This window comes from Dromiciops gliroides, chromosome 3, assembly GCF_019393635.1.
Source record: "Dromiciops gliroides isolate mDroGli1 chromosome 3, mDroGli1.pri, whole genome shotgun sequence".
In the NCBI taxonomy this organism is placed as follows: Eukaryota; Metazoa; Chordata; class Mammalia; order Microbiotheria; family Microbiotheriidae; genus Dromiciops; species Dromiciops gliroides.
This window is the reverse complement of record NC_057863.1, coordinates 46,356,293-46,500,471: the sequence shown is the minus strand read 5'-3', so window position 1 is coordinate 46,500,471 and position 144,179 is coordinate 46,356,293. Positions and strand designations below refer to the sequence as shown.

Genomic DNA, 144,179 nt, shown 5'->3' with positions numbered 1-144,179 from the left:
CTGATCTGGCAAGACTCCACAGGCAGTGAAAGTAAGTCGGTAAGGAGGCTGGAGTCTGGATGTCCTGCCTAGGAGAAATACAGTCCCGTGTCCTTGAGGCCTCAGCGAACATCTGCAGGGCCTGCTCTCAATCTTAGCCTTCGCCTTTTTAAATGATTCATCATTGCCCTTTTCTTTTTCTTGGTTTTTCCTTTTTTTATTGCACTCAGCTTCCCATGAGTCCCCCTGCTGATCCCCCAATAAAATCCTCCCCTGTGACAAATTAGTAGCTTGAGGAAGCTAGTAGCCCAGTGGATCAATCACTAGGCCTGGAGTCAAGAAGTCCTAAATTCAAATCCAGCCTTAGGAAGTTTCTAGCTGTGTGACCCTGGGCAAGTCACTTAATCCCTGCTTGCCTCAATTTCCTCAACCATAAAATCAGGATAATATCATGTACCTTATCGAGTTGTTTTGAGGATCAAATGAGATATTTCTAAAAAGTTGTGCCTGACATACAAATAGGCATGCTACACATGCTTACTCCCTCCCTCTTCATCCTTCTTGTGGTAACATGTAAAGGCTTAAGTCCAGTTGAGACAAACAAGTCACATCGGCTATGTCTGAAAATGTGTGCCTTCTTCTATATCCACAATCCACCACTCCTCTGAGGAGGAGGAAGCATCATGCTTCACCATTAAGTCTCCTTGAAGGCAGAATTCTGAAGTCTTTCAATGTGGTTTTTCTGTACATTATCGAAGTCATCATGCAAATTGCCTTGCTTCCTTTGTTATCAATCAGTCCACATGCACACACATTGATTAAGTACATGGTATATACAGAAAAAACATACTAGGTGTTTGGGGATACAGAAATCAAAATGAAACAGTCCTTGACCTCAGGGAGTTTATTTTCTACCATGGGAGACAGCATGTACACATACAGGAAGGTACAAAGTAGATGCAAGGTGATTGGCAGGAAGGGTCCCAGGGGGATGCATCAGTTCATACAAGTCTTCTTAAGCTTCCCTGAATTTTTTCATATTCTTCAATGCTTATGGTGCAACAATATTCCATTGTATTCATACTACAATTTGTTCCTCTGTCTCCCAATGGGCACCTACTTTCCTTGCAGGTATTTACTACTACACATCAGGGGAAAGAAGAGGATTGGAGTATCCATGAGGAATGGACCAGAACACATGCGACTTAAGGAAAGGCACCATGGTGTACACCCATCCCCATAAATGGCAACTTTCTCCCATTCTCGAAAAACACTCTTTAAAGGGATTGGTTGCATGGTTTCTATATCACTTTAATTTCTCCTCTCTCAGGTGTCTTGTGAACTCACTCGCTGTGCAGAGGAGCAGTATCTTAGCGTGAGACCCAAAGAATTGGTATGAATCAAGAGGAAATAGAGTTGGTTGCTGGAGACTTTGCTCATTCTCTCTCTGAGTCAATGTGAGCCACTGGGGGAACGGGAGTGGGATGGGGGTGGGGAAGTAGTGGAAAGGAAATGCTTACCTAATGTATTTTGGGTTTCAATAGCCAGATCACTGTTCTTGGAGCTCCCTCCCTCCAGGACAACTTGGAAGAGGGCAGGCAGGCTCTTTAAAGATTACTCACTCATCAGAGTTCCAATGCCTGGGCTTGTCAAACAAGATTCCTATCACAAGTGGGAAGTGACAGATTTTCAGAAGAGTTCCAGAAGTGCATGACTATTCCCTTTCATGGAGTACGTGTAACATGAATCCCACTCAAGGCTGGTCTTACCCTGGATGTCCTGCCCTCCCTCCAGCGACTTTCCCTCCCCACAACCAAGTTTCACAACATCAACCGGGGCTAGCAGCATTTGAAAGCAAAGCCCAACTATCCGAAGTGGGACTTGAGTCAGCGCTGATCGGAGCCCAAAGCATGACCTTCATTGCACTCCTTGGAGTCTCAAATTACTTCTTTTCCAGGGGAGAGATAATAATAGTCACTTATCACTGAGCAATGCTGTGTTCATCTGTCAACTTGCTATAGGTTTGGAGAGTCTATAGGGGTAGACACTATAGCAAGGGGTTCTTAGCCTTTTTTTGTATTTATTGATCTCTTTGATAATCTGGTGAAGACTTATGGGCCCATTGTCAGAATAAGAGTTTTGAATGCATAGGCTGGCCAAGGAAATCAATAGCATCAATACCTAGCTGTCAAAATATTTTTAAAAAATAAGTTCAGGGGATAAAACACTGGCCCTGGATTCAGGAGGACCTGAGTTCAAATCCGGCCTCAGACACTTGACACTTACTAGCTGTGTGACCCTGGGCAAGTCACTTAACCCCAATTGCCTCACCAAAGAGGGGGGGAAGTTCATGTACCCCAAATTAATAGCCCCTCACTATGATGTGCGTATATGTGTATGCACATGTGTATACATGTATGTGTATTGTGTGTATATGTGCAGGTATGTGTTGTACATGTGTGTGTTGTATGTGCCTTGTATGTGTGTTGTGTGTATAGGTGTATGTGTGTGCACGTGTGAGTATATGTATGTAAATGTGTGCACACATATGTGCACATGCATATATACACATACATATATTTATTCTTTCGATGGTCCTTAATAACAAAAGGTGCTGCTTCTGAGAGCAATGACTTCTATGATATAATATTTCATTGAGCTTGAGAGACCTGTCTATGCTACATCTCATTCAGAAGTCACAGTCAGCACCCCTTAGGGAGCTCACATGCTCAGGAACAAAAAAATATATGGTTTGGTGATTAGAGCATGAGATTAAATATCATGACTGATGGCACTATTTTCTAGCCCTCGGCAAATCATTTCTATCTTCCGATGCCTCAGTTTTCTCATCTGTAAAATGGAGCTAAGAATAGTCCCCTTCCTCAGAAGAGTGTGGTGAGAATTAATTAATGTTTAGGTAGCTCTTTGGGATCTTCAGATGAAAGGTACTGCGGATATACAGGGTGCCCTAATAAAAACAGTAAAACAGTATTTATAGACACCCAGGTGTGAATCATGTCGGAAAAGGATACTTTCTATCAAGCATATATCCTGTGAAAGAGCAGGATGTGTATCTGTCTCTGTTTGGTGTCAGTTTCCCACCGACAGCCAGGCTACAAACCATGCATTTTCTTTTCATTTACATTTTATTCTAAGCATGCTGAGCAGAAGAGCCCAATGGACCCAACTAATGAGCAGGATGTGTGGGTTGGAGTGATTGTGGTTTTTTATGATGGTGACCCCTTCTTCTGAAAGGAAAGAGAGGAGAGGAGAGGAGAAGAGAAAGAGGAGAGGAAAGAGAAAGAACTTGATTACAAGGAGGAATGGTCAAAGCTTCTCTGACTCCTCTCTCCATGTAATTGCCCCTGACTGTTTCCTCTTCTCCATAAATGAAGCACTTTGTCTTGTTCTGGGGGGACCTTTTAGAAGGTCACTGATAGCCTGGAAAATGTGCAAAGAAAGGCAACTAGGATAGCAAAGGGCCTTGAGTTAATGCCACATGAGAAACAAAAATGGAGGAATTGGGGACTTTTGACTTGGAAAAGAGAGAAGATAATTGCAACATGATAGTTATCTTCAAGCGTTCAAAGGACCATCATAAAAAAGAGACTGGCTTTTGCTTTGGCCCAGGAGGCAGAACAAGGACAAATGGAGGGATGTTGCAAAGAGACAGATCTAGGCTTGATATAAAGGAAAAACTTCCTAACAATTTGTGCGGTCCTGTCCAACTCTTCATGACCCCATTTGGGGTTTTCTTGGCAGATACTGGAGTGATTTGCCGTTTCCTTCTCCAGGTCATTTGACAGATGAGGAAACTGAGGCAATCAGGGTTAAATGTCTTGCCCAGGATCACACAGCCACTAAATGTCTGAGGCCAGATTTGAACTCAGGTCCTCCTAACCCCTTGGCTGATGTCCTATCCACCATGCCACTTAGCTGCCCCAACAAATGAAAGTCTTAAAGAACCTTAGGCCTTGCATGGCCTCTTTCCCTCTTTGCAGTGATGGTGATAATGTTGAGAAAGGCAGCAGAGGGTACTAAGAATTACAAAATTTTTACATCATCAATAAACTTTATTTTTAGTGCCCTAAATGTGAGATCCTTGTACAATGATCAAGAAGCAGACATATTATTGGAGGAAGTGAGTCAGCACTAGTAAATAATGAACAACCCACTCTCTGATGAAAAAAAAAAGTATACACAACACATTTGGAAGTTTAATCGACTGATTCTTTATCACTTTCTTAAGTCTAGACAATTAATAAAACAGTAAAACAAGCTTTGTTCTGTAGCATTTGCTGATTTCTGAGGGGTAAGGGCTTACTTTTCTTTTCTTTTTTTTTCTTTTTTTTTTTTTTGGTGGGTCAATGAGGGTTTAAGTGACTTACCCAGGGTCACACAGCTACTGAGTATCAAGTGTCTGAGGTCAGATTTGAACTCAGGTCCTCCTGAATCCAGGGGTGGTGCTTTATCCACTGTGCCACCTAGCTGCCCCCTACAATCTTTTCTCATGAGCCTCTTTGAGCTGGGCTCCAGCACACCGCTGAACTGAATCATATTAATTTTGAAATTCTTTATATAAATGCAACTGGAAGAAAAGAGGAAGTTGCTATTAAAGGGAGGAAGGAAGGTTCACAGGTATTGTTTGAAGTAACAAAGAAAGGAGTTGACAAAATGACTTTTATTGAATGCCCAGAGACAATATGAAGCAGTATTTCTTGGGATGTTTGATTACCATATATTTCAGTTCTAATGATAAGTATTTGAAGAAAACAAAAGACCGTCTTGAAAACCACTGCAACTTATACATCTGTACAGTTGCTGAAGATGCTATGGAACTGCTTGTTTTATTCCATAAATTAAAATATAATAAATTTTTAAAGTGTTAAAGATGGAGTCATAAAGAAATTCTGTGAATAATTTGATAATACTATCCAAATCAAATAAAAATACACTTTGATATTTATCAATATAAAGGTAGGAAAAGGTAAGAATGATGAGAAATATATGGGAAACAGTGATTAAGGAAGAACTACAAGAGAAAGACTTCGATTACCCAGAGGGCTCACACTTCTAAATCACTTTTTGTCAGTCAATCAATAAACATTTGTTAAGCATTTACTATGTGCCAGGCCCTGTGTTAAGCACTGGAGTTACACAAAGAGGCAAAAGATAGTCCCTCCCCTCAAGGAGCTTACTATCTAAAGTTCACAATCTACCTTTCTTTGGGAAGAAAAAAAAGGATTTATAGGTACTACATAAGGCCCTCAGAATGCTGGGTCTCTCAGTGGTGAACTTGTGGGCTGTCATGGATGAGAATCACACAGAATAGATGTATTCTACTCTGTATAACTGGAGGGAACTCCTGAATATGATGAGATCATAGATTCATTCAAGAGCTTGTGACTTAAAACGACTCCACAACAACAAAAAAGGATTGATACTAACCAAGGTCCCTGATCTCATGAAGCTTGCTATCCAGGTTGATTAGGGTCTCTGTCTGCTTCAGACATCATCATATTGTGTTCTGTTCTGGGCCACAGGTGAGGAGGGACATAGGCAGCTAAATTATATTAAGAGGACAAGCAGGCTTGTGATGGGTCTTGAGTCCATGTCATATAAGGAGAGGTTGAATAAACTGGGCATATTTATACAAGAGAAGACTTGGGAGGTTGGTGTGATACATCATGGTGGCTTCAAGCATCTGAAGGACTTTCTTGTGGAGGAGGGAATCACACCGATTCTGTTTAACCCCAAAGGACACAAACAAGACCAATGAGTAGAAATTGAAAAAAATAAATAAAAAGAAAGTCAATCTAGATTCAACATCAGGAAAGGCATTTTAATGATTAGAGCTGTCTTGGAATGGATTGCCTTTGCATGTGATGGGTTCTTCCTCCAGAGATTTTCAAGCAAAGGCTCAATGATCATTTGTCAAGTATGTTCTATGTTATATTGGAGGACTCCTTTCTGCTTGGGATTAGATTGTATGACTGCTGAGGTCCATTCTAATTCTCAAATTCTTTGATTCTGTTGCTTACTACCTTGGTCAAATGACTTGGGTGAGTCATTTAAATTCTCTGTGTCTATGTCTCAACTTCCTAATCTATAAAATAAAGATATTAAACTTAAATGGACATCCTTATAGGTGCTCTTTTAGTTTTAAATCTCTGATCCAATGATCCCAAGACCCTATACATTCACTAGTTGGTCACACATGTTTATACATAGGTAGACATAGACACTGATGGATAAATAATTGATAGATATAGACATAGATAGTATAGATGAATAATTGATAGATACAAAGATGTGGATAGATAAAGGTATAGATAAGAAAGAAAAAGAAAGAAGGAAGAAAGAAAAAGAAAGAAAGAAAGAAAGGAAGGAAGGAAGGAAGGAAGGAAGAAAGAAAGAAAGAAAGAAAGAAAGAAAGAAAGAAAGAAAGAAAGAAAGAAAGAAAGAAAGAAAGAAAGAAAGAAAGAAAGAAAGAAAGAAAGAAAGAAAGAAAGAAAGAAAGAAAGAAAGAAAGAAAAAAGAAAGAAAGAAACACAACTTTCAGACATTTCCCCATAAGGTACTGTGGGGTCATCTTCTTTTAAAGACAGTACCTTCAGCCTGGAGACAGAATGATGCTTATATAGATTTCCCGCAGTCTCTATGAATAATAAAATAGACATAAATATTACTTCTAAAAATTTCTCAGGCTATAAATACTACTAAACCAAGCTTTTCTGAACACGTTTGTAAAGAGTTGTTTTTAAATAAGCATTCCTGGTTATTTGTCATAAACCAGTGTTATACATAAACAAACAGGGATGTGCCAGCATTTCTATTTTCAAGGATTATAGCTTGTCCACAAATATTCAATTGAGTGCAAAATTGTGTCTGAAATATAGCCTACTCAAGAAGGAACTGCTCATTTTCCACCCCATCTTAAAAAAATAAATATATTTCAAAGCTATTTTTAAATGACAACTGGGTATTATTCTTGCAGAAAATTTAATGGCTGCATAAACAATTTTCTAGTAATATTAAGACAGATTTCTTTTCATTAATGTGCAGCAAATGAAAGTCAAAGAAATATTTTATGACAAATAAAAATGAAAAGCACCATTTTGCTTCAAAGTGCACTAAATATAAATCTCCAAACTGACATTCATATGGACTTCCAATAAGCTTAATGCATTTTTAAAACCATCCTCAAAAATGAAATTTTGTTAATTTTTTTTTTTATCATTAGGCCTGCAAGGTGGCCTGGTGGTTGGTACAGTGGGCTTGAGTCAGGAGGGTGTGAGTTTGACTCCTGACATTTGGCCTCAGTTTCCTCATTTGTAAAAAGGAGATAATAACATCAATATCACAGGGTTGTTACAGGGATCAAGTGAGATAATACATGTAAAGCATCTTGTATGCTTTAAAGTATTCTATGAATTTTAGCTCTTATGATTAACAATGTTCATCATGATATCTACACTAGACCTTTGATTTTTTCCAAGCGAGGGAAGAAAGATATAGAGTGGACATTTATGTAGTGCCTTAAGATTCACAAAATGTTTTATATATATCACCTCATTTGAACCTCACTGCAAACCTATGACAGAATTGCATTTATTATGGCTGTTTTATAGATGAGAAATCTGAGAGAGGTTAACTTACTTGCCCATGGCCACATACATAGGTAGTAAAGCTGATTATGAAGTTGGGTCTTCCTGACGCCTCTATCCACTATATCATCTAGATATGTGATACAGAGGGGGCAGCTAGGTGGCGCAGTGGATAAAGCACCAGCCTTGGATTCAGGAGTACCCCCATTGCCCCACAAATAAATTAATTAATTAATCAATTTATTTATTTATTAAAAAATAAAAATAAATAGATATGTGATACAGAATTCATAAGATCACAGGATTGGGGGCAGCTGGGTGGCACAGTGGATAAAGCACCTACCCTGAATTCAGGAAGACCTGAGTTCAGGTTTGGCCTCAGACACTTGACACTTACTAGCTGTGTGACCCAGGGCAAGTCACTTAACCCTCATTGCCTTGCAAAAATAAATAAATAAATAAAGATCACAGGATTTAGAGTAAGAAGAAATCTCAGAAGTCATTTAGTCCATTCCATTTTAACAGAGAAGGAAACTGAAGTTCAGAGACATGGTATGATTTCCCCAAGACTAGGTAACAGAGCCAGGATTCAAACTCAGGTCCTCATGACAGATATTTCATCTTTCTGCTACTCTCAGTTTAAAAATGGTTTGCTTTTTCTAAGTCAGTTATTTGGAACTTGGAATCTTCTTCCTTTAGCAATAATTTTACCATTGGTTAGGCTGCCAGGATATCCCATCTACATGATGAGTTTGTAGACTAGCCTGACAATGTAAGCAATAATTCTAAAATTTTTCTATTGGCAAAATGTGTCCAGGAATGTATGGTGAACATCCCTCATTTCTCAACATCCTCTCCCCCTTTTCTTTATTTTATTTTTTTTTTTGGTGGGGCAATGAGGGTTAAGTGACTTGCCCAGGGTTGCACAGCTAGTAAGTATCAAGTGTCTGAGGTCAGATTTGAACTCAGGTCCTCCTGAATCCAGGGGTGGTGCTTTATCCACTGTGCCACCTAGCTGCCCCCTCTCCCTTTTCTAACTGCTCAGCTTTAATGACCCTGGACACTTCATCAGTCAGGGTCCTGGAGAAAACCAAATGCAAAAGCTCAAAGAAAGCTCTGACTTACTGTGTGACCATAGGCAAGTCACTGACCCTTACTTTCCTAATTGGGAAATTTCATATAATTGTACTTCTAGTATGATTGTTCTGAAGCTTAAATAAGATTATGTATAAAAGCATTTTGCAAACTTTAAAACAAGATATAAATTCCAATTGCTATTATTATTTATGGAGTTGCAGCAGTGTGGAGTCAGAGGGACTTTAAAAGAGCATTTGATTGATTCCTCCAATAATCACCTAGACAACTAGGTGTCAGAGTGGATAGACCAATAGCCTGGAGTCAGGAAGATTTCAGTTCAAATCCAGTCTCAGACACTTACTAGTTGTATGACCCTTGGCAAGTCTCTTAACCTCTATTGGTCCCAGTTTCCTTAATTTAAAATGGAGTTAATAATAGCACCTAGGGGGCAGCTAGGTGGCACAGTGGATAAAGCACTGACCCTGGATTCAGGAGGACCTGAGTTCAAATCCAGCTCAGACACTTGACACTAGATACTAGCTGTGTGACCCTGGCCAAGTTACTTAACCCTAATTGCTCCATCATCATCAATAATAATAATAGCACCTAGCTTGTAGGGTTGTTGTGAGAATCAAATGAGATAATATTTGTAAAATGTATTTATCCTATGTGGTAAAAATTATTTGTGGTAAAGATTAATATTCCCGTTTTTAGCTAACTGATTTGGGAAGGGCCGTACCTGGCCCACCCTGAGTTTACTGAACTACTGAACTGAGAAGGAGAACTCTCCATAGGCAGTTTTTGAAGAACCTCCCCTTTTGGAGAAGGAAAGATTGAACACTCCCTGAAGGGAGGGGGAGGGGTACTTCTGGAATGCTAGGCTTCTTCCGGAAGGTGAGCTCACTCTCAGGTCTCTCCTGTCTCTCTGTCTGGCGACTACCCTTGCGGTGGCGCATGTTCGTTCTGTCTCAGCCTGGTGTAAGCAACTGTAGACTGTCCAGGGTTGGTGAGTTAATTACCAAAAACCCTAAATTCCTTTGAACTAGCTTAATTGGAAAAGGTCTGGGGTTGCATAGGTTAAGTTTAGAGTTAAGAGTATTTATCTGTATTTCTATTTTCCTATTTCCTTATGTTTGATTTTTATTAGTTTCACCTTTGTTGTTTAATTAATTCCCAAGTAATAAAATCTGATCCTTTTGTGAACTAAAGCTTAGAGGCTCCTTTCTTATTGGCCTGGGAGAAATATCTAAAAAGGGGAGGGTAAACCTAAAAGGTTCCTCATATTTCCGGGACCCCCAATATTAAGGCAAGTCACCCAAATAATGCTCCGTATATCAAATTTTGACCCCCTAAGCTGCCAGTCTAATTTTAAATCTCCAAATTGATGTCCATATTAGGATGATGTCTTATGTTAGTGAAGTTCAATATGAAATCTGTATCCAGAAAGGGAGAATGATACAGTGGGCCAAGAGGGACTTTGAAAGTCAAATAGAAGGGGCAGCTAGGTGGCGCAGTGGATAGAGCACCGGCCCTGGAGTCAGGAGTACCTGAGTTCAAATCTGGCCTCAGTCACTTAACACTTACTAGCTGTGTGACCCTGGGCAAGTCACTTAACCCTAATTGCCTCACCAAAAAAAAAAAAAGAAAGTCAAGTAGACAAGAGTTCAAATCCTACTTCTGACATTTGTTAGCTGTTCGATGAGTCAAGAAAGGGTCTCCTTACCTCAACCTAGATGGAAGTGCAGCAGTCCCTCATGGGCCTACCCCCATCGGGCTTTGACTTGTTCTGCTCCCAACCTGGACTTCTGCTGGCCATATCAGTGCAGGACTTAGTGAAGACGTCTGATTGGCTTTAGTCCAATTTCAGCTCAGAACTCCTGAACCAGCCTCAGCCTCCTCTAATAGCAGAGATTACAGGCGTGCACCAACTCGTATTTCAAGAATATTTCATTGATAGGGGCATACTTTCTACCAATGGAAAATGCAACTCTTCTATGACTTAGGAATTGTTGTAGATGGAAAAATTCATCAGCAATGGCCAATTTTTGATGATGAGCCTCTCTGAATTTAGATGATGGTGGTGGTGGAGGTGATGATAGGTAGCATTTATATAGCACCTACTATATGCCAGGTACTGGCTAAGCACTTTACCACTGTCTCATTTGATCCTCACAATAACCCTGAGAGGTAGGTGCTATTATTATCCCCATATTTTTACAGTTGAGGAAACTGAGGCAGACAGAGGTTAAAATGGTTTGCCCTGAGTCACACAGGTAATAAGTATCTTAGGCTAGATTTGAACTCAGGTCTTCTTAAGTCCAAGCCCCTCCCTCTACTATCCCTCCTGTCCCTCCCCTATGCCAAAGAGCTCCTCTTAGCTAGGTTGTTCCTCATGACAGATGTACACCTTGGTGCTAATCACATAACCGAAGTCCCTGCAGCTAGATAGAATCTACCAAAGTATAAGTTTCACTATGTCAGTCATTGAGAAATTCCCTCTGTCATAGTCATTGAGAACCCCTGGTCCCCTTCAGGCCCAAATGAGACATTGGATGAAGACTTTATTGGGAAAAAGAACTTGTCTGTCCGTTAATTTGAACATACTGGTAATCTAATTATACTATGTTCTCCTTATAACACTTTAAGCTATATAGATTAATCCAGTAGAAGGAACATCCAACCTGGGCCTTACCCTAGAGTATAAGGCATTGACTGGCATGTCTAAAGGACCTTATACTGAGGCAGTTTTAGCTAGAGAATGGTCAAAAGACATGGCCTGGCATAGGATCATCACAGTAACAAAACTCCAGTCTCCAGTGGATTGATTTTTCATACTTTACTCTGAGGTACTTGGCCAATTTTATAGCTCAGGAATATGGGCCAAGGAGAAAAGCTAGTGGCTAACTTGAGGGAACTTGGCAAGTCTGATGACTCTCAGGAATCAATGGAATCAACAACACCCTGTGGGTAGCCAAGGATTGTTTACAGAACCAGACTCTCTCATACCTTCATCAAAAGGGAGATGCATGTTCCAAGGGGCAAGATTGACAGGAATAACCAGATCATCCAAAATAAGTACTCTTAGTTTATTTTTCTTATTCAATTTCTAGGGAAGTAAAGCCACACTATTCTATGATATTCTTTTCTTTTCTTTTTCTCCCCTTGGGCAATGAGGGTTAAGTGACTTGCCCAGGGTCACACAGCTAGTAAGTGTCAAGTGTCTGAGGCTAGGTTTGAACTCAGGTCCTCCTGAATCCAGGGAGGGTCCTTTATCCACTGTGCCACCTAGCTGCCCCCATACTGTCTTCTTTTTAAAAAGCTGACCATCAACACAACTTTATTTCAGGGATTACAGGTAGACCTCACTTTCTCCAGTGTATCATAAGATCATAGATTTATAACTGAAAGAGACCTCAGGGATCATCTAATCCAGGGCTTCTTAACCTTGTTTCACTTACGACCCCTTTTCACCCAAGAAATTTTTACATGACCCCTGTTATACAGATATATAAAATTTGTATACATAACCTTTTACTGTTGCCAAATTCTTCACGACCCCCACATTCAGTTACTCAATCCACAGTTTAAGAAGCTAGGATGGAATCTAATCCAGTCATTTTACAGATGAGGAACTGAGATTCAGAGAAATTAAATAATTAGTTGAAGGTCACAGAGGTAGTAAATTTCAGAGCCCAGATGGAAACTGAGGTCCTGTCACTCCAAATGCAGCATTTCCTATCCCCTCCTCCCCATTGTACCACAATTCCTGAAGAACGTTCTGTCACACAGATATGACTTGTTCTCTTCTGTCTATAAAAGTTTCCCCATGTCATTTATCTCTACCCAACAAAATACTTCCCTCCATGAAGCCTTCCCTAGAGGGTCACACTACCTAAAAATGATCTCATATGCCTTCTCAGGTATTTACCAAACTGGGTGACCCTGGGTAAGTCACTAAACCATAATAATAATAACATCTAGTTTACAAGGTGATTGAAGATCAAAAGAAATAAAACGCATAAAGTGCTTTATAAATGTTATCTATTATTATTACTAATATTAGCATTATCTCTCCCTTTTCAAATTCACGTTTTCACACATTATTTTTTTATTCCTTACATTACCTACCATGACATTACCATTCCGTAAATATTTGTTGAACAAAATGAATGAATGAACAAATTGGTATATTATAAACAGAATCAAATTTTTAAAGCACCAGAACTTTCCGTTTGAAAGGACATGATGGTGATTTTTTTTTTTTGGTATCACCAAAAGAATCTTTTTTTGGTGGTGTGAATTATCACCAGTAAGCGATTCCTTTTGTAATTTCAAGTTTTCATAAAACAAGGGAAGCCTGTAAAGTGATGGCTTCGGAGACTATACATGTGCTACGAAGCTGCCCTTCCCCCTTGAGCAAAATAAAGTTCACTAATCACTTGAATTTCTAAAGCCCTTTGAAAATGTGTGTCATTGCTTATGGGTGGCCACATTCCAGAGAACTGAGTATGTGCTAAGGAGTGGGGGTGGTGAGTGTGTGTGTGTGGGGGTGGGGGGAAACTATAGAAAAGAACTGAGCATGTGCAAGGTTGAGTCTGATTATTAAAGGAGGGCGGGGCGGATGAGTGGCCTTGGAAGAAGAGGGAGGAGGAGGGAGGAGGAAAAGGGGCAAAAACTAAAAGGAGAAACGCGTCTCTCTCATATACCCAGACCTGGGTCATCTGGAGACCCCCAAAATGACATTTAAGCCAACACCTGGGTGATACACATGCCTATAGACCCACACCCCCCAAGAATCCTAATTCTCATCCAGGACTGCACCCACCCTTAAGTAAATCCTGGCAACCCCCCAAAAATAAAATTTTTTAAAAAGAGCAGCAGTAAATCCTGGCAACCCATGCCAGACATGCCTGGCATCTCGTCACTAGGACAGCCCCTCCTCTCAGAAGCACTATATGTTAAATTTAAATTTTAGATATCATCCAATCCAGCCCACCACCACCCCCATTTTACAGTTGAGGAAATTGAGACTCAGTAAATAAAAGCAACTTGTCCAAGGTCACAAAGTGAGTGGCAGAACTGAAATTCAAAACTAGGTCTTTTGACTTCAAGCCTGGTGATCTTTTCCCTACATCAAACAGGATGGTCAGCTGAGGATGCCATTCTTCTCACCCAGTGAATCCTGTAATACCAGTCCCGGACCAGGATGATCTGATTCCTGGCATCCTTCTGTCTCCCCCTCCTTTTGAATCATGGCTTTATAACCTGATTAAAGAATAAGTCTCATGATGTTAATCACCCCGGTCATTATTATAATAAAGCCAAAACGACCACAATACCAATTTTCAAACGTTTCTATGGATAAACCGTAAAAGTTCATTTTTAGGATAAAAAAAAATAGTAGTAGTTTTATTTCAGAAGTGTATTTTCTTTTAACATGGTGGTTAACCCAGACGACTATTTCTCTTGGAAAAAAGCCAGTTCTCAGCCACATCAGATATTCAGCTGGGTCCCAGCTGACCTATCACTCTGGTGTCCATGCTTCAGCAGATGGAGGGCTCATTTAAAAAAAAAAAAGTTTTTTTCTTCTTCAAAAGACAAGTCCTGTTAAAAAAAAAATGAAATGCCTTCATCGCGAGAAGCTCCGTTTATTCCTATTCAGTTGTTTCACCCCACACCTCAGTGACTGGCGCTGGACAGCCCCAAAGGGAAGAGTCGACCATTCTAACTATTAGGGATGTGGGAGAATAGGAGAATCTCCCCCGGGGCTGCATGCCTGCCTGCCTCATCCTGTGCAGTCTGAGGTTTTCAATGACACACCAAAAACCCCCGACAAGGAGCAGAAACCACTTCAAATAAATTTTCTCTGGCTGTCCCACAGCCCCGGTACAAGTCGTTCGTTCAGATACCGGAAAGGCCGATAGTCCAGGAAACTTTTTGGGGGGTTGTCTTTCCTCCTTTGGCCAATCACCTTGTAGGCTGATGATGTCATCTGGCAATTATGCAATATGACTTAACCGTTGGATAGGTGTCAGGAATTCCACTGACACCAAGATCACAATGAAACGGCTTAGTTACTGGTTAGTCAGAATGTACATTACAGATAAGTCACTTTTGAACTGGGCACGTGACTAATTGCCAAATCGCCAAATCAAACAGCCTCATTGTCTCACTGGGGAAGTGAGGGCCACATCACCCAGGGATTAAAGGATCACATCCAGTCTTTCCACGGCTTAAATAGAAATGAGATGGCTGTGGGACTTTGCAGACATGGCCAGCAACTTTTGATAAAAGGAGTAATTGGAGACTGTTCTCTCTCTCTCTCTGTGTCTCTATTTCTCTCTCTCTCTCTGTCCCCCCCACACACACACACACATACTTCTCTCTTGCTCTCTGTCTCTCTCTGTGTCTGTGTCTGTGTCTCTGTCTGTCTCTCTCTCTCTCACTATCACTGCCTCAGTCTCTTTCTTTTTGTGACTCTGTCTCTCCCTCCTCTCTTTTTCAGTCTCTGTCTCTGTCTTCCTCTTTGTGACTGTCTCTCTGTCTCTAACTCTTTCTCTAGCATCTTTCTCTGCCTGTCTCTGTTTCTGTGTCTGTCTCCATCTCTGCCTCACTGTCTCTCTACATCTCTCTCCCTCTTCTTTCCTCTTTTTCTCCCTCCCTTTCCCTGATTATTTCTTAAAACAAAACTCACAAGGATTAGAGAGACAATGCTGACTCTAGAATCAAGGGTCCTGGTTCTCAGATCTGGACTTTGCTACTTACCATCTGTGACCTTGGAGAAGTCACTTGACTACTTGAGAACTTGGTTTCTTCATCAGTAAAATGAAAGGGCTAGACTGAGCAGGCACAGATTAGATTTGGATGTGAAAAGTACTTTGTAAATAAGTGGCAACAAGATACAGAAATCTAGTAGTATCTTTAATATAATAGTATAGTATAATAGTGTAGCATAAATAATACCTCATAGTCTTTACATTATCACAGAATAAAATATGTACATTTATATGGCATTTTACCATTTTTCAAATACCATGTATTATCTCATTAAGGCCTGACAATAAATATTGTATCATAAGGTCTTAAATTTAGAGCTGAAAGGGATCTGTCCTTTTTTAAAGGGTCCCTCCCATTTTACAGATGAGAAGATGAGGACCAGAGAAGTTGTGATCTGTAAAAGGACTTGTAGGTAGTAATTGACAGAGGCAGAGTCTGAATTGAATTGAACCTGGGTCCCTTGACTCCAAAGTCCACAATTACATGCTACTACCATAACATGCTACTTCTAATCCTGTGAGATAAGTAGCTTTTTTTTTTCTTTTTAAGGGACATCATATGGATCTATTGTTTCTGTCCTCAAATAGACACTCCAGCCACAGATGAAATGCATTAATAACAGAGGTTAAATTGTTTTCCAGGGTCACAAAGTCATTTTTGTGTCAGAGACAGGATGTGAACCCACATCTTCTGCCTCCAAGACTGGTCCTCTATCCACTGTCATGTTGCCTCCCAAGCAGTTATTTATCATTATTCATAACAAAGATCCTCAGATGATTGGGGTTAGAGCTAAATGTCCTAGAGATCAGCTTAACCTGACCCTTTCATTTTATAAATAGGTAAACCGAAGCTCGGAAAGGATAAATGACTTGTCAATGGAACTGGTATTCAGACCTAAATCCTCTGACTCCAAATTCAATGTGTTTTCTGCCATAATACTCTCCACATAGTTCTTAAACTATCAACAAATATAAAATCATTTGTGCCTCAGCTCAAAGTTGTTCATCAATAAGTTAGCATAACCCTAGAGGAACTGAATGAAATTCATACAGCAAGGAAAGCAATGCGACTGAGTGGCTTGAACAGAGACTCTGGAGGGAGATAGACCCCCCCACTGGAATGACAGTTCTTTCACTGACTAACCGTGTGACCTTGGATAACTCACTCAGCTATTTCGGACCTTTGCTTCGTCATCTTTAAAAGGGGAGGGTTGGATTGGATGATCCCACAGGTCCCTTATAGTTCTAGGTCTTGAAGGTCCATGACATTCTCACTGTAAATTAAATGAGCAACCATCAGGGGGTTTCAGGTAAATGGAAGGACACAGTGTTGCTTTTATCATGTGGCCAAAGGCAACAACAAATGCTATTTTGTAGGACTCTTGGCCATCTCCCTTTGCTAAACCCAGGATGAGTAAGAAGCAAATAAACAGTTCTGATAATAATTGCAGCTGATTGATGTTTTTTTTAATTAATAAAGTATTTTATTTTTTTTTCCGTTACATGTAAAGATAGTTCTCAACCTTTGTTTATACAAGCTTTACAATTTCAGATTTTTCTCCCTCCCTCCCTTCCTTCCCCCCCTCCCTAGACAGCAGGTAATCTGATATAGGTTATATATATATACACATAATAACATTAAACAAACTTCTGCATTATTCATGTTATAAGAGAAAAAATCAGAGCAATGATGAAAAACCTCAAAATAGAAAAAAAAAACAACAGCATCAAAAACAAAAGAAATAGTATGGTTCATTCAGCATCTATATTCCGCAGTTCTTTTTTTTTTTTTTCCTTGGATTTGGAGATCCTCTTCCATCACAAGTTCCCTGGAACTCTTCTGTGCCATTGCATTGGTGAGAAGAATCTAGTCCATCACAGTAGATCAACACTCAATGTTGATGATACTGTGAACAATGTTCTTCTGGTTCTGCTCATCTCACTCATCATCAGCTCACACAAGACCCTCCAGGTTTCTCTGAACTCCTCCTGCTCATCATTTCTTACAGCACAATAGTATTCCATTGTATTCATATACCACAACTTGTCCAGCCATTCCCCAATTGATGGGCACCCCCTCAACTTCCAATTCCTTGCCACCACGTAAAGAGCAGCTATAAATATTTTTGTACATGTGGGTCCCTTTCCCCCTTCCATGATTTCTTTGGGAAAAAGACCCAAAATTGGTATTCCTGGGTCAAAGGGTATGCACAGCTTTAACGCCCTTTGGGCATAATTCCAAATTGCTCTCCAGAATGGCTGCATCAGTTCACAGCTCCACCAACAATGCATTAGTGTTCCAATTTTCCCACAGCCTCTCCAACATTTATTATCTTCCTTTTTTGTCATTTTAGCCATTTTAGACTGATAGGTGTCAGGTGGTACCTCAGAGTTGTTTTAATTTGCATCTCTCTAATCATTAGAGATTTAGAGCATTTTTTCATATGGGAATAGATAGCTTTGGTTTCTTCATCAGAAAACTGCCTGTTCATATCCTTTGACCATTTCTCAATTGGGGAATGACTTGGGTTCTTATAAATTTGATTTAGTTCCCTATATATTTTAGAGATGAGGCCTTTATCAGAAGTACTGGCCACAAAAATTGTTTCCCAGGTTTCTGCTTCCCTTCTAATTTTGGATGCATTGCTTCTGTTTGTACAAAGATTTTTTAATTTAATGTAATCAAAATCATCCATATTGCATTTTATAATATACTCTATCTCTTGTTTGGTCAAAAACTGTTTTCCTTTCCAAAGATCTGATAGGTAGACTATTCCTTTCTCTCCTAATTTACCTATGGTATCACCTCTTATGCCTAAATCATGTATCCATTTTGACCTTATTTTAGTATAAGGTGTCAGATGTTGGTCTATGCCTAATTTCTGCCATACTATCTTCCAGTTTTCCCAGCAGTTTTTGTCAAATACTGAGTTCCTATCCCAGAAGCTGGAGTCTTTGGGTTTATCAAACACTACATTACTAGTGTCATTTACTACTGCATTTCCTGAGCCTAGCCTATTCCATTGATCTACCACCCTATTTTTTAGTCAGTACCAGATAGTTTTGATGACTGCCGCTTTATAGTAAAGCTCCAGGTTTGGTACTGCTAACCCACCTTCCCGTGAATTTTTTTTTCATTATTTCCCTGGATATTCTTGATTTTTTGTTTTTCCAGATGAATTTTGTTATTATTTTTTCTAGCTCTATAAAATAATTTTAGGTAGTCTGGTATGGAACTGAATAAGTAAATTAATTTAGGCAGTATTGTCATTTTTACTATATTAGCTCTGCCTATCCATGAGCAATTGATATCTTTCCAATTATTTAGATCTGATTTGATTTGTGTGAAGAGTGTTTGGTAGTTGTGTTCATTGAGTTCCTGGGTTTGTCTTTGATTGATGTTTTAATATGTGTTGCAGATGATGAAGAAGATACATTTTATAAAGCCCTTGATAGGACCCTCTAAACAAAATCAGCTTATACCTTGATAATTGGTAGTCTTGGTGCAAAAAAAACAACAACAAACCAACAAAAAAAAAAACAGATACAGAAATGATGGCCAAAAATCACTTTAAAAAAGTGGGTTAATACCAGCCCTGGAGTCAGGAGGACCTGAGTTCAAATCCAGCCTCAGACACTTGACACTTACTAGCTGTGTGACCCTGGGCAAGTCACTTAACCCCAATTGCCTCACTAAAAAAAAAAAAAAGTGGGCTAAGGAAATGAAAGAGGCCAAAAGTTTGAAGATATCCACTTAAAAAAATGAAGTCAGAAGTCTCATATTTATGTATATTATGAATATACTCAAGAAGAGGATCAGAAGGTTGTGGATGAGTTGAACACCATCATGAAAAAAAATGAGATGAACTGTATCTTAACAGACAGGAAACCACTGATTACAGACTTAATAGTCATATCAGAATCAGCTGTACTTACAGCCAAATCATCAACTGTTTAGAGCAAAGGTCAAAATTAATGTGAAATTTAAAGAAAGAGAAAAGATGAGATACTGGCTACTATTTAAAAACTGCTATCCAACCTATTTAAACAAGCCATCAATTTTGGAAAATGGGAAATGGACAGAAGAGGTGACATTGCCTCAGTCATCCTTTCCTAGAACTGTTTAATTCAGGTAACCATTACAAAAATGAGAACATCCCAAGATCTCGAAGAAGAGGATAAAGAGAGCAGCTTCACAAATCAGTGACACAGTGGAAAGAGAACTCATTCAGGAGTCAGAGAATCTGACTTTGAATCCTATTCTTACGACAAAAACTAACCTAGTACATGCTGAGAATTTTACAACTATTATCTCACTCGATTCTCACAACAACCCCAGGAGGTAGATGCTGTTATTATCCCCATTTTTACATATGAGGAAACTGAGGCAAACATTTAGCGATTTGCCCAGAAGCAACAGCAGAAGAAATTTTCCTCTCCCTGAGGTCCCCCTCCCAAAGAAATCATACAGAAATAAAGTGACTTGATCAAGGTCACAGAGTCAGTGGCGGTTACTAATTAACTTCTTGATGCTGAACCCTTTATAAAATTAAGGATCATTATATCAGTAACTTATCCTAAAATGCTTCTTTTTTTTCTGGACTCATTTTATCCTGGTTGTGAATCAGAAGTTTGCTTAGTTATATCATCTTTCTAGCTGTGCTGCATTCACCAATCTTCATTAAATAGCATTCCAAATACTCCAAGTGGGATTTCTGTTTTTCATACTCTTTCATCTGTCTATTGGCATGTCTCCAGCCTTTCAATATTGAAATAATTTTGTGGTGGTCTGTGTCTTTAATATACATTAAGTACATCTTCCCTAAAGGAATCTTCTTACAATTTGGAAATAAGCAAAAAAAAAGTGAAACTAAAAGGTTCATACCCTTTGCCCCAGTGATCCTGCTACACAGCATGCATGCCAAGGAAGGGAAAGACAGAAAGAAAAGTACTCTGTGTACTAGAATATTCATAGCAGTGAGAAATTGGAAAGAAAGCGGGTGCCCATTGATTAGGAAATGGCAGAAGATATTGCAAATAGGATCACAGGATCATATCTTTGGATCCAGAAGAAACTTCAGAGAGCATCTAGTTCGAGGTTCTCACTTAATAGATGAGGAAACCAAGACCATGGGGAGTTAAGGGATTTGTCAGAGGCCACTCAAGTGCTAAGTAGCAGAGTCAGGATCTGAATAAATGCAATTTAATAGTCTTCCATATTAGGACATTTAATATTATCATATATGAGGCATTCAGAGAAACATGGGAACACTTAGATAAACTGATGCGTTATGAAGTCAGCAGAACCAAGAGTATCATCGACATGACTTTTCATATAAATGAAGAAGACAATAATAGGAAACTGAATTCTGAGTTTTTCTAAGAATCATTCTTGATCTCAGAGACTTGATAATGAAACACACCTCCTCCTCTCAGGAGGAAGGGAAGGTGTAAAATGTTACTTACATTGTCCAATGTGGTCTCTTGGCCAATTAGTTTTGCTGAACAGTTTTTCTTTGTTATAATGGAGAGTTAAATGCAGGGTGGGAGAGTTATATCAGGAAATGTCTGTGATTTACAGACAAAAGGCTAGAGGAAAGGGACTGTGAGTAGGGAACATTGCATCTACCATAGCCTTGGCTACTTAGGCTAAACTGAGCTGGTTTTTTTTCCTCTTATCTTTCTTCTTTACTTTTTTAAAAAATGTTTGGTTATAAGAGATGCTCAGGGAGCAAATTGGGAGGGACATATTTGTAACTGAAAACAGTAGGGAAAAATATTTTAAAAGAATAAATGTTTTTAAAGGCATTAGTAAAACTTTTTTTTTCAAAACAAATCCTCATTAGTGGAGAGAGGGTAAGAAACACTATTATGTCATTATAATGAGATACATATTTTATTACAAAAGTCCTGGGTATAACTTTGAAAAGTTAAAAAGTGGTATCCTTAATAAAAATCCATGTAATTAGAGGCAGCTAGGCAGTAGAGTACCTGGTCTGGAGTCAGGAAGACCTGAGTTAAAATATGGCCTCATACCTTTAGTAGTTGTGTGACTTTGGGAAAGTCACCTGACTATTGTCTGCCTCAGTTTCCTCAACTGTAATATGTGCATGATAATAATAGCACCTGCCTCACAGAATTGTTAGAATCAAATGAGAATTGTTTGAATTATTAAGTCTATAGCAGGTGCTTAATAATTTTTTTTTTTGGTGGGGCAATGAGGGTTAAGTGACTTACCCAGGGTTACAGAGCTAGTAAGTGTCAAGTGTCTGAAGTCGGATTTGAACTCAGATCCTCCTGAATCTAGGGCTGGTGCTTTATCCACTGTGCCACCTAGCTGCCCCCAATAATTTTTCAAATAATATTTTGGGCATTGAAAAAAATTGAAAGTGGGGCAGCTAGATGGCACAGTGGTTGAAGCACCGGCCCTGGATTCAGGAGTACCTGAGTTCAAATCCGGCCTCAGACACTTAACACTTACTAGCTGTGTGACCCTGGGCAAGTCACTTAACCCCCATTGCCCCGCAAAAAAAAAAGAAAGAAAAAAGAAAAAAATTGAAAGCAAAATTTATTTTCTGGATCTATCACATTTTCATTTGATTGTGAATGATGTTTTTTCACAAGGGTAGCATAATATAGTAGATAGCCTGCTCTACTTAGAGTCAAAAAGACACCTGACTTCAAATCCTGCCTCAGACCCTATCACTCTATATTTCTGTTTCCTTGTTTGTAAAATACAGAAAATAATAAACCTTTTCATGTGTGTTGTGAGAATCAAATAAGGTGTGCAAAATATTTGTTGATTGACTCTGTGAACCCTAATACATGCCAGCTAGGATTAGTATTATTCATATAAAACCTTTGCTTCTGAATTTTCTTTTGGGATAGGTAAGTCAGTGTAGATCGGCATTATGGATTCTGCAGGAGCATTGCTATATCTCTTCCTAAAATGACCTGTTTTAGTTGTCTTGTGCTTTTCTGTTCCTTCTAGCTTCTTGTACCTTCTCCTTTATTACCAGATGTTACTTTGTACATAAATAATATGTATACAAATATATAATACATACATGTTATGTAGACAGATATGTACATATCTATCAATGTTCATCTCTATGTTTATGTCTATCTCCATCCATCCATCCATCCATCATCTATTATCATCTATTTATATATCTATAATCTATTTATCCATCAATTATCTATCTATCTGTCTGTCTGTCTATCTAACTAATCTCTCTCTCTCCTTACCTCTCTCTGGCCATCTGTATGTAAATCTGTTGATTCCCTGCTTGAATGTAAACCCTTTGAAAGCAGGAACTATTTCACTTTCTCTTTGTATTATTAGAGTATCATCCTGTTCCTGGCACACAGTAGGTTCTTACTAAGTACTTGTTGATTGATCAGCAGTACAATCATCATTGTATTTCATGACCCGAATAGATCTTTCCCTCCCCCTTTCAAGTTCCCCCCTTTCTCCTCTTTTGACTCCTACTTCACATGCAAACCTCTTAATAAGCCTAGTAACTAGTTACCTCAAAGAAGCCCCAAATTTTAAATACATAACTAATAATTCCACAAACTCAAAATCTATCACACTTTTCAGACTACTACTCTGTTAAAAAACAACAACAAAAACTCTCCTAGCCATTTATGAACCCATGTGTTTCTTTCCTGTGCATGCATTCCACAGCCAATGTCCTCAGATAACATTTGATCTTTCCATTAGTAGAACTGTCTTGATCAGGTATCACACCACTGACCTGCTTTTCTCTGTCTTTATTCTAAGTACAATGTTGTCACTTAACACATTATCTATCCATTAAGTGTTGGTCTTCTTCACTGTACCTCAAATGAATGGCCATTTTCCATTTACCTGTTACACACTATCTTCCATATCCACTAGTTGGTGATGAGTTTCTTCATTTAGATGCTTAATGCTATGGAAGGGCCCTCTTGTCCTATCAACTCTAGTATCCTCTAAAACCTCTCATGATGGTGCTATAGATATTTCCTGTGATATTCCAGCCCATTTTTGTCCTTCTGGTTCTCATCTTTTTGTTCAACTTAACCTACATTTCCTTACCTGACTTCTGGTTTACTTAATGGCCAGCCCAATCTACTCTCTGCCTCCTGTTTACTTTTTTTCAACTTGGTTTGGCTGAGTGACTCCAATTCCATTTGTTGAGATCTCTCTCAGTGTTCCTGGGATGATTTAACTATGCCCAATTATGTAGGGCTGGGAGAATAGGGGACGAGGAAGTCAAGGGAGAGATGATGGGATGGTGAAAAGATGTTTATACTACTGTTGTCACATGCATTTTTGTTTGTGATTATTGTACAAACATGTAGGTTACCAGCTCCATCCCCAGAGAAGAGAATGACTCATGATCCTGAGAATAGAGAAGGGATTGGAGCCAGAAGCTGACAACAATGAATGGTATCCAGCAGCCACTCAGCCCTGTCAGTGAATGGGGATCGAAGAGCAGGCCCGTGTGAAGGGCTAGGCTCAGAATAAGAGAGAAACCCAGTGGTTCCCTATTACCTCCAGGCTAGAAATAATGTCCTTTGTTTGGCATCTAAGCTCTTGACAACCTAGTCCCTCCCTCTCCCTCCCTCCCTCTTTCTTTCCTTCCTTCCTTCCTTCTTTTCTTCCTTCCTTCCTCATGATACTCCTCTCAAATTCATGTTTTGTTTGGGTTCTTCCCCACACCTGGAATGCTTTTCTGACTCAGCTCTATCTCATAGTTTCCCTGACTTCCTTCAAGTTTCAACTCAAATCCTGCTTTCGGGAAAAAGGTCTTTCCTAATCCTACCCCATCCTCACTTTTTGGTCACCTTTTCTGTCTGTCTGTCTGTCTCTCTCTCTCTCCTCTTCAAGATAGATAGATAGATAGATAGATAGATGATAGATATACATATATACACACACACACACATATATATATATAGTATGTACCTCATAATTTATATGATGTTGTATTTCTCATTAGAAAATGAAGTTCTTGAGAACAGGAATTATTTTTTATCTCTCTTTGACCCCCAGAGTTTAGCATAGTGCCTGGCACATAGCAGGTACTTAATAAATGCTTGTTGACTGATGTACTGAACAGTTGAAATTGATTCCTTCCAAATTATGACCAAGGTGAACCTCAAAAAGAAATATGAGGGGGGCGGCTAGGTGGCGCAGTGGATAAGCACCAGCCCTGGATTCAGGAGTACCTGAGTTCAAATCCAGCCTCAGACACTTGACACTTACTAGCTGTGTGACCCTGGGCAAGTCACTTAACCCTCATTGCCCCACCAAAAAACCCCCAAAAAGAAATATGAGGGGGCAGCTAGGTGGCACAGTGAATAAAGCACCAGCTCTGGATTCAAGAAGACCTGAGTTCAAATCTGGTCTCAGATGCTTGACACTTACTAGCTGTGTGACCCTGGACAAGTCATTTAACCCTAATTGCCCTGCAAAAAGAGAGAGAGAGAGAGAGGAGAAGGCACCTTTGATCCCTCTCCCCTGCCCTTCTTCAGTGAAGTGGAGAGGATTATACGTGTAGAATATTGAATATAATGTCATACTTTTTCAATATGTTAGTTTTGCTGGACATACCCCCTCCCCCACCTTTTTATCCATTGTTTTAAGGGGTGTCTCTCCCAAGAAGGGGAGGAGGGAAGGATACATTGGGAAGTATGGGCAATATTATTTTTTAATTATTTTTTTCTTTAGTTAAATGACTATGTTGTATATGGGTGCTGGAAGGGTAGAGAGAAGGAAAGAAGGAAGGAAATTACAGAGGGTATGACTCTCTTCAAGTATTTGAAGGGCTGTCATATGGAAAACAAATTAGATTTATTCGGCTTGGTCCTAGAAGGCAAAATTTGAAATGAGACATATTTTGGTCTAATGTAAGGAAAACTTCCCAATAGTCATCCCACAAATGGAATGGGATGCTTTGGGAGGTAGTAGGTTTCCCATCCCTAGAGGTCTTCAAGCAAAGGCCAGATTCTAGTTGGGGTGTTAAAGAAGGAGGCTTTATTCTGGGAACTGGGCCTTCTAAGATCCCTTCTAGCCGTGATAGGTCATGCCTATAAGCATGCATACAAGGCAGAGATGACCTGGCATGATTTTATCTCTCTGAACCCCCCCCCCCCCAAAAAAAAAAGAAAGAAAAGGAAGGTATTTTGTATCTCATGCTTTGTGTTAGAGAAAGTATGGATTTAGCAAGAAATGTTGTGAGTCTATGAAGTTACAGTATAAGAATTGGTAGCATTCTCAGTCCTTGGTCTCAAACCTCTTCCTTTAGATCCTCATTGTGACATGTAAGGATTTTAATGGATGACTGTACTATTTAGCTTGTGTTACTTAAGAGCCCCCACACAGCAGGTACCGGAGTTAGGTAAGTAAGGGCTAAGGAAAGCTGCATCCCAGATTGCCTTGCTGAATAGTGCCAGATAAACTTGCTCCTAACTTTCTATCTCTAGAGAAAGCAGGAAGAAGCACTGGGCACAGGGAACAGAAATGCAGTGAGTCACTGAGCAGTATAGCTATCTAAAAATTCAAAGTATACGGTACAAGTTGATTAAATGGGGTTAAATATTCCACACCTTTATCTAGTATTATTTCCTTTCTCACAAACTTTTATTAGTCACATCAAAAGGGGAAGTTATGTGTATAAGAAACACAGAAGGAAATCATCCAGATAAAGCTCTACCTTTGACCCTGTCAACTCACTGAAGAAGATATATGGGTTACTAGACATAAGGTATTTGGATGAGTTATTCTTATAATCTGTCCTTATTTGCACATTTGTTTTTAACTCTATCAACCCCATACTCTCGGGACTATATCAAAACTATATATAATCTTAGGATTTAATGCTTGAGTTCCACTTAAAGATCACATTTTTCTAACCTCATTTTTTTGGGGGCCACCTAGCTGCCCCTAAAGGGTTATTTTTTTTTATTTGTTTTTGAGTTTGTTGTTGTTGTTGTTGCTGTTGTTTTGTGAGGCAATTGGGGTTAAGTGACTTGCCCAGGGTCACACAGCTAGTAAGTGTCAAGTGTCTGAGTCCAGGTTTGAACTTGGGTCCTCCTGAATCCAAGGCTGGTGCTCTAGCCACTGTGCTGCCTAGCTGCCCCTCTAACCTCATTTGAAAGAAGAAGAAACAGGGTCCAGACTTGTTTGAGGTCCTATAACTAGTAAATACCAGAGCTCAGATTAAAATCTAATACTCTGATTCCAACTCTCTGTATATATACTGTCTGTCCCTTGTGTGTTTTAGGAGTAACATACATATACCTACATACTCAACATATTATTTCTGATGGAGGAGGCTAAAAGGGTTAACAGATAACCTATCAATAGTACCTAAAAGGGGTTAACAGAAAAACCTAAGACCCAAGCTCTAATTTAGATCTGAGCTCCAAGAGGGGCTATAACTTACCGGCCCTGGTTCTGAAAGGGATTAATGAATAATTTAAGATTTGGGCCTTCAGTCAGGGCCTAGGCTCTTATTACCCACATTAATCATCACCCATAACAAGAGGCAGGTCATAGAGACCTTAACTATAACAAAGACATAGAGACAGCTTATAGAAATCTTAATTGATAAATATGTTGATGCCCAGAGACCGGGCCTGGGAAGGAAACATTCTGACCATGGCAAGTTGAGGTAACGTGCAAAAAAGGCCAAATTTGTACCCGGATTCACCTTAAAATGTGTAAACCCTAAAAACACACCTCCACAGAAAAAAGTACCCGCCACAGTGGTTGGCTTAAGCCCCCAGGAAGTCCAAATTAGGATAAACCCTCCCTTGTACCTCCCTAAGGTGGAGATTATTATAATGAGACTGATAATCAATGTATCCATACCATAAATATAACTGTCTTTCCATTCCTAATTGGGGAGACACCTTTCCACTTTTCTGGTTCTCTCCCTGTGGTCACCCACAGTATTGCAATAAAACTTGGGAAAACTGAGTCACTGAGTCTTGCAATTCTTTTGGGACGACTCGCGATCAATTCGACCCTAAATCCATCCCACATCATTTCTTTCTAGATTATGTGTTTCTGAGTTAATTACTTCAGGAGAATTTTTGCTGGGTTTTTGTTGTTGTTTGTTTGTTTTTTATTTGTTGTTTTGTTTTTGAAGAAGGAGCTATCCAGTAGGTGAGAGGTAGCTTTGTATAATAGATAGGAGGTTGGCTTTGGAGTCAAGAAGACCTGGGTTCAAGTTTTCCCTCTGGCACTTGATGAGACACTCAATGTCTCAGCATTCCTTTCCCACCCCCTTTCCCCAAGAAATGTCATAAGACTATAAGAGTTTGGGTTTCTTTGTTTTTGTTTTTGAGGCAACTGGGGTTAAGTGACTTGTCCAAGGTCACACAGCTAATAAGTATCTAAGGCTGGATTTGAACTCATGTCCTCCTGACTTCAGGGTCAGTTCTCCATCCACTGCACCTCCTAGCTGCCCCACTATTAGTTAACAGAATACTGCAGTTACTAATCTGTATTGAGAGAGGGAATTTTCTCCCTGGAAGTACCCAACACTTTCCAGGGGCACTGGTAATTCCCTAGTTCCACACTATTCCCAGTTAGGCTGTACCCTGGAAATGGAGATGAGAGAAGCCAAGCTCAACTCAAGCTGTTCTCCCCAAGATTTTTGCCCTTGGTGCCTGTGCGGTGGTCCAGTATGGGGGACATATTGGACTCCAGTGCATGGGACCTCCATGATAGGTGGATATAAAGGGGAATTAAAAAGAGCCATTTCCTCTTCTTGTTTTTCCCCCACCTCAAATGCCATAGCTAATACCTTTTGGCTGCTCCTTCCTGATAATCCAAACAGTGGGTCACAGAGCATTAGGGGAAAGGGAAGTGATGATGCAATACCTATTGGTGATCCTACAGGGAAAAAAAAAAGAGAGAGAGAATGTTATTGAGGAAAAAACAAAATTCAGTGGCTAGAAAGGAGGCGTTGAGAACAATTCATCGGCTATTGGTGTGCTTGCCTGATTGTGGTGTGGAAGACAGCTGGGTGGAACCTGTCCTCAGGAGGGACCCGAGTTGGAATCCTCCCTCCACACTGGCTGTGTGGAGTGTGCCCATATGTAAATATGGCTGCGTGCCTGAGACCCTATGTTGGCAAATCGATGATCTTCTTGGAACCTCACTGTACTCAACTGTAAAGTGGCCACAATAATGCCTGTAGTACTTACTTCACAGGGTTGTGATGAGAATTAAATAAGTTATGGAAAATGCTTAGTCCACCTTAAAGGCTAAAGAAATGTCATCCATTGTTGTCTTCCCCTCCTCTCAGTACTACTTTGTACCTCTCAACGTGCTTTCACATTGTGTTAGTAACTTGTGCACATCTTCTCTCTCCTGGTAGTCTAAGCTTCCCCAGGGAAGGGACTAGACTTTATTCTTTGTGACAAGTCAATAAGACAGATAGTCAGTCAATAAGCATTTGTTGGGTGAGTTCTATGTGCCAAGCACAGTGCTAGGTACTGGGAATACAAATACTTGCATGGTGATACAGATCAGAAAGACAGCCCCTGTTCAGAAGAAGCATCTATTCTAATGGGGTAGCAAGAGCACACATAAAACAAAGCTGGGAGGGGAGGGCAAGAGACTCAAGGTACTCATCATTTTACACTGGTTGCTTTCCTGGACTCCATGATCTCCAGAAACTCATCCTTCTCCAAGATGAACCAACCTTGACACTCTTGCCTCCTCAGACCATTTCCCCCTCAAGCTACAGGACTTCATCATACATCCCACTACCCCCTTTTCAACTTCTTTTTTTTTGCTTTGAATAGAATTTTATTTTCCAAAACATATGTAAAAATAAATTTTAACATCAATTTTTTTAAACTTTGCGTTCCAACTTCTCTTCCTCCCTCCATTCCCACCCCCCACCCACAAGAACTCAAGCAATTCAACTTCTTTTAATGTGTTGTGGCCCCTTATTAGATTGTGAGCTCCTTGAGGGCAGGGAATGTCTTGTGCCTTTCTTTGTATCCTTGTCACTTAGAACAATGCTTGCACAGTGGGTGCTTGGCCCAGTTTCTTACACAAAGTAGGTACTTAATAAATGTCTATTGACTGAGTTTGTTTTGTTTTTTGTTTGTTTGTTTTGGGCAGGGCAATAAGAGTCAAGTGACTTGCCCAGGGTGTCACACAGCTAGTAAGTGTCAAGTGTCTGAGGCTGGATTTGAACTCAGGTCCTCCTAAATCCAAGACCAGTGCTTTATCCACTGCGCCACCTAGCTGCTCCGACTGATTTTGAAGGTAGTGGGCTCAAGCCTATGGTAGACAAAGTATAGAGTACAGTCTGGAGAGAAGACTCAGCTGCCTCCTTAAAGGGAAGGTCTGGGAGGAGCCATCCAATCAGAGGGAGAGGCCATAGGAGAGGCGGACACTGCCACTGTATGAATTCTGGGGCTGGAGTGAGCTTCTAGGATGCCAAGGTTTCTGTGGCTTGGTAGAGGATTCCAGAATGCAGCCTTCAAAAGAATGAATATAGCCAATATATAGTGAATTGTCCTAACTGTTGGACTTGGAGTCAGGAAGTCCTTCCTTTGGATGTGTAGCAGCTCTGTGATCCTGGAAAAGTCACTTACCCTCACAGTCACTCACAGCCTCAGTTTCTTATCTGTAAAATGACACCTATCTTATAGGATCGTAGTAAGGATCAAGCATTGTTTTTCTTTTTTTCTTTTTTTGCAGGGCAATGAGGGTTAAGTGACTTGCCCAGGGTCACACAGCTAGTAAGTGTCAAGTGTCTGAGGCTGGATTTGAACTCAGGTCCTCCTGAATCCAAGGCCAGTGCTCAAGCATTGATTTTCAAACCATCAAGTGCTATATAAACATTTGCTGTTAGCATTGTGTTCCCATTAGTACTTTGCATCTCACATCTTATCCAACACTCATCTCTATTTTGAATGTTATGTAAACCATATAGCTACTGTTATATAAAGTACATAGATTTTATAAGTGAAGTTTCATTTACATGAGAATTCATATTCCTAAAATACCCAAGAATGTCACCACTCAGAATTCTTCAGTGGTTCTCTATTGCCTCTCCTCAGTTTTGCACGTTAGACCCTTCACCTCCTGGCTCACTCCATCCCATCTGCCTCTTCAGTCTTATTCCCTATTAGTCCCCCCACTTTCTATGGCTGTCAAATGGTCCCTCCATCCTCCTCCAAGACACCGCCCACCCCACCTACTACCTCTGTACCTTTTCACAGGCTGCTATCCACGCCTGAACCACCCTCTCTCCTTCCTCAGCCCATCCCTAAGACCCCAGGTCGGATGCCTCCTCCTACAGGAGATTGTCTTGGTACTCCTCCCTCCCCAGGATAGAGGATTATTATGCACTCAGATGAGTGCATTTATTGTTTCCATGCTGCATATATCAACATATTAGGATGACAGCCAGGGAATCATATTTATTCTTTCAAAGGCAAACATTTATTGAATACTCAGTGCTAAAGGGCATGATTTCTTTTTTTCTTTTTTAGTGAGGCAATTGGCATTAAGTGACTTGCCCAGGGTCACACAGGTAGTAAGTGTTAAGTGTCTGAGGTCAGATTTGAACTCAAGTACTCCGGACTCCAGGGCTGGTGCTCTATCCACTGCGCCACCTAGCTGCCCCTAAAGGGCATGATTTTTAACCATCAATCTAAAAAAAAAAACCAACTATAACAACTAAATTTAAATATTTTTAAGATCAAAAGCTAAACTTTTTAAAATACAAACAAAAATCAGATCCAAAATACAAAGACGATTATGGAGGCTTTGTTTGTCGTTTACATTAGGATTTGCCTAAATGGGGCAGCTAGGTGGAGCACAGCCTCAGACACTTGACACTTACTAGCTGTGTGACCCTGGGCAAGTCACTTAGCCCTCATTGTCCCCCCACCCCCCCCACACACACACAAAGAGGATTTGCCTAAGTGCAACCATAATTTTATCATGTCCTCTCCACCTCCCAGTAGAATCTGAGAGGGCAAGTGGTTTTGCCTTTGTTTTGACAGCACTTAGCAGTGTGCCTTGCTCAAAGTAAGCACCAAAGAGATAAATTTGTTGAAGTTAATTGAGAACCTTGAGAGATTGCACTTTTAAAAGTATAAGTGATAGGGACTGAACCTGTGATTTCCTTGGTATAGGGAATTCTTAGAGGAAATTCCCTCTTCTATGCTCATCAGAATGTTTTAGTCTTAGAGACTTGCCCAGAGCACTTAGTAATTGTTGATTTGTCCAGGGTCACACAGAGCATGTTAAAGGCTGGATTTGAACTCATGTCTTTTTTTTTTAAAGTGAGGCAATGGGGGTTAAGTGACTTGCCCAGGGTCACACAGCTAGTGTCAAGTGTCTGAGGCCAGATTTGAACTCAGATCCTCCTGAACCCAGGGCCGGTGCTCTATCCACTGCGCCACCTAGCCGCCCCGAACTCATGTCTTACCAGCTTCGAGTCCAGCTCACTATCCACAAAACAACATTGCTTCAAAAATACAAAGAGGAAAGAATCACAGACTCAGAAGAGTAATCAGAGTATACCAGAAATCCTCGTAACCCACAAATCAGGATTGTGCTTTCTCATTTGGACACCTGGAGTTTTCATTAGGCTTCTTCTGAAAATCGAAGGGGAAGTGAAGGCTCAAAGTTTGCTTGCAGCAAATCTCCAAACATCTCAATTTCCTTCCTGTCACCAGGAAAGACTCAAGTTGGCATTGTACCTCCACACAAGCTATGTAGCCACGGGCACATCGCTTAATCTCCCAGCGTCCCCAGTAGTGTCTGTTGTACTTAACCTCTATGGGGTGTTCAAAGAGGACCAGCACTTCTGGTGTGAGGGCTTGCTGAGCCCTTTGTAAGGCTGCTCATTCACCTTTGGTGTTCACCTGTCACCCAACTCTCATATGTGGTCCTAAGAAGCTGCAGCATGTGTGGTGGCCATATCCTGATAAAACCCTCTCCGCAGATGGGTTAAACTAAATTGAGGATAACCAACTGTTGATAAGTCAGGAGGATGTCTATCCCAAGCATGTGAACACTTCCCCCAGCAGAATGGGTGGATAAGCACAATTTGTTCCAGTGGTTGGGAAGGCAGCTAAAGCAAGGCTTGTGGAGTGCTTAGAGCTTTATCAGACATGGAAAATGCCAAGGTCACGCACTGCATCCTGGGCCCTTACCAGTGCTGACTTTTGTCCTGCCACTGGACTTCAATGACTCAGGAAGAGAGATTGAGACTTATGACTTTGCATAACTCTGCCTCACTTAAGTCCAATTCATGAGCAAGTCAAGACATTACTCAAAATGGATGTCATTGATCTTCTTGGGAAATGAAGGAAGGGCAACAACTTACTTCACAGGGTTGTGATGAGAATAAAACGAGGCAATTTATGTGGAGCACTTAGGAAACCTTAAATTCTATGGAAATGGCGACGAATACTATTTTCTCTCTTTAGCACTGTGGAATGCCACAGCCAAGTGACTAGAGGAGAGAAGCAGGTTGCAATTTAGAAAAATGGTCCAGGGACGAGGGATACTTTCCTGTGTCTTCCCCATTCACAGAGGTTCTGGTGGGAGAGGAAGAGAAGGAAAGGGTTTCTGCTGAGGTCTAAAGGCACAGCAAGATTAGGAAGGAGAGTGGGGAAAAGCCTATAAGCACAGGCTCAGTTACGTCTAGTGGAAGAAAAATTGACGGAAAGAAGGAAAGGGAGAAGTGGAGGAATTGTACCAGAAATCTTTTTTTTTATAGGGGGGGCAGGGCAATAAGGGTCAAGTGACTTGCCCAGGGTCACACAGTGTCAAGTATCTGAGGTCGGATTTGAACTCAGGTCCTCCTGAATCCAGGGCCGGTGCTCTATCCACTGTGCCACCAACTGCCCCTAATAAAGGCTTGTTGATTCAATAGTAAGGTCTTCTGTCTTCTTGCAGTATATATTCAAGAGAATTTTGCAAAACTTGTCAAGCTAAAAGACTATTATCCACTTATGACAATTCACAAGTACAAAGAATGTTGATGAAGAGAACCTAGAAAGCTTTGCTAAAGTCTTGAGCAAGAAAATGCAGACTGAGAATGGTCTGTTTTCATTATGGCTGCTCACTGAAGTAGAATGTCTGAAGATAAAGGCAGATTTGGAAAATAAACAGCTGGCTAAGAGGATGGTTAGATAGCAGTTCTAAAAATGATATGGAGATTTTAGTGCACTGCAAACTTAATATGTAAGTGTGATATGGCAACCAATAACACAAATGCTATATTATATTATATAACATTACATTATATTACACTACATTACCTGGCATTCTATTATATCATGTTATATTATTACATTACATTATATTATTTATATTATAGTGTAGTACAGTATAGTATAATTATTATGTTGTGTTGTATTATTATATTTATATAATAGTATATAATGGATATTATCATATCATATGATATCATATCACAATACAAGACCCATAGCATCCAGAACTTTGGGAGATGATAGGGTCCCACTGTATTCTGCCATGGTCAGAAAGCTTCTGAAATGTTTTGTTCTGTTCTGTGCATCAAGGTTTAAGAAGCACATTGATAAGTTAGAGAGCACCTATCTAATGGAGAGCAATCAGGACAGAGGAGGGTCTTCCGTTCATGCCATAGGAGAGCAGTTTTAAGAACTACAGATATATTTTTAATGGAGAAGAGAAGATTAGGGGGAGGGGTGGCATTATAGCTGTCTTCCAGTAAGTCACATAAAGAAGCCTTAGATATGTTCTCTTTGGGGGGAAGGGGGGCTGCAGATCTGGAAGAAATGGGTAGAAGTGCAAAAAAGTCACATTTAATTTGCTAAAAGGAAAAACTGCCCAACAGAGTGGTATGGGCTTCCCTGAGGTGGATCACCCTCCTTGGAGGTCTTCAAACAGGAACTGAGTGGCCACTTGTCAGGCATATCACAGGGGGAATTCTTGTCTCAGTACAAGCTCTCACCCCTGAGATACCTCCCAACTCAGCTCCCATGATTCTGTGACATCTGGGCACTTAGGAATTTAAATAAAAACTTGGCTAAGGAAGGACAATTAGAGATAAGATAACACCTGCAAACCTTAGAATAGCCAAGTCCGTGCATCAGAGATATTGTTATTCATGGAAGTGAAGACTCACCTGGTAGTCAGGAATACCAGATAGGCTGGGATTCTGGAACTCAGAACAGAGGGATACCAGAAATCAGTGGGGACCTCCATTCAATTTTCAAGAACTCTCTATGACATCGGAGCCATTGAGAGTGAGGGGTTTGTGGCATTTTCCAATCCATTGTTCTTCATTGGACCAAGGAATACAGTCTCTGAACAAGAGATGGCCCTCGACAGGTCTGGATGGGAGAGAAATGAATTGAGCATATAACTCAATATCTTTGTGAAACAGTAAACAGATGTTCAGAAAACTGCCTGTGTACGTGAAGTTTTTGACTCTCACTTGGAAAACATAGCAACCCCCAAGCCCTACTAAGGAAATATGTTTTTTGCTTCCTAATCCAAAAGGAAAAAAAAAACAAACAAACACAAAACCGGGTGAGGGAGGAGGGTGAAACTTTAAAGTAAAATCTCTTTATCGTATGAATGATTGTTAAGTTGTCTGAGGAAAGCCTGGCTTTTCTTTCCCTTTTCATATAAGCAGCTTACAAGTTGCCTGTCTTGCAACTCTTCAGATGTTATAACAGATAATATTTCCATTCACCCTGAACACTAATCCCATTAGGTTACAAAAAAATAACTATGCAGTGAATATCTTATCCTTCGATCACGAAGGATGGATGACTATGATTCCATGAGTCAAAATCATAAACTATGGCTCTTGAAATTCTTTTTTTTTTAAATCAGAATGCTGATGTGTCCATAGGGCAAACCAACCAACCCACTCACCTCTGACCTTTAAAGAAAAATGAAGGAAAGAAAAAAAAAACTTTCTATCTCTGAGGAACTGACTTCATCAAATTATCCTTGGGGGAGGGGAGGGAGAATGGGGAAATGAATTTTAAAATATGAACCACAGGCAGCTGGGAAGCCAAATTCCCTACAATGAATGACACACCAAATCCTGCAGGGAAATGTGTACTACAATACAGTTTCCTGTGGTTTCCTGCATGAGGAACTCAGAAAAGCAGAAAAAAACAAAAAAACCCACCCTCTTCCACAAATGATTTCCTCAGATGTTGTGGTGATGATCTTAGTGGAGTGATACTATTGAAACGCAAGGAATCTGTGTCAAATCCAGACACGCAGGCAAAGAGATTTACGTCTTTAATTACTTGTATGGAGAAAGTGTCACTTGGATCCTTTACATTTAGATTCAGTGAAATGACACGGATTCTATTTGATCATTTCTGGACTACTGAAAATACTAGTGAAAATACAGGAGATTTCATTTAAATATTTAGATGGAAATTCATTCATCTAAGTGGAAAGTCTATGAAATTACAGGTATCTAATGGTTGGGGAGTAGCTGAACAAACAAATAGTAGTGGATAAATATCGTAGGCAAAGAAAATATTGTTGGGCCATGAGAAATGACCCATGAGAGACAAGGAAATGTGGAAAAACATATGAAGTTGATGGAGAGGGAAGAAATAAAAATGAAAATATATCCTGACTACAACTTCGTAAGTGATAATGACCACAATGGTTTTTTTGTTTTGTTTTGTGTTTTTTTTTTTTGGTGGGGCAATTGGGGTTAAGTGACTTGCCCAGGGTCACACAGCTAGTAGGTGTCAAGTATCTGAGGCCGGATTTGAACTCAGGTCCTCCTGAATCCAGGGCCAGTGCTTTATCCACTGTGCCACCTAGCCGCCCCCCACAATGGTTTTTATGCCATCCCTGTCATTTCATTTGTATAGGGAATTTCTCATGGGGAAACTCTCTTTACCAATGCAAGACAATATCTTCTAGTCTCAGGAGTTGAGGTTAAGTGACTGGCCCAAGGTTCATAAAGCCAGTGTGTAGCAAAGGTAGGGCTGGAGCACAGATCTTCTCAACTTTTTGTCCATTTTCTTATACATTTTGCCACTCTGCTGCTCCTTGATTACATATCTATAATAATAGCAATGAAATTCAGACAAATAGAAGAAGAAAATGAATTTAAGATGCCCATTCTAAAAAGTATAAAGAGTGGAAATTTACATTTGTATATTTGAACTCGATGAACAGTAAATTCAACAAATATTTACTAAATCCACATTACTTGCTGCTTCCTGAAAAAAGAAAGCTAAAAAATGCAGCAGTGCTTGCCTTTCAGGAACTTACAGTCTATTGAATGTATGCTTTCATCAAAGGCTATCTCAAGCCATATTCTTCAACTCCATCAGTTTCCAGTTTTACATATTTTGTGGTTGAAGCAAAGTTCATGGTCTTCTCTGCTAATCTGAAAGGGAACAAAATAAGCAATAGGAGTTTATTTTATGGTGTTTGAGGAAACTAAAAAAGAGACCTGTTCCACAAACAACCTTAAAAATAAATTCTGGGAAGTCAAGTGTGGACCACATGATGCTACTGCATACTTATGGTAGGTGATATAGTAAGTCAAAGTGGCTATGTGACATATTTATAGAGACAGTGGTATGTGATGAATAAAGAGATTTGAGGTTGAGACATCCAGGCCAGATGAATTTAAATCAATCTCACTTTTCATTTATATTCAATTACTAACAATTCTTTCCTAATGCTTCACAGAGTGCTTTACATTTTGAAAATGATTTGCAATCCTTAGTCCTATCTTATTATATCCTCTCCCTAAAGGGCAAGTCTGCATTATTGTTCATATTTAAAGATAAGAAAACAGAACTTTCTTGAAGGTCATTGGTCTAGGACTGTAAAACAATCCCAAATGAGAACTCAGAGCTCTTTAAACCTCTATTCATGGTAGTGAGGCACACAGTTAATCTCTGGATTACCAAGTGCAGGGCTATAGTGACTCATGGGACATGGTGACCTTTGCTCTTGAGATCCAGAATTATAAACTGTTGGAGATGAAAGGGATCTTAGAGACCATGTAGCCTAACCCTCTTGTTTTTACAGATAAAGAAACTGAGGCAGGAAGGTCCTTTCCTCAGTATCCTAGGCTTCTCTTGACAGCAAAGTTGAGGTGGGGAGAGGAGAGCTGTTTCCTACTCTCTATTGGCAACAGAACCCTTTCCCTTTCCCCTTTAGAGGGAAGAACAGATGATCACTATAGTAAGTAATGATCACTATGGGACCATAGGTTGGAGTAGATGGCCTCTCCTCTATCTTTTCATCATCTAGTCTGCTTATTCCACACTCAATTTTACAGGTAAAGAAACTAAGGTCCAAAAAATTTGCAACTAAAAATCCTATAAAAACAAATGTTGAAAACTATCCTTACAAGTAACTGGAAAATAATAAAATTGTTTTATTTTAAAATTTTTTAGAAAAGAAAAAAAAAAGAAACCAAGGTCCAGAGAAATTAAATAACAACTAAAGTCCTACAGCTAGTAAGTGGCAGGGTCCTTCCTTGAGCCTGGATCCTTTTCCCTGCAAATCTAGTTGTTTCCACTAGACCATATTGCTCAGAAGCATTCTCTGTGACTAAAATGTGGGTGCCTTTGGATCCAGTCTACCATTAGGCATATATCCCAAGGATATCAGTAATTTTAAAAATAGTTATATGTGCCCCACACAGGACTTTTTATAATAACGAAGAACCAGAAACAAAGGAAATGTCTATCGATTGGGGCGTGGCTAAACAAATATGGTACATGAAAATAGGGGATATTATTGTGCAGCAAGAGATTATGAATATGAATAAGGGAAGCATGGGAAGACATATAATCTGACTCAAAGGGAAGTAAGCAGAAACAGGAAAGCAATATACACAATGGCTATAACAATGTAAGTGGAAAAAACACACAACCAAAAAAACACCCTGAATTGAAATACAGTATAATTGTAATGACGAAGGTTGTTCTGATAATACATCTCCCTCTCTTCTTTTTAGAGGTCAAGGACGATGGGAGTGGAACACTTTGTAGATGTGTTCAACAGTTTGCTTGAGTGGGTTTCTTTCTTTCTTTTTAAAATTTGTCGTAAGGATCTCTGAAAAGTGTGGAGAGAATTATATTGAGAAATGACATGATATAAAAACAAAACTGATCAATAAAAATTAAAATGAGAAAAAGATACCTGCTTCAATTAAAATGAGAAAAAGATGCACGCTTCAATTCTCTGATGGATCTATGATCTCAATGATGTTCTGGGGACTCCCTTCGCCAACAAAGATGGTAAACCAGTTATCCTGGCCCATCCTGTGGGCTTCTCAACCACATCCTCCCATCAGTCTGCTGGAAGGAATTTAGCCAACCTGGGGTGGGGGGTAGTGGTGGTCTTCATGTGCTCTTTATGTAGTATAAATACTAATGGACCATGTAGACCAACCATATCATCCTCCTCCTCACTCAGTCTGTTCCAGTTGCTCCCTCCAGGATCAAATATAAAGTCTTTTGCTGGGTATTTAAGACCCCTCCTAACCATTCTCCTCCTAGCTTTGAGCTTTGTGCCTTATCCCTCTTCACTCATTCTATTTATTTATTTGTTTGTTTGTTTATTCATTCATTCATTCATTCATTCTGGGGAGTGAAGCAATTGGGGTTAAGTGACTTGCCCAGGGTCACACAGCTACTAAGGGTCAAGTGTCTGAGGCTGGATTTGAACTCAGGTCCTCCTGAATCCAGGGCTGGTGCTCTATCCACTGAGCCACCTAGCTGCCCCACCCACTCTAAAACACAGCTACCTTGACCTCCTCTGTTTATCTTTTCTATAACAGCCCATCTCATAATGCCTTTACCCTGGCTGTTCCACATGCCTGAAATGCTCTGCCTCTAGCTCTTGTTCCCAGTTTCCCTGGTCTACTTAAAGACTCTGCTCCAATTCCATTTCCTTCAAGAGGACTTTCCCAGACCCCTCAGCTATTAGGACTTTCCCCTCTAAGGTTTCCTTCTATCTATACTGCATGTACCATGTATGTATGTGTGTGTATGCATGAATATATGTGTATATTTGTGTGTACATGTGTGTGCATGTGATGTATGTATGTATAAATTATCTCCCCTACTAGAATGTATAGTCCTTGAGGGCGAAAACTATTTTGGGAGGTTTTTTTCCCTTTCTTTGTATCTATAGTGCTTAGTACAATGCTTGACACATAGTAGTCATGCAGTCTTTTTGACAAAGTTGCTGATTCTGTTGGTTATCCCTTAGTCTTTCTATTCAACCAGGCTTTTTTTTTTTTTTTGCCTCTATGTTTCTATATTTCTTTGTGCCATTTATCCCCCATGACAAAACAGCAATCCAATGTGCATTTATTAAGCACCTTCTATATGCCTAGCATTGGAAAGGGAATACAAAAACAAAAACAGTTCCTACCCTCATAGAGTTTATATTCTACTAAGTATATTTATATTTATTTATAAGTACATTTATATTTATATTCTACTAAGCATATTCTACCATGTATATTTATATACATAGTTGTAAAGGACAAAGAAATTACAAAACAACATCAAGACAGGTACAGTGTTAGTCACTGAGGAGGTTAGGAAAGATCCTGTGTCATAGGTGGTACCTGAGTTATGCTTTTTGTTTGTTTGTTTGTTTGACAGGTCAATGAGGGTTAAGTGACTTGCCCAAGGTCACACAGCTAGTAAGGGTCAAGTGTCTGAGGCCGGATTTGAACTCAGGTCCTCCTGAATCCAGGGTCGGTGCTTTATCCACTGTGCCACCTAGCTGCCCCCTGAGCTATGCTTAAAAAAAACGACAAAGGATTCTGGGAAGGAAAAATTACATTCCAGACATGGGCTACTATGTGGGCAAGAAGCAGGAGATGAAATGTTGTCTGTAATATCTTGCAGCCTGCTCACACCCACTATCTGCTTTTCTGTTCTTCCAGTAGCCCTCGATTTCAGTTCTTTGGAGACTGTGATATTCCATGACCTACAGTCATATAACATCAATGGAAGAATATTGGGTTTTTTGTGTTCGTTTGGTTTTTTTAAGCGCACCTTTGTTTCAAGGAGAAACTTGGGGCTGTCAAAAGAATTTCACTCTTTGCCAAAGATAAAACAAGCCATCATCTTCTTCCTGTTCCATTTTGGATTCAGGTCATTGTTCATTTGTGGCATTTTTTTCAAGATACCTTTGTTGGTGGAAGAACTATATGGGTCTTCAACATATAACCAATTTTTTTTTCACAAGAATAATTTACATACACATAGAAACACAGGCTAGGGGGAAAAAAAGACGTAAACCTAGCTGCCATTTTAGCAACCACAGAAGAAAATACATGCCACAAATGATCAAATTGACAATAGGGTTGTGACTGTGATGAAGCAATCATTTTCTAGCTGCCTTCCATGGAAAACCAGAGCTCCATGAAGCAAGTCTAGGTGTGTGGACATGGAGAACATATTTATTTACTGTGTCATCTCCGGGCTAGCCCTAGTTGTCTTTCTGGGACAAGAAAACAGTACACATTTCACAACCTCTGAAAACTTGAATACTTTTGACTATAGCCCTGAAAAAGTCTTTATGCTGGACCACACATAAGACGTGAACAATATGGACATCAGAATGACTATTCAGTTTAGTCAATTTCATATGTAGTACAGAGTTAACCAGGAAAGCCTATGACCAATCTGAGTCAGTCCACAAACATTTTATTAATTTCCTACTATATACCAGACACTGTGCTAAATGCTAGGAATACAAAAAGAGGCAAAAGACAGTCCCTTCCCTCAAGGAGCTTACAATCTAATGGAGGAGACAACTAGTAAACAAGTATGTACAAACACACTATATAAAGGATAAATAGGAAATAATGAAGATAGGGAAGGCAATAGAATTAAGAGGGGCTTCCTGTAGATGGGATTTTACTTGGATTTTAGCCAGAGGAGCCCTTAGGTGGAGAAGAGGAGGGAGAGGATTCCAGGCATGGAAGACAGCCAGAGATTGGAGTGCCTTGTTAGAGGAAGAGCCAGAAAGCCAATGTCACTGGATCTAAGAGTATCCTTTAAGGAGTAAGGTGTAAGAAAATTTAAAAGGTAGTGGGGGCACTAGGTTATGAAGGGCTTGGAATGCCAAACAGCATTTTATAATTGATCCTGGAGGCAATAGGAAGCTACTAGAGTTTATGAAGTGTGTTTGGGAGGTGTGGGTGGGAAGTGTGTGATATGACTGGATTTGAGCTTAGGAAAATCAATTTGGTGGTCTAATGGACCACAGATTGGCTTGGAACAGGCAGACCCACCAGCCATGAAGTGATGAGGGTCTGCACTAGAGTGCCCACAGTGACTTAGAAGAAAAGCATCTCTTGTATCCTGTAAGGGAAGGATGTTGCAAAGATAAAATCAACAGGCCTTGGCAAGCAATTGGATGGGTATGTGGGGGTGGGAATGTGAGAGAGAATGAGGAGTCCAGGATGACACCTAGATTGGGAGCCTGAGGGAGGATGTCGTTGCCCTCTGCAGATATAGGAAAGATGGTATGGGGGAGGGTTTAGGAGGCAGGATAATGATGTGTTGAGTTTAAGATGTTTGAGAATCATCAGTGTAGGGATGGTAATTAAATCCATAGGCACTGATGAGATCATCAAGTGAAGACACATAACCTGTCCCAGGTTAGAGACCAGTGGGATACCCATGGTTAGTGGGCGTGACTTGGATGAGGGTCCAGCAAACAAGACTAAGAAGGAGCGGACAGAAGGAAAACTAGGAGAGAGTAGATTCCCAGAAACTTGATGCCCAGAAGAGGGCATCAAGGAGAAGAGAGTGATCAACAGTGGCAAAGGCTACAGAGAGATAGAGGAGAATGAAGACTGAGAAAAGGCCATTGGATATGGCAATTAAGAGATCGGTGGCAATTTCTATGAGGTCAATATTATAAGAAGTAAAGAAGAGAAGAAAAAGTGGAGGTGCCTCCCTTTCCCCCCTCTCCCATTTCATAAAATCCTTTTTTTGGTTTGTTTTGGTTTTTTGCAGGGCAATGAGGTTAAGTAACTTGCCTGGGGTCACACAGCTATTGTCAAGTGTCAGAGGCTGGATTTGAACTCAGGTCCTCCTGAATCCAGGGTCGGTGCTTTATCCACTGTGCCACCTGGCTGCCCCCATAAAATCCTTTTGATGAGATTATAGGGCTTGGGCCTTTGTCAGAAGGAACAACTCCCAAGGGAAGTAGAAGAGTAGATCTACGAGTCAGTCAATAAACATTTCAGTCATTTTCAGAGGCACCTGATTCTTGTCGTGACCACATTTGGGGTTTTCTTGACAGAGATACTGGAATGGTTTGCCATTTCCTTCTCTAGCTCATCTTACAGATAAGGAAACTGAGGCAAACAGAATTAAGTGACTTGCCCAGGGTCACACAGCTACTAAATGTCCGAGGCCAGATTTGAACTCAGGAAGACTCCAGGTCCAGCACTCTATTCACTGTGCCACCTAGCTGCTCTTAAATAAGCATTTAAGTGCCTACTGTGTGCAAGGCACTATGCTAAGCCTGAGGATACAAAGAAAAGCAAAAGACAGTCCCTGCCCTAGAGGAGTTCACATTTTAATGGGAGAAATGATTGGAAAATCTCAAAACAAACACCATTAACAAGTAAGAAAAGAACCTCCTAACCTTTGTCATCACATTTAAGATGGGAGATTGAATTACCTGTTCAGCACTATGTAAAAGAAAGAGTAACACAATGATAAATGAAACTTGACTCAGTTAATTGTTAGACTCTAAGATCTCAAAGATAGAATTAATCAAAATTTTTCTCTTCCCCCCTGCTCCAAACCTAGAGCTATGTTCATTATACACAAGTTACTCTATATTTATTTTTGTTTATTTGTTTGTTTTGGTTTTTGCGGGGCACTTGGGGTTAAGTGACTTGCCCAGGGTCACACAGCTAGTGTCAAGTGCCTGAGGTCTGATTTGAACTCAGGTCCTCCTGAATCCAGGACCGGTGCTTTATCCACTACACCACCTAGCTGCCCCAAGTTACTCTATATTTAACGTCCTAGGATAAGCTAGCAGATGATTCTGTTACTTTCTTTTTTTTTTCTTTTACAGGGCAATGAGGGTTAAGTGGCTTGGCCAGGGTCACACAGCTAGTAAGTGTCAAGTGTCTGAGTCCAGATTCGAACTCAGGTCCTCCTGAATCCAGGGCCAGTGCTTTATCCACTGCACCACCTAGCTGCCCCCATCCTGTTACTTTCACTAAAACTTCAAAATCCTATTCTGCTGTATGACCTTGGTTGTTACTTGCCCTTCCTATTCCTGTTTCTTCTTCTATGAAATGGGGGGGTGAGGCTATATCTCTATGCCCTGTGAGATGGATGCCCAGCTATTCTAAATCCCATCAGACTTTGGGGAAGGAATGTGGACAGTAGGGGCCTTCCTTTGATAGTGTAGGTTGGGCTTCTACATGATTGGACAATTGATAGTGATAGACTGATTTGGGACCCTTGACTATTGGCCGATGGCCTTTGTGAGAGTTTGATCTTTTAGTACTTCTTTTCATTTGCTTTTTTTATAATATGGACATTTTAAAATATAAAGGAAAGAAAATTTACTTTTTTAAAAAATGGTTTTGACACTTACTAGCTGTGTGACCCTGGGCAAGTCACTTAACCTTCATTGCCCCACAAAACAAACAAACAAACAAAAAAATGGTTCTGACAAATGTTGGAAACTATCTTTACATGTAACTGGAAAAAAATAAAATGCTATTAAGATTAAAATTGTTTAGTTATTAAAAACAACATGACTAATTCTCTGCGGGGGGGGGGAGGGGAATGGTTTCGGTTTGTTAGTGTAATTCTATAAAAATGAAGACATAGGGCCAACTAGGTGGTGCAGTGGATAAAGCAAGGGCCCTGGATTCAGGAGGACCTGAGTTTAAATTCAGCCTCAGGCACTTGACACTTACTAGCTGTATGACCCTGGGCAAATCACTTAACCCTCATTGCCCCCCACACACAAAAAAATGAAGACATAACCTACTTCTCGGTTGAAGAAAATTGTATTCAGCTCAATGTTTTGGGGATTACTGTCTACAAGGTAAGACTACATTCACAAAATGGGCAAATTTCTAGGGTACTAGAAGGTGACTTCAACATGTCAGGCCAGTTGATTCTTTTTTTTGTTTGTTTTTTGTTTCGTTTGTTTTTGCAGGCGATGGGGGTTAAGTGACTTGCCCAGAGTCACACAGCTAGTAAGTGTCAAGTGTCTGAGGCCGGATTTGAACTCAGGTACTCCTGAATCCAGGGCGGGTGCTTTATCCACTGAGCCATCTAGCTGCCCCCAGGCCAGTTGATTCTTTATCCAGCAAACCCCTGATTGCTCTCCAGAGTATCCTGACCTGTGCCTCATGGTCAACTCTTTTCTTTGGTTGGTACATTAATCTGGTCTCAGCAGAAGCCTTCCCAGAAGGACTATGGGGAAACTTGTGTTAGCATTTGCATTATAAATTATTTCAGTGTCTCTTAGTTTAGCTGTTCTTAAATGGTTAAAGCTCATCTAGGAGGTAATTAAAATATTACAGTCTCATTTTTAAATCGATGACATGTGGAAAAATAATTTGATTTATTTGGTATACATTTAGGTGCTTTTGTAATAAAATGTCACAGATATTCCAAGAGTTTGAAGAGAAAGTATTTTAAAAACAACCAACTTTCTTATGATGACATTCAACAAATAAAAGTATGCTAATTAACATGCCAGATTTCATTTACTCAGAAGCTTATTCTCAAAATTTCATAACTATCAAGAATAAGATGCAAAACAGAGCTAAAATTTAAAGCAAAGAGATGAGCCTGGTAGGAAGCCTTAAATGTCAGTCCTGTTTATATCCCTCTTGAACATGATCAAATTCTCTTGCTCCTCAGATTTCTCTGAAATATTTTGTCTGGCTCTCTCCTGTCACCTCTTCCCCCTCCCCATACCTTGTGTGATATTCCTGTGTGAGTAAGTCATCTCTGCATGGGGGGGGGGGGCGGGTTGGCATTTTACCCTCCATATCCCCAGGGTCTAACATAGTGTCTCTTGCATTGCAAGTACCTAATAAATAGGTGTGAATGGACTTGAAAATTATATTTCGTGAAGTGATTAAACACAGGGTCCCATTGATGCTGAATCCATCTTAAATGGGAAAATGTAGTCATTATAACTTTCCATCTTCACCACTACATAAAGCATTTCACAGAAGAGAAAATAGGCACAGGAAGGGCAAGTAACAACCAAGGACCAAGGTCATACAGCTAGAAGGTTGCAAGAACCTGAATGTTAATCAAGGTCCTCTGCCTCTAAAGCTTACCCAGAATTCTTTTCACTGTCCTTCACTGGGCAACCATGCCCTCCAGAGAGACTTCATTGTTAGAATCTCATCTCCTCTACCTTCCCCCACCACTTCTAAACAATGTCAACTATTTCAAAAAGTAGTTCTTACCCAGAAAGTTGGGGAATATCTGTTCTGATTGGATGGCAACTTTTAACTGGCTCAGTAGTTCTCACCTGATATAGTTTCCATTAACCATAATAAGCAGGATCTATTAAAGAAATGCCACTACAATTCGTTAAAAAAAATGCAACAATGACCAATTTCATTTGCCATTGTCTATTTTTTTTTGTGGGGCAATGAGGTCTATTATGTTTAAGAAATATAAACAGCAAAGTCTTCTTAATGCAAGAAAAAAAAAAGGATTAGTGGATTTTGATATCCTGACTTTTTTTTTCATTTTCACTGAAGAACAACAAGGAATCTAGAAGCTAGAAAATAAGTTTCTTCAAATGAAGTACTATTTAAAAATTCCTGATATCAGCTTACAGAATTTAACAGAGATATTAGGAGCATAGAAAAATGAGGGTGCTAAAGCCATAATAGTCAAAAAAGCTTAATGAGAACTACCTAATGTACCCTGCATGAAATCTGAAAACATTTCATTTGTTTGCAGAGATTGTCCCCATTCCTCTTTGAGTTTCTTTTCTTTCTTTCTTTTCTTTTTTGGGGGGGCAATGAGGGTTAAGTGACTTACCCAGTATCACACAGCTAGTAAGTGTCAAGTGTCTGAGGCCGGATTTGAACTCAGGTCCTCCTGAATCCAGGGCCAATGCTTTATCCACTGTGCCACCTAGCTGCCCCTGAGTTTCTTTCAAAGCATATAATCTAGTAAAAACAAGCAATTCTTGGGGGGTGGGGGTGGGAAATGGAGTGGACTTTCCAAGAAAAATGACTTGACTATTGGTTGACACTTTTAGTAGAAACATTTACCATTGATTGATGAAATCATATTTGACTTCGCAAGTTAATTCAAATCTGTGAAATTGTCACTCAGAAAGAATACTAGGGTATAAGCTACAGGAAGTTACATAGCATGATTTAGCAGGGGATATCCTTCCTTCTACAATGGTTTTAACAGAGAGCCCAATGCTTTCTATATAAGCCCTGAAAATTCAGCTGACTAGACTCTCCTGAGTTTGGTTCCTTACTTGAGACCCAATGCCATTCCCTACTGGGGTATAAGCTACTTTTCCATCCTAAGTTTCAGTTTCTCAAGCAATGATAATGATAATACCTTACATTTATAATAACATCTTTCTTCTGAAGAGTTCACAAGGCTTCAGGTCTACCATATTATTAATTCCCCAACCTGCCTGTGGAGTTAGTAAGGGGTATATATTATTAACATCATTTTACAAATCGGGACATGGCACAACTACATTAAATTACTTGACCGAGGTCACATTTCTCTAGAGACAGTGTTGTGCAGTGGTGAGAGTACTTTCTAAATCTGAAATGAAAGGCCCTGGATTTGAACCCAGGTGTTGCTACTTACTGCCAATTTAACTGTGGACAAGTCACTTAACCGTTTTGGGGGGTTTTTTTGTGGGGCAATGAGGGTTAAGTGACTTGCCCAGGGTCACACAGGAAGTAAGTGTCAAGTGTTTGAGGCCAGATTTGAACTCAGGTCCTCCTGAATCCAGGGCTGGTGCTTTATCCACTGTGCCACCTAGCTGCCCCAGGTCACTTAACCTTTGAGGGACTCAAGGAGTAGAAAATATGAACTCTGAGATCCTTTACAGCTCTGAGTCTTCAATATGATTCTCTAATTTTAATAAATTTTTGTCATTTATAATTCAATATACCTACACGATGTTTTACCTTTGAGACCTGACAAGGATATTGATGATCCCTACCATCAAATTATGTTCCAGAAGGATCCTTCTGAACAACAGTGACATGTTGGGGGAAATACTTGGAGTGACTTGACGATTTTTTTTGTTACCTGAATTTCTAAATATATACCATCCTCTCCAATACTCATTCCTTAAAATAAAGATCTTTTTTTTTTTAAAGGGAAATGGGAGAGAGAAGAAGTCCAGCAACACAAAATGAATGTTCCGCACCCATAGTCCTCCACTTCTGCAGAGGGGAGGAAGATTCATTTTATCAGCTATTTCCTAAACCCAGGATCAGTTGTTATAATCATGCTGCATTCCATTTGAGGGCTTTTTTTTTTTTTGGCTTGTTCTTTTCACTTCCATTGTTGTAGTCATTGCATGTATTATTTTTTTTCTGGTTCTGCTTCACTCTATATCACTTCATTTAGATATTTCTTCTATAGCTTTAAAAAAAAAAAGCAGAGATGTTAAATATAGAGTTCCAGGCAAATTTCAACATAGGGACTGATCACTAGTATTTCTAAATCTTCCAGCTACTAGATTTTCTACTTGGTTCCAAAATGGTTGTGAAATCTCTGCTCTGTACCATAAACAGTTGCTGTTGATTGCCATATTCACTCTTTAGGAATATTTGTAAACCTCCTACATATTCCCCTAACTCAGAGACTTTTCATGAGCTACTTCTAAAGGACTTTGAGATCTTCAGATGAAAGGTGTTTAAGAAGTTCCAAGTATTCTTATGATGATGAAAATTATCATCCAGTTAGAAACATTAGGTGTTTCCTTCCATAAAGGCCTTGTTTAAACAATGATTCATTTTGGGTCTCTAACCATCTGCTTTATTAGTCCAAGACCTCATTAAGTTGGGGTTGGCACTGAGGTTCAAATATGTTTTCAAAGTTGACTTCTTTTATTTGAAGGTTTCTCTTACTTACCAACCATTATTGCTCATCTCAGACACCATAAGGGCCAGAAGATGCAATGGAAAATCAGTATCACATGGCAAGACATTTACTCACATTTCAGAACTGAGGCCAGCTCTGACACTGACACCCTAATGAGGACAAGTATGTAAATGAGAGAAGCAAACTAAATAGATGAAACACACACAAAGCCCAGGTAGCCTTTACACATACATACATACATACACACACACACATATATATTTACAAACACATATATATATGAAAACAATCCACTAATTTGTATTCTTTACACCATGCAATTCAGCTCATGGGATTTTTTTTTTCATAGTGCAGTCTGATTTACTTTAGAGTTTCATGTTGGTTTATTATAAATACTGAACTATGACATTTTCCCCTTGCACAGCATTAATTATGATATTTTCATGTTTGGTGGGTTAGTTTCTGTTAACTATATTATATAGTAAATGTTTAAAATATATAATTTTTTTGAGATTGTCAGTCCTTCCAAAGTAATGTATATGTTTGGCCCTATCATCACAGAGGACCCCATGTCCTATCTAGACATGGTTGATCATTGGTTAGAAGATGAGTCATAACAACTGGATGATTCTCAAAGATCTTTATAGAAAATTCAACATATCTGTGTCAGAAGTGGGATCTGGCAGAAAGAACAGAGGGTTTTGGAGTCAGCAGACTTGGGTTCATGCCTCCCAGCTCTGCCATGCATTAGCTATGCAAACTTGGGCAAGTGACTTCAACTCCTTAAGCCTCGGTTTTCTTATCTGTAAAAGAGGGGATAAGAAAGATTGCAGTTACTGTTTCATAGGGTTGTTGTAAGTAAAGGGCTTTGAAATCTGTAATCTACTATAATGTGAGCTATTATTGCAGAAAGTGCCAACTTCTCTGGTCTTTTGAAGAAGAAAGAGGAGGAAAACAGGGAGGAGGAGGAGGAGGAAAAGAAGAAGAAACCTAGAAAGTAGAAAAAATATAAGAATCGTTGAACTATCTAAAAGTCATGTTCAAAACAAGAGCTTAGAGATCATATTCCAAGAAATCACAAAACTGCCCAGATGTCTTAGAACCAGAGGACAAAATGGAAATAGAAAGAATCCAGTAGTCATCTCCTAAAAGAAACCTTAAAATAAAAACTTCCAGGAACATTATAGCCAAAATCTCAAGCTTCCAGGTCAAAGAAAAAATATTGCAAGCAATCAGAAACAAAGAACGCAAAGTACTGAGGAGATAGCATATGATTTAACAATCACCACTACGAAGGAGTGAAGAGATTGAAACATGGTATTCCAGAAGGCTAAGGATATAGGGTAATGGACAAGAACAATTTACCCAGGAAAATTGTGTATAATCCTAAAAGAGAAAAAAATAGATCTTTAATCACCTAGAGGACTTCCAAGTGTCTCTGATGAAAAGACCAGAGCTGGAAAGAAATCTTGAAGTACAAACACAGGAATTAAGAGATAAACATGAACAAACAATTATAAAGGACCAAATATGGAAAAACTTTATATTCTTCTAAAGGGAGATGATGATGCATGTGTCTCCTCTGAACCCTATTATCATCAGGAGTCTGAGAGTCTCATTAGATAAATATTAGGAGTGGTTCTGTTATGTCTTGATACTAAAAGAAGAATGGAAAGGGAGGGGAAGGGGAATAAACTAGTTGGGTTAAGGGGAAAGGAAAGAAAGGTATGGGGAAATAATTTCACATAATCTGTGTGTGCAACTATACTTCTAAATAAACAAAAAGGAAGACAGACCAGAACACAGGCCAGGTGAGCTGAGAATGTGCCTCTCCTTAAATCTTACCACCTGGGACCTTCTGAAGCTTGGGATAGTGCATCTTGGAGGCAGTGCTCCACTTTAAGAAGGAGTCAAAAGTCAAGAAATAAACAAAAGGGAAGATGTGAGAATGACCAACAGTTGAGTCTCTCTCTCATCTGAACTTGTCAAAGGAAGAAAGAACACATAATTACATGCAGAGATAGGCATAAAAATACTTTTCATTTAGCAGGAAAATGGAAGGGAGATAGGGTATGAAGAGGGAAGGTAGATTAAGCAAAACTAGTTCTGAGCAAAACCAACTTTAACTAAGGATATAAAAAAATATCTATAGCATTTCTTTTTGTAGCATCAAAGAATTGGAAACTGAGGGGTGCCCATGAACTTGAGAATGGCTAAACAAGTTATATTATATGAATGTGATGAAATACTATTGTGCTACAAAAAATGATGAAAAGGATACTTTCAGAGAAACCTGGGAAGACATGTATAAACTGATGCAGATTGAAGTGAACAATAACAATATTGTAAAGACAAATAGCTGTGAAAAACTTAGGAACTTTTTTTTTGACTTAGGAACTCTTATCAGCACAATAATCAAATATGATTCTAGAGAACTCATGCTGAAACACGCTTCTCACCTCCTGATAGGGAGGTGAAGGATGCAGACTGTGGAATGAGACTTTTTTTTTTACTTGACTACATTGTTTGTACAGGTATTTTGGTTTTCTTTCTTTCTCAGTTGGGGCAGGGAGAGGGGGAGAAGATAGATTTTTTTTTTTTTGCTGAATAAAAAAAGGTCAATTTCAATATCAAAGGAAAAAGGAAGGAAGTACAGTCAAGTATGAGTCAGAAGCAGGTTTTGAACCCTCTTCTTCTTTCCTTTAAGACCAGAGCTCTAAGCAATATTCCATATGGCCTATTATGTATGAGAGAGTTCAGTCTCAAAGACATTAAGTGATTTGTGTAAAATCACACAGGTGTGATGGTGGTATATATGTGACACAGTATATGTGTGAACATGTGTGTATGTGTACGTGTACGTGTACATAGTAAGCATGTTCCTTTTTATCCCTTTTTTTTTTTGGTGAGGCATTTGGAGTTAAGTGACTTGCCCAGGGTCACTCAACTAGTAAGTGTCAAGTGTCCAAGGCCAGATTTGAACTCAGGTCTTCCTGACTCTAGGGCCAGTGCTCTATCCACTGTACCACCTAGCTGCCCCTATGCATGTTCTAAGATATGTATATAAATGCATATACATATCACCTGTGCGTGTATGTGCATACATATACACTAGCATTTGAACAACCAGATGAATCCTATCCTCTTCAGAATAGGCCCCTTGGAAGGTATCACCACTGCTGACAACATTGTGGAGTCCCTCTCTTAGAACTGTCTTTAGAGCCTAGGCCCCAGTTTTTGAGTATCCTCCATGGCAGTGAGAGGCAAAGTGGCACAGTGAAAAGTTCCTGGGTTTGGATCCAGAAGCAATGGGTTAAAACCCTCCCTCTGCCATTTTACTTCTGGTATAAGCTCCCATCAGTCACCTACCCTGTCTAGACCTTGGTTTTCTCATCTGTAAAATGAGGTGATTGGATAAATAACCTCAAAGGTCCCTTCCAACCTAAATTCCTAAAATCTTTGATCTTCATCCTTTGAGGCTGGTTTTCATTTTTTGGAAACATCTGCTAGTCATTTGAAACCAAATATAATGAATTAGGTGGGTGATCAAGTTGAGCAATCCCATATTTTTTTCTTGCCAAAAACAAAAATATGACTATAAAGTAGTGCAGTAGATTTGCTGTTGTGACTCAAACTGGCCAACTCAATTGATAAATTAACCAACAAATGTTTATTAAGGGCTTGCTATGTGCCAATCACTGTGCTAAGCAATGGGGATGCAAAGATAAAGGCAAAACAGTTGATACCTTCAAGGGAGTTATAGGCTAATGGGAAAGATAACATATATATATTTGAGATACATACAAAAGACTTAGAAGGTAACCTTTAAAGAAAAGGCACTCAAAGTTGGAGGGACTGGGAAAGGTCTTCTGCAAGAAGATGAAACCTGAGCTGTGTTGAAGGGAGCAAGGGATTTTCAGAGTCAGAAGTGAGGAGGGAGAGCATGCTAGGCATGAGGCAAGGCCAGTATAAAAGCACAGAGATGGGAAACAGAATATTATATGTGAGAAATATCAAGAAAGGCAGTATGAGTAGACATCATGTTGATTACATTCAGACATTATGGAGCCTTGTGAGAAAGATCAACAATCACAAAAATGAGTTTGGTCCATCCATTCACATAGGAAAGATCAAATGGATGAAGAATGAATATTGATAAGATTTCAACACACTTGAACAACACCCTGTAGAGATTGACCAACAGTGTCTACATGGTGGACAAGAGCTGCACCCAGAATTTTAAAAGAGGAGGAGAGGCAGCTAGATGGTGCGGTGGCTAAAACACCGGCCCTGGATTCAGGAGTACCTGAGTTCAAATCCAGCCTCAGACACTTGACACTTACTAGCTGTGTGACCCTGGGCAAGTCACTTAACCCCCATTGCCCTGAAAAAAAAAAAAAAGAGGAGGAGAGTGGGTTCAATGGCTTTTAGGAAACCTAAAATGCACTTTTGCCAACAGCAAAGGTTCATCTTTTCTGAACAAACATTTTGCCAGGGCTTCAATATCTGTATCTTACAGCTGTAAGATCTGCACCAAAAGAGCTCAAGATAAGCATCCCAGAGAGGGCAATGGAAAGGCATGCAATGGGCATGAGAAGTTTACAACATATACCCAACAAGGAACTCCAAAGAAGAATAGAAGGAAAGGACATCATCAAGAATAGGATGGCATATAAGAGTTGCCTAGGTGGAAAGCTATAAGGGCTTTAATTAGAATGGTAGAAGTTCAAATAGAGAGGGATGGATTTTAGAGATATTATGTCAATACCATCAACAGGATTTGGGAACAGATTGCATTTAGATGGCGAGGGAAAGTGAAGAGTCAAAGAAGACTCCTTTTTTAGTCTGGCTGATGTGGATCATAGTACTGCCATTAACAGGGAAAAGGAAGTTGAGAGAGGTACATTTGGTAGGGAAGTAGTTGTTTAGTTGTGGAAGTTTTCAATTTGACGTGTTCATAGGATATCCAGGAGAAGATGGCCAGCAAAGAGTTAGTAATGGGGTTGTTGTTATTGTTGTTGTTGTTTTTCAGTCATGTAAGTTGTCTTCAACTCTTCATGACCCTATTTGGGGCTTTCTTGGCAAAGATACTAGAGTACTTTGCCATTTCCCTCTTCAGCTCATTTTACAGATGAGGAAACTGAGAGAAAGAGAATTTTCCAGGGTTGACTTGAACCAGGGTCAAACAGCCAGTTTGAGGCTGGATTTGAATTCAAGTCTTCCTGACTCCAGGACCAGCACTCTATCCATTGTGTCACCAGGTTGTCTTGGTAATGGTCCTGGAACTCATAAGAGATTTATTCTGGATATGGGAATTCAGTATTCATCTGTGTTGAAATGATAAATGAGAATGGAGGAATAGATGGAATTGCCAAGGAAAAGAACATGGTAAGGGAAGAGAAGACCAAGGGTAGACCTTTCAAAGACTCTTGACCTTAGGGGTCAGGAAGAAAATAAAGAATGAATAAAACAGACAGAAGAGTAGTAGACAAGTAAGAAAAGAATCAGGAAGGAGCAGTGGAATAGAAACTGGGGGGTAGAGATGATATTAAGAAGTTTCTTGTAATATTATCTAGTTAACCATGTCAACTGTTGTGGAAAAGTCAAGGAGGATGAGAACTGAGAAAAGACTATTGCTTCTTACAATTAAGAGGTCACTGGTGGTATTGGAAAGAGTAGAAGAGCAGTCTTTGAGTACGATTTTTAAAATATTTCTTCCACACTACCTTCTCATGAGCAATCATCATTAGAAATATATAGGGGCAGCTGGATGGCGCAGTGGGTAGAGCACTGGCCCTGGAGTCAGGAGTACCTGAGTTCAAATCCGGCCTCAGACACTTAACACTTACTAGCTGTGTGACCCTGGGCAAGTCACTTAGCCCCTATTGCCTCACTAAAAAAAAAAAAAAGAAAGAAAGAAATATATGGCAGCCAACATATTCCCACCATGGGACTTTCCATTGCCCTTTAGGTTACTTTTAAGTATAATTCTTTTTTGAGATCATGATGTTCTGTGATTTGTTGTCATGTAACATCATCAGGGGAATACGAGTGCTGATAGGATAGATTTTTACAGCAATGAGTAGCTTTAGGATCATCAAAAATACTGGACAGTCCCTTCAATGCAGTTTAATTTCCTCTTAATATTTAATATTGGGCCCAGATCCTTGTTTATTTGTAGGGTCTATCCAAGACATATTTAGTGGAATAGGGTAGAATGGGCTGGCCATCCAGCTGCATTTCATTTTCTAACCAATAGGTGCTTATCATATTCATTGTTTTTCTTATGTGGATCATTAGACTGGGCCCAATGTTGCTATGAAATTTCTTGAAGGGGGGCTTAGTAATATTTGAGTGCACAGTGCTACTACTACAAAGAGGAAAATTTGGAAAACCTCCCCATTTAGAAGGAATACTATTTTGTTTGTACTCCCTCACCCCCTATTTTGTATTGGATCATTGATTTGTTTGTTTGTTTTTTTGGCAGGGCAATGAGGGTTAAGTGACTTGCCCAAGGTCACACAGCTAGTAAGTGTCAAGTGTCTGAGGCCAGATTTGAACTCAGGTCCTTCTGAATCCAGGGCAGGTGCTTTATCCACTGTGCCATCTAGCTGCCCCTCCTGGATCATTGAACAAAATTATCCTAACAGTTATATTTATCTTAATCGTTTTTTAACAAGGCATGGGAAATGTTGAAGGGCTGCATTTTGTCCTACTGAGTTAATTACTATAAAGGTCAAGAAACAACAAACACAGTGGGATTTTCCCAATACCACTCAGACAACTCCTTGAACCACAGCAGATGTGTTCTCCTTTAAAATGCTACTCAAGAAAACCTGCCTGTTCACTTCTCATATGTTCATCAAGGATATTTTTCAATGTATGTATAAGACCAACATGGCATTTTAGGAAGATCAGTGGCATTGGAGATATGAGTCCAAGTTTTGGCTCTGATACTTACTTACACAAATCATTTTATTTCCTCTGATCCTCAATTTCTCATCTCCAAAATGAAGATTGCAATATTTCATTAACTCCCAGGGTTGTCAGGAGAAAAGGCTCTATATAAACCACAATGTGAATAAAGGTTTTATAGAGATGAGAATTAAGTCATATGGATTGGTAGTTGCTGATATATTCTCATTTGTCTTTTTTTTTTTAAAGCACCATCTGTGATCTTCTTCATTGTTTTGGAATTTTTCCATATTTGAGATATCTTGAAAATCAATCCATCCCTGAATGCCTTCAAAATTGCATTATCCACATAAAAAAGAATTGCATTATCTCCAATATCGATTCCTTCTTTATGAAGACTTGGAACACTCATTCCAAATTTATCTTTTATAGTACCATTGCAACTTTCTCAAATTGTAAATCTGGTACTGAGGTGGTAGTATCCAAAAGTTGTGATACTATTATTATCTTAGATGAAAATATAGCATAAAAATACTGGCATATCTATTCCATTTATATCTATTTGTTGTTCTTGTTCTGGTTTCATCTACAAATACTCTTGGGAGGATTTGGTTTAGGCAAATCTTTCTCATGCTAAATTCTGTAAGCTGTTTTCTCCTTAACTGTTTTTCAATGTTTTGGGTTTTTTTGAGGGGGGGTTGTTTTTGTTTTTGTTTTTGTTTTTAAGAAATAGTACTCATAATCTTGCATCGTCATTCTCTGTAATGTACTATAAATGACTTTGTATTCCAAAATAGTCTTGCCCTTGGTTGTCATTGTTCTCCTCCTGGCAAAAAGATTAAGGATTTATTGGCTGGAGTTGTTTCTAGACTTTTTTCAGCTTCCTTCTGGTAGTAACTATTTTGCATTAGATAAGTTTCTGTAAGAAATTAGATGTCTCAGTTATTTTGCCAATTTCCCACTTTTTAGAGTCAGTAGCTTGCTTAAACTAGTTGTTGGAGCTTCTGAAGTCACACGCTATGTTTTTTAATCTGATGACCTGCAAAATGAAAGAAAGGTAAATGTTAATGCAATTTTCCAAAAGGGAAAGAGGATGAATTTTTTTAAACTATAAGCCAATGAACTTGATTTCTGTTCCTGAAAAAACCTAAAACTCTATTTCTGAGTACTTAGAAAGGGAAGCAGTATTCACTAAGAGTCAACATGAGTTCTTCAGTAACAGATCACAGCAAACTAACCTCTTTGTCAAGGTTAGTAGAATCAGGGTTTCTTAGAGCAGGGGGAGTGAATGAAGCAGACAACATAGACCTGCATTTCAGCAAGTTTGGACAAAGTATCATATGGTATCCATGAGACATGGGCTAAATGAAAATGCAATTAGGTGAATTCAGAACTGATTGAGAGTCTGAGCACAAGAAGTAATAATGAAAGGACTGATGCCAACCTGCAGAAAAAATCATGAAGTCACTTTGTTCTGTTCCATATTTTTAGTTGTGACTTGGATGAATATGTAGGTAGCTTGCTTATCAAATTTCCAGATGACACAAAACTTGATGAAGGGAGGCAAAATATTGAACAACATAGCCAGGATCCAAAAAGATCTGAATAATCCAGAAGGATGAACCACAGCTAATAAGAAATTCAATAGGGATAAATTGTAATTACTATAGTTGATTTCAAAAATTGACCAACAGAACTATGTTATGGGGTAAAGGGGCAGAACTAAGCTTCTATGGTCTGAGAGAAAAAGATCTGGGATTTTTACTATATTATAGCCTTAACAGTCAACAATGTAACATGGAAGCCTCCAGAGTTAACATTTTAAATCTGCATTGATAGGATCATAAAATTTAGAGTAACCTTGTGACTTGTCTGGGTTAGAAAGTCAATAAGTAGCAAAGTTGGAGATCACATTTAAGCACTCTAAGTCACAGTCCCATATTCTTTCTACCCCCGTCAGGGTATTACCAAAAGGTGTTGCATCCAGAAAAGAGCCGTCAGAAGAGTGAGAGGGAGGAATTGCCATATAAATATTGGTGAAGGAGCTTGGAATATTTCACCTGGACAAGACAAGACTTAGGGTAGATGTGATGACTGTCTGCAAGTAGTTGAAGTGTTGTGATGGAGAAAACATTTTAGATTTCTTTTTCTTGGCTCCCGCCACCAGAGGTGGAAACCATAAGCAGAAATTGCAGAAGGGCAAACATTGGCTTCATAGAAGAAAAACCTTCCTAATTGTCCAAAATTGGAATGGGCTGCCTCAGGGATGAGTGGGTGTGCAATAACTTTGAATCTTGAAGAGGAAGCTGGATGAGTATTTATCAGAGATGTTGAAGGGAGGGAGCACAGGTTCCTGTTCAAAGAGAGGTTGGCATGAATGATGCCTAATATCCATTCCAATTCTGAGATTCTGTGTTGGGGGGCAAGGGAGGGGAAGAAACATGTTGCAAAGGAAAAGGTACTGGATAGGAACTCAGGGCTATACTCCAATCTTAGTTCTGCTATTTGACCAGCATCTTGGCAGATGGGCTAAATGATTTCTAATCTAAGGCCCCTTTCAACTCTAAATTCTAGGATCTTATTCTGTGATTTTTATCATTTCTTTTCATTGAGAATTTACCTTCCCCTCTGCTGACACCACAATGATGTGAATGCATACCAGCAGTTGATTCTCAAGTGACTTATATCTATAACCAGTCGGTTCCTGTCCATTAAGACACAGTCAATTTGATCTCTTAGGAAGTTATGCAACACCTTCTGACTCTTTTTCTTGAAGAAACTAGTCATTATGCAAAGGTGTGAGGCTTCTGATTTGTCTATAAACTTCTTGTCTCTTTCATTTCTTCCTCCTGAAACAATTCCTAACAGGGTTGTCACTTTCCACCCCAGATCAATTTGTGTTGATTTCCATTGCATGAAGATTGTCAATTCAACAAATTCCATTTATTTCAATAAAGATTTATTAAGTGTCTACTTATCCTATGAAAAGAGCATTTAAATGCTCAGAATCAGGAAGCCTGGGTTCAAATCTTGGTTCGGACTATTATTTTTTATTTTTATTTTTTGCAACAAACATTTATTTTATTTTTTCCAGTTACATGTAAGGGTAGTTTTCAACATTCCTTTTCATAAGATTTAGAGTTCCAAATTTTTCTCCCTCCCTCCTTCCCTTTCCTCCCCCCTCCACAAGATCACAACCAGGTTATATATGTAGAATCCACAAGTGTTCTTTTCATCAGTTCATTCTATGGGGGTAGATAGTAAGCTTCCTCATTAGTTCCTTGGGATTGCCTTAGATCATTGCATTGCTGAGAGTAGTTAAGTCATTCACAATTGCTCATTGAACAATACTGCTGTCCCTATACACAAAGTCCTCCCAGCTCTGCTCACTTCACTATACATTGATATTCATTTGTCTTTCCAGGTTTTTCTGGGATCATCCTGTTTGTCATTTCCTATAGCACAAGACCATTCCACCACAATCATATAGCATAGCTTCTTCCATCATTCCTCAGTTAATGGACATTCCCTTGGTTCTCAATTCTTAGCCATCACAAAGAGTTGCTATAAGTATTTTTTGTACAACTTTTCCCCCTTTTCTCTTTTTCATGATTACTATTGTTGTGTTTCCCTTCAATCCTATTCCCTTCCCCATGACATTTATTCTATTATCCATCTTCTTTAATCCTATCACTCTTCAAAAGGGAGTTGTTTCTGTCTGTCCCCTCCCCCACTTTGCCCTTCCTTCTTTTGCCCCGCTCTCTTTTTTTTTTTTTTTTTTTTGCGGGGCAGTGGAGGTTAAGTGATTTGCCCAGGGTCACACAGCTAGTAAGTGTCTGAGGCCGGATTTGAACTCAGGTACTCCTGAATCCAGGGCCAGTGCTTTATCCATTGCGCCACCTAGCCGCCCCCTGCCCCTCTCTCTTTATCCCCTTCCCCTCCTATTTTTCTGCAGGGTGAGAGAGATTACTCCACCCAATTGAGTGTGTACATTATTCCCTCCTTGAGCCAATTCTGATGAGATTGAAGTCTCTGAGCCAATTCTGATGAGTGTTAGGCTCATTTACTGCCCAGATTAAATAGATTACTCCACCCAGTTGGGTGCCTGTGTTAGTCCCTCCTTGAGGTAACTCTGATGAGTTTAAGGTCTTTGAGCCTTTTCTGATGAGTGTAAAATTAATTTACTGCCCTGCTCCTCTCCCATCTCTACCCCCACTCCATAAGCCTTTTCCTGTTTCTTTCATGTAGGATTTCACCTCTGTCCCTCCCCCTCCCCCAGTGCATTCCCCTTACCCCTCAATTTAACCCTAAGCATGTCATCATGGGGTAGCTAGGTGACACAGTGGACAAAGAACCACCCCTGGACCAAGGGGGTCCCAGTCAAAACCCAGCCTCAGACACAAGACAGCCATCCACTGTATGACCCCAGGTATGTCCCCCAGCTCCAATTTTTTATAGTTCTCTAGGGTCTTCTGCTTGAAAGTCAAATTTGCCATTCAGTTCAGGTCTTTTCATCATAAATATCTGATAGTCTTCTTTTTCATTAAAATCCCACTTTTTCCTCTGAAAGATTATGCTGAGTTTTGCTGGGTAGGTGATTCTTGGTTGTAATCTCAATTCCTTTGCCCTCTGGAATATCATATTCCATGCCCTCTGGTCCTTTAATGTAGAAGCTGCTAGATCTTGTGCTATCCTGACTGGGGCTCCACAGTACTTGAATTCTTTCTTTTTGGCAGCTTGCAGTACTTTCTCCTTGACCTGAGAGCTCTGGAATTTGGCTATAATATTCCTAGGAGTTTTCCTTTTGGGATCTCTTTCTGGAGGTGATCAGTGGATTCTTTCAATTTCTATTTTAGCTTCTTCTTCTAGAATTTCAGGGCAATTTTCCCTGAGAATATCTTGGAAGATGATGTCTAAGCTCTTTGCTTGATAATGGTTTTCAGGTAGACCAATAATTTTCAAATTATCTCTCCTGGACCTATTTTCCAGGTCAGCAGTTTTTCCCAGAAGATATTTCACATTGCCTTCTATTTTTTATTTATTTGGATTTGCTTTCTTGTGTCTTGGTTTCTCATAAAGTCACTGGCTTCCATTTGTTCAATCCTAATTCTTAGGCAATTATTTTCATCAGAGAGCTTTTCCATTTGGCTTTTCAAGCTGTTGACTTTTTTCTCATGTCTTTCCTGCATCACCCTCATTTCTCTTTCCATTTTTTCCTCTACCTCTCTAACTTTATCTTCAAAGTCCTTTTGAGCACTTCTATGGCCTGAGACCAAGTCATATTTTTCTTGGAAGCTTTAGATATAGGGGCCCTGATGTTGACATCTTCCTCTGAGGGTGCACTTTGGTCTTCCTTTGTTACTGAAGAAACTTTCTATGGTTCTCACCTTTCTCTGTCTGTTCATCTTGCCTTTCTTTTACTTGACTTTTAGCTCCTTAAAGTGGGGCACTGTTTCCAGGCTGCACTATCCCAAGCTTAAGAAGTCCCAGGTGGTATGATTTAAGGAGGATCAGGTTCTTCACTCACCTGGCCTGTTCCCTGGTCCATAGATGACCCCAGACCTACTTGCTAATCAACCAGCTTTGTGTCTTGTGGTTGTTAGCTCTGATGAGCCTTGCCCCTCCCCCACCTGGGCCACTGCTACTCAAGCCTACGTCCTGGTTCACAGCAGGGGTGAAAAATCCAAGTTCTGCCTCAGCACCAGCATAGATCCCTGTAGTCTCCCCCCTGCCCAGGACTCAGCCCTTTCACCAGACTGTGAGCTTAGTTCCAGATGACACTGGCGCTTCAGCTGATTCAGAGGCTCTGGAGGTCTCCTTCTCTGGTGAGGACTTCCTGAGACTGGATCTGTGTCAGGGTGACTGTGGGGTTGGGCTTGACTCCTGTATCAGCACAGCAACTCCCTCCTTCTGACCTTCCAAGCCATTCTTGGTTAGAAGATGATTTCAGGGGGCAGCTAGGTGGCGCAGTGGATAGAGCACAGGCCCTGGAGTCAGGAGGACCTGAGTTCAAATCTGGCCTCAGACACTTAACACTTACTAGCTGTGTGACCCTGGGCAAATCACTTAACCCCAATTGCCTCACTAAAAAAAAAAAAGAAGAAGATTTCAGCACATTCTTCTGTGAGTTTTGCTGCTCTAGCCATTTTCCTATGGCATTATTTGGATGTTTTTTGGAGCGATCGTGTCATGAGTTCGAGAGCTCATTTTGGTTCAAACTTTTAAAAACTATATGTTTTTGTTCAGTCATTTTCAGTCATGTCCGACTCTTTGTAACCCCAGTTGGGATTTTCTTAGCAATGATACTAGCATGCTTTGCTATTTCATTCATCAGTTCATTTTACAGATTAGGAAACCAAGACAAACAAACAGGATTAAGTGACTTTCCCAGGGTCATACAGCTAGTAAATGTCTGAGGCCAGATTTGAACTCAGGAAGATGAGTCTCCCTGACACCAAGACCAGCACTCATGGTGCCACCTAGCTGCCCTTTTAACTACATGACTGGGGACAAATAACTTTCCTCTCACTAAACCTCAGTTTTCTCATCTATAAAATAGGAATAAAAATCCTTGTACTTTTTGATGTCTGCTAAAATGTGATTAATTTTTTGGCCACAGAAGTTTTTGAATACTATCTTCTAAATTGCAAAGGGAGTAGCAACCTAGGTCTATAGAAGGTATATGAACACTCATGAAAAACACAGATTCTTGTAGTTTAAAGATATATGTAGGGGGCAGCTAGGTGGTGCAGTGGATAGAGCACTGGCCCTGGATTCAGGAGTACCTGAGTTCAAATCTGGCCTCAGACACTTGACACTTACTAGCTGTGTGACCCTAGGCAAGTCACTTTCTCCCAGAAAAGTTCAATGTCAGATCAAAAAGAAGATATTGGAACTGGGAGAGAGAAATCATGGTCATTCTTCAAAAAATTTCTCTATTTCTTTTCTTTTCTTTTTTAATCATAAAAGTATTTCCCAGTTACATATAAAGAGTTTTCTACATTTGCTTTTATAAGATTTTGAGTTCCAAATTTTTCTCCCTCCCTCCCTTCTGTCCCCCCTCCCCAAGACAGAAAGCAATCTGATATAGGTTTTATATAAATATATATGTATGTATGTATATGTATATATATATATCACATTAAACATATTTCTGCATTAGTCATGTTATGAAATTAGAACTAGAACAAAAGGGAAAAACCTCAAAAAAGAAAAAGAAAACAAAAGTAGAAACAGTGTAGTTCAATCTGAATCCAGATTCCACAGTTCTTTTTTTGGATGTGGAGAGCATTTTCCATCATGAGTCCTTTGGAATTGTTTTGGATCATTGCACTGCTGAGAAGAGCCAAGTCTATCACAGTTGATCATCACACAATGTTGCTGTTACTGTGTACAATGTTCTCCTGGTTCTGCTCACTTCATCCAGCATCAATCCACTTAAGTCTTCCCAGGTTTTTCTGAAATCTGCCTGCTCATCGTTTCTTACAGCACAATACTATTCTATTACATTCACATAACACAAGTTGTTTAGCCATTCCCCTATTGATGGGCATCCCCTTCATTTCCAATTCTTTGCCATCACAAAGAGAGCTGCTATAAATATTTTGGTACATGTGGGTACTTTCCCCTTTTTTATGATCTCTTTGGGATACAGACCCAATATCTGTATCCTCTAGTTCTTTATCTTCAATAATTGATCCATCCACCAGAATTAAAGTGATACAGGCACTGGGTTAAGCCCTGGGGTTACAAAGAAAAGCAAAAACCTGCCCTCAAGGAGGTTACATGCGATGAGAGAGATAACATGTAAATAAATAGGTCTAGACACCATCTAGTAGAAGGAAGGTAATTTTAGAAGAGAAGATCCAAGTGGTTGGGGCAGTGAGGGTGAAGAGAATTGCAAAGTATGCTAATATAATGGGGCCCTCCCTCCCACACACCTCCAGAGATATTCTCTGCTTGTCTCTGGTAGACTATGTGGGAACTCTGTTGAGGCCATATATATCTAAGAGTTTGATAACTGGCTGCTAAACTGGAAAAGCTGATAACTGACAATGTCACACCTGGTAGAAAAAGGGGTCAATTCCAGCCTTCTCTCCGGTGATGCAATGTGATTTCAGGGAGGGGTGGAAGATGGTCCTTCATTAACCTGACATAATGGTAGCAGTTGGCCGTGGCTTCCCTCTGGGAACATAAAATCAACTAATGAAGCTTTTGCCTGGTTCCCTGACTCCCTCTTTTGTGTCTCCTTCATTTAGTAACTATCTTGGTGAGCATCAAAAAGCCTGGAAGAAATGGCAACTACCATCTTCCATTTTACCTAGGCGTCAGAAGTGTGCCTAAGCAGTTGTAGGAGTGGGTTAGCAGCACCAAAGGAAGATTTGGCTTCAGAGAGCCACCACTGGAAAGATGAAGCTTGGCTGTTATATCATATACTAACTGCTAAAAGGATTTAAAATGGAACACAACTGATTATCAGTTTTGCAAAGACTGTTTCATGTTAAATATTAAACTCATAAACTTATTACTAGTAGTGATAAGTTAAGACAATGAATGTTGTTTAAGTCATTCAGTTCATGCTCTGATTCTTATGAATTTATTGCTTTATGTGTGAAGATGAATGACCTGTCCTATTCCCAATTCTTATTGTACATTGGGTATCTTTTTTATTTTCTCCCTTCAAACCCTAACTCCATTACTATAATTATTCACTTTCTCCAGAGTAGCCAGATTGAGGTCCATAAGTACATGAATATTGGACTTTTCCTAGCAATAAACCCAGTACTCAACTCAACTGCATAACCATGTTACAGATCAGGGAATGGTGTACATCACCAAGACTTTGAGTCCCAAAGAACTGGTTGCCTGTCTCCATTACACTAAATTAGCTTATAGGTTGAAATTACCTTTATAGTGTTCTGTTCATCCAGAGCAACACAAAAGCAAAATGGCCAAGTGTCCCCCTAAAGTCATGTTTCTTGTTTCCTTTTGGGTCCCCTTTGAAACCAACATAACCAAGTCTTTTATTCATCTCTCAGAGAAATCTCAGCCCAGGCCTTTCATCTAGCCAAAACTTCTTCAGGTCTATGTTTCTTGGAAATCTCTGGTGGTACCCACAAAGCTTGTGTGCACCGTGGTGGTTGATTCCCATCCAGTCACATCTCCTCAGAAAGTTTGTCCCAAACATCATCAGTTCCCTTGATCATTTCTGCAATCTTTGGCTCTTTCCTCCTTGCCTCAAAATGTGCTCAGGTCTCTCCATTCTTAAAATACTTCTTTTGACCTGGACATACCCTCAAGCTACTCTCTTAAGTCTCTTCTCATTTTCACTGCCAAGTTCCATAAGTCATTTGCTTTTCCTGTTTCCATTTCTTCACCACCCACTAACTTCTCAGCCCCTGACAATCTAGCTTCTAAAATGATGCCTTGGGGCAGCTAGGTGGCACAGTGGATAGAGCACCGGCCCTGGAGTCAGAAGGACCTACCTGAGTTCAAATCCAGCATCAGACACTTAACACTTACTAGCTGTGTGACCCTGGGCAAGTCACTTAACCCCAATTATCTCACCCCCCAAAAATAATAATAATAAAATAGAGAAACAATCAGTTTCTTTAGGCGCAGCTAGGTGGCACAGTAGATAGAGCACCGGCCCTGGATTCAGGAGGACCTAAGTTCAAATTTGACCTCAGACACTTAACAATTACTAGCTGTGTGACCCTAGGCAAGTCACTTAACCCCGATTGCCTCACACACCCCTCCCCCCAAATTTAAATGATACCTCTAAGATTGCCAGTTTTCTCTCTCTCTTTCTCTCTCTCTCTCTTTTAATTTTGCAGGGTAATGAGGGTTAAGTGACTTACCCAGGGTCACACAGCTAGTAAGTGGCAAGTGTCTGAGGCCAGATTTGAACTCAGGTCCTCCTGAATCCAGGGCCAGTGCTTTATCCACTGTGCCACCTAGCTGCCACCCACCCCAGTTTTCTCTTAATTGCCAAATGCAATGTTTTTTCCTCAACTTCCACCTTGCTTTACCTTCCTGTAGCTTTTGACTAAGTTGACTTCCCCTCATGCTCTCTCTTTATACTCTCTCCTCCTTTGTCTTCTGGGACACAATTTGCCACCTCCTCTGAAACAAACCCATTCCCCACCTCAGCCTCTGACTTGGTGGTCCCTTTTCTCTTCTCTTTATGCTTGGTGATTGCATCAATTCCCATAGGTTCAGTTATCATCCTAGATGACTTGTAAGTCTACATGTATCTAGCCCTAATTCCCTCAAAGAGAGGCGGAGTGGCATGGTAAATAGTGTGTCAGCTCTAGAGTCAGAAGTGCATCAGCTTCCCGAGTGAGAAAGACTTGAATTCAAATCTCATCTCCAACACATATTTAGTTGAGTAGCTATAAGCAAGTCACTTAACCTCTTATAGTCATTAGGTAAAGCTACAAAACTCTAAAATGCAAAATAGATCCTCTCTATTGATTGAGGGTACTTCCTCGATAGCAGGACCCTATACTTGTGAAATCACAGGTCAAGACCAAAACTTTTTTTTTTCAGTTTTAATCCATTTTATTTTTATTGGCAGAAATTTTAAAGTACATTATGCCTCAGAACTTATGAGGAGAGATGAGAGGCAGAGTTTTGTAATGGATAAGAGTGCTGGGCTTGGAATAAGATGTGGGCTTAATTTCTATCTCAGACACTGGCTATGCAACTCTGGGCAAATCACTTACCTTCCCCCAAACTTGGTCCCCCGGACTTGGTTCTTAATCTGTAAAATTCGGATAATAATAGCACCTACTTCAAATGCTTATGGTGAGTTCCAAATGAAATTAAAATAGGTGAGATGTTTTGTAAACCTCAAAGTTCAAGTATGAATTATTAACTTTAAAGAAATGTTTTTCTTGATATAGGAATTCGTGGAGTTTCACTGGTCTTAGAGTCTCTATAGTCTACGATGTTTTTCTTTCAGATACGTTGGACAACTAACGTGATGGTCTTCTCACAACAAAAAGATACTCATATAATTCTAGTTCAAAAATGGAAAAACCCAGAAAAGTATAGTCATAAATCCATTTGTAATTGTTTAGACAACTGATATTTATTTCCGTCAAATGCTTTCTGGCAACCTACAATTATTCTCCATTTTATCTTGTTATAACAATTCAGTGATACTCGCACAGAAAATAAACAGAAGCTATTTAGGGACTGCCAGGAAAATGCATGGGCTGTGGCACAGACTATCCGATGCCCAATTCAGCACTTCCTACACATAGTGGGTGCTCCCAAGATTGGTTGGGGGTGGGGAGGGCATGGCTTCCTAAAAGCATCAGCTCTTCAAGTTTACTTTTCTCCAGGGATGAATTTCTCCAGGTCCCATTCTTTGAAACCGCACTAAATCTTGAAAATATGCTTTCATATCTTCTTTTTTTTCCTCAGATCATAGTATCACCCTTATTTTAAAAATGCAAAAAAAATATATATTTTTTTAAGTGTGCTTTTTTTCTGTTGGTCTCTGCAGATCACATTCCAGGGTCTAAGGAATGTGGAACAATCTACCATCTGGTACTGATGCTGCTAGATAATAAAGTAACAGAATTGGGGAATAGAATGCCTCAGAATGATGAATGGATGATGATTCAACAGTTTTTTCCATCACTGGGAATAGTCCTAAGTTGCAATGTGCCTTTTTTTTTTCCTTCTCTCTACTTAAAGTCTTCATATTGGAACTACTTAAATTACAGACAGTGAGGTCAATGCCAAGTCTTCAAAAAAAAAAAAAAGCAGGCCAGCTTGAGGCTGTGGGAGTTGGAATTAGGTGTTTCAGGGGGCAGCTAGGTGGTCCAGTGAATAGAGCACTGGCCCTGGAGTCAGGAGGACCTGAGTTCAAATCCGGCCTCAGACACTTGACACTTACTAGCTGTGTGACCCTGGGCAAGTCACTTAACCCCAACTGCCTCGACAAAAACAAAAACAAAAACAAAACAATCAGGGAATTAGGTGTTTCCTCCACCTATGGCTGAGTTCTTTCCTAAAGGTGGACTAGGGTTAGAAGAACTCTGATGATTGGTGCTCCTGGACGAACTAAAGAGCTCCCACAGAATATCCAGTGACTTAGGGACACAGCTGTAGATTATTATATCCTGAAATGGCGGGCATACAGCAAGTACCTAATAAGCACTTCTTGACTGATAATAATTCTACATCAACTCAGAGATTTATACCTCCCCATTCAGTCTAGAATTTTTAATGGTATTGTTTTTTAAGGAAAAATTTACACAGGAAGCTAGGATTTTTAAATGATAGAAAACTATAACTTTCATGCAAACCACTTTGTGCTTTTTTTTTTTAAAGGCAAACGTACCCCGCCTACTCCCCAAACCCTGTAGCATTCCAATGGGAACATTACACTTACTTTCATTTGATTTTTTTCCCCTTTCTCAAATACTCTCTAAAATATCTTTAATTTGATCCTTAACAGAAACACAGTTTCTTTAGCCTAGAGAAGACTCAGGGGGAACATGATAGTTTCTGAAGGTCTGGCATATGGAAAAGAGATTTGATTTGTTCTGTTTGGCCCCTGAGAACACAAAGAGGAGCAATGTGAGGAAGCTGCAAAAAGACAAACTTTGTTTGGTTTGAAGTCAGCAAATAGAGGCAGCTAGGTGGCACAGTGGATAGAGCACTGTCCCTGGATTCAGGAGGACCTGAGTTCAAATCTGGCTTCAGACACTTGACACTTACTAGCTGTGTGACCTTGGGCAAGTCACTTAACCCTCATTGCCTCAGAAAGAAAAAAAGAAAGAAGTCAGCAAATATTTCCTAATAATTAGAACTCTCCAAAAATGGACACTACCTCTGGAGGTAATATTGAAGGCCTTCATGCAAATGGACAGCTACTTATTGGAGATAAGGTAGAAGGGCCTGTTTCTTTACAGGTAAGGGCTGAACTAGATTGTCATTGAGGTTCCTTCTGACCCTGAAATTCAGTGATTCCCTGATTCTTTTGGATCATTTCTAGGTTGCCTTTTTTGGGAATTATCTTCATCTTTACATCAACTAAAATTCCTTGTTTCCTTTAATGTGAAATCCAGTGTCACTATAAGAAGCCTTACTTTCTTTTACTTTTTCTTTTAGCAATGTTGTTTTCCACTAAAATCATCTTGTGATCATAAAAACATTTAAGACTTTCCCATTAGGAAATAAGCAACTATTTTTATTAAGCACAATTAACAATGGAATCAGCAAGATAAATTCCACTGGTAACATTCAATATCTGCCCTTAATGAACCAGTCAACTAATCCAAGATCAATGAAACAGCATACAAGGAATATAAATACAAAATCGAGTTAATGTGTACCCTCAAGGAGAGTATGGTCTTTTGGTTGCTTTTTGCAGGGCAATGAGGGTTAAGTGACTTGCCCAGGGTCACACAGCTAGTGTCAAGTGTCTGAGCCAGGATCTGAACTGAGGTGCTCCTGAATCCAAGGCTGGTGCTTTATCCATTGTGCCACCTAGCTGCCCCCAAGAGTATGTTCTAATTGTAGGGTACATAATGTGTTCATAGTGTGTAATTTAAAATTCTAAATGTGGGTTCTAACCTATCCCCCCCAGTTTTTGGGGGAAACTGACTAAAATTCACTGATAAACGAGTGTAGGTTTTTTAAAGGTTTATTGAAAGATAGTAAAAGAAAGAGAAAGATTGAGAACAGATTTCCTATAACCTGGCAACCCTAATCTTCTTAAACTTCCCACTCCTGAAGTTCTCTGCCACCATGATGATGTCTCACACCAAAAGAGGCCAAGCTCTCTCGGGTCTGCTTCCTCCTTCCTGTTCCCCTCCCAGAAATGGGAGGTTCTTCAAGCTGATTGGCTAGTGTCATTTTTTTAGCTTCTGAGAACAATTGCTTTCTTAAGTACCCCTAAGTACCAGCCAGGAAAGTAAACCAGTAATCCAGTCAGCATTCAGTCACCTTATCCAATTCAATCAGTTTAAACCATTCTCCAGGTGGACCCCTGAGTATCTGCTAAATCTCATCTATCACATTCCATTATCTTGACACAATAGGTAAGTAAATATAGGATACAAAATACAAATTGATTTTTTTTTTTGGTGGGGAGATACTAACAACCAGAGAAATTAAGAAAGAATTAGGGATTTAAGGTGATCCTTGAAGAGAACTAGAGGTTCCAAGAGCAAGAGGTGGGCAAAGAACAAGATAAAAACAGAAGCAGTAGATGATGGAGTGTTAAATATGGAGAGTAGCAGGAAGGTCAGTTTGTCTGGAACAAGCAGGAAAACTGAAAAGTCAGAAAGCCTTCTCAAAATTTACCTTGAACTACAGCGACATTAGCAGCATATTCCAGTTGGCCAACTTAGTTTTTTTTTCTAACCCTAATTTGATTTTTTGGAAATGTGCATAGCATTCACCTTTACCAATAAAAGGGTAGCTAGGTGGTACAGTGGATAGAGTGCTGGGTCTGGAGTCAAGAAGACTCATCTAGAGTTCATATCTGGCCTCAACTGCTTCCTAGCTGTATGACCCTGGGCAAGTCATTTAACCTTGTTTGCCCCAGTTTTCTCACCTGTAAAATGAGCTGGAGAAGGAAATGGCAAACCACTTTAGTATCTTCACCAAGAAAATGCTGTCTGAAATGGGATCAGAGTCTGATACGACTAAACAACAACAATTTACCAATAAAAAGAGCTTGACATGTATTATTATCAAAAACAATACTCGGAGGCATTATTATCTCTACAGATAAGGAAACTGATGTTTGGAGAGTTTTAAAGCCTTACCCACAGTTACACAGCTAGGGAATGTCAGGGCTACAATTCAAGCCCTTGTCTGATTACCATAAAGTTGTTAGGAGAGGATTGGAGTTAATTCACCAAACTACAATGTGCTAGGTAGGCACTATACTGGGCAGTAAGGATAGGAACACAAAATTAAAGCAATGTCTGCCCTCAAAGAGTTTACAATCTCCTGACTTAATGGTAGCACACAACTGAATGCAAAGAATGCATAGTAGTAGAAAATGAGAGGAGGGAGTGAATTCCAAATTCTTAACAAAATCTCAAGAACTGTCATAATGGCCAACTATTTAGTGAGCTGGTAGAGACCTCAGAGATAATCTTGTCCAAATCCTGCAATGAAGTGACCTTCCCAAGGTCATCCAGCTAGTTAGTTACTTGTTCATTTTTATTAATATCTAATTTTTCATCTAATTTGGAACATTTTAAGCAGATGACTAAATCTGAATCAGATGTTAAAAAATATACATAGTCCATTGTGCCTTATACTTCTGTAGAGTCAACTGACAAAGGAGTTCCAAGAAATGAAAGATGAATGACTGTTGCCATCCAATAATTGTTATTGATTCAGTCCCAAAGGATAGGAAGCAAATAAAAATTTATTTTTAAGTGCCTACTATGTGCTAGGCACTCTACTGTTTTGTTGTTCAGTTGTTCCAGTTGTATTACTCTTTATGACCCCATTTGGGGTTTTCTTGGCAAAGACACTGGAGTGGTTTGATATTTCCTTCTCCAGCTCATTTTAGAGATGACGAAACTCAGGCAAACAGGGTGAAGTGAATTGCCCAAGATCACACAGCTAATAAGTGTCTGAGGCTGGATTTGAACTCGGGAAGATGAGTCTTCCTGACTCCAGGCACAGCACTCTATTCCCTGCAGTGCCACCTAGCCACCCACTGTACTATGTGCTTTACAAATATTATCCCTGGGACTAAGGCAGTGTAGGAAACTGTACTGATATTTGAGTAAGCAAATATGACTGATTACTTTAATGGGAATTCTAACTCATTTGATCATTTGGGAAGTTTTGTTTGAGTTTTCCGCCTAAAACACTTGTGACTTGGTCTGGGACAAGACTTAAATAGAACAAACTATGGACTAGAAGAGACCCTGGAGAAAGCAGCTTCTTTCAGTTATCCCTCCAGGGTCCCTTGGACATAAGTCTCATGAGGTCATTAAAGACCATTTACTGGTACCTGTGTACTTTGTACTCTTGGTACCAGTTTTAAGGGGATAATCTCACAATGAGTAGTATGAAATCATGGAATTTTAGACCTAGAAGGAATCTTTGGTGTCGGCTAGTCCAAGTTAGGATCATAGACTTAGGGTTTGGATAGACCTTAGAGGTCATATAATCCAACATCTTCATTTTACAGATGAAAAAACTGAGCTTTAGAGTGATGAATCTTACCAAAGTCATACTAGGATTTAAGGCTGGGATTTAAATCCAATCTAGCACTAGATTTCATTGTACCTCACTGCATTTGGTAAAGGATTGATTCCTAGTTCTGCCAGCAACTCATATAGGTTTCTAGTCCTTACAATGTGTTGGTTTTTTTCACACTTCAAAAGACATATTAATGGAAATTATCAATAGGTGATAGAAGTAGCTAGAAGTCAGGGTCTCAGTTGCTCTGAATACCTAGTGCTCCTCCACATTGAGGATGTACAGGGTTGTTTTCTACCATAATTCTGATGCTGGGAGAAAACTGGTTCAGACCAACAGTCCTGAAGCTGCAATATGTGTCTTTGGGGTATCACTAAATGAGGAGCTCCTAGTCCAATAGGGGAGTCAGTAGTTGTATCTACAGAATAAAAAACTGCTGAGTCTGGGGGCCAAGAAGAGGAAGTACTATGTAACTCAGTATGTGAGCTTATGGAATTCAAAGGTAACTCATTTTGCTAATTTAAGTGGGCTCAAGAAGATGACTAATTCACAAGAGATTATTGAAAGGACTTAGAGATGTGGCAGAACTTTTGAAGTTGACCTCAGGAACAGGTAACTGAGTATGGTCTCCCATGAGACATCGAATGACACAGTCATGTATGTTGCATGTGCAGCTTTGAGAGTGGATATTGAACTGGACAGACCATCAGACTCACTCAGCACAGTGCTTCTTATGATCGTAATTATGCCATAGCTTACTTCTTTCATGTCCCAACTAAAATCTCATCTCCTACAGGAATTCTTCCTCAACTCCCCTTGATTCTAGCACCTTCCCTCTATTGATTATTTCCTATTTATCCTGTATCTGCTTGTGCCTTGTCTCCCCCATTAGATTTGTAAGCTCTTTGAAGGCAGGGACTATCTTTTGCTTCCTTTTGTATGCCTTGTGCTTAGCACAGTGCCTGGCACACGGTAGGCACTTGATACATGTTTATTCACTGATTGATTATGGTCTTTGTGGTTGCTTTATTTCCACTACCACCACCCTAATGCATACCATTTGTTCAGATCGTTCCACTACCCTCCATAAATCTTCTGCAGCCTTTCCCCTTCCAAGGTTTAGATCAACTGCTAGAGCAGCTAACCTTCCCTACACACAAATCTAATTACATCAATACTTTGCACAAAGCTCTTCAAGGGCTCCCTACTCATTGTCTTTAGAATCAATCAATCTGAGCTCTTTAGCCTAGCCTTTAGGACCTACTTGGGGCCCTCCTCAATTTTCCAATCTTGTCTTTGGGGAAAAAAATATATACAGATAGATAGATAGATAGATAGATAGATAGATAGATAGATAGATAGATAGATTTTACTTATATACTGTCTGCATTTCTGAAATATCCCCCTACTAGAGAGCCATCTCTTATAACAAAAGAGAACAATTCCTTTTCAAAGTCCACCAAAACTAATGAACACGTCTCTAAATCCACTATTATATGTAATGCTTTCCACCCATACATAGTCTTTCCCATCTACACAGAACAGAGGGAGGTGTATTTTCCTATACCTGATTCAGGGCCAAGCCTGGCCATTACACTTACATTGTTTCACGTTTTTTGTTCTTTGTTGTTATTCTACGGTTCTCAAAGAGGACTATGACATTGGGGTGATATCATGAGTTGCAATGAATTGGATTTAAGTGAGAAAGGGCTGTGCAAAGGGTTCCAACCTCACTCTTTCCTCCAGAGCCATTTGGGTCCAGTGGCAAGTTATACATCAGGACAACTGCAGGTGGCCTCAGATGTTTTAAGGCAATTGGGGTTAAGTGACTTGACCAGGGTCACACAGCTAGGGAGTGTCTGAGGTGAGATGGGAACTCGGGTCCTCCTGATGTTAGTCACATTTCCTGGTCCTCCTTCACTCAGTATCAGTCCCTGCCTTCCCATGCTTCTCTGTATTCATCAAATTCATCATTTCTTAAGCTTGACATTTAAGCATCTTCGTGCTTTCCAACCTTATATTACTCCTTTTCACCCAAGCCATGTTTAGGGTCTAAACTTGCATCAATCAATCAATCAACAGTCTCTGCCCTCAGGAAGGGGTGGGGTAGGTAGGGAGACAACTCAAAGAAAAGCTGAAAAGAGGGGGGGGGGGGTTGAGGCGGGGGAGGGCCACCAGGGAAGGTAAACAGGCCTGGTGGAAAATTCAGTAGTCTCAAAATAATAGAGCCAGATAAGAGGTGAGATGTTCTGGACGGAGCACCCTCCTTAGGTGAAGGCTTTTGTAGTTGCTGGCTCTTCCCTTTTTCAGGGGGCAGAGGGTGTGGATGAGGTGAAGTCCCAAGGCTGATTGGATCTGGCAGGATGATGGGCTTTCCCCAATAATGAGCCCCCTGGGGCTTGGTGGAAAAGTCAGAGAAATCCCAAAGTAATTCTCCTGGGTGGGAGATGAGATGTTCTGAGCTGAGCTCTCCCCTTAATCGGAGGTGTCTTCCCCCAGGGATTTTCTGATTCCATGGCAGTCCTGAGCACTGTTTGCTCTTGTGCAAGACAAGTGTTTTAAGACTAGATGATTGTTCAGGTTCTATCACCAGGGCAGCTAGGTGGTGCAGTGGATAAAGCACCGGCCCTGGATTCAGGAAGACCTGAGTTCAAATCCAGCCTCAGACACTTAACACTTACTAGCTGTGTGACCCTGGGCAAGTCACTTAACCCCAATTGCTTTACCAAAAAAGACGAAAAAATGTTATATCACCCTAGGAGTCCTGTCCCTCGTCTCCCATGTCTACCTGTCAACATTTTACCCATCCTTTAAGGTCCCTGAAGATTTTCTTGAGCTAATCAAGTCTAATCTTAAGAGGCTTCCAACTGCCTCTAGGTTAAAGTTCAAACTCCTCAGCTTGGCATTTTCAAAATCTGGCTACAGGCTACTTTTCCACACATGGGTTCAATGACGGAGCTGGAAGATATTTTTAATCCAATTCTGTCATTTTTACAGATGAAGAAATGAAAGCCCAGAGAAGGTCTATGAATGCCTGAGGTCACAAAGGTAGTGCCAGTCAGGACTCATACTTGGGTGCCCTCTGTCTTTTTTGGGGGTGGGGAGCAGAGTACAGCAGGTACAATGATCTTCCCCCTCCCCCAACCCTTCCCCCCTCCCTGCACAGGATCCAGTAGTCTACCCTAGGCTTGTGTCTACCAAAGAATGGTCTGCACCCCTGCTGAGGTACTCAGGACTTGGGAGCAGAGTGGCCAGCCTTGTCACGTTTTTTATAAGCATTTATTAGGCACCTATGGTGTGCCAGATTCCGTGCTTCAGGAAGGATTGGAGGAGATGCAGAGGAGCTGTTTTCTGAGGATACAGCTCCTTTGAAAGGATTGTTTGGGGAGGCTTGGTCAGAAGACAATAGTAACTATTTTCAGATGGCCCAAGTAAAGGGGACTCAAGTGCAATTGCGATCTCATTCATTTGGAAGTTCCCTCTGACAATGCAGATCACAACCTATCCATGCCTGCCCATCCTGTGCTGCTTTATCCAGGCCCTTTCATAAATTTGCCCATAAGACAAAGAAAAGGATCCTAGAATTAAATGCCTGCCCCCATCTAGGCAGTGGGAAAACATTAAGGAATTTTGGTGGGTTCCCTTTCCTTAACAATCCACAGAGTGGGCTAGCACAGGGAATATGGAGTTGTTAAAGGCTATCTCCCCTGAGAATCATGGAGGCTAGTGGCATGACTCAGAAGAATTAGGGTTCAGGTTGAACCAACCATGGGGATAACTAATGTCCTATTCAACACTATTGAATGGCCCCAAATCATCCCCACGAATTAACCCTAATGACCCTGTCTTCCTGTGGCAGAGATGCTTCCCCACTCCTCCCTTCTGATCAAGGTTAGAAGCAAGTCACTGGGACTGGCTCATGCTGAGGAGGAGCATCCATCTCTGGCCACAGTTCCTTTGCATAAACTGTGCCAATCCCTGGAATGCCCTCCCTTCTCGCCTCCAACTCCCCAGCCTTCTGAAAACACAGTTCAAGTGCCACCTACTACAGGAGACCCCTTCTGATGTCTCTCCCTCTCCCCCCAAGGGTTCACAAGTTTGTTGGATAGATTTAAAACCGGAAGAAACCTGAGAAGCCATCTAGTCCAAACCCCTTGTTTTGCAGAGAGGAATAGACCCAGAGAGAAGAAAGGGGCAGCTGCCCATGGGCACAGAGGTAGTAAATGGTAGCTCCAGGAATCAAACCCGAGTCCGTTGACACTGAATCATACTGCTGCAAACTATGCTCTCTACATTTTGTTGATACTGATTGATGTCCATGTTATTTTCTCCCAGGAGAATTGTAAGTACCTGGAGGGCAGGTGCTTGGCTTGTTTTTTGTCTCTATCGATGACTGACAAATAGTAGGTACTCAATAAATGCCTACTGACTTCTTCTTACTCCAAACATTCCATTTCCTCCTCCTGTGCCTTGGTGCAGGGTCCCTCATTGGACTGCCCCATCACTCTCATTGCCCTCTACCTCTTAGAATTCTGATCTCAGTTCCTATGCCAATCCTGACAAGAAAGAAGCCTTTACCTACTCCCAACTTGTGGGGGCTGTCGCCTCGAATCATCCTGAGTGTAAGCTCCTTGAGGAAAAGGTTTTTTTGTCTTTGTATCACTACACTGCCCCCGCCCTTGAGATAATCTACCGGGTCTTAGAGTTGCCTGGGGCATGGAGAGTTAGAGACCCTGGCCACCCATCCAGTTTGTCTAACTAGGAACCCCAATCTAGAGCTGCCGCCTTCGATGACATCTACTCCAACCCCCTCTTTTTACAGTTAAGGACACTGAGGCCTCCTGAGGTTAAGTGACTTGCCAGAGGTCAAACAATAAACACTGGGAGGTGGAATTCAAATTGAAATGATTTGGAGTCTTCTCCACTTTATTTTGAAAGTCTAAAGAGGAGAGATGGCCCTGTCAAAGCAAGCCTTGGAACCTTTGGAAGGAAAACAGCTTCAGGAGACTTTTAAAATAAAATGCTAAGATTTTAAAAAGATAATGCTCCCTCTCCTTTTTTCTACCGCAGAACAATCGTTAAAAAAAAAAGACTCCACGAAAGTTCTGGGGCATGCTTTTTATAAGCTGTGGGTCTGATTCTGATTTTTGAGAAACTTCAGCGTTAAACTGAACGGGGTTCTCTAAGGACTCACAGACCAATGTTCAGCCCCTTCTATTGAACCACCTCCTGGAATCCAACACTTCCTGATTTTCCTTCAGTCAATAGGCAATTATAAAGCACCTACTACGTGCCAGTCACTGTGATTAAAGAAGAGACATTTGTAAAGATTGTTGCAGATCTTCAAAGCGCTAAGGGGTGTGTGTATGTGTGTGTGTACACACACACACAGACTCACTGACACACTTACAGATATAAAGTAATTGTCACTATGTCCCCACCAACATTGGTGACCAGGTGGTCTTTCCACTTGGCTACCCTTCTGGCCCCTCTGGAGCCCCCGGCCTCCTGCACCTCCAATGCTATTTAGTGATGGCGCACGGGGGACGTTGAGCTCTGCAGCCCGTTGCCCCTAAAGTGATCTGGTGACTGTTAGCGGGTGACGCCGGACGCCGCACATGACTCAGAAGCTCGGAGCTGGAAGGTGACCTCATAGGTCATCCAGCCCAGACCAATACGCGAGTTGGGCTAGACGCTCTCTAAGGTCCCTAGCGGCTCACGAAATCCCGAGTGACCGCGAGCCTGAACCCCTCCCCTCCCCCATCCCCGTGGGGTCTAGGAAGCCGGGGTTGCAAGCACCGTCCGCCGGGAGAGAATGCCGACAGCGAGGCCCCCGTGCAGGGATCGCGCACGAAGGCGCCTTTCCGCAGGCTTGGTCCACGGACGCCCAACCCACACTCGCCGGGATAAGAGAGCCCCGCACCGGCGTACGCATGTGCGTACACGTCTTCTTTCTCGTAGGCGCCCGAGGGTCGCGCTCTTTGGAGCCGGCCGCGGCGGCGCAGGGATGCCCGGAGAGATGGAGGCAGAGGCGCCCCAGAGCCCAACGCCGGCCTCCACGCCCTCCCGCTCCGCCCCCTCCCCGGCCGCACGCCGGCCCCGCCCACTTCTGGTCTCCGCCGAGGTCCACGCGAAGCTCTCTCCCAGCGCCGCAGGAAGCCGGCCGGGCGGGGGGGGGGCGGGGCGGTGACGTCACGACGCCGGCGCGTCACGGGGCAGCGGCAGCGGCGGCCGGGGTAGCAGCGGCGGCGGCGGTGTCAGCGGCGGCAGCAGCAGCGGGAGAGGCGGCGGCGGTGGCAGCATCCTCGTCCTCCTCCTTCTCCTCCGGCCGCTCTTCCCTCCTCGCGGGCGACGGTGACGGCGGCGGGACCGGTGACGGCGGCGGCGCGGCCGCTCCTCCTCCCAGCATCCCTGGCGCGGCCCTTCCAGCCCCATCTTGGTCGAGGGGAGGGAGCTGCCGCCGCCAGAGCAGCAGCCGCAGTAGTTTGAATTTCAGTTCCGGCGGAGCGCGGCGCAGCGCAGCCAGCCGAGCCCGGGACACCGAGCGGCCGCCGCCGCAGCGCCGCCCGGGCCCGCGCCCCGCAGCAGCCAGGCAGGCGAGGCCCGGCCACCCAGCGCCGGCCGGGCAGGGCCTCCACCCGGGCAGCCAGCCGCCCGCCTCGGCTGCAGGCCTGCGGGCCGGCATGGCCCTGCGGGGCTCCAGCTAGAGCCGCGAGCGGCCTCCAGAGCCCGCAGCCCCGGCGCCGCCCCGCCCTCCGCCCGCGCCCCGGGGCCTGCGGACCGGTCCCGAGCCTCGGCAGCGCCTCGGAGGAGGGGGGGAGCGAGCGGCCCCCGGGAGCGCTCGATCCGCCCCGGGGGGGGGGGGACAGCCCTAGAGAAAGGGGATGTGTCCGACCCCCGGCCGGGCCCGGCTCTGCCCCTGACTCTCCCCCTGACTCTCCCGGCTCGGATTTCAGACCCTCCCCCAGGACTCGGACGCTCGGCGTTGGCGGGATCCGGGCCCCCCTCTCGTCCCCGCCCGCCCGCGCCGGCCCTCGGCGGGACCCCGCAGGAGTCGCCCCCGCAGCCCAGGCCGGGGGCCGCCCCGGCCGTCAGAGTCCCCACCATGTCCAAGATGCCGGCCAAGAAGAAGAGCTGCTTCCAGATCACCAGTGTCACCACGGCGCAGGTGGCCAGCAGCATCACTGAGGACACGGAGAGCTTGGACGACCCGGACGAGTCCCACACCGAGGACGTGTCCTCCGAGATCTTCGACGTCTCCCGAGCCACGGACTACGGCCCGGAGGAGGTGTGCGAGCGCAGCTCGTCCGAAGAGACCCTCAACAACGTGGGCGACGCCGAGACCCCCGGCACCGTGTCGCCCAACCTCGTCCTCGACGGGCAGTTGGCCGCGGCCGCGGCGGCGGGGGCGGGGGCCCCCGCCAACGGGGGAGGAGCTGTTGGTCCCCGGAACGCGGCCGCCCCCCCGGGCCCCGCGGCTTCGGCGCCGGCCGGCGGCGGCCCCCACGCGTCCGTCTCGGCCGCGGGGCTGATCACCGGGGCCGTTTCTCAGACCACGACCACCTGTAGTTCCCGCTTTCGGGTCATCAAGCTGGACCACGGCTCCGGGGAGCCCTATAGACGCGGGCGATGGACGTGCATGGAGTACTATGACCGGGACTCGGACAGCGTCGTCCTCAGCAGGACCGGCGACTGCATCCGGCACAGCACCACCACCTTCGAGCCCAGCGCCGACAGGGACAGTGGCCTGGGCGCCACCGGGGGCTCCGTGGTGGTGGTTGCGGCCGCTCAGGCCGCGCAGGGCTCCGACCCCGGCGGGGACGGCTCTCTGACCGCCGTGACCCAGGCCCCGCCGACGGAGAAGGTGAACCCGCCGCCCGCGCCCCAGTCCCAGCATCTGGTCATCGGGCAGCCGCCCGTAGGCGGGGCTGCGCCCCCGGCGCCGGCCCAGCCGCTCTATTCCGGGCCGGCTGGCCAGCCCGCCGCGGGGCCCCCGCAGCAGAGCCCGCCCCCCGGGACCGCGCCCACAGTGCTCTCGGGGGGACACAACAGCAAAGGCCCGCAGCAGGTGCAGCCCCCCGCGGCGGCCGGGACCCCGCCTCAGCCGTTTGCCGCGTACCCTCCGCAGACCGTGGCCGCCGGGCATCTGCCGCCGGCCCAGCCCTCCGGCCAGCCCGACTACCTGCAGCACCTGGCCGCGGTTCAGCCAGCCGGCGGCGCCCCCGGGAGCGGCCCTGGGGCGTCCGGTCTACCTGCGGGCCCGAACCCCTCCTCCGCGGGAGCCCACTTGGTGGGAGGACCCTCCCAGGCCGGGGAGACGAGCGGCCCGGCCATCTGCGCCCAGGGCGCCGTGACTCAGCTTCCAATGGGCGGCGGCGGTCCGGGGGCCCCCGGCGGTGCCGGCCTGCCTGCGGCCGCGCCGGGTCCCAGCGTGCCTAGTGTGTCTGCGGCTTCTGTTACTATGCCAAACGTCCCTGTTCCTCTGGCCCAGCCCCAGCTGAGCGGCAGCCACGCGTCCGGCAGCAGAAGCGCCGGCGGACTCCCCTTGATGCAGGGCACGTCCAACGCCCCGGCCAGCCTGCCGCAGGCCGGGGTCAGCCAGTTTCAGACTCAGACGCCCCCTCTAGCCGGACAGGTTGATGAGACGCGAAGAAAATCAGAACCCCTACCTCAACCACCGCACTCTCTCATTGCTGAAAGCAAGCCTCTCGTGAAGCCTCCCATTCAGGATGCCCTGGCGAACCCCCTCCTGCCCGCCACGACCCCCATGAACAGTCTGGCCAGCTCTGTCTTCGGTATTTCCATTCCTGTCGATGGCGATGAAGATAGGTATGCCCATTCTCATTTCTAAACACAGAATGTCAGCATTGCATCACATGCTTATGGGGGGGCCTGATTTTTTAAAAATCTTCTGGGGCACTGAAAAGAATGTCATTTAAGTGTACTGGATGTGTATTCAAAATGGATTTACAAAGAGGGTCACTTGAGCATTTAAAAGCCATACCTACCTAAAACTACAGCCAATGACTTGGTCAAGCCACAACATTCAAAGGGTGTCTATCAAGAACAGTTTTAGGCTAGCCCTCACAATTAAATTTGATAGCAGTTTGAAATAGTTGTTTTCCATGTCAGTTGTTATATCTTATGGGACAACATGAGCTCCCATAAGGGCAGTTTTAAGGTTTTTTTTTTTTTTAAATCATTGAGAGGAAAAGTTAGAGAGGTGACTAGAATAGACCCCTAGTAGGAAAAGAATTGCAATTATTAGGCGGCTTCCCCAGGGTATTTTGTCCAGGGTGCAGGGCTGGTGGGGTCAGATAGAACTTCAAGAACTCATTCCTTAGAAATCCTGGAAGGAAAAAAAAAAACTTCACCTGACTTTTTAAATGAAATGTTAGATTTTGAAAGAGAAAGATGCTCAGAAGAGGCTCCCCCTCTTCCCTCTTGTCTTTCTGCTGTGGGGAAAAAGGCAGGAAATAGGCGCTTGAGGTTTTGGGGTTTGGGGTTTTTTTTAAGCTGTGTGTCTGATTCAGAATTTAGAGGAACTTAAATGCTAAATTGTAAAGGTTTTTAGCTTCCCCTTGCCTTTTTAAGAGGAGCTTTTTTAAAAGTTTAGTTGAAAATTAGTGAATACTATCACATTGTTTAATAGCTCCCATTTGGTTGAATATTAAACATTTTTAGTAGGTTTAGAGGGAATTCAACATGAAAATTGGATATGCTATCTTTCTATACAAATTTTCAAAAAATTGAATTATGGTTACAAACTAAAAGTATGCTGTTAATTCACATAGAAAATTGCAGGTAATTTAGAGGATCAGAAAAGACATTAAAGTACTCTTTGATTTTTTTTTTTTAAGAGGTTAATTTTTGTGTCAGACACTCAAATCATTTCCAGGAGATTTCTCTAGGATATTGTGGTGTGTAGAGGAACACCATTTTGTGATTTATTTTTTAAGCTTTCCTCTCCCTGTGTTTCCTCTTAGCCCCTTCCCATCCTTCTCTCCACTTCCCTCTATACAATTAGTTATGTCTTCAATTTCCTCTGCTAACAACAGCAGTTCCATTAAGTATGAGCAGTTTTCCTGAAATCCATTCATTTCTAAGGTCAGTTTTATATTCCAAATATTTTTGAAAATGACTTAGAAGTAGCTGTTCAAAAATTCTCAATTGTAGAGTTAGGGATATTTTATCTGCCCATAAGTTAACTATGTTATTCACTATACTTATCTATGAAAGCTGAATACAAAGTAGTGGAACTGATTCATTAAGCCAAAGGAACACCAGTAACATTCCTTTTTATATTCATGCACATCAGAAATGCAGGTTTGGGTACTCAATTTCCTCATAACAATTGGTACTAACTGGCATCATTGCTTTTGGGTTGCCACCAACCACTCATTTCTTGGTGAGAGATGCATAATCATTTTGGCACCTGTCTGCTTCTGCTCACATCCCACTGATCAGCCCTAGAGGAGACAGGTGGATTAAACACATTTTCTAGCATATAATTGGGAAAAATTCTCATTTTGCTCTGTCCCTTTGATTTAGCAGGCTTTTTATAATGATACTCTAGAATTTAGTTTTATGAATGAGTCAATAAGCAAAGACAGCCACATGAACAAGGCAACTCCAGAACTTATTCTTTAATATATGGTCTGAGCCTATTTCTCTCACCTATCCTCCCTTCCTCCTCTTAAAATATCTTTTATCAGGCATTTAAAAATCTCATCAATCATAAAGATAAATTGAATCCTTATAAAACTTTGAAATGTTGCAAAAATAATCTCCTTAGGTGTATCTGGATTGTACTTCATGTTAGGCACGGTACTATATTAGTGCCACTCACTATCATTTAAACCAGCATAGGTATTTCTAACACACAGAAGGGCCTAGTAATTTTGATAGTGTATATTTAAATATGTAGTTGGCACTTTTAGGTCTTTTTCCACTAATAGGATTTTCACTTAGCATTCCTTGGAACAATTAGGAATTATGTGCATTCCAAATTTCAGGCCATTATTTCGGTCTCTTAGTTTTAAATTCAATGTAGTAGTGTAAAAAAAAAATTAGTAAAGTTGTAATCTAACACATTTGAATATTTTACCTTTGTACCAACACATTTACCCTGGTGAAGGAATAAATCCATTAAGTAGGTTCAATACTGACTCCTCCCCCCTCCCTCAAGATAGAGGAGTGGGGGTGGTTTATAAAATATAAAGTAGAAGTGGGGTTTTTTTTTAGTTTATCTTTTGGCATAATGCTCTTGAGAAATATATGAATACATATGTGGGATTTATAATTTCAAAAGCTCATGGAAATAATTTGTATGTATCCATATATATATATATATATTCATATATCCAAAATGCAAGGTGAATAATCATGACTGTAAATAATTTCAATAGACATTTACAATAGGTAGGTATAGCATCTTAACTTTTTGTGACTTCTGGTATAACATTTAAACTACCTAAAATCATGAAGGGCATATGGGAAACATTTGTTTGATAGGATTTTAAGGGAGGAGAAATAGATAAAATGATGTGGGGGCCGATATCTTTACCTAAAACAAACTTTCTATGAAGTCCTACTACAAAACATTAAACAAGTTCTTATTGTTGTGGAGTAGTCCTGGTGTGGAAAGTCCCTCCCCTGTTGCAATTTGATAACTCACCAACAATGTGTACATAGTCTTGGAGAGTTGCCTGTGGCACTGAGAGGTTAGGTGATTTTGCCAGTGGTCACATAGCTAATACAGGTTGTCCTGACTCCAAGGCCTGACTTTTTCATCCACTATACCACAGGACCTCAGAGGAATTTGAGTGAGTGAACTATTGACACCCAATAGATACAAGCTAATAAAATGGTTGTCTACGAGAATATCCTAGGAGGTCTTTTATACCTGGGAGGTTCATCAAATTTAGCATCATTTGCTAACTTTGGAGTAGATACAGTACATATACTGCAATAATAGGTGGTTCTGGTGGTCTTAGTAAGACATGCTGCAGTTAATTAGGATCTGTCTAAAATTGAAGGAGTCTTTTTGGTTAAACTTGAAATGTAGGATGCTATGTACTGGTGGCTTTGAATAGGTCTTAAAAAAATTGTGGACAGTGTTGGGCGGATATTAGCAGTTTCCTTAAACTTGCTAATGTTTGAAAGACTCCTTTTTCTCTTTAAAAGGGGGTTGGGGAGGTGCAGAATATTAAACTGACCTACTGGGAAAGGAGCAGACTACAGATCTCTTTCCAGAGATAGCTGACCATTTCTAGCTCCATTCCAGGAACTCTGATGAATGGCCGCAATTGTGAACTGTCAACTGCAGCAGTAAGACTGTTGTAAGGATCCCTTCATGGGACATATTCCTAAATTCTGGTAAAGGATTTTCTTCTTAGAGAGCTCATAACCAATGACCAGGCATTATGCATTGGAAGACTGAGGGGTTAGATATTGGCACATAAGAGAAGCACTAAATTGTGCTTAGAGATATTAATATTGTGATTTAGATCTCCATTGCTTTGTGCCATATTCTGTTCCTTTTATTGAAATATAAAAGCAAAGTAATTCTGCAAATGTTTACCATGAAGTAGAATTGAGATTGTGTGGTTATTCTTTGCTTTGAAGTTTGTTTATAGGAATATCTACAGCTGAAGTGAACAAGATTCTTATTGGAGTTACTCATTTGAAAGGAGAAAGAGAAACTGCATGTTTAAATCCCTTGGTGTTATGGGATCATTGCTCATACATAGCTGGTTTATATTAGCTCACACATAACTTTGACCCTGACTTATAGCTGATTGCTTTCAAGCACTAAAGATACCTCCACCCTCTACTGAGTTCTTTGAGGGAGGGCAAGTTACTATACTGTTGATGAATAATTAGCCAAACATCAGTATCCATAGAATTTCAGACAGTTGGCCTGCCTCCAGAAAAAAATCTATTTGGCATATCTGTTGTGCCTTCTGCCATCACTAGCACTAAATAAAATCTATGATTGTTAACTTTTCTAGGGAGCTGAGTGGCACCTCCTTTAATGAACAAATCTGCTTCTAAAATGAATAGATATAAACAGTGCAAGAAAGCTGCAGCAATGGGCGTGCCTCCTTTGCTTAATAGATTCTCAGTTCAGTGAGACTTGGGGCTGAAATGGGTAGTAATAGAAAAAATTAAAGTGTTGTGTTCGTCCATTTATTTATACAACAGTTTCAGGATCTTTTTAAAGGTGTTTGTTGAATAGTCCTACTAGCAAATCATTTGCATGTATTGTCATGAGATTAAAGGTGATGTTAATTCTTAAATGTTTTGGGTTGGGATTATCTGAAAATAGTGATACTAAATAGGAGTGGAGTTCTTGAGTCTGGAACTCAGTCATTTGGGATGAAGCTGAGCCTGCTTTTTGCTGAACCAAAAGATTGGGTTAGGCAGCCTGCTCTGATCCATGGCACATGACTGTTTTATGTCAGGGTTCAATGACAAAGGGCCATAGATACAGCAATGGATGGCAAGATGAATTGCTTTCCTAATAGAATGGTTGATAAAACTTATTTTTCTAAGAGTGAGGCAGAAGAAAAGATAGGGAATTAAAGAAGTATGGTTTGTAGTTGCAAAAAGTGTGTTTAATACTTCTCATGATGTAATACTGTGACCTTGAAGCTTTGGTCATATTTGGTTTAGTTTTAGGTTTTCCACCGATGCTCGTTAATGCTTGCATTTACTTTGCCAGTAGGTCTGTTTATGAACTATCGGAATGTTGGCTTCCTACTTTTGTTGCTGCTCTTTGAATGATGTAGTGGAAGAGCAAAATTTGTTATTGGAAGAAATTAGATGAAAATAATTAAAGTTTTTGTATAGATCCTTAGAAGCTTGAATAGTGATGGTGTTTTTAACATTGGGGGAAGTCTGCCTAGCAAAACTGTCCAGTTTGCACATCTTCACATTTCGAGATTGTATAATTAAGACAAGGCTAGCCTGATTAATAATTTAAATCTTTAGTTGACTCAATACAACTATAATAAATTGAGTTGCACAAAATATTAACTTAATATTCCTTGAATTGAGCAACTTCTAGCCTTGCCTAAGGCAAAAGTTATTGCTACCCTCCAAAGTATACAGCTTCTGTTGTTTATTAAGCAGCATTTCCTAAAACTTTCATGGTATGCTTTATATTGTACCCACTTCAGATTCGTAATGATTCCTCAGGTAATATCAGACACATCCGGACAACTGCTTCTTAAGTGGCTGGGATCCGTGTGTCTACTCAGCTGCTGTCTCCAGCTGTCCTTAGGTTAAAATCCTGCCTTTGCCTTGTATCTTGGTCCTATTTTTTAGTTTCTCAAAGAGCATGCCTGAACTTTTAAACTTAACTATTTACCATGAGAGACCAGTTAGTGTTTCTCCTTTTTGTGTAGATTAGTTCTTGAGCTTTTCCTATTCTGGAAATTACAATTTACAGTTAAACCTGATGGGTTTAAGTTTCTTTGCAACAGCTTTAAGCAGTAATTATATTTTTGCATCCATGTAGAGGTGTGAGAGCTTCCCAACCACCCTGACAAGTAGGTATGAAGGTAGGTACATGAAATGAGTAGGTACTCAGATGAGGTTGAGGCCTAGAGAAAGCACGTGATCTGCCCTTTAGTAACAGCTAGAAAGTGACAGAAGCAGAATGTTGGCTTCAAGTCCAACTTAAACAGTAGTGCCTTTAACAATCCTTGCTCCAAACCAGACTCCAGACCCCACTGAGACGATGAATTAAGTTTAAACTTGCATATTGTTCTCTTTGTAAAATTTAAAGCCAAGTCTTTGGAGCTATATTTAACATTTGTTTTTAAAGAATGAATTAATCTTTTAAGTTAATTCTGCCTTCTGGTTGGATGCCAGTTAAGATTAAATAAATCTCTAATCAGATGTTTTATTAATAACATTGATAAAATCTTAATAACCAACAAAGCTATTTTAGAAAAAAACATTGTACAGTTTTATTGATCTTAAGTGTGTACAGTAAAAAAAAAAACAAGTCCTTAGGGGGACCCTTTCATTTTAACAGAGGGAAGATTATTTGCAATTTGTCTTAAAGTATTTTTGGTTTTTTGTTTGTTTTTTAGGGCAATGAGGGTTAAGTGACTTGCCCAGGGTCACACGGCTAGTGTCAAGTGTCCTCCTGAATCCAAGGCCAGTGCCTTATTCACTATGCCACCTAGCAGCCCCCTGTCTTAAAGTATTTTTAAACATTCCCTCAAGTCTATTTATATGTATTCTGTAAGCTGAGTTGGGGTTATTAATTAATTTACCAAAACACCTATAAGAAGGTCCAACTTCCTTTTGAAATAAATAGTAAATTGGTCCTCATAACTGAGGTTCATGAGGTTTTTAAAAAATGTTTTTAAAAAAAATGTTAATGTTATTTTATTCATTGAAAAACATTCCAAGAAATGGTCTCTATCCAGACTAAAAAAAAACAAACCATTAAGAACCTTGTTTTGAAGGGGTCTTGTTGATTGTTATTTTGGTACTTTTTTCTCTTGTTGGTCTTAAAGTTGACTTTTCAATGTCTTTTAGTCACTAATTATGAAATACTTGTTTTATGTCTAGTAGGACTCTTCAGGATACAAAAGTATGCCTTGCCCACATGGAGCTTATTTTGTTAGGACAAGACACAATGAAGCAATTAGAGGATATAAGACAAGGCAAAAGCCAAAATGTGTTGTACAGTTATTATCTGGAGACAAAATGGAGAATGATGGGGCTAGAGAAGCTTTGTGGAAACGTTGACTGTTCTCCCTTTGACTTTTCACTAGACCGTTTCATGACTACTGTCAAAATGAAAACTGGTTTATAAATATTCTAGGCTACACTTACTGGAGATGTATTGTAGACACTTTGGAAGCTCTTGGAAACAGCAAGTTTTTCTTCTGTGGCTTATATTAAAATGCTTCTTGGAGCTTTTAAAACTTACATAGAAAAGTAGTGCTTTTTCCAGTAAAAATTTAATTTGACAAACCTTATCATGAACACATTGAGGTAAGTAGGGACCAGGGAAGATTTGAGTCTCCTGGAGCCAGAACAAAAAATTTCTTTTAGACCCATACAAAACTATATTATTAGTATTGATTGAAGTACAAGAGTATCTTGCTTTGAACAAATCCGTGATAAAATTCCAGGGGACTGGTGGAGAATGAGTTACTCTTTGCTATTTAAACTGATTTCTTCTGTATCAATGTTTGCATATAAGTTGTATTACTTCAGGGAAGTAGTTATACAGAAACACTGCATTTTAATCTAAGTGAATTCAAAATTCATGTTTCTTAAAACAGGGTTAAAAGTAATGACAGTATTGTTGTTTTAGTTGCTATATGTAGTCTTGATCTTCCCCTGGAACATTATCTTTTTATGGTCAGTTCCTTTTTTGTTTGCTCATTTTCCCAGCCTTCTTCCTGACTTTGGACTTTATGGTAGTGTTGGACCCTGCTCACTTGGTTGGAAGAGGAGGCCAGGGATGTCTGGCCTGAGCTCCTGTCCTGCCATTTTCACAGCTCAATCTGAGACCTCTTCTTTTCCCTGGTCCTTTCAGAGTGGCATTATCTGTTCACTGCCCTCCTGACCCAGTTTGGGTCTGTTAACTTGTGTGATTGAGTCTGTTAGTATTAGCCCTCTGGGATTTTTTGCTGTATTCCTGAAATTAAAAATAGAAATAAACTTAATTGATAAGGTTATATCCTTCTTATCTCTACCACCCCAAGTGAGCTGCTTTGGGGAAATGGAAGAAAGAAAAAGTGAAGTCATTCAGCTTCAGTTAGGTATAGGGACCAGCCCTTTTCAAAGGGGGTAATTTAAGAAATTATCAGGCACATATTGGTAGTATTTGCCCCAGGTGTTCAGAAATGCATTTATTTTCAGGGCTGTTTATTTTCCTAGTTTGTAATCTATGGGGAACCTTTTAAAGTAGTGGAGAGACAGACATAAGCTTTTGATTGAGAAATTGTGTGGGTAGTTTGTCTTAACCCCTGTATTGGATTCACAGTTCCTTTATCTCACTTTAAGCTTCCAGCGTTTGGGTGTTTTTTTCTTTCCCTTTTTTTAAAAATACAGCTGAGGTTTTCTTTTCTCCCTGTATCATAGCTGCTTTTCCAACAAAGATTCTCTTGCTAAAGAAAAGGTGGATACGTTATCTGGGCTTTGAGTCACTTCCTCCTGCTGTGCCACATTCAGGGTCCTGGAAAGGGCATGCTTCCAGTATTAGGTATGTGTGCCAGGAGTAGTAAACTGGTACAGAGAATGTTTTGCAGACTGGTTTTCAAAAATATCTGCAAATGGTCTGTAGAAAAATGACAATTTTTGATGACAATTAAACGTAGATAATAATAAAAATAATACCTTTGGGTTTTTAAAAATTTTTTTTACTGCATTAAATTAATAACTTTTATGGACACTTTGAAGAATATTGAACAGAAGCTTTTGATGGCAAAGGCTGATATAGGTTGTTGCAAAACTGGTTTCAAACCCTCTTTCCTCAGAAGAGGAAGGGAATTTGTGAACAAAGCTACCCCAAATCCAAAATTCCTTTCTAATAGTTGGTTTCTTAATAGCTCACCTGTTAGTGTCTTTATCTGTGTTTAGTAGGCTGTTTATAACCTTGAAATACTTTCTGGTAATACCATTTCCCCCCAATTTAAGTTTTTTAAACTTTGTCACTGAAATAAAATACCCTTTGATGTTCAGACCTTTCAGCATTTATAAATAGCTATCATTTCCCCTTTTTCCCTGCAATTCTTGTTTAGATAGGCTACACAGAGATAACTCCTTTAATCTCTTTATATAAATCAATTTTTGAGACAATTGTTTCTATTCTTATCCCTATAAGGGAATGTAAGCCCTTCAATTTATGTCTGATTCAAGTATCACATAGGCTTCTGCTTTTGTCACAGTAAGACTGACTTCATCTTTGTGATGCTTCTTTTGGAACCTTTTTTTCCTCTTAAATCTCTCCCATACCACATAGAAGACTCACACCCACATAGTTAGCATTATGGCTTGGTTTTCTTCAGTATGACTATAACATTTCCTCAAACTGAATGTGCTTGTGTTCTGAAGTCTTTGTCTGTGTATAGTATTTAATATCTCAGCTGCTTACTATACCTCTAAAAACACTTTTAATTTAGAACCTGTTTACTTTTTTAATATTTTGAACTATATAGAAGAAATCCACATGTGCAAAACTGAGCTTTTGGAATGTCATAATTTAAAACCAACATTTTTTATATAATTTCATTTCTTAAATTTTAAGTTTTAAATTAAAGAAAAGATCATGGTGTTTTTTTGAGGGTCTGTGTCTCTCTTCCCCGACTGCTCCCCTCGAGCCGCCGCACCCCCCCCCATTTGAATTGAAAAGTCCGATTATGTGTGAGGTGAGGTGTTAGGGATATTAGAAATGAAACAAACAAGTTCCTTACCTTCAAGGAGGTCACATCCTATTTTTCAAGTACATTACTTAGCATTCCATTTTTTATGTGAATTTTGGCTTTCAGATTTAATAACTTCCAAGTTGATTTTTTTCAAAAGTTTTTTTGTATTTTTATAATACAAATTTTTTTCTTTGAAAAATTTGCCATTGTAGAGCTAAGTCTTCCAAAGGGCCAGTTCTTCTATGATTCTGAGAGGTCTAGAAACAACACTATATTCCTTAAAACCAAGTAGATTAGGGGTAGCTAGGTAGCGCAGTGGATAAAGCACCAGCCCTTGGATTCAGGGGGACCTGAGTTCAAATCTGGCCTCAGACACTTGATATTTACTAGCTGTGTGACCCTGAGCAAGTCACTTAACCCTCATTTGCCCCACAAGAAAAACAAAAACCAAATAGATTCTTCCTTCCTAGCAATTATTATTTTTCCCATTGGTGCTGTTACATGAATTATACAAAAAATGGTTCCTGAGTGTAAATTTAAGAAATGCTTAGGGCACACAAAATGATGGACCCAGAGACTTTGGGGGTCTTTGGTTCCACATGGGGACCCCGTTTAGTGACTTGCCCAGTAATACACAACAATCAATGGCTTTGTCCAAGGTGGCATTTGAATCCAGATCTTCCAGACTCTTGAGACCATCACTTTACTCACTTAGGTCATGATGCCTCAGAACTAGTGATGAACTAACTATCAGCAAAGACCCAAAGTGACTCTTAATCTGATGGAGAGGTCAGTGAGTTGTATACAATGACTTGGTATGGCATTATGGAGATAGGTGCAGGAGACCATGTATTAAACTCTAGGTAGAATCTCATTTTTAATGGACTTCACATTCTGGCCAAGTGCAGAGCACACTCCAATCTACAGTGGTACAGGGAGTTTCCTCATCAACAGTTCCCTGTATCAATGAAAGAAAAAGAACAACTCAAACCTCAACACACCATGTCCTTATAATTAGTATATTGCATCTAAACCAAAACTAAATAAAAATCTAGCTATTTATGATGGGAGTCAACAGATTTATTTGAAATGTTAAATGTTGACTATTTCCCACATTGGGGAAAGATCATATTATAATGATTGGAATGACGCCACCTGCTGGAGAGCTACTGTAGGAAAGCTCTGCTATGAGAAGGCTTCTGAGGGCAAGCCACGCGGCTTTTCTTTGGCGTCTGGTAGTGAAGGGGCGAGGCTGGCTCTCTCCATCGATCTCTTTCGTCAGGACTCTGGTGGAGAGTGGAGCTAGAAATGCACTCCCTTTAATAGATGAATCTAGGCCTTTCCCTCTCTTCACCACATTCTTATTCTCCTTAATAAGTGCTTAAAAGTCTAAACTCTTGCTAAAGCTCATCATTTATTGGTGACCGCTCATTAGATATTTTAGACAGACTAGCTAGAATTTTAACACTTTTTTAACACTTTAACTGTTGGGTCAATCCTTTGAGAAGCTATCTAACTTTTTAAAAGGGGGGTGGGTATACAGTTTAAGCCCGTAAGGTGTAACCCACACATATCTAAAATCAGACAAAAAGGGTACTGGAATAGATTGTCACCCATGCCCCCATTGTGCATTTGTGCACTTTTTCTGTGTTTAGGAATCACTTTGTGTACCACTTTTGACCTACAATGCCAGGTTGCTGAATGTTATGCCACACTACATAGAAAGAATATGCTGTTGATCTTACTTGTGTACATGAAGTGAATGTTTGCTATAAGTATTGTGATATTTCTATTTGAGATGCAAGATGTTAGTCAAGTTTGACATGGTTGTTAGGGTGCTGTTTTGGACAAGAAGTCGGGAATATGTGCATGATTGCTTGTTTCCTGATGATGGCTTATGCTTGGGCCACCCTCAAATCTGACCTCAGTGTATTTAAGGGATTCAGTGCCAAAGTAGATCAGCAGAATGTGAGAATAGAGTGGGGGGAGGAAGGTGACACTGGTAGATTGGTAGATGAACACCAACCAGTTCTGAGAGTGCATCTCTTTGAGGTACCCAGGCACTTGGATAGATTCTGAAAATAGGAATTTTATCATAATCTCCAGCTTTAAACATTAACAGTCAGGAAATACTATAAAAAAGAAAAGAAGTAAATTGAAACTAAACAAAATATTTTGAACTGTATCAATTTTACTTAGAATGTGTAATATACAGGTTTAGATATGTAGACTGTACTGAAACACTTATTGCCAAATGGACATGTATTTGGGAAGTACCGATATTCATATTTTCTTCAAAACAGACTGTTGACTAGAATGTGAATTGGTTTCTATATGCTTAGAACTAGATAAAAGCAATAATATTCAGCTAGAATTCTATCTCATAGTTGTTTATTGGTCAAATAATGATCCTGCACAACTGTTACTGAGCCAGGTTAAGGTTAGCTAGTTTTTTTTTCAAATTTCACACCTGTGTTTTTAAACAAGCCCCTTTTGTTTAAAAAAAAAAATGAAAGCAATTACATGCCTAAATTCTATCATCTTTATGTTTTAAAAATAATTTGTGTATATTCTCAACATCATTTACATTTGATTCTTGGATCTCGCAGGAATCCTTCAACTGCTTTCTACCAAGCGTTCCATTTGAACAAGTTACAGGAATCAAAGACCCTCTGGGATAGGTATGAATGCTTAAGTATGGAATGCATACATGCAAAATTGTATGCATGAACTGCTTTGCACTCTGCTAGCTTCTCGTCATCACACATGGTCTTAATTTTGTAATTTATTTGAACTGGGAGGGGAGCTTAATTACTCACTTGGTGGTTAGAATGGCATAGAGGGCACCAAAACAAAATTAAATCATCTAAATACAATTTGATATTTTTTTAACGGTCAAATTATATACAACATAAATCCTATTTATGCTCAGGAATTTTCTCTTCCACTGCATTAAATTGAATTTGCAAATTAATCCATGTCTTGAAAATCGACATGGGAAATCAACACATTTTAATGTGATTTTGTAAAGGTATTCTACACTGAATATACAGTTAATCTAAAAGTTTATCTTTTGTATCAGTTTATTGCACTAAAGTCTTGTCATAAGGTGGTTTAATGCAAAACATTTCAAATTGAGAAATTTGAGATGGAACGAGACAAAGGTATCAAAGTAGTCAGAGCTATTTATGGCGAGAAACTTTAACATCCAATGTGATTGCTGAAAATCACTAGAAATGCATTACTAATTTGTAAACTGCAGCCAACCGCTTTCTCACAGGAATGTGATAGGTTTTGGTTTTCCTTTTTTTTTTTTAATGTGGAATGAAGTAGTGAATTCATTTTATGGCACAAAAGGTGCTTATCTTTATATATCTGCTTTAGCACACTTGGGGGTTACGCTGTATTTGCTGAATATTGATTAGCTTTACATTGATCTTGTGTTTAATTACAAGAGGTTGAGGCCAAATGATCTTTTCAAAACTTGCACAAAGCTTTAATGAATTCTTTAAGGTATGCCTGGCAACGAGCACATTTGTGTGAATTCTGGTGCAGTTTGGATTGAGCCACCATCTCTTTCATCTGAGAAGACCCTAGATAAGTGTGTGTGTGCCCATCACATTCAGCTACATTACGTGCTGCCTAGAAAACATAATAACATTTTGTCATCTTGGTTTTATTTGGCTTGATGTGCTTGTGTTTGTGTTTCTCATGTTTTGCTTTTTTAGAAGAGCTGTCTAGTATTTTTTTTAAGTTTTGTTAGTATGTAAAACTGGTAAATTGAATAAGTGTTAGGACTGGAAAGAACATTATTTTAGAGATCTCTTCTGACTCATGACATATATATGTGTATATATATATATATTTATATAGTCCTTTGTTTTAGTGATTGATTCTTAGAGCATGTATCTGTGAAATGTAAATTAGGAAGGAGCTCTCCATTTAGATGATACAACAAAATATTAAACATGGATCACATTTGGGGGGGGTTATTGCTAATCTTTAAAGGTTTTAATTTTTAATTTCATTAAGTACATTCTTTAGAAATAGACATGTAATGCTTTCAGATGAATAGATGTAAGTAACATGAATGCAACTTGGGTTCTAGTCATTATTCTGTTACTTATTAGCCATGTGAATCTAGGGCAAGTTAGTTGGGCCTCAGTTTCCTCAGCTCTAATGAAGACCTAGACTGGATCTCTGAGATCCCATCCTGCTCTAAAATTTTGAGTGATTTAAATGTGTAGTGAATTAACTGATTATTGGTAAAGATAAGCATAGGTAACTGATTTATTGATTCCATTCATAAATAAGTTTTGAGTCTCATTTTAAAAAATGAACTTTGGGCCTACTAATAAAAAGACTTCATTTCTGCCTGCCATTTCTTGGTGTTCTCTCTCCCTCTCCCTCTCCCTCTCTCTCTCTCTCTCTCTTATATATGTTAATATGTATGTATGTATATGTGTGTATACATATTCATATATACATTACTTTGTTCCTCCATAGTTTTGATTTCTCATCCTTTACCCAGGTTTTATTTCCTTTAATGCAATAAGTGCCTACTGTGTGCTAGCTAAGTGGAGGAGATAATCTGCACAGTTTAGGTAAGATGATCCCTGCTTTGATGGAGCCTGCACTCTAAAGAACATTTTTTTAAACAACTCAAGCTACTTTTTATTATGTTTTTAGTTATTTGAAATCTTTATTGAACTTTTAAAATGTTCTGTGGTATTAGGAAGAAGTGTTTTACTAGGTAAATACAAAATTACAGGAGAAATTTGACTGTTCTCTCTCCCCCATACTGGCCTGGAATAAATTTGAGGAATGAATTTTCTTCTCAGATTTCTCTTCTGTCAGATTTTCATATTAACATTGAGATAGGAATGTGATCTTGTAAATGACTTTTTACTCATGTCTAGCAGTCAAACCCTGTTTCAGGCTGTGTGGATGAGAGCCCCTTTTAAACCAGACTTTGCTCTATTGACATTTCACTTTTAATAACTCAAAGAGGTTACCAAAATTAACTCTCCTCCCAACCCCCACCAGATATACCTTCTGACATTTCCTGATGGTTTCCTATGATCTGATTCTTTTGTGTTCAAAGCACACCTGGAATGCCCAAGTTGAGTAGACTTCTTATGTCAGCTGCCTCCTGTGTCTGTCTGCTGCTCTTCTAGTAGCCTTCTAGAGCTGTGCTCATCCATTTTCCAGGGTTCTAAGAAGCTTTTTTAAACACACTGTACCTTTGTACCTTTCTGTTTCTACAGAGCCTCTCATTTTCATCTGTCCTGCTTGTTCTTTCCCTTTAATTCAAATACTTTGAAAGGTCCTTCACCTTAAGAAAGACTAGGTGAAGTTAATACCTTTCTAGTCAAACAAAAAACATTAAATAGTTCAGTCATTTTTCCATTGTGTCTGACTCTTTGTAACCCTATTTGGGGTTTTCTTGGCAAAGATAGTGGAATACTTTGCCATTTCCTTCTCCAGCTCATTTTACAGATGAGGAAATTGAGACAGACAGGGTAACTAGTAAGCGTAAGGCCAGATTTAAACTCAGGAAGATGAGTGGCAGCAGGTCCAGGACTTTTATATTACAGTGATTCTTCATTAAGAAGCATTCTCTCCATCTGTTCATGAAGGTTATCTGTTAACAGTGAATAACTAGGATGGTTGCCCACTCTCTAGGAGACTAGCTCCCTTGAAAAGTCAAATTTCAACAATGAAACTTTAGCCTATCGATTTCTCAGCAGCTAGATGGCATAGTGGATAGAGTTCAAAGCTGACCTCAGATACTTGACACTTACTAGCTGTGTGACCCTGGGCAAGTCACTTAACCCTCATTGCCCTGCAAAAACAAAAGAAAATTAAAAAAAAAAATCTAACATGACCATAAGGTAACGCTCCCATTTGGGAGCCCTTAGAAGTTAGTATAAGTAAATACAAATCAGCTTGCATTGTGAACAAGAAGAAATGTGGTTTGTTCTAAACCAGAAAATGGGTAGCTGTGGTCAAAAAGATCATAGCTAAGCTGTAAGAATACTTCAGGTACATTAGAATTGTTTAGTCTCATTGATGAAGAGCTTTGATGCTTCCCTGAGGAATGTTCATCAGTGAAATTCAGAAAAAAAAACAGGTAGCAGGTTGCTTGATTCGCCATTCCCTAGAGTAGCTCTTCTTGAGAATGACACAGATATTTAAAGATATTTAATAGTGACAGACCTTCAAACCTGAATACTCACTTATGCCTCTAGTTAGTTCAGCCAAACTTCCTTACTGACAGATCACAACTTCACCATAGGAGGTTGCTGTGTCTGAAAAATTTATCACTTTTTAAAGATTAACTTGTGTCAACTGGTATAGGCTACTTAGACATCAAAATGAAGCATCAAAACAAGACTTTAATGGGTATAATCAATTTTGGATTTTTAAAACTTTATGTTGTGAAATTCAGTGAATGGTGTTGATGGTGGGTTTTGGTTCACTTCTATTTATTGCTTTAAGATGTTATTACATAAATATATTCTAGGCAAATGAAAACATGTTAGAATACCTGATTCTTTTAAATCAAGCAGGGAAAGGCCATTTGGCTTACCAGTGCCAGCTTCTTAAACTTGCCTTTGCCACTCATTTACACATAACTAAACCCACCGGTGTAGTAGTCAAGAAGGGAGGTCACCTGTTGTTCGAATGCATGTGTGTCCTCCATCTCATCCATGCTATTAGAAAGAAATATTACCTTGAATGGATACTGCTGGTATTGGCTAATTAATGGGCCCCAACTATTAAGTAGTTTGGAGTAAAAGGGAGAACGAAACCTTGCATGATAAGAAAGTTTTTTTTAAATTAATAAAGTATTTTATTTTTTCCCATTACATGTAAAGATAGTTCTCAACTTTTGTTTATACAAGCTTTCCAGTTTCGGATTTTTCTCCCTCCCCCCTCTCCTAGACAGCAGGTTATCTATAAATATATATATATATATATATATACACACACACACACACACACACACACACATATACACATAATAACATTAATCCTATTTCTGCATTAGTCATGTTATAAGAGAAAAATCAGAGCAATGATGAAAAACCTCAAAATAGAAAAACATTAGCACCAAAAACAAAAGAAATAGTATGGTTCATTCAGCATCTATACTCCACAGTTCTTTTTTTTTTTTTTTCCCTTGGATTTGGAGATCTTCAATCATGAGTTGCCTGGAACTCTTCTGTACCATTGCATTGGTGAGAAGAATATAGTCCATTACAGTAGATCAACACTTAATGTTGATGATACTGTGTACAATGTTCTTCTGGTTCTGCTCATCTCACACATCATCAGCCCACGCAAGACCCTCCAGGTTTTTCTGAACTCCTGCTCATCATTTCTTACAGCACAATAGTATTCCATTGTATTCATATACCACAACTTGTCCAGCCATTCCCCAATTGATGGGCATCCCCTTAACTTCCAATTCCTTGCCACCACGTAAAGAGCAGCTGTAAATATTTTGGTACACGTGGGTCCCTTTCCCCTTTCCCCTTTCCATGATTTCTTTGGGAAAAAGACCCAAAAGTGGTATTGCTGGGTCAAAGGGTATGCACAGCTTTATCGCTCTTTGGGCATAATTCCAAATTGCTCTCCAGAATGGCTGGATCAGTTCACAGCTCCACCAACAATGAATTAGTGTTCCAATTTTCCCACAGCTTCTCCAACATTTATTATTTTCCTTTTTTGTCATATTAGCCAATCTGATAGGTGTCAGGTGGTACCTCAGAGTTGTTTTAATTTGCATTTCTCTAATCAATAGTGATTTAGAGCATTTTTTCATATGGGAAGAGATAGCTTTGGTTTGATAAGAAAATATTAAGGGAAAGGAATGATGATAATGGTCCATATTAAGCTAAATACATACCAAGCTGGGCAAACAGGTTACCAACTTTTAGAAAATTTTCTCAAGTCTTTCTAAAGATACCATTATTGGTATAGTTTTGGTGAACACCAATTTCTTAGGACTAGAGGTAGATTAAAACTCACTTTAAAAGATGGTACTTTTGTTTGGCTCAGATACCAAAACATCATTTAAGATTCTTGACATTTTTAACAGTCAAAATTATATTCAACCAGAATGAGAATATTGCCTATTAGAAGTTAATAATTTGATCTAATTGTGAGCCATGCCTCTGCACATATAACGTAGTATATGGCGGAGTGCTTCTCAGTTACTTTAGTTGCCTTACAACTATTTTTCTCCTATAGGATGAGTAATTTTTGAAGATACTATGAAGGTGTTTTCCTTCAGGAGCTTATAGACAAACACTGATTTTCGGAGTCTGAATCTATATTGAAGTCAAGAATAAGAAAGTTGTACTGAGCTGGAAATTTTAATCCACATTGGTTGAGAAAAGTGTTTCTGTATAGGATGTGACCACCCATTATGGTAGAGGGTCATCAATCCTGGGGATAAGGGAACATCAGGCAACAACTGGGACATGGATGAACCTACTACAGGAAAGATGTGATTTTATGGATCTAGAAGTGGGCATCTTTTCTAAGGGTGGGTAACCAAATGAATATAGACATTAAACCTAAAATGTGAAAGTGGAGGAAGCTGCTTAAGAGGTAAGCAATTGATAGGATCATCCCACAAAACCAGCACAGACTATACTTAGACTTAGTGTGTTCCTCAATACTAATGAAATATTTTGTTTGGGAAATGGTTTGTTGTTCATTTTAGTATCTCTGAAAAACAGCATCTTATTTGTGTGAGCCTCTAAGTTACCTTCTAACTTTAGTAAGCTGTTGGAAATCTTTTAAAAATTTCTTTAAAAGTTAAATGTATTTATGATTCAGTAGTTAAAATCCTGGCTAGCAAAGCTTGTGAGGAAGCTTAAGTAAGAATAATCTCTAACCTCAGGGAGTGGGACACCCTAGTAGGGTGATAATAACAAATGCAAGCCCCCAAGGGGAATTAGTGACTGATATAGAGAGCCATCAGCACTGTGGCAGGTCCAGAGTAAAGGTTATTATAAGTAAGGGTGGTTTTGGTGGGGTTTTTTGTTTTGTTTTTGTTTTGTTTTGAGTTAGGATTGGAGCCCTATTTTAAAGGGAGTACAAATTCACCAATACAGGGACAGGGATACTTTAGGAACATAAAAGGAAGGAAACTGCAGGATGTTTAATGGAAAGAATTTTATTTTAGCTAGGGTGTAGATATCATAAATGTTGGACCATAAAACTCATCCAATCCAACACATTTGATTCACAAATAAGGAAAATGAGGCCCAGAGAAGTTGACAGTAAGTTAGTAGTATAAAGTATGTATTGAAACAGTAAAGGTAGGCTGAAGGATTTTGATTGCCAGCAAAGACTTTCATAATTGCATAAAGATGAATATTGACTGAAGGTATTTTTTTAAGGCTTAATATTTGTGGGAAATCTTTGAAAAAAAATCTGAAAGATCTCTTTTAAATCTAGAATGTCATGCCACTAGTATAATTTTTATTTAAAGAAATTCACTAAGCATAACTTTACCCACTGCTATTTGAAACTCCCTAAGTCACTAAGAATTGGTAGCCCAAAATAAAAACCAAGCCCTTATTTTCAGCACTAGTTGAGGGTTTGTTTTTTCTATTCAACTTTAAGTTCTGAATGTTCTCCCTTTTCCCCCTCTCCAGAAATGGAGGGCCAGAAAAACAAAACTCATTACCAGTATGTATAGTGATGCAAAACAGATTACTGCAGTAAAACTTTCTCCTTCCTCCCAAACTCTCTCACACACAAAGTTTTCTATTTTTTATCTGCAGGTGGGTAGCATGTTTCATCATTCAGTCTTTGAATTTGGTTATTGTATTGATCAAAGTTGTGAAGTCTTTCAAAGTAGATCTTTAAAATGCCATATAAATTTTTCTCCTGGTTCTGTTCACATTTCATACTAGTCTTCTCCGGTTTTTCTGAAACCATCCGATCCATCATTTGATATCCATCACAGTGATAAACCGTTCTTCACTTGATGGGCATTCCCTTAGTTTTTAGTTCTTTGCCACCACAAAAAGAGCTGCTATAAATATTTTTGTACATATGGGGGCCTTTTCCTTTGATTTGATTTGAAGTACAGACCTAACAAGTAGCATTGCTGGGTCAGAGGGTATGGCATAATTTAATAGCTTGGGGGGCGGGGCACAGTTGTAAATTGATTTCTAGAATGGCTGGACTAATTCACAGTGCCACCAAAAAGCACTTTTGAGGTTAATCAGTTAATGAGGTAGCAGAAAGAACCTGGAACAGAAGGGTGTATGCACCAGGATTGACGCAGCCTTTGTATTTGGTGGTTTTAAGACCTGGCATTTGTGTTAAGTAATTTAATTCTAAGTAGTGTAAGGTAATTTAAGACCAGAAAGAATTGGTGTAGGGGAAAAGCATAGATTTTCAAGTCAGAGGACTCTGGTTCAAATCACTGGTGACTTTAGGCCTTGGAACCTTGGACTTAAAAGGTCTGGGAGGTGCCTAAATATAGAAGAGTGCTGTTTTAGATTGATGGTCACATGGCCAGATTCATTGGCTGTATAGCTAAGCGGATAACCATTACCTTCATCAGACCTCCATCAGTGTACTTGCACTATTGCAAGGGACCTCACTAAGACTTGATCGCCCCCAACACACACGCACATACCTCACTACAATTGTTTGAGAACCCACCACCTTTGCCCCTACATAATCCCATAATATCAGAGCCAACTGGCCCTATGAATATGGCACCTAACATTTTTGTGGAGCCAGTAATATTAAGCAAGATATCCTTGTGTTTCAGTGTGCTTTGTGTAGTGATTACCATTTGGATATGTTTGGATTTGCTTTTAAAAGTCATTCTGTTGTATTTTAGGACCCTAAGAAAGGACTGTATGCAGTTACTTTTAAAACCAGAAGTTTCATAGATGGCCATGCTACACTGAAGTTAGGCTTTTTCTTTTCTTTCCTACATAGTCTGCATAGTTGAGGTAGTTAGGAGGCCTGGAGTCAAGAAAACCTGAGTTCAGATCTATCCCTCAGAAACTTTCACAAGCTGTGTGACCCTGGGCAGATCACATTAACTTCTGTTTGCCTCAGTTTCCTTGACTGTAAAATGGGGATAATATCATCTATATCCCATGGTTGTTGTGAGGATCAAATGTGATTCCCCCAACTGCCCTCCACAATCCTCTCAGTCTTAAAAAGTGGCATTGTTATATCCTGTTGACAGTTCACACTTAAAAAGAGGGGACGGCCAGCCAGGAAGACTCAGGATTCATGTCCTCTGGCCGACATAAACTGACTGACTCTGGGTGTCTAGCCGAGTAGAAGAGAATGGGCAGACTTGCATTGAAGGGGGAATTGACTCCTGTGGGAGTTCCATTCCAATGAATGTCCAATGGGGGGGGGGGGACGACAAAGCTTAGAATCAGAAGCTCCTGCTTCCCATTAAATAAGTGGGAGTGAGGGCTGGCCAGTGTACTCTGGCCAATCCATTGTGTTTTCTGGGGAGCATCATTATTTCTCCAGTTAATAATAATTAATAGCATTCTTCTTCAGATTTGAGTTCAGCTGAAAAGATGTGCACCATATGCAAATAGTCTTAAAATGGAAATTTGACCAAATCTGTGGACCAGAAAGTGAGTACAAACTTGGCTCTCCCTGTGCCACAGTCTCAATTTCAGGATGTGTTTTTTAAACCAACATTAGAACTGAACTAAACTATATGATCATTTATTAAAATATTTAATATTGGAGGGGAGCAAAACCCATCACAAACCTAAAACCAAACCTAAATCCCTAATGCATCCTTTCAGGACAAGGGACCACATTTGTATTTTTTTTTCTAAAACCAGTCAGAACAAGCTGAAACATCACACATATTCTCACCTTCCTGTTCCAGTCCTATAATTTAAAGATCACACTTCTTCAGCTGCTCTCAGTTCAAGACTACTGCTGCTGAAAATTGGTAACCATAGACATTTGGAAAGGAAATAGATCCTTGTCTCATTAGGCTTTGGGTTTGGGGGAGGGAGAACTGAATAAAATTGGTAATTACTGACTTGCAATCATTGAAGTTCTTAACAAGCATTCTCATTTTCTGAATTTTTGTCCAGTACTTGGAATCCGGAATATGAAGTTGCAGTTCATTTTGTGTGATCAGTGCAGGACTAAAATGACCCAAACATTATGGCTTTCTTTTTAAATATCTGTTGGCTAAACTTAAACCATTTTAAATGTTTGATGCAGGTCAACTAAAATCAGTGATTGTGAAATTAGAGTTTCTATATATCATACCAGTTTAGTTCCCAACTTCTAAAAGTTTCCAACACTTAAAAGTTATAAAGTTATCTAGAAAAACAGCTGCCTCAAGAATAGGTTTCTATTTTTTTTGTCACAGGTAAATAGTATCTGAGTGATTTTGCTGTGTCCACAAGTGGTAGGGGGAGTTGACCATGTCCCTAGAAAGGCCATAGGGTCTTTTTAGTTTTAAATATGTATGCTGCTAACACCAGGGCTTCAAACCATCTGAAGAATGACATAAGACTCAGCACCCACCAGTATCTCCTTTTACAGTAACCTTTTCTACTCAGTAATGGAGTCTAGAAATTAAGTCTTAGTGCTAATTAGCAAAGTGACACTTTTACTTTTTTTGGAACGTGCTTATAAAGGTCACTATCAATAAAGTTTATTAGTTTTTTTGTGGCTAATAATCCTCCAGCCATGATACCCATGATAACCATGTGGTAAATATATACCTCACCCCACCTGCCTGGCATCTTAAATTAATCCTAGATTACACATCTGTGTGTATGTGCATTTCTTTTAAATGCTTGCCCCATTAATAATCTGTGTATTTGAACTGGAGAAATGTCTTTACATGAATTGAAACCTTTAGTTTTTCCAGCAACATTTGAAAAACCAGTTAATTATCAAAAGCTTGTTTGGAAGCTTGGGCATTCTTTCTCATTTTTATTTATATATTAAGGATCTTTCTGGAAAAGAAAGTGGCAGTCCTTTCCCCTACCAGTACTGTAAACCTCACTACAGCAGACTAATTGAATAAAGGACAAATTAAGTTGTAGAAAATTTTAAATTAAAAAATTTTAAAACACGTGTATTTGATCATGAAAAGGTTAGCCGATTTCCTAACAAGTACCTATTAAGCAAGCATTTGAATAGATGAGGACTTATTTGTTATGGGGTGGGGTGCGGTGGGGCAGCTAGGTGGCTCAGTGGATAGAGTGCTAGGCCTAGAGTCAGGAAGAAACTTTTAGTTCAAATATGGCCTTGGACACTTAGCTATGTGACCCTAGACAAGTCACCTAACCCTCTTTGCCTCAGTTTCCTCACCTGTAAAATGATTTGGAGAAGGAAATGGCAAACTACTCAAATATCTTTGCCAAGAAAACCCAGAATTGGCTTAAGTGTCAGACACGACTAGAAAAACTAAACAATTTGTACATCTTTTCCTAAAGTGGTCCTTCAGTTAATTTATATTGATGACCATTTTTATTAACTATGAAGAAGTTAGCTAAGTAAAGGTAAGCTGAGGCCCTCTTTCTTGTGAAATGTTGGCTAAATAAGATCCCAGCCTGAATAAACAGTAGATATAACAGTGAAGAAACAATCTTTACCCTCCCCTACCCTATTCTGTATTCGCTAGACTTTGGGAAGAAGCACCCTCCCCCATTTAATATGCTAGTGAAATCATAGCTTGAAAAGAGAAATACCAGAACCAAATATAACCATATAAATAACGAACAAGTATTCATTTGGTCTATCCTTATGATCAATGTGAATATGAGGGTTGAACTATCAAGGGTTTTTTAGTTAACTATAATGCTTCATTTTCAAGTATTTAAAGTTTCAGTCTCAACTTCCAAAGTAATGAGGTCTTATATTATGGTAAAAATGTTAAAAATTATTGGTTCTGAAGACAGTGGTCAAAGGAGCTTAAATATGATAATCATAAGTAAACTAATTTCAAAGTACACTGGAAAAAAAGATTTTTGAATAACTTTAAAAATCTAGACACATGCAAGGCCTATTGGACTGGCATACTAGAATCTCCCCCCCCCCCCCAAATATACAGAATCACAGGATTTGCTTTACAAGGCTATTCTGTTCTGTTTGCCTTCCAAAGGCTTCCTAAGCATTTACCAAAACAATGGTTTTCTTTGTTGAGAGGCCTTTTAGCAAAGGGTCAGCCAGTCTGCCCTTTTTAGATGACCAAGTTCATCAAAGCCCTGCTGACAAGCAAATTACCAACATTAAACATATTTCAGGATGTGTGAGTTCACCTTTGTGAATATGGCTGGGTTTTGTACCTCATGGGACTTGTTCCACATTGAAGTAGATTAAAATAAGCCTTTTTGTGTAGGATATAATTTTGGTTTGTAGCAAACACTTTGAACTAGTCTCTTTTCAAGCACATGGGGAGAATGTTGCTACCACAATGCTTACCACAACTTAGAAAATTATATCCACGTTAGATCATGGATTTTTGCCTTCACCAGGTGACCACATTACTTGACTTTGCTTTGTTAGAGGGCAGAGTAAAGTTGTATACTTGAATGAATTTATTCGTTGAACTCAGATGTGTTATGAGATTACATTGAGAAAAGCTATTTTTAGGTATAAAATAGATTCCTAAAATATTCTGGGAGATTTTTGCTTGTCAGAGTTATCTCTGAAGACATAATATAATAGTAGAATTGAGTTACAAGTTAAAATCTACATAATCAAGCCCTGATCACTTCTAATATTTGAGATCTCTGAGATGACTCCATAGTCTTTTTATAATAGTCATTAAGTGGTTATTACTTTATACCCAAATTCAGTTACTTATATTACCTTTTAAAAGTGCTTTCTCTTCCCCCCGCCCCCTACCCCATTGCCCCTATTCCCCCACTTCCTTTTTTGTTTATTAGTAGAATCAAATGTTTAGTATCACTGATGCCATCTTTTTCAACCTAGATTATAAAAGCCTGCAAATTTTAATGGATTTTCTAGACACATGGATTATTTGCAACCAAAATTGAATGTGACTTGATGGGAAACTTATTAATGGATCCTTCAAGGATTGTGGAGAAAATGCCCTGTTGAAGATAAGATGTTTCTATAAAATAACTTTTAAAAATTAAGGTGTTTCACCTAAACTAATTCCCCTCATTAAAGTAGTATCTCTAAAACACCTTCCTTGGTAAGACACTGCGTAATACTAAGTGTAAGTGTGTGCCTATAGTTATAAGATTTTACGTTATGTAAATGATGAAGATAATGCATTAGAGCATTTAATGGCTTTTTTAGTTTTTGGTTATTTGGGTTTTGTTTTGTTTTTTCATCATAGACCCTTCTCCCAAAGACCTCCTGTTATCCATCCTAGCATGGATGTGACTGCAGTCTTCAAGGCTGTGTTAATGGAAGAGTGACAGTTCTGGCAGGTCCTACCAAGATTATAGAGAGTGGCATCAGGTACAAGACCATCAGCGATCTGGCCTGAAAGCAGAAGGAACAGCCTTCTTAATTGTGCTCAGACCACTAAATGATGTCGTATTTTAGCCAGTCACACTTCACCAAGACCTCTTGAAGCAAAGAAGCTTTCAGAGCTAGCCCAGGAGAGTGTACCTACACCAATGAACTCATTGCTTTCATGAATCCCAGAACCAAATAGATGTTTGCTCTGTCTCACCATTAAGCTTTCTATTTTAAAAAAAGCTAGCTGTGGTGTGCCCATGTAAACTGAATGGACTGGAACATACACTTCACATAGGACTCATTTTACCCATCTTAATGATCATTGTGACTTGAAGTACAAGTCATTTGTGCTGGAGTCCAGTTTGCCCATTATATAAATCATATGCCTTTTTTACTGGGCTATAGAGCTGGCTGTTGTGGCCAATTGCATCTAATGAACCTAGAACTTTTGGAACAGTTTGGTTTCTACTTGCATATCTACTAACTAGTGTTCTAGGTCCATGTCGAAATTGAGTTGTTTCAGATCAAATATGAAATTATTTTACAATTTAAAAAATAAGTTCAAAAATGTCAGTTGTATAACCATGTTAAAAACAAAACCGTTGCTATATAAAATATTTTAAAGCTATTTGATTAAAACATTTATTTACTTAAACTCTTTGCTAGAATTTTTTTTAGAGTTCAGCATCGGAGGAGGAATGTGACATAATAATGATCGAAAGCCGAAAGTTTAAAAGTTGTGATGCCCTCACATGGTTGAAGGGTTATTCTAGCTTCTAAGGACTGAATGTTGTCCACAAGAGTGTCTCATCAGGTCATAAAATTGGTAAGACATAATGGATTAGATTTTATGTATTATACCTGATGTTATTGTATTGAGATGACTTTTTATGAACAAACTGAACCTACACTATAACTAAGAATATAGTATTAGATTTAAATTAACAATAACTTTTGGATTATTAAGTATTTGGGGTATGTGATCCTTTGTTTGATGGGACTGGAGACAGTATTTTTGTTCGGAGATGCTAATGTTCATCAAAGAAGTAAAAAAAAATGAAACCCTATATTGGCAACTGGTTTTTAAAATGCTACTAGATAGGGATTTTCTATTCACAGTACAATCCCCAGATAATTGACTAAGTCTAGGAAGCTTCTTTAGAAAAATATTTTTTAAAGCAAACAGAGCTTTTTAAAAAGCGCTTTGTGTATGACTATTTTCTTCATTAGATCTATTTTAAGTTCCTTTATTTTACTACGTAATCTGGTTTTTTCCTCAGTGGATAGATATTTCTGAAATGAAGAAAGCCCAATGGATTCTTAAAATTGATGTCTTCTTCGTTGATATGAAATGACAGTGATTAGATTATCTTAGTTTATGAAGTCCTTTACACATAATGTTTTAGAAATAAATTTAGAAATCTCCCCCAAAATAAGCAATATTTTCCCCAAAAAGATGAATTTTATCTTATAAAAATAGTGTTTTCATCTTGCTTGTATTTTGTAGTGAAATACACAGAACTACAGCATTTAAACCTAGAGTTCTAAAATAGTTCTGTGGAAACTAGATGCTAGGGATATGAAGTGAATAATAAGGGTTCCGTTAATATTTTTGTGATTCTTCTGAAATACTGAATGTGAAATTATGTATCAAATATTTAACAATTTTTCAATATGAAACTATGGTTAATTTCTATTTTGCAGTAAAATTTCTTTAATCTTCTTGGAATATTCTGTACCCCCTAGATTGTCCCCCCCCTAAATCTGACAGGGTATTTAAGACCCAAATTTGATTTTGTCTAATCTCACTTAATTTTGGAAAGTAAAGAAAGTGGCCCTAGGGTCACATAAGTAGTAAGTGATACTGCTATGGTCTTCCCTTGAAATCAGTCTATCATAAATAGCCAAAATCTTAAAAAAAAAGAGAGGGCAGGTAGGTGGCGCAGTGGATAGAGCCCCAGCCCTGGATTCAGGAGGACCTGAGTTCAAATCCAGCCTCAGACACTTACTAGCTGTGTGACCCTGGGCAAGTCACTTAACCCACATTGCCCTGCAAAAAAAAAAAAAAAGTTTATGGCTTAGAAAATGAGTAGAGGGAATATCAAAACCCTCATTGCTCCACCCCCAAATGAAATGAAACCTTCCAAGGCACACCTGTTTCTGTTTCTGTTTTGAGGGTGGGGTTGTTTGGGTTTTTTTAGGGGAAGATAGCATGGGTGAGACAGTTTTCAGTAAACATTTAATCATTTAATAGCAATTATATATAGCAACTGATTTTAGCTGAGAAAGCTGACTTTTCCTGCCTTTAGAATAATCCATATTCTTTGTTACTATGGCTTTGTATTTTCTAAAGCTAATTTTAATGGGCTTCTTTAACAATTTGTAATACAGTGCTTACTAGAAATCAAAAGTGTCCTCACTTTTTATAGCTGAGTATCCCTTTGTAACCATTATCTTTAACATCTTTTTAGTTAACTTTTTATATCTTAGTATTTGAAAAATGTATTAAACCCTCGAGGTTACCAGTAAAGTATCTGAACCTTTTCAGTTAGAGATTTTCCCCTCTAGATCTGCCATTATTTGTATATCTAGTGATATATATGCAGGGCAGTCCTTTATAGTGTTACTGTACATTGTAATTTCACATTGTGAATGGGCATACTCCTACCACATCTCCAGTTGGAATTTTCACAGAGCCCTAAGTTGCTATTGTACTTGACTACACACACCACTCATTCACTCTCCAGGCATCTGATTGTTACAGAGCTTACTTCCATACTTCTTAAAATCTTCAATTAGGGCCTTCTGACAATTGGTGGTTTTTATGAACTGAAATACTATATAAATGTAAGTTACAATTTTTGAATGGAAGGAACATTTCAGTATTTTTAAATTGATAGCTTCAATTTACTAGTATAAATTTTTTCTCATACATTTGTACTGAATATAGCCGTTGTGGAATGTAACCCTTTATGAGAAGCCATTTATATATGTTAGCTGCATAGTAAAGCAGTTAATAAATAATTTTGAAGCCTAGTACATGTTGGAAGAAGGTTCCGTTGAGTTGAAAGGGCTCCCTCTTCACTAGTTGTAGTAAAATATTTTCCAACTTTTAATCACATACCTCAGGTTTGTTGTTTTTTTTTTTTAAAAAGGCTTCTCTAAAATGATCCCCTTTTAACATATATTCTTGAATGACTTTATTATTTGGGTGCCTACTATGTACAAGGGTTCTTAGCATATTTTAAACCAAATTTTGGGCTCCAAACCCTTATAGCTAATTGTACTTGAAAATGAATAGTTCTTTTAGTAGGCTGTTAGCATGTATTGTGTGATGTCATTGGACTTATATATCAACAATACTAGTATAAGAAAATTTGGAATAGATTTTTTGGGGGGTTGGGGGAGAAACATGAGAATGGTATAACACACGAAATATAAAAATACAGCCAAACAAACTCAGTATTAACTCAGTTAATGTGAAATGATTTGGCAAAATTTAATTCTGCTCAATTCCTATTTTACTAAGCACTGCTTGAACCTTTTCAATGGAGAGTTTAATCTTTCAGCTTTGTAAAATTTAGCTTTCACTATTCTAGATCATTTTATAATTATATGAAACCATATAGCAGATGGAATTTTCCTTTATTGATGAAGTTTTAGTTTGGGGTTGGATTATTTTATAGACTATGCCTTCAACAACAAAATATCTTAATGTCTTTTTTCATCACACCTGTATATGCATTGTATGATAGTAAGTAGAATTATTGATAGATAGCTTTCAAAGGTAGGTTAGAAGTCATTTATTCCAACTTTCATCATTTTACAGCTAAGAATCTGAGGCCCAGAGAATTTGAGTGATTTGTGTTTCCCAGCAAGTGTATTGTTGAATAGAAGACACGGTAAAAAAACAAGAGTGATTACAGCTACATAGAGATCTTCAGGAGGCTCCTAGGTTTACAAAGCACTCTCCTCTCAACATCCCTGTAGAGTTGGTATGATTGCTTAAACTTCACAACTCAGAAAACTGAAGGCAGCAAGGTGACAGGCAGATATCAAATGGTGGAATGGACTCACACTGGGTGCTGGTGCACAGCTCTTAATGCAGATAGATTCCTCCAGGGTCAAAATTGGCCCTACATAGTTTAAGCCAAGAATCAGTCTTTAAGTTACATAAATAATGTACAAATAATTCTTGAACTGGCATTCTACATACTTTAAGATAGAGCACTGTCTCCTTGAAGAATGTTCACAGAACTGGAACATAGGACATAGGTGCTGTGCTGTGATGCCCTCCATTTTTACAGGGAGGGAACCCGAGGCAGGCAGCTAGGTCTGTGGTCACATTTGCATGCCAGGCCCAGTGTTCTATAACTAATGGAAATGTTTTTTCATTGTTAGATGTAGCAGAAAAGTTCCCAGCTATAGCTGACACTGAAATGAGCTTGCTTCTTTTTATGTACAATACTACTGAAAGGCATTAGAGGAAAGTCTTTTCACCCTTCAAAAACTATGGCTTTGTGGTATTATTAATATCTTATTATTTTTTTCCCAATCAGACCCCCATTTAAAGTTTTTGTGAAATACCTAAGAAACAGCTTTTGATAACTGGTTTTTGTTTTTTCTTAGGACTCTCTAAATGTGAAGTTGTATTTTCTGTTTTACTTTGTTAGTATGTGTATTATAACTATTCTCATGAGAAACTTGTCAATCTTAGATAGGCATCAGGAATCAAGTGATTTATGATTTATGGCCTAGCCGAAATCATAGAGAATGAAAGGAATTTAGTTTTTAAACATTAGTCATAGGTAGTTTAAATTGCTTTTGTCATCACTGTTTTTGTACTAAAACATTCAGGGTGTTAAATCATTTAATTTTGAGTTAGAAAATAAGAATGAATTCAGAAGGAATGCCTCTTGGCTTAGGAAGGGAGCTAGCATTATGTTGTGTGTCCCTAGCATGAAATAAGCGTCAGATTTTGAATGGGGTAGGATCAAAAGGGCAGCTTAGACAGCTTTCCAAAATCTTCAAGAAGCTAGTCAGATCTTTGATATGACTTATATTATTTGTAGTAATAATAAAAGAGCAATTTATTTTATAGAGTACTCTGCATCTATTATCTTATTTGATCTTTATTACTTATTTCCCTTCATTAGATGCATAAGTACAAAAACATTCATAAAGCCAAATATGTTAATTAAAAAAGCAGTGCTTAATCCAAATTATTTCACTGTTATCCATTAGAATGACTAACCAAGGGGCAGCTATGTGGCACAGTGGATAGAGCACAGGCCCTGGAGTCAGGAGGACCTGAATTCAAACCTGATCTCAGACACTTGACACTTGCTAGCTATGTGACCCTGGGCAAGTCACTTAACCCCCATTGCCTCACTTTAAAAAAAAAAAAAAGACTAACCAAATGCTATGCTCAAGTATAAAAAAGTCTGTCCAAAGAGAAATGAGACCCAAGTTAAAACTGAATTTATCCTTATAAATATTGTAACTATTGTTTCTTGTGTGAATTCTAGATACTTTTAGTGCATGTCTTTGATGAACCCTTGGTTGTAGAAAAGTCATTCTAGACCATGATTTGCTAAAGGGTAGAGACCCTTTGACTCCAAACCAGGTGTTTTTTCCCCTTAATTACACCATGGTTTTTCTAAGCAGCGCGTTTTCTGCACATTATCTTTTAAGAGCATCACATAAGTATTTGTAACCCTCATTTTACAGATGAGGAAACCCATTAAGTGACCTTTGGCATGAACTCACAGTGGTGGAGTTTTGAACCTAGTTCTTGCTGATTTGAGCCCAACATGCCATCTTTTGTGCTGAAGCTATCTTTTAGAGATAGCATCATTGTTTTCCTCCTCTAGGGCCAGGCCAAGGCCTCTTCATAAACCAGCATTTGCCAGTGTATTTAAGGAACCAGATCAGAGTAAGACTTACAGGAGTAAATTCCCTAGGGATAGACCATAGATCAAGGAGAAAATTTAAAACTTGGACATATGAAATCACATGTCCAGCCGCTACTCCTGAGCTTTAAAAAAAGCCCGAGGCAGCTAGGTGGCGCAGTGGATAGAGCACCAGCCCTGGATTCAGGAGGACCTAAGTTCAAATCCAGCCTCAGACACTTGACACTTACTAGCTGTGTGACCCTGGGCAAGTCACTTAACCCCAACTGCCTCACCAAAAAAAAAAAAAAATAGTTCCAGAAACCCAGGTTGATATTAAAGTGTGAGGGATTTGTCTTGTGGAAAATACTAGCCAGTATCATGAGAAAATCAAGACATGGGCAGGTTAAACAGTGATGGAAGTCCCATCAGTTCAGGGTATAAGAGGAGCAGGAGGCTTTAAACCAAAAGGCAAATTTGACCTTAAATTGATGCAATATAACTCATGACTGCGATACATCCATGTATGGATGGCTACACCTTGTCCTAAAGCAACAAGAAGAATAAAGGTCTATGGAGGTCTGGCATCTTATGTTGAGAAGACCTGCTTGTGGGAGTTGCCATAATGGGAACAGAACCTTTCAAAAGTTGGAGAAATACAGAAGGGAGTAAGTTTTACTCTTGGATCTGGGGTGAAAGCAATAATGCCTTCATGGTCATTGAGGCAGAGTCCACCCCTTCTGGAGTTTGTGAAAAAGGAGATGGGGTCATGTGTAAAATTAGTGAAGATGGATGAGAAGCTGTATAGAATTAAGTAAAGCAGGCTTTTACAGCACTGAGAGCAAGTTAAAGGGTCAGAGGAGGCACAGGGTGTCTGCCTGGGATGACTGGACATTCCATGTTAAAGTGAGTGTCCCCAAGGGCAACTAGGTGGCTCAGTGGATAAAGCACCAGCCCTGGATTCAGGAGGACCTGAGTTCAAATCTGGCCTCAGACATTTGACTAGCTGCGTGACCCTGGGCAAGTCACTTAAACATCATTGGCCCTCCAAAACAAAAAAAGTGAGTGTCCCTACCCACTTCTTCCTTGGCTGTTTTCCTCTGACACAGGGAATTTTAGCCTCCTCAATAACAACAACAAAGACTTCACAGGTAATTGATGCCCCAGACAACTAAAGGGCAACTAATTGCTCTTACTGAATTCATATCACCTGGTCTTTATGAACTACCTCCCCAGGTATGAGAAGTAATTAGAATATGTGGTTTTCACATAATTTTGTTGATGTTCAGAAGATCATGGAAAATAAGAATGGTGTCTCAAAATTGGAGAAGGGCAGATGGCCCAGTTTTCAGATTATAGGCAAGTGAGTTTAACTTCAATTCTTGGGAAGATTCTAGAATCATTAAAGGAGACAATTAAAAAGGGTGATTAGATATTCAGGATGACTTCATCAAGAACTACTGCCCAACTCGATGCCTTGATTTTTTATTTTATTTTATTTTTTTTTTTGGACAAGGTTACTATACTGATGGAAGAGAGGGATGATGCAGATATAGTTTACCTAACAAAGCTGTTAGTAAAATTTATAATTTTTGTAATTCTATGTAGACAGAGGGATTTTAATGATTCGGGTTGTTTGAAGGATGTTTCCAAGGGAGTAGCCCAAGTAATTGGGCTTGAGTTCCCTGTACTAGTTAACACTTTGTCATCAAATGGCCAGATTTTCTGGAAAGGATAGCTTCACACACTTGATGACAGCCAAGGATCTTGATGAGTGTATGGAACTGAGTCTACTAAATTAAAATTCAGTTTGAGAGAATATAGCACTTAAAATTGGTTACCAAAAACCAGCTTTACAAATCTGAGATTAGGAATTAGTATTTTGTCTGAAAATGATCCGTTGGTATTAGTGAACCGCAAGTTCAGTGTAAATGACAAACATGGTGAAGTGACTTGCCCAGTGTCACACAGGTAGGAAGAGTTTGAAGTTGGATTTATATTCAGGTCTTGCTGACTCCAGGCCCAGCACTCTTACCCACTCACTGCACCATCTAACTTGCCCGTCTTAGCCTATATAAGAGCAAGCTCTTATCTGAGGTGTTGTTTGGTTCTGGGCACACATAACGAAGAAAAGTATTGACATTGATAACCTAGAGAGCATCCAGAGAAGAGAAGACATCTTTACCTCGCAATTAAGATTGGTTGGAGGATTGTGCTATGGTTAGCATGGTGAAGAGGAAGAACAAAGAGTGATGCCCCTTCTGTATGTCCTCAGTTGTTGTTGGACCAGTGACATGGGATAATATCTTGGTTTGGATTCACACCATGTGAATTGGATTTAAGTGAGGCCAAGTTTCACAAAGAAAGCCTCGCTCTCTTCCAGTCAGAAGTCCAGTGGCAAGAAAAACACAGGAGGCAGTTGATGACCTTGGCATCTCAATGTTTGATCAAGCAGTAAATGTTCCACAGCAGCTATTTCAGCCACCTTCATGGCTGTTGGAACAAATTATTCCCATCCACACACTCCACCAGCGGAAGTCTTTGCGTACTTGGGGTAGACATCTCCTTAACTCACCTATGTGTTTGAGGCCTATTGGTTATTCTCAACCTTGTAATCTGCAGAAACGATTTGGCTGTGGCACATGCTACCATTTCTGGGCACCGCAGGGTTGAGTGTCAGGTGGACACAAAGATGGATGAGCAGCCCTGAAGAAAAGGGCTCCACAAACCCTCACACACAAGGTACTAGTCCTCCCTGGACAATCCTTACAGCATCCATGTCAGGAGTGCACAGATGGACCCTGATTCCTTCCATTTCTCAATTTCCATGATTCTTTTAACCCGTTGTAGCATCTTGAAATATTATGCAAGCACTTACACACAGTAGTTTAGCATCTTAATAAAATGTTTACTCAGTGATTTTTTTTGATGACTTGGCTCACTTTGAAGTTTTTATTAGGGGCTTTAATATATACTTACTATGTATTTTTTCTGCTGGGCAAAATCTCATTTTCTGCTTACTTGTTTGTACCGTGGAATCAGATATGTTTTAGTTGCCCATTTTTCTTTGTTTCATTTTTGTTTTCTTTATCTAGTATGTTTTATCTGTTTTCTAGAGATATTTTTAAATGTAAAACTATGGTGTTTTAAGATTAATTCTACCTAGGCCTTTGGAAGGAATTTCCCCCCAAGGAGCTTTAAATGTTATTGATCTTAACTACAAAAATTGTTAAACTTACTCCTTTCCTTGAAAGCTTTTTTTTTTTAATCTGTACTCTATTTTCCTTGCTGAAGTAATTTGAAGTCACTCTAGGTGTTTTTAAAAATCTCTTTTGCTTTAAGAATTAACACTTTTGTCTCTCACCTCCATTTATCTTTCTTTAAAAAAATTAAAAATCTGTTTCTTAGGGCAGCTAGGTGGTGCAGTGGATAGAGCCTGGAGTCAGGAGGACCTGAGTTCAAATCCAGCATCAGACACTTAACACTTGCTAGCTGTGTGACTCTGGGCAAGTCACTTAACCCTAATTGCCTCACTTTAAAAAAAAAAATTAACACTTTTGTTGCTCACCTTCATTTATATTTTAAAAACAAAACCCTGTACTTTTGTAGGTACTTGGAAGTGCACTTTACTTTTTACTAGATCATTTATCTTGTTTAAATTGTTAAAATTTTCAAATTATGAACGTTGTAAAACTTCCAAGTGCTTTGTCTTGATTGTGATGGTCTGACAGAGAAAAATTTAAGCCCCCCTTATTCTGTTACATAATCATGGGTAAATTTGTAGTTGAATGATACAATTTTATGATAAAAAGATGATTTTGAAGTTAAAGTCTAGTTGACTAGTATATGGTTCTCCCACCCCAGCACCCCAAATCCAGGATTTTAAGTTTTAATGTCAATCGAGGAAATGTGCCCCTTTTTGAAAAAAAAAAACACCCAAAAGATGATAATGAAGTTATTCAAATAATCAAAATTGCTAAATTACTTAAAACAGTAAATGTAATGCCCTATAATTGCTTTGACAAGCCTATTTCTTTGAGATATAATTAATATAGCAGGATAATATATTTTGTTAATCTCTTTAAAAATCAGTTGTTCCACTGTTTTTAATGGAAGCAATTACAACTCAAAATTAGCTAATGCCTAGAGGTTACTGACGCCCGCCACATTTCCAAATCTCTATATGCTCTGACAATTCTTAGTAATGGGAAGGCTTTTAGGTAATTGAATAGTAGTACCTGACCTTAAATGCTCATGGCAAATTAGGGTTTACAAAGCACTTTATGTGCCTTCTTGCATAGGGACTCACAGCATCCCCCTGGTATAAAGGCTGCAGGGATTCCCCCATTTTTCAGATAAGGAAATATTAAAAGAGGAAGTTGGAATTTGAGCCCAGCTTTCCCAATCCACTGCTCTTTCTCCTATACTGTGGCTGTTTGTTTAACCTGTATCCCAAAGGTTTTGGGGGGGGGTAGTTAGGAGTCCATGTTCAAACCAACCAACCACCTGGCATTCATATGTAATAGCATCCTTTCAAATTAAGGTTTGGCAATCACATACCAAAAAATATTCTTGTCTTCAGTTAGACCCAGCTTCCCGGGCTGCCAGGAATGCATTGTACCGTGGAATCAGATATGTTTTAGTTGCCCATTTTTCTTTGTTTCATTTTTGTATTGGAGATGACCTGTTTGGGAGAGTTCATGGAGGATATCAGTAACTAACTTAGCTTTCCTGGCCTGGTTATAAGAACTGTGATACCCTCCTAATGTCCCCACAGCTGTTACCTGTATCCATGCGGTAGAGTTTTTGGCCAACTAGGTTCACCTCTGACAGATCCATCATAGTTGTGTTAATCATAGTCAAGAGCCTTCTCCAGATGCAGGCTTGCTCATCTATACTTTGAAGATACTGTTTACACTATCAACCTCACCAAGTTGTGAGCAAATCGTTTTGCAAACCAATAAAGCACTTTAAAATGTTGTGAGTAGCCAGGAATATGGAGGGTTCTTGGTGGTTTGCTCTTCACTTTCCTGAGCCCATCAAGGCCCGACATGTTGCTGCCCAAAGCTATTCCTTTTGTTGCTTATGAAAGGTTTAACAGCAAATTCTAGGGAAGAATGGGGGCTTTAATCTGCAAGAATCCATAAGACAATAAATCAAGCCCAGGCTTGAAGCCGGATTTCTCAGGTGTGAATGCTTCCTCAAAGAGAACCTTCGGGCAAGCTCTTTTTGGAGGTGGCTCCAGCACAGCCCTGCTTATGTCAAGTGGCAGCGAACCTTGTTTTTGGAATTTTGTAGGCTTCATGAATAATACTAGCTCATGCTCAGCAGCTTCTCTTCCTGGTGCTCCTTGGAGGTCAGTCATGTAAGACTGGGCTCAGGTTTAAGTGACTTGGACTTTGAGACAGAGTCTGGACTTGAACCACTATTATCCTTTCTGACACTGACATAACTTTAGTGGTGTGAAAAGTTTGCCTTTTTCCCAACAGGTTCCTGTTTCACTTGATTTATTGGTTTACAAAATTTTAATCTTAATTAAAAGGCAGTTGGGGGGGGGGGCCCCTGGTGGCACAGTGGATAAAGCACCGGCCCTGGATTCAGGAGGACCTGACTTCAAATCCGGCCTCAGACACTTGACACTTAATAGCTGTGTGATCCTGGGCAAGTCACTTAACCCCCATTGCCCTGCCAAAAAAAAAAAGGCAGTTGGCATTCAGTGCCATGATATTTGTAAACATTTTAACTGATGTTTGCTACATAACCCCACATTTTCTTAATTAGAAAAAGTTATAGAAAAATCTTTTAATGAGGTGGATGCCAATATAATAAACTACACCAGGCTTTCTTTACAGACCATCTTGTCGTTGTCTAGATTGGTCTTTGAATAGTTCCTAGCCGATTCATCACCAGAACAGATACAAGACTCAGACTAAAAAAGTTTAAATGGATACATGGATATAACTAATATTTCAGTATTAGAATCTTAACAGGTGTTTTATAGCACCTGGAGCTGGAAATCTGTCACCAAAACGTCATGCCCACTTGGTTGCTGATATGAGCTGATATATGCATCTAATATGTAGTAAAAGGCCTTAGTGACCCCGTTTGGAGTTTCCTTAGCAAAAAGTAGTACTTTGCCATTTCCTTTTCCAGATGAGGAAACAAACAGGGTTAAGTGCCTTGCCCAGGGTCATATAACTTAGTATCTGAAGTTATATTTGAACTGACTCCAGACCTGGCACCCTGTCCCTAAAAAAACCAAATAGATGCTATATATAAATCACCTAGGTATTGCTATAGTGATTACCATTTAAATGTAATGAGATTTTTTTTTTAGTGAGCCAGTTGGGGTTAAGTGACTTGCCCGGGGTCACACAGCTAGTAAGTGTTAAGTGTCTGAGGCCGGATTTGAACTCAGGTCCTCCTGACTCCAGGGCCGGTGCTCTATCCACTGCGCCACCTAGCTGCCCCAAAATATACTTTTAATGTTGGAGTAAAAACTCCATTAGAAATAAAAATGCTTCCCTCCTACCCCTTTCTCACACTCTGCTGAAATGTTTCAGTCTGACTCAGAGGAAGGAAATATCTATTCATCCTGTCAAACCTCATTCTACGTTAGGTTACCAACATTCTCAAAAACCAACTGACAAATTGTATGCTTAAATTGATTCATTTGATATAATAGACACACTTGTTTCCTTGTATTGCATAACTAGCAGCAGATTTTATTAACTCATACAACAAAAGATTATAATTGATAACAGCTTTTGGTTTTGATAGTAAGATGTTGACATTGTGCTTTTATTTCACAGTTCAGTACCATAGTTTTCCTAATTTCCTAAAACCATGCTCAATTTTCTGTTAATAGGAATTTTTGTTGTGTTCTTCCGGATACTAAGTTTCAGTGTCAAATTTACTCGTTTGTTTCCAAGCATAAATATGGTTATAAAAAATCTTGACTGCCAAGTACAATAATAACAAATAATCGTCACTTAGGAAGTGTAAGATAGCTGCCTGAGAGTGAAGAAACAATGCTGGAGCAGGCAGATTCCTCAAAGGAGGAATCTGAAAATGCTTCTAACATTTACCTCATTGGATTATTGTGAGGAAGAATTGAGGTATTTTTGAGTCATTTATAATTTAGACATTTTCATAGTATACCATTTATACTTTTTCCCCATGACCCATTAATTGATACTGGTTAAATATGTTTTAGTGCACAAGATTGCATAAGTCATAAAATTAAATGTTGATTGGTATAAAGATAATCTAGTTCAGTCTCCTCATTTTTTACACATGAAACACCTGGAGTCCAGGTTGGGAAAGTGAGTGACCAAGGCCTACAGCTACTAAGTGACCGTGCTAGCTTTCAGATCCAGGTCTTGTGACTCTTAATCTAGCACTCTGACAACATTGTTTGGCTAATTAGGTGAAATTACTTGGAGAAAGTTAACCTTAAAATGTCTGCGCTTTGGGGGCAGCTACGGGGCTCAGTGGCTAGAGCACTGGCCCTGGATTAACCCTCATTGCCCAGCCCCCCCCCCCCCCAAAAAAAAGCCATTATATCTAGTTGCTCAGGATGAAAGTGAATCTGGACTAGACACATGTACTTTGTAGGGAGCAAAGCACTGTCGTACTTTTAATTTGGGAATTTTTCAATTCTTGAATTTATTATCTTGGCCATACATTCATTATGTGGATGATATGCAGAAGTTATTGTGTTATGTGAATAGTTATGTGAAATTGATATAATTGACTTAAGAATACGTATTAAGTGTTAATTAAGAATTAAGTAGTTGGTGTGAATTTTCCAGTGCCTGCTTTAATGACTAGTAGTCCTTTGCATTTCCCTATTCTACAGTTGTCTTTCTCAAGGGCTTTTTTTCCTCTCCATTGTAGGTCACAAAAGTTGCTTGTCCATCTATATTTTGTCAGCTTCTTTTATTTTGAGTTAGTCTAGTAAATCTTAGAATCCTGCATCAGAAAGGATCTTAGAAATAGTCCATCCATACTTGAGAAAACTTAGTCCCCAGGAAATTTGAATTCAGAGCAAGGATGAGACCATCTGTCTGTCTCTCAATTCCCACAATCCAAATGTGTATGAAGCAAGGTAATTTAGAAAGATGCCTCAGTATGAAACACTTTTACAGGATTCTTTAAGTCAAACACAAAAACATCGTAGACTGCTGCATGCAGGCTTATGATTTCTTCAATTTTCTAACATCTGACTGTTAGAGATGTTAACATTTCTACTGGCTACATAAAGATCATTGAGTAGAAAGCCCCTTCCAGGAAGTGAACTCCCTTATTCTCAGAGCTGAGCCTTCTGGGAATGTACAAGATAAGATAAATGAGGAGGAAGAAAAATTTAGTTACATGTGTATTTGAATCCGTGTGCTTGTCTAACCTAACCACTTGCACATGGTGCTTAATTGGCTATAACAAAGCATTCTTTCTACTACTGTAAATCCTTGATTATTGTGGAATTTTAGTTCTGGATCATTCGTGCTCTTTAACACTTTTCCTAGTCCTGTTAATTTCTGACTGTCATTTAGAATAGTTAGGCAAAAAAAAAAAATAGTTAGGCAGCCCTGTGAAAGATTTTATAAAAAGATTTGTGTGGCTTCAAATGAGTACTGTGATATTCATGGAGATAGTATGGTATAGTGGAAAGAATCCTCATCTAGGAATCAGTCTTCTCTGGCTCTTGGTTCTGTGTGACTTTGAGTAAAAGGAGGAGGCTATGTGGATTCTGATATTCTAGATCCTTGATCTAGAACCCAAATGGCCAAATCCCACACTTTGGATATCACTGAGAAGAAAACCACTGGTGGGGGGTGGAGCTAGTAACAAATGCATATGCTTAAGGAGACAAGAAAAAACCTTTGGGAAAGGGAGAGATCACTTATCCAAGTGAAGGCTTTGAGGAATCTGTTAAGCTGGGTTTTGCTGATAGAGCTGAGAAAGCCCAAGGAGTGGCCTTCCATCACTAATAAATACCTGGAGGAAACGAGTATAAAACAAGATTGGTGAAACTTAAGGGTGCATGAAGGAGAGTGGTGTGAAAGTGTGCTAAAGCCAGGTTGTGTAGTGTCTGACATGCCAAGCCAGCAAGTTGGTATTTTATCCTATAGGCAGTAGGACTCTAAAAATGTTTAGAGAGAGGGATGTAGAAAGATGATTTTGACAGGATAGCTTGGAGGAGGTAAAGACAGTATTTAAAAGTGATCTTGGTAGCCGTGCAAGAAATAAGGGCTTCCTTGACCAAAGGTGATGTGAAGGGTAGAATTGCTGATTCTTGACCACTGAGTTGATGTTATTTGTAAGAGACCAATCAAGCATGCTTTGCATATGTGAAGACTCTGGTGGAGATTGTTTTGTTTTGTTTTTTTTAAATGCAGGTCAGAAATGGGAAAGAGCTTTGGAATTTGAATGGCTGATAGGACATCTAGCTGTATAGTATGTAACTTGGGAGTCACCTGATTAGAGGTAAGAGGGAATGAATTGTAAGAGAAGATAGGGAAGAGGATGAAGGATAGAGGTAAATAATTAATCCAGTGAAAGAATAAGGAAATATCCAGAAATGGAGGAGGAAGTAGCCAGCAAGGTTGGGTTGGTCAGGAGTTTCAGATGTTTCAGAGAACTTAAGCTGCAAAGAGACCACTGAATTTTGTTTTTCAGGCATCATTGGTGACCTTTAAAGTGATTTCAAGGGGCAGCTAGATGGTGCAGTGGTTAGAGCACCAGCCCTGGAGTAAGGGGGACCTGGGTTCAAATCCGGCCTCAGACACTTAACACTTACTAGCTGTGTGACCCTGGGCAAGTCACTTAACCCCAATTGCCTCACCAAAAAAAAAAAAAAAGGTTATTTCAGACGAGGAAAGGGGTCAGAAACCATTTTGCAAGAGGGGAGGTGTAGCTAGTGTAGATAGTAGGCAGGGAAGAAGAATTTCAAAATAGGAGCTTGAAGAGATGGCCGATAAAGGACAGAATTTTACAGATGGAGTCAGTAGGTAGGGATAGATAAGAGACAGAATGGAGGGTGAACTCGAGGAGGGCAGTGGGTCCACAGCATCTTTATGCCCTGAAATGGGAGCATAAAAGAAGAGAAGGGATTGGGATCTTCACCTTAAGAGAACCAATGTTATAAAGGATCATCTAGGAGCTGAGATAGTTAATCAGAAGAATGAGAAGAATTTGTGTTCTAGGTCTGTCACTTCTGTCTAAGCTTTATCTAGACTAGATGGATTTCCAAATTCTCACGGTCTAACATTTAATTTCTCATCTATCTGAGTGATCCCCTCCATAAGACCTTCATTTAATCTGTATAAATTAAGAAAGGAAATGTTTTGTAGCCCTTATATTAATGAGTGATAGCTCACATATTTGTCGGAGAGGCAGCAGACTAGGATGTGTTAGATGGGCAAGTCCCCTGATTGCCTCTAGGCAATCTACTTCTACAAGGGAGATGCTTCTCCATGCTGAATCTTGTAGACCAATGAAGTCACAGATCTAGACCTCAAACATCATTTTATATTACTTCATTTTCATCTTTGTATTCTTAGTGCCCAGCCCCATAATAGGTGCTTGTTGACTTGAATTCAGACTGTCCCCAATGATCTTCCCTACTTTGACTTCTTCATATTTCCAGCTTTTTTTCCCTGATCTGCACCATACTTTTGAACACAAACATCCTTCCCCCTGTAGAATGTTAGTGTTTGGGGTCCTCAATGCTGGCCACAATACCGGGCAGGTAGAGGACACTACTTAATTGGCTGTAACCCTTTACAGTCATACATAGTACTTTTCATAGCCATTTCATAACAGCTTTGTAATTTTCCTCATTTTACCGATGAGGAAACTGAAATCCAGAAGTATTAACCAAGTACTGTTATTGAATATCTTTAGCGCTTTCCATAGTTTTTCCTAGTGTCAGAAATAAACTTATCACGTGTTCAAAACCCAGAATTTGATTTTGAATTTAATAAGTTCTTTGTATCTTTTTTGTACTGTCAACAAAATATATTTTATGCCTTTTTTTACCCTGTCATATCCTTAACATTTTAGCAAATATTAAGTACATTATGAGCAAGACAGTATGCTAAGTGATACCAAGACATCAGTGAAACACTTTCTGCCCTGTAAGCGCTTATAGTCTGCTAAGAAAATGTAACATCTATATACAAATATAGTGCAAGAAATGTTGAGGGCTGGAGCATTTAGTAACAAGGGGATCGGGGTATGGTTTGGGGGAGAGGGAACATCAAAGCCTGGGACTCTCCTTGGAAAGAAAAAGAAGGGTCGGGGCTTGGCATGTCTGGGGACTAGAAAAGATTAAGAGCCAATGACTTACTGGCTACTCACAGAGCCCAGTTACCAGGCAGTGACTGGGGCCACATGATTGTCTGCTTGTTGTAGTAATACACAAATTCAGCCCTGTAAAATGGGTTTCCGGGGCGCTCTGTAAATATTGATGCCAAGAAGTAGAGGTGCTGTCAGTCAGTCATGGTGCTGACCCTTCTCACCTCACCTACATCTCCTCCCTTCACAAGTCACTCCACCCCTGATTTTATTGGATCTTCATGGCTTCTCCCATGTGGGCACCATTTCCCTTATGGCTACGTGCTGGCTCCCTTCATGTCTCAGCTAGAATCCCAACTTCTCCAAGTAGCCTTTCTTATTGGTACCTCATTGTTTTCATGTCATTTTCCCCATTAAACTATGAACTCACAAGTAGGGACTGTTTTTCCTCTCCCCCAAATGTAGCATGTATCTGGATGGTTGACTGACTGCCTTGTAAGAGAAGCTGTGTTTGCTCAAAGTCAAATTTTGCCTTTTTTAAAATAACAAGGATTTTCAACTCATAAAATTGTTTAGAAATGGATTCAATCTTGACATGTGAAAATTTAAAATATAGAAAAATATGGAGGGTCCTGACCCCGCATTCTGCTTCTTGTGGTATAGATTTCACTTTGGAATCTGGTCAATTGTGGCCCAGGTCATTTTCATTAATAGTAATAAGAAAATTTTCAGAAAGAGGATCTTGAATACAAGACATGAAAAAGGCAGCATGATGAAATGGATAGACAACTGGGCCAGCTTGAAGCCCCACTTGTCCTTGTGACTGTGGTCACCTAAGGGCCTCCCAGTGCCCTTGGCAGCAACTCATCCCAGAGTTGGACCAGTCCTTAACCTTTATTGGGTGGATATTAAGAATTCAACATTATATGGCTATCCATTTATAGCCAAAGTCTACATTTTCCCCTCTGTAAGCAGTGGTAGTTAGAAGTAATGTTTTACAGTTTTCAAATTTTATTTTCAAGCAATGGCCCGTGGTTCATTTGTTATATGGTTCGTGTGCTTGTGTATGCTAAGTGTTTTTAAAGGTTTCTAGGAAAAACTAACTTAACTGGATAGCTTGTTAGGCATTCTGCCAGAATAACTCAAAAGCCTTGATTCCTAAGCTCCAGAATGCTAATTTCTTGCTTTTGCCCTTGCTCTAGTTTTCTGAATCATTCTGATGATTTGAGAAACACATATTAAGAAAATTTTTATGATGTAATTTTTTCCCTCCTTACAGTTAATTGATAATCGGAATTTCTACATTAAAAAGCATGAAGAATAACTATCTTTTTTTAAAGGTTTTGGTATTTGTGATACTATAGAAAGCTGTATACTGGTGCAGAATGTAGAGAAAAATAGTGAAGAGTATGGAGGGAAATGTGTTGAATTTTGAAACTGGGAATCACTTCATAGCTGGAACAGCATGACCATCAGAGAATTAATCTAATTGAGCCCTTTTATATTACAGATGAGGAAACTGAATACCTACAGTTAGAAAACTCACAAATGTATTAAATGTGATCATTTCTAATAGCTAGTATAAAAACATGAAAAGTACTTAACAATTTGTCATAGGCTAGAAGAGGGAGGGCTTGAATTCAATGCCTCGGGCGTAATAGGCACTTAATAAATTTTGAACTAAATTGCCATTTGATATAAAATGTTGGATTTTTTTTCTTCCAGTGCATCTGGGGCAAGCGTCGTAGCCATTGACAACAAAATAGAGCAGGCGATGGTAAGTAGATGCCTCATAGAATTTGAATGTTACTTAAACATTACTCAAAATGTATTAGTTCTGTTGGTAAGTGGGTATTTCTCTGCTAAAAATTGAGCCTGGGCAATTCACTTAACCTGTTTGCCTCAGTTTTTCCATCTGTCAAATGAGCTGGAGAAGGAAATGGCAAACCACCCCAGAATCTTTGCCAAGAAAAGCCCAAATGGGGTCATGAAGAATCGTACAGGACTGACTGAACCAACAGCTAGACTAATGGTTCCACTACTTCTACTTCTCATTCACAGGCTCATATAGATAGAGAGAACTTAAAGGGCCCACGAGTGTACATAAGCAGCAGAGGCAGCTCCTGTCCTCAGGGCCTCTCTGCCTGCTCTGACATACCTTCTTTTAAATAGTTTGACCAAAGGGGTGTCAGGATAATGTTCGATAAAATTCTTCATTAGACTACTTTTAATTGAACACGAGCTCCAATCTCTTGCTGCTTTAGTTTAACCTTTTTGTGTATGTCAGAAGCCCATGGATCCTTTCTCAGAATATCACAAAGGATCCAATTATATTGAAATAAGGCTGTGATTTCTTTCCTGTCCAGCTTCGAGCCACTCCTAAAATCCCTTGGGGTTCAGTGGACTCTTGAAAATATACAGCAAAGTGAAATACATGTGTTTTAGTAGTCTGAAAATGAGTATTGTGTTCAAAAGTTTTTGAAAATTAACTGTAATCGAATTTTAAAGACTTCTACATTGCTAGAATTACATAGCACATGCCTCTTCTGTACTCCAACCCTTTAGTTCCAGCCTTGCCTCCTCTTTCTAAGCTCTGTATCCAACTCTTACTCTGCCACTACCCTCTGCTCTATTGGACAGTGAAAGCAAGCAGGATCTGGAATAAATCGTATTTGTAGGTTTTACTTAAGGACATAGACTTTTAGCACACTACATTTTTTCTTCCTTGTATTTTAAAGGATGTCACAAAATACTCTCGTTTCCTCTCATTCTATTGGGAGCTTGAGTTTCTTGTCCCCTTAGTGGCATTCAGAGTTTTATACCACACCAGCCTCCCTCCTTTAGAAATCAAACTAAAGACTTCTTTTGACATTTCACTGTGCTTGTCATCTATTAATCAGGACCAGAATTTGCTACATTTGTGTATGTGGTCTCCATACACTTAGAAAACATAGATTGAAAGCCGATTTACAGGCGTCTTTAAAAATGCCTTTTTGAAGAATTTATTTACTGAAATGTCTTAATCCGTTATTTCATGTGAGTTTGATGTTGCTAATTCTGTTTACAGGATCTGGTGAAAAGCCATTTGATGTATGCAGTAAGAGAAGAAGTGGAAGTTCTGAAGGAACAAATAAAAGAATTAGTTGAAAGAAACTCTTTACTTGAACGAGAGAATGCACTGTTAAAATCTCTTTCAAACAATGATCAATTATCCCAACTCTCAACCCAACAGGCCAATCCTAGTAGCACTTCTCAGCAGCAGACAGTGATAGCACAGCCTCCGCAGCCAACACAACCTCCTCAGCAGCCGAATGTGTCCTCTGCATAAAGCGTCCTTGCCTCGTTAAGACAAACCTGAAAGCAGCCTGTCCTTGTGCCACTGGTGTTCTTTCCACTTTAGATGACAGCGAGTAGCCGAGCTTCAGGTGTGTGTTTGGCCTTTTCAGTATTAGACAATCATCCTCCAAGAGCGAGTCCTCACTTTGAGACGTCATGCCGCACAGTTGGTGTCCAGTTGTTTGTCTTCGGGACCCCAGCACAGTCCTAGAGGAGGGTTATGAAAGCCAGGATCTGGTGCGCATGAGCGGGCGGGGCGGCTCTCCGGCTCCCATTGTCCATGGATTACCTTGAGCCTTCCTATCTTGTTATGAGTAACCATTCATCTAAAGAGCCACCATTCTTTCAATAGAAGTAACATTTGCCTACATTCGTTTTTTCATTTCTTTGTGTTTTATTTATTACAGGGCTGCTATTTTCATAATGTACATGAACAATGTCACAGAACTTTTTCTTAATTTTTTAAAAATAAATGTAAGTATCAGTAAAGGAGTTGATAGACAGGATTGCATTTACTAGATAAAACGTTTAGGCAATAACTGAACAAAAGAATCCTGGCATATTTCTAACACTAATGGCAATTTACCTTTGGTATTTATTTTAAGTAGTAAAGACCCAGCTTGAATGTAAATTTTGTATAGTGTAAGTATGAAGACCATAGTGCATCTGTACAGGTAGTCACCAGTTATTGTGATATAATAAATAATGGATGGGCTATTTTGATGAAGAAAACTTTGCTCATTTCTGTTTCTACTTTCTATAGAGAAATTGCCACGATTCCTCTGCTTTTCAACATTTCGTATGACTTTTTTTTTGGGTGGGAATAAAAAGCTGTGAAATTGTTCAACCTCCTTTGTAACCAAAGAAGCAAAGCTGTGTAATGGAGTTTGTTGTTTTTTATAATGCACATTCTTTATGTATTTTTATTTAGTGTTTTCTCATTCACAATTTTCTTTGCTGTCCAGCATGATCTGCATGACCTGTAATCTTTGAACCACTCTCGTACCTCATGTTTTTATCCAGCACTCTTATTGTACTATGTATTAGTCTGTGAACAATGTCAAATCAAAAGAACGAACAGCTGGTGTGGGTGGAGCTGAGCTAGTGTGCCATGCACTAGGAGAAAATGAAGTGAGCCATCTTTTGTTCATTTAAAATGGTGTTTTGAATTTCGTATGCAGAAACCGTTTTGTTACATTGCAGATTTTAATGTATTTAATAAATGCAACATGCAGATTAAGTGCAGTGTATACTGAGTATTTAAATTAAAAATGTACATTTCATAAAATACAGTTTCAAGAGAAAGCATCATTTTGTGTATACTAACACATTAAGTGTATGTCAGAAATCGATGTATAAATATATATATATTTTAACACTTTTTCTGAAATTAAACTGCAGTTTTGTTCAAATATTTGACTACATGTGTTCAAAGTTTTGATTGGACTTGCATTTCACAAAATTCAAACTGCTCCCTAATGAGGCAATAAAAAATGGATTTAATGGCAGTTTAAAAACCTTTTTATGTATAAAATTATTTATTTTGATGTTATTTCAAGGACTGTGAAAAGTATTTAATCCGTGTTAACATTTACTTTGATCTCACTTGAATTGGAAAATCCTTCCTTGTCTGCCTTGACTTCCTCTGACTCCTCCTTGAATGTGGGAAGACCAGCCACCTATAAGAACAAAAATGATGGCCACAGAATTGTTGTGTGTAACTAAGCAATCTTAAAAGAAAAGGGTGTTCTCCATTGTCCTGGGATAAGATTAATGAGATCTTCATTAGAGCCATAGACTAAGATGTTGAAAGGCCATCCATCCAACTCAACCACTTCCTTGCATTTCAGGAAACTGAGGCATGGGAAGATTATGACTTGTCTGAGGTCATACAGGAGAATAATCTTCCCTTGATGAAATTATTGCATCTGACCGTTTCTACCCAGAGGTTTGTATAAAACTAAATGACATTCTTAGCCTTCTTCATAGGCTGAGGAAGATTTGAGTGATGGACCAGAGGAAAATAGTCTTGGTTTTTGTTTGAGTTGAGGAGGGGAGGGGGTTTTCTAAAAAATGACAGTCCTTGAAATGCTTTTTACTTAATATTTGGTACTTTAAAGCTAGGTAAATGTCTATGCAGCAAATCTTTGATGTAGTAATAATTCTGTTTCTGGGCTCGTTTAGAGGGTTCTTTTGGAAGAATTAAAGGAACACATTCGCCAAGTGGACCTAGTGATAAGGTACTTCCTACTCATGAGGCAGAATTATTACTTGTACTAAGGCTCTGGCACATCACTGAGTTATTTAGCTTCTTAAAGTATAAGGAAATCTCATTTAAGTAGAAGAAAACAACCCATACATCCCACATTGGTTATCAGCTTGTCTCCTTGGGAGATGACTTTCATGTAGTGTACACGTGCTAACTGAATCACTGTAAATTTTCACCGAAATGACTAAGCATCTTAAAGGCGAGAGCTGCTCACCTGGGTTGATGCAATCCAGGTGAGTACCAAGGGTTATGGCTAAGGACAAGAATTAACTAATGTGAACTGTTTGAGAATGAGAGGAAATGGCTGACACTAGAGGTTTCACAGAGAATCTGAAAATCATGAAAAAGTTAAGTTAGGTGGATGTAAGAATTTTTATGCATGAAATAGCACAGTTTCAGGTATTCTGAACACTTCAATCTAGTTTATATGGCACTGAACTAGGTTCTCAGGATACAAAGTCAAAATCCCTACCGTGAAGGTTGTTCCAATAGTAGATTTGCCTTCTGTGTGCAAAGGTCTCCTGTAGGAATGCGGTCCTGTGCTCACTCCCCCCTCTGGAAATACTAAGACTACCCAGAATGAAGGGTCTACTCAGGACTGCATGGAACAAAACATGGAATGAGAATGTATCTTTAAAAATGTTGCTTGTATCGTTAAAGAAATGTTTATAAAGTGCTATACAAAAATCAGCTGCTGTGTTTGTCACCCACACAATAGGCATGTCCTTCGGTCAGACCTTTTTTTTAATGCATCTGGAATTTCAGTAGTTGGTAACACCTTGTCACAATTTCTTCTGTATTAGCTCTGTGGGGTGCTGCATATATTGACTTTCACATTCTAAGAAGCTACCATCTTAGTATTTAAGGCATAACAATAGTCTTTCTGCCTCTTTCCGTCTTCAGCATGGAATTTTAATACTGCTTAATCTTAAGGAACTGGCAATACTTTGTAAGTTGGGCCAATCAAAGTGTGACAAAATACTTGAGTAGAAAATTGGGTCTCAGGGCTTTTACTTGTCATCTGTCAAAAATGGTATGTTGTGCTGTAATAAAAATAACTTTAGTTGAGATGAAGTCTTATAAGGGTAGCTTTTGTTTTTTACATCACCAACATATTGCTTCCCCCTCTCAGCTATCCTTTATATTTTTGTTTGTTTTGATGGGCAGTGAGGGTTAAGTGACTTGCCCAGGGTCACACAGCTAGTGTCAAGTGTCTGAGGCTGCATTTGAACTCCGGTCCTCCAGAATCCAGGGCTGGTGCTTTATCCACTGTGCCACCTCATCCCTTATACTTTTAAAGAAAAGTTAAAAAGGCAGCATAACTGTTCAGTACATTGCAATACAGAACACCTGTGGACTCCCACTGTCGAAGGGGTTCACTGGGAGTGTCCTCATATCTAAGCTAGAATGGCTAATCTGGTTAAAAAACCCAAACAACCATGTATCAGTTTAATATGTTCTTGAGAAATTGGCCGTAACAATATGCAACACGTAACTGTAACAAGCCATCCTTGGAATAAAGACGGAATAATCAACAGAAGGGAAAGCACTAGATAGGAAAGACTTTGTGTAGGAAGTTGGATTTTTAGCTGGGATTCAAAGGAAATTAGGGAAGCCAGCCGGGAGAGATGACCATTGCAGGCATGAACAGCCGGAGGAACTATCCAGAGCTGGACTGTCTTGTTTGTGAAGATGCAAGAGGCAAGTAAAGTGTAAGAAGGTAGGAGCAGGGTGAAGTTATGGGGTTTTGAATGCCAAAAAGTGACTTACTTGATCCTGGAGATGGTAGGGATCTACTGGACTGTGGGAGTAACAAGATCAGACCTGTACTGGGGTGGAAAGAGGCAAAATTAGCCAGATTGACCCACAGGCTATAGCTGGACTATCACTAGCCCAGGAGTGAGGTGATAAAGACCAACAGCAGGGTAGTGGCCTCATCAGAAGAGAGATGGGGACATATGCAAGGCAAGAGATTGAATCTGAGGGGGAAAGTGAGAAGTCTGGGATTTAACCTCGGTCGTGAGCCTGAGGGAAACTATATTTCCACCAAAACCCTAAACTAGTCAAGGACACTGCCATCTTCCCAATCCTTCAGGCAGCGGTGGATTCAGAGGCATAGATAAGGAGTGCATTCCAGTCAGTGTGAAGGTGGAGATGCATAGTAAGTGCTTAATGTTTATTGAATTATGTTCTCTTACAGTAAAGTCTTCGCTTTCTGCTGTGAAAGAACTAGCAGATGTGATTACTGAACTGTTTGTTGCTCTTCGGAAGCTCTTGAGAGGATGAAAGGTGCCTTGGTACAGAAAAGGCCAAGAGAAAAGTCAAGTGGGTGGAGTCTGAAAAGTACCTGGCAGGGGGTGGCTAGGTGGCACAGTAGATAAAGCACCGGCCCTGGATTCAGGAGGACCTGAGTTCAAATCTGACCTCAGACACTTGACATTTACTAGCTGTGTGACCCTGGGCAAGTCACTTAACCCTCATTGCCATGCACAAAAAAAAAAAGTACCTGGCCAATAAACTTGACCTTTATTCCTGCCCAAATTCTGGAACAAATCATTAAAGGATTTGTGGATGTGAGGTCATGGGACCGAGAGATGTATATGAGAAGACATTTCCTCTGGAACTCAATCAGCCAGACCCCTCCAAATGTAAAGTACGCACCCAAAATAAAACAATTTCAGCTGTGTGTGCCACCTAGGACACCGAGAGCTGAAATAAGGTGGAGATGTGAGCAGTAGATAACCCCCAGCACACACACCCAAGATCTCCTCCCCTGCCACCCCTCACACTCTTTACAACAAGACTACATAACCAGAACCATGTACTCGTAATAGAATTGAACTCTACACCAACTCCACTCCTCCCAATGCTGCAAGAGATCCAAACAGCAGAAATTGGGCCCAGCTGTGACAGCACAGTCATGTTCTACGCTACAATACTGCTTACCCTGAGAATGGAGTAACAGAGAAAGGGGCAGGACAGGGTTCTGCCCTTGCAACAGACTTCAACTCTACCCAAACCACTCATTCTAGGGCCTCAGGGATCCAAACTTCAAAGGGCAGAAATTTGCTCAAGCTATGCGGGAGACCACTCTGTTCCACTTGGCCAGCAAACCAAGGAACAAGGGACAGGGTTAGGAGACTTTGTGGCACTCCACTGAACCTGATGCAAAATGTCCTGCAATCAGCTAGTGCCACTTGTGTCTCCTCAGAAGTCATTTGTGGCGGGGATCAGGGCTGGTGAATCTTGAATTGCCCAGGGTGGGCAGAAGCTGAGACTTGTGAATCCCTCCTCCAGGGAAATGACACAAGGGAAGGAAGTAACAAGGGAAACTAAGGAAAGGGGAAAAGGATAAAATTACTATAGATAACAGATGGGAAGAATACTCTACCTATAATAAACCAGTAGGGAAGATATCAGTAGCAGAAAGAAATATTGCTTCTAGATTGAGCAAAAGAGTTCTATAAAGAGTTCTGTAAATACTTAGTATGAGATGAAGAAAACATGCTGCAAATTCCAAGATATTCAGTAGTTAAATTTAACAACTCCACTGACGACAAATTCTGTAAGCAACTGGGAGAAAGGCCTTCAAATATAAAGGAAGGGAAATTCAAATTACCTCAGATTATTCTCCCTCTACCAGAAACCACAGGAGGGAATTGTATAATGTGTACGAAGGAGCCCATAGTGACATACCCTGCAAATCTGAGCCTCACCATAAATGAAAAAAAGATGAACATTCAGTATAAAAAATGGGTGTTCAAAGCATTCCTAGAAAAAAAACAGACCTTCTAAGATTATTTATTTCTCAAACACTCCAGAGAACAGAAATATGAAAGTGTAAAACAAATATAGCAATTGAGGACAACAATAACAACTAAATAATGATAGACCATTAATAGGTTTCTTTCTAAACATATCCAAAAAGATAGGGACGAAAGCACAAGTCAAATAGAAGTGATGGTGGAGAAATAGGCCTGAAACACTATATATCAAACCTCACAATTCACTTGTATCAGTGGTTTGTTTGGGGTTTGTTTTGGTTTTTTGTTTGTTTTGAATGGGAGATTAAATTACAGAATGGGTGGAGGGGAGAATGAAGAAAGAAGGGAATATGTGCAATTAGATATTGCTTGTATTTATTAGATCCCTTCTATTTCTCCATCACCTATCTGGTTTGATGAAAGGAAATGCACAATTAACAATTCTACTGGTGAACATAAGTGGCATAAATTCATATATGAGCTATTTAGGAGATGGGGAGAAGTAGCAAAATGGATTAATCAAGCCAAAAGATAAAAATGAGAGGAAAAAAAGTATAAGGTTCATGAAGAAGACAGAAGAATGGATGAAGAGAGAGAGATTAAAAGAGAAAAATTGAAAGGGAGGGAAACAATAGGGGAAATAAATGGGGAAATCTTTTTTCATTGGTAGGAAGTTCTGCTGCTGAATATTCCTATGGGAGATGAGAGAGTCTGTAAAAGAAGATGGGGGGTGGGCAGCTAAGTGGCACAGTGGATAAAGTACCAGCCCTGGATTTAGGAGGACCTGACTTCAAATCTGACCTCAGACACAATAGCTGTGTGACCCTGGGCAAGTCACTTAACCCTCATTGCCACATCCCCCCCCCCCAAATTAGATTGAAACAAAGGAAACTCAATGACTCTAGAAAAGAGGACTATTGGAATAAAACAAAAAGATTCATAAAAGGAAGAAAATGTAAAGCACCTGCCATCAATGTACCCCCACCCACCGCATCCTGAACAAATCTTTTAAAATGTGTTGAAGAGAGGGGCAGCCAGGTGGCGCAGTGGATAAAGCACCTGCCCTGGATTCAGTAGGACCTGAATTCAAATTGGGCCTCAGAGGCTTGACACTTGCTGGCTGTGTGACCCTCAGCAAGTCACTTAATTCTCATTGCCCCCCCCAAAAAAATGTGTTGATAATGGAGTCACTGGACTCTGAAAACCATAAACAAACAAAAGACCTAGACACCATATTTTGAGAAATCATTAAACAACAACAAACAAAAACAGGCTCAGACCTATTAGAAGGGCAAGTGGATAAAAAAAGAATTCACCAATCACCTCCTGAAAGAAACCCCAAACTGAAAACACATAGGAATATCATAACCAAAATCTAAGGTAAATAAAAAAATACTTCAAGTAGCCAGAATGAAAGCACTCAAGTATCAAGGAACCACAAGCAGAATCACACAAAACTTGACAGCAAAAGAGGAGGGGAATCTTCAACAATTTTTAAGAGTGTTAAAGGGTTCTGAAAAGTTTGAGAAGCACTGATCTAATGCATGATGCTATTCTGAGGGCTCAGGTTCCAAATTCTGGGATATCTCCTTTGTTATTTAAGGGAAGGAGCCTGCCTTTCTCTCTCCCAAGGTGACTCACTGCTTCAGCAGGTAAGAGAAAGGTATAAGAATGAGAGAACAAGGTCAGGACTTCTTGAAGGGAGGAGGGGCAAAGAAGCAGCAATAGACCAATTGGATATTGCTTGTATTTATTAGATCCCTTCTATTTCTCCATCACCTATCAGGTTGTGATGAAAGGAAATGCACAATTAACAATTCTACTGGTGAACATAAGTGGCATAAATTCATATATAAACTATTTAGGAGATGGGGAGGAGAAGTAGCAAAATGGATTAGAAAGAAGAATCCAATAAGATATTCTTTATAAGATTCACACAAAATTAAAAATGAGAGGCCTGAGCAGAATTTATTGTGCTTCAGGCAATTTTTTTAAAGTCAAGGGTAGCAATCCTGATATCAAAGAACGCAATCATTTAAAAAATGTATGGTTAAGAAAGATAAACGGGGGGGGGGGGGGGCCGCAGCTAGGTGGCTCAGTGGATAGAGCACTCGACCTGAGTTCAAATCCGGCCTCAGACACTTGACACTTACTAGCTGTGTGACCCTGGGCAAGTCACTTAAGATAAGCAGGGAAAATGTATTATGATTTAGGTATGACAGGTAATGAAACTGTGTTTTATGTATAATATATAACATGTATGCAATGCACACACATGCACATGTGCACACTGTATTTGCACACATATACATGCACACACATACACATACATGCGCCAAATGACAGCGTTAAAAAGTTAATCAAATTTCAAGGAGAAATAGACAAGAATTGGGAGTGCCAAATAAAAAAGTAGTTAAGGACTTAAGTAGAATTTTAGAAAAGTTAGATATGATGTTTCTAATGACTGCTGAATGGAAATGAAAAGGAATATACATGTTTATAGTGGCATCTTTACAAAAATTGACCATCTATAAGGGCATCAAAATTTCATAAATTGCAGGCAGAAAAGAAAATATTAGACACATTTTTGCTGAAAAAAGATAAAAATTACAAAAATCATAGAAAGAATTGATAATTTTATTGAAGAAAACTACAACAAAGAGAAAGTATACCAAAAATTTGGGATACAGCCAAACATTACCTAGAAGAAAATTTATAACTCTAAATATTTTCTTCAACAAAAGAGGGAAAGAATAAATCAATGAATTAGTCATGCGACTAAAAAAAGTCAAGAAACATCCCCCAAAAATAGATAATTTAAAAATCAGAGAGATTTTTTAAAAATTGAATTGATAAATAAAATTAGAAGCTTTAAAAAAACACAAATAAAATAGAAAAACTATTTGCTAATCTAACAGGAAAATCAAATTACCAATATAAAAATATATATTTTTTAGAATTCATAACAAATTGATGAGAAATGAAAGATTATCAGAAACTGATTTGCTCAAATATATGCCCACAAAACTGAAAATTTGAATGAAATGTATGAATATTTGTTAAATATAGCAGAATAGAAAGTAGAAAATTTAAATAACCCAATGCCAGAAATATAAATTGAGCAAACTATAAAGGAATGGCCAAAGGAAAAACCTGAGGACCAGATAGATTTCTAAATACATCCTATCAAACACTGAAAGAGCAATTCTAAATTATTTTATACCAAATTCATTCTATGAGACAATTATGGTTCTAGTACCTAAACCAAGAAGAGAATACATAAAGAGAAACCTGTGGTCTAGTATTCCTGATGAATATCAGTATAAAAATATTGAACAAGATATGAGAAAAGAGATTACAATAACATTATATAGAAGTTATGCACTCTGTTCAAATTCAATTAAGCCATGACTATAAGCTTTTTAACATTAGAAAATTTATGAACATAATGAATCATTTAGATCATACAAGCAATAAAATCAAATGATCATGTCAATAGATGCATAAGAACTTTTTTCTGCATTAGTCATGTTGGGAAAGAAGAATCAGAACAAAAGGAGAAAACCTCAAAAAACAAAAAACAAAAAAAAGTAGAAATATTATGGTTCAATCTGCATTCAGATTCCATAGTTCTTTGCATAAGAACTTTTGAAAAAATTCAGCATTTAAAAAAAAAAAGCATTAGAATAGGGGCAGCTAGGTGGTGCAGTGGATAGAGCACCGGCCCTGGATTCAGGAGGACCTGAGTTCAAATCCGACCTCAGACACTTTACACACTTACTAGCTGTGTGACCCTGGGCAAGTCACTTAACCCCAATTGCCTCACCAAAAAAAAGAAAAGCATTGGAATAAATGGACTATTCCTGTATATTGCAAATAGTACCTATGTAAAATCAAAGGTTGTGTTTTTTATAATGGAGAAACACTAGAAGCCATTGAATAATAATATTAGCAATTACACATTGTCACCACTATTATTTGATATAGTTGTAGAAATGCTAGCTAAAGTAATTAGAAAAGAAAAAGAAATTGAGAGAATTGTTGTGGTTCAGTTGTATACAACTTTTCATGACCCCATTTGGGGTTTTCTTGGCAAAGATTTGGATCGTTTGCCATTTCCTTCCCTAGATCATTTTACAGATGGGGCAACCAAGGCAAACAGGGTTAAGTGACTTACCCAGGGCCACATAGTGTCTGAGGCCATCAGCATAGCCACTGCACCACCTAGCTGCTCAAATGAGAGAATAAACATAGGCAAAGAGTAAAGAAACAAACATTTTTTTGGCAGAAGATGCTACCTTAACCATAAAGAATTAACTAAAATTAATTGAAATAATAAGTAACTTCAATAAAGTATCAGGATGTGAAATAAAACCTGACACTAGCAAAGAGGTAATCAACTAGAGGAATAGACCCAGACACATTTTCAGACCTAGCCAATGTGGGCCGTAATTCTGCATAACCGCAAGCTCTACAAAGGAGGGTGAAATTGATGGGGATTAGGAAGTGGTATTGAGTAGTGGTAGTGATTGTGATATTTTTAAAAAGGAAAAAAAGGGAAAAGAGCATCAATGAGTCGTCTAAAAAAGAAACAGAATCAAACAGAAGGAAATTTAATAGGGGGTAGAGATAAGTACTACCATGTTAAATTTGACATACCCACCAAGAGCTATCTGTAGTGGGAGGACGGGGTTGGGCGGGGAGGGGGGGGAATGGATACAAACTGTATTTAATAGAATTTCACACTTTAACATATGCTCCTCTCTCTTGTTTTCCTGTACACATTGAAATGGTAATTTGTAGTTACTGTCCTGGATCCAATAAATATACTGAAAACATAAAGCTTTCACGGTAGCCCAAAAGCTCCCTTTCTAAGAGAACCCCAGATTGGGGTTGCCATCAGTGCAACCCTTTCACATCCTAATGAATTGCTAGCTCTTCCAGAGTCCACAAGGGGCCTTCTCAGATGTATAGGACTGCTTTGTGATTGAAGGTCTCCCTGAAAATGTTTTTGGGACTGCTGGAGTACAATGGAAAGATTCACATTCCACCTCAGACACATTCTCTATTGAGACCTTGGGCAATTTCCACTTACCCACCCTGAGTCTCAATCTCTTTATACACACACACGTATGTATATATGTATATACGTGTATTTTACAAGTGGGGCTAGACTAGAAAGTCTCTGAGGTCCCTTTTATCTCTATATCTATGATACTATATATCCTCTGAGTCAGTTAGGTGGCTCAATGGATAGAGCACTGGTTGTGGAATCAGGAAGACCTGAGTTCAGATCCAGCCTCAGATACTTCCTAGCTGTGTGACCCTGGGCAAGTCACTTAACCCTGTTTCTCTTCCTTAATAAAAATGATAGTTGGTGGTTTTAGATGGTTAATACCATTTATCAGATTGCCATACACGGTGCTAAGTGTGGGAACTGTGCTAATAGATGGAAGTTGAAGAAATCTTTTTCTTATACTCTATGTAAGAAAAACATGTCCTAAGAATTAGAGGAGTCCTTCTAAGGAGGATCAGAATATTCAAGAGATGGTAGTTTCCTCTTCTCTAAAAGTGTTCAAGAGAAGGCTGGATAACCACATGTTGGGTATGTTGTAGAGGGATTTCTGACTTAATTATGTGTAGAACTAGATGGTCACTCCCAACTCTGGAATTCTGTGATTCTGTCTTTCTTTCATTTTTTTTTTGGTGAGGCAATTGGGGTTAAGTGACTTGCCCGGGGTCACACAGCTAGTAAGTGTCAAGTGTCTGAGGTCAGATTTGTTTGTTTGTTTGTTTGCAGGGCAATGAGGGCTAAGTGACTTGCCCAGGGTCACACAGCTAGTGTAAAGTGTCTGAGGCTGGATTTGAAATCAGGTCCTCCTGAATCCAGGGCCAGTGCTTTATCCACTGCACCACCTAGCTGCCCCTGATTCTATCTTATACTACTTCCCTTTACCCCTTCACAAGATCTGTGTTTTAGTCAAGCTGGACTATTATGTGCACCCACCCTACCCCCTAACTCATCCTGTCCTCTCTGGAATCCAGACTAGCTCCCATGCCTTCAATGTTCTGCACTCCTTAGTAGCTGCCTCTTAGGGTTCCATTCTTACTTCAAGAGACATTTCAGATGCCGCCTCTCCTGGGAAACCAGCTCTCTTTCTCTCCCTTTCATTTTTAAAAATTACAAACTTAACAGTCATTGACAAACACACACAAAATATGTGAAATATGCAACATCTGTTACAGAATGGGGGGCAGGGTTTAAGCATATACTCAATTTAGCCAAGTAATAACAAAATCGTTGTTCTTCTTTGTGTCCTCTTCTGAATGTTTTCTTCTATGCCCTTTTTCTTTCTCTTGGTATTTTGCTTAGCCTTCTCCTTTGTACTCATCACATTCTCCATTATTCCTTAGGGGTTTGGGGGGGTTTGTTTGTTTGGTTGATTTTTGGTGGGGCACTGAAGAGATTAATTCCTGCCAAAATTTGAAAACACGTTATCAAATGGGTGGGTTGTATGCATTTAGAAAGGAAAACAGAGATTACTAAAAGGCAGCACAGTTTTAGCAAGAACAAGTAATGAAGTTAAATGAGTTTCAGGGAAAAATAGACAGAAAAACAATAATAGTGGGACACCTCAACTTAACCTTTCCCAGACCTATATAAATCTAAACAAAAAAAATAAAGAAGGTGAATAGAATTTTAGAAAAGTTAGATATGAGAGACCTCTATAGAACACTGAATGAGAATTGAAAGAAATATACATATTTCTCAGCTGTGCATGACATCTTCACAAAAATAGAACATATATTAAGGAAAAAAACAAATCACAAACAAATTCAGAAAAGCAGAAATCATCAATGCTTTCTTTAAGAGCAGTAATGAAATATAACAATTTTATTTAATAAAAAATCTATGAAGCAAATATTGAAATTAGAGACTATATATCTTCATGGGTAGGTTAAGGAACATATCATAGAAATAATCAATAATTTCATTAAAGATAATGAAAACAATGAAACAATATACCTAAATTTTGGGTGTGTAATTTAAGATTCTAAATGTGGATTCTAATCTGTTCCCCCAGTTTGGGGGAAACTGACTAAAAATCTCTGATAAAACGAGTTTAGGTTTTTAAGGGTTTATTGGAAAATAGAAAGAAAAAAGATTGAGAACAGAATTCTAACAGCCTGGCATTCTTATCTTTCCTCAAATTTCCTGTGAAGTCCTCTCCGCCACCACCATCAAGTCAGGAAGCCAAAAAGCCCCAGCCTTCTCTGCGCAGGCTCCCTTTCCTCCTTCCTGTCTCCTCCCAGACCATAGGAGGCTCCTCAAGTTGATTGGCTGGTAGCCTTGATAGACAGCACCCATGAGCAAACGTCATTTCCTGACGCCAAGGAAAAGCCACAATGCCTCTGAGGCATTTTCCTTATGGTGGAGCTTTCCCACAGCAAGTCTCCAGTAGGTGGCATCATTCCAATCATTACATGGGGATGCAGACAAAGCAGTACTGAGGGTAAAATTTATATCTCTAAAAACTTTCATTAATGAAAGACCAGATTTTTTAAAAATAGAGATCCAACTAAAAAACCCTAGAAAATCAATAACTTAAAACTCTCAATTATACACCAAAATCTTTCAAAGGAAAGATTAACAGAAACAAACAAGGCATTAATAAATAACACTAGTAGCTGTTTTATGAGAAAAACAAATGAACCTAGTCGTCCAGTGTTTGATAAAGTCCGGCATCCTACTTACTAAGATAAAGACTCACTGTATGATAAGTACTTCTGGAAAAACTGGAAAGAGTTCTGGTAGAAAGTATGTTTAGACCAACAATTTATAGCATACTCCATATAAGTTCCAAATGCACATATGCCATATATCTAATAGGTCACATCATAGACAACTTTGAGAAACAAGGCAGAAATTATTGTTCAGACCTATGGATGAGGCGAGAGTTTGTGACCAAATAAGAAGTAGAGTAGTTCACAGAAGGTAAAATGGACAATTTTGATGACGTAAAATTAAAAAGATTTTGCACAAATAAATTCAATACAGAAAAGATTAGAAGGAAAACTGTAAATTAGGGAAAATCTCCATAACTCGTTTCTCTAATAAAGGTTTCACTTTCAAGACCCATAAGGAATTATATGAATAAGAACCTTTCTCAAACTGATAAAAGGTGAAAGAATATGAACAAACAGTTCTCAAGGGAAGAATTCCAAACAATCTATTTCCATATAAAAATGCTGCAAATCACTAATAATTAGAGAAATAAAAATTAAAGCAACTCTGAGTTGTTACCTCATTCTTTTCATATTGGCAAAGGTGACAAAAACAAATAATGACAATCGTTGACCTTCAAGAAAGCAAACCCATTGATGCACTGGCTTTTTTTTGGTTTGTTTGTTTTGTTTTTTTGTGAGGCAATTGAGGTTAAGTGACTTGCCCAAGGTCACACAGCTAGTAAGTGTCAAGTGTCTGAAGCCAGATTTGAACTCAGGTACTCCTGATTCCAGGGCCAGTGCTCTATCCACTGCGCCACCTAGCTACCCCCATTGATGCACTGTTAATGGAGCTTGTGAACTGGTCTACCAGCCATTCTGGAAAGTATGTCTCAAAAGTTTCTAAACTGTGCATGCCCTTTTTTTTTTTGTGGGGCAATGGGGGTTAAGTGACTTGCCCAGGGTCACACAGCTAGTAAATGTCAAGTGTCTGAGGCCGGATTTGAACTCAGGTCCTACTGAATCCAGGGCCAGTGCTTTATCCACTGCGCCACCTAGCTGCCCCGTGCATGACCTTTTGATTTTGATAGGGATGGATTAAATTGATCAAACTGATCATGAGGTGTCCCAAAGAATTACAAGACTCAGTGATTCAGTTTCCCAAGTTTTATTGCAATACTGTGAGTGACCACAGGGAGACCACCAGGGAGGTAGGTGTCTCAAATAGGGGGAAGAAGAATAATTATATTTATAGTGAGAAAAAGTATATTATCTCAGGGGCCGCTAGATGGCGCAGTGGTAAAGCACCAGCCCTGGATTCAGGAGTACCTGAGTTCAAATCCGGCCTCAGACACTTGACACTTACTAGCTGTGTGACCCTGGGCAAGTCACTTAACCCTCATTGCCCTGTAAAAAAAAAAAAAAAAGGTATGTTATCTCCTCATTATCTTAATCTCCTCCTTGTGGGAGGTCCATAGGAGATCTTATCCTAATTTGGACTTCCCAGGGTCCTAAGACATCCCCCAGGGCAGGTACCTTTTTCCCTGGAGGTGTGTTTTTGGGGTTTACACATCATAAAGTGAACCTGAGGACACATTTGGTCCTTTCTATGCATGTTCCTAAAGAGGGTCTCTGTGTTGATGGTAGCTCTTTACTTAAGGTCTGGTTTCTAGGTGTCCTGTCATCTAGCAATATTAATGGCTATTAATGGTTAATGGTCCCTAGTTACTGTCTCTGTTGTTGATGTTGAGGGTTGATAGGGACTGAACCCTCTAGTTAATGTAAGAACACAAACCTTAGTTTCTCTGTTAACCCTTTTAGGTACTATTGATAATGACTTAAGCCTCAGTTTATCTGTTAACCCCCTTTTGCCTTCTCCATCACTTTGACCCAACAATAATATTATTTATTGGGCCCATACCCCAAATAAATAAAAGAAAAGGAAAAGCTCCTATATGTACAAAAGATTTATATTTATAGCAGCTCTTTTTGTAGTAGCAAAGAACCGGAAACTAAGGGAGTACCCATCAATTCTGGAATGGTTGAATAAATTATTGCATACAGAATGTGATGGAATACTATTGTGCTATAATTAAAAAAGAAAGAGACAGTTTCAGAGAAACCTGGAAAGATTATATGAACCGATACAGAATGAAGTGAGCAGAATCAGGAGAACAATAAAATTATTGTTAATAATATCAATATTGTAAAAATGAAAATTCAGAAAGATTTAAGAACTCTGATCAATGCAATTATCAAACCTGATTCCAGAGAATCAATGATAAAGATTGGTGTCCAACTCATTACAAATAAATGATGGGTTGATGAAGAGAATGAGACACCAACTTTTGAACATGACCAATATGGACATTTGTTTTACTTGTGTTCTTTGTTACAAGGGTTTTGTAAAAAAAATAGTTGAATGATTAGAGCCCCCAAATAGTCTTCTTCTCTTCCTCTTCCTCCTTTTCCCCCTCATCACCAATCACTTTTCCCTCCTAGGGAAATCTTTACTCTGGGGCCCATTTTTAAAGTTTCACTTAAATTCATTCCCTGCCTACACTACATATTTCACCTCATTTTTTTACTGGACTCAGCAGACTTCTCTTCTGTTGTTTCTCCTCTTCTTCACTAACCATTCCCCCCACACACCCCACCCTCCCCTACAGGTCTTTCCTTTTCCCCTTCTCCCCAGTCCCACTTTTTATCTTGTCTTTCTGTATTATCTTTCTCCATTAGAATGTAAGCTCCTTGAGGGTAGATACTGTCTTGTTTGCTTGTATTTGTTTCTCTAGATCAGAGCACTGTACCTCACACAAAGCAAGACCTTAAAAGTTGTGTCTAGGGGCAGCTAGGTGGCACAGTGGACAGAGCACTGGCCCTGGAGTCAGGAGTACCTGAGTTCAAATCCGGCCTCAGACACTTAACACTTACTAGCTGTGTGACCCTGGGCAAGTCACTTAACCCCAATTGCCTCACCAAAAAAAAAAAAAAAAAGTTGTGTCTAGATATTAATGTTGTTGTTAAGTCATTTCAGTCTTGTCCAACTCTTCATGATCCCTTGTGGGGTTTTCTCAGCAAAGATACTCAATTGGTTTGCCATTTTCCTCTCAAGCTCATTTTATAGATGAGGAAACTGAGGAAAATAGGGTGACTTGCCCAGGGTCATACAGCTAGTATGTGTCTAAGACCAGATTTGAACTCATGATGATAAGTGTTCCTGATTCTATGAGTCCGGGAGATCTGGCAATAGGGGCCAAACATGAGTTGATATTAAGTTGGAGGAAGATCTTTAGCAAAGTTCTACTAGAATTAATCCTGTCTTTGTGTTGTTCAAAGTGTCTATCAATGACTTTGATGAAGACCGAGGAGGCAAGCTTCTCAAATTTTTAGATGACATTGGTGTGGGAAAGATATCAAATGTGTTGGATGACAATTCAAAACAGATGGAATGATTGATTAGAATAAAATTTAATAAGTATAAAGTTCATCACTTGAAGATAAAAAAAAAATCAACTTTGCAAATGCAAGATGAGGAAGGTATGACTACATAATGGTTCCCATGAAAGAAGATGCTGAGATGTAATAAATTGTAGGCTCAAAATTAGTCACTAGTGTGACAAGAAAGCCCCACTGACACCTCACAACCATCTTGGGCTTCTTTAGAGGAGAGAGAATGATGAGGAATAGAGAAGCCATAATCTGCCTGGTCTCAGGATCTCTGAAGTAATGTGCCCCAGGCACCATACTTTAAGAAGAATATAAGCGGGGCAGCTAGAGGGCAAAGTGGTTAAGCACCAGCCCTGGATTCAGGAATACCTGAGTTCAAATCCGGCCTCAGACACTTGACACTTACTAGCTGTGTGACCCTGGGCAAGTCACTTAACCCCCGTTGCCTGCAAAAAAAAAAAAGAAGAATATAAGCAAATTGGTGAGTTTCCATAAGAGGGCAAATAGAATGGAGAGAAAGCCAGGGATTATGACACTGGCAAATCAGTAGAAGGAAGTAGGGGATATCTAATCTAGAGAAGGAAAGGCTATTGGAAGGGAACTGTCTTTAAGTATTTGAAGGGCACCATATGAAAGGCTTGCCTACTTGTTCCCAGAAGATAGTGTGTTAAAAAAAAAAAATGAAAGTTTTTTAACTAAAATTTAAGAGTTGAATACACATTACTGAAGGACCGCCAGTTTTTGAAGGACCGCCCTTTCGGGGTGGAGACCATGATGAACAGCCCTTCACCTGCTGATGCTCTGGAGAAGGTGACCAAGCACTCCACTTCTGGGGTGCAAGCTTAAAAATGAGGAGAGCTTAAAAATGAAGAGAGAATG

At 39.6% G+C, this 144,179-nt stretch overlaps 1 protein-coding gene across 2 annotated transcripts; it reads left to right on the top strand.

Annotated features, from left to right (window-relative positions):
* The first annotated feature begins 78,779 nt into the window (after positions 1-78,779).
* TSC22D2 (TSC22 domain family member 2) lies at positions 78,780-129,400 on the top strand. Of its 2 annotated transcripts, XM_043996393.1 has the most exons (4): positions 78,780-80,503; positions 92,685-92,756; positions 124,482-124,533; positions 125,824-129,400. In XM_043996393.1, exons 1-4 carry the CDS (start codon positions 78,780-78,782, stop codon positions 126,082-126,084), a joined length of 2,109 nt encoding a protein of 702 aa, XP_043852328.1. In that variant the 3' UTR covers positions 126,085-129,400. The 2 variants fall into 2 exon arrangements, with proteins under 2 accessions (XP_043852328.1, XP_043852329.1); XM_043996394.1 differs by lacking the exon at positions 92,685-92,756.
* The last annotated feature ends 14,779 nt before the right edge of the window (positions 129,401-144,179 follow it).

Bases quoted from the DNA above. Each gene is read 5' to 3' on its own strand.
- TSC22D2 (XM_043996393.1), top strand. From the start codon at position 78,780: ATGTCCAAGATGCCGGCCAAGAAGAAGAGCTGCTTCCAGATCACCAGT. The intron at 80,504-92,684 runs GTATGCCCATTC...TGGATCTCGCAG, and splicing joins GTCGATGGCGATGAAGATAG to GAATCCTTCAACTGCTTTCT. The intron at 124,534-125,823 runs GTAAGTAGATGC...TTCTGTTTACAG, and splicing joins ACAAAATAGAGCAGGCGATG to GATCTGGTGAAAAGCCATTT.